Source organism: Pararge aegeria, chromosome 23 (assembly GCF_905163445.1).
Source record: "Pararge aegeria chromosome 23, ilParAegt1.1, whole genome shotgun sequence".
NCBI classification, from domain to species: domain Eukaryota; kingdom Metazoa; phylum Arthropoda; class Insecta; order Lepidoptera; family Nymphalidae; genus Pararge; species Pararge aegeria.
Window position 1 is genome coordinate 12,566,638 of NC_053202.1, and position 118,236 is coordinate 12,684,873.

The 118,236-nt window shown below is 37.6% G+C and overlaps 1 protein-coding gene across 2 annotated transcripts; it reads left to right on the forward strand.

Annotated features, from left to right (window-relative positions):
* Positions 1-27,162: 27,162 nt before the first annotated feature.
* Positions 27,163-114,852, forward strand: LOC120634230 (octopamine receptor Oamb). Of its 2 annotated transcripts, XM_039904704.1 has the most exons (10): positions 27,163-27,206; positions 89,722-89,925; positions 98,786-98,928; positions 106,708-106,944; positions 108,210-108,423; positions 110,143-110,302; positions 111,846-112,125; positions 112,503-112,720; positions 113,427-113,585; positions 114,425-114,852. In XM_039904704.1, exons 2-10 carry the CDS (start codon positions 89,808-89,810, stop codon positions 114,426-114,428), a joined length of 1,533 nt encoding a protein of 510 aa, XP_039760638.1. In that variant the 5' UTR covers positions 27,163-27,206; positions 89,722-89,807; the 3' UTR covers positions 114,429-114,852. The 2 variants fall into 2 exon arrangements, with proteins under 2 accessions (XP_039760638.1, XP_039760639.1); XM_039904705.1 differs by lacking the exon at positions 106,708-106,944.
* The last annotated feature ends 3,384 nt before the right edge of the window (positions 114,853-118,236 follow it).

A 118,236-nucleotide genomic window follows, 5' to 3' on the forward strand; every position in this document is an offset into this window, starting at 1 on the left:
CATTGGTGGGCAAGGATATTTCTAAAAACTGAATACAGTTATACCAGCTCTTGAAGTATTTTTATGTGTCGCACGAGGCGATCAAGGGGATATAACGGACATCAGGCAGTTGCGTATTCTGTGTCTTAACTACTATCATCTCTTGCGTACACCAATCCTTCTAGCCAGCGTAGTGATTATTGGCAAACCCCCCCCCCCTACCTACAGTGCAAGCCATAGAGCTGTGGAATGCGCTCCCAATCGACATAAGGCAGGCAACTCTCACTATAATTACTTTAAAGAGGACTTGTAATAGTATTTACTGTTATTAATGTATTTATGATATGTTAAAGTATACATTAGTTTATTTATTATTATGGATTATTTTATTTGTGTAATCTTGTTCAATTATTAGTTTTTAGTATGTATTTCTTTTAATATGCATAACCTGTAGTCTTTTATCCTTTTGTTTTCCTTATCCTAAGGTTGCCTGGAAGATATCGCTACTAAGCGATAAGGCAGCCTTTTGTATACTGCTTCTATCTGTGTTTTTTGGTTATTCTTCTTCTGTATTTTTTGTGTGCAAATAAAGAGAATAAACAATTTAAAAAAATCATACGTTTTTCGTTGTAATGAATATTGATATACCCTATCGGAATAGTACCCTCCCCTAACTAGACTTATGTATTTCACGGCAGCTCATTGGAAGGGTTTCAAATGTAAGTCCAATATAGTGTAGTTAAAAGTTTCGCTCTCGGTGGAATCAGTTCGTCGGTGGAAACTTTTAAGTGCCGAACTTACTAAATAATGTACCACTATACACTTAGGGTTGATTGTTTCGTACAGTAGCTAGCATTTATAATTCATTTGAAGGTAATTGCATTGCTTTATAACCATCTGTGCCAGTAATCCATTTATCACTGCACTTAGATTTGTAACTCAATGTAACCTAGATGCTCAAAACTGAAATGCACATCGCTATGAATTTATTTATTTATTATTAGGTACAGGTTTATTTATTTATTATTATATATGTTGTATATGATTTTAAGTAGATAACATTAATTATGGCTAATGTTATTTCATGTATGTTTATATTTGATTTGTATTTATAAACAAATATAATTTAATACTAGCTGACCAGCGCAACTTCGTCTCACTGAATTGGTTATTAGATGTTTTAATATCATAAAAAAAACCTAGGACCTAGACCTACCAGGTCCAGTTTTATTTCCAAACTATGTAATTCGCGGCCCGCTGCATTTTTCTTGCTTTTTGCGTTTCTATACCCGTCGCAACTTCTAAGCGATAGGTTAAATTTGAATAATTTAAAAAGGATTTTCTGGTATATAATCAAAATGGTTAATATTTATAAAACTATTTATTTGGATAATGATTAATATCATAACAGGAATGTCAACATCTTACGATTATACAAAAAGCAGTTATTGTGACTTAACCATAACAGTTAGATATATAGCTTTGCGGCTACTTTTGTAAATAATCATGATTACTTTGAACATTTAGTATATTATTCAAATGTATCATTCATTTTCGCGGCGTACGCCAGTAAAACTCTAAGTCAGTATGATTTCTTTAAAATCGTCGTTATATTTCAACCTTGTTACAGAAAACCATAGCATAATATAAACTAAAACCATCCATCCATACATACATGATACATCCATCTTCACGAACTTTCGCATTTTTAATTTTTAATTAGTAGGATGGTACGCATGCATTCGATCGTTGTACCATATTATTGGCAACGGCCAAGAGTTCAAACAACTTTCTTATTATTTATTGACTTTTATTTTCCTTATTAGTTTTACACTTTTTTAATTTATCACTCGACACTAATTAACACAAGTTGCTACTTCGTTGAACGTTCGCGTTCGAATGCCTAAATTTTCATAGGAATGGCCCCCGAGGCGCCATCTTTGTCCCCTCCTAAATTGTTGTTGATCACGTGATATTTAGCAAAAATGCGCGAACCGGAAACGAACTCGCAATCCATGTTAAATCTTATACAATTTACTTAATATTAATATAATTATTCATTTAGTCTATTTTAAATAATTGGTGAATAAACAAATATTAGAAATCTACCATAAACAGTATTTATAATAATTACATTCATAATTAACATCCGGAAATAACAATTCTCTAGTCATACTAGGATCTTGATTATGTTGTTTTATACATTTAAACATTTACATTAAAAGTTTGACAGTAAATAATCTTTAATTAATAAATAACCCTAACAATATGCCTTGCCACTTGCTGGTATCTGTGAAGAGTTATGTCCTTTATCTCCGACAATATTTATCAGTTCTACATTAAAATAAGACAATACATGCTTGATACAATACACTTTATACACACAAATAAAAGAAAGAATTATTAAAATCGGTTTAAATCTAATGGAGCTATGAACTAAAATTTATAATAAATTTCATCCCGTTTCCCGGAGGAAACTTATTGTTTATCGGGATAACAAGTATCCTATATGTTGACCCGGAATACCAGCTACCATTATACCAAATTGTATTTAAATCCGTTTATAAGTTTTTACGTGATGCCTGGACAGACAGACAGACAAAAATTTTTGACTATTGCGACATTCCATAATATTCAATGACAAGGTTATATTGGCATGTGCTGATCTAACCTTTAATTTTCTTCTCCCAATTATTCTATTTACAAATGAAAATATTGGTAAATATCAATGAAATTTAATGAGAATATAAAATGAAATGTCGGAGTCCCAGGAACATTTTACTGTTTCATCAATAAATAATAATATAAGTTTTACTTAAATCGCGCGTAAAGGTTACACGCACACACTTTTTTTCTGTCACTGAGGTGAATCTCTAGTAAAAACAAGATATCTCTTGACTGCGAGAGGCTATATTAATTACCTTAACTTTTGATGTTATTTAGTTTTTCTTTTTTTTTTTTTTATTTATTTATCAAATAAAGCAATTACAATAAAATGGTTAGTATAAAAACACCGAAAAAACCGCAGAGGTTTGTCCTCGGTGCCTATCTGCAACGATTACCTAAGGTGTTAATTAAAAGAATAAAACCAGCTGTGGGAAAAACATACTGCTACATTGTGGAACGATAGGAACCAAGTAAGACTGTAAATTTTAATTTCTAATAGTAGTAAGTACCAAAATAATATAAACTATACGAGATACAAAAGAGTCAGCCAACTAACTTCGCTAAAAAGTATTCTTTGAGTTTACGCTTAATGTTTTTAATATTTACATTTTGGATCAACGTTGAAGGTAGTTCGTTCATGAATCGCGGAACCAAAAAGGCGGTCGTACGCTCACCGTATGTATTGTTAGCGCGCGTAATGAGCATGCGGTTGGTAGTCATCGTCCGCGTATGTACAGGATGTTCATTTTTCCGGAGAATCTTCTTATTAAAGAACTCATTTTTCAATAAAGTATATTTAAACTGTTCCTGAACAGGTAATGTTTTACAATGATTAAAAAGCCCTAGATCATTACCGTCGTATTTAGATAAAACGTTAGACGAATTTGTGCTGCATATCTAGTTTATGTCATCTGAGATGAATATTATATACGCTTGGATGTCTTGACGATGTCGTGTCGTAAGTTGTAAAGAAAACTAAACCATTATCTCGAATACGATCGAGAAAACCGATTAAAGTTCCCTTTCTTATAAAAATACATTTTTCCGTCAGACTGATTCGGAAGCACTTTTTTTTTATTTTACAAAGTAAGTAGGTACGGTATTATGATTATTTTATCTATTTGTATCCATGACGGCTTAAAATAGACGGGTCACGTGCCAACATATAACTTAGACTTAACACTAATTCACTATCCCTCGGGCTAACTTAAGAGACATTTATACGGCTCAATATAGTTGTAGTGACAAATGTGGATAAGATAAAACACAAAACACATTTATCAATATATCTATATATAATCACATTAAGAATTTCTTTGACTGAGAAAATCAAAGCAATTTTTTAACGGTAAGTAAGCAAATTTATCCAACAGTTCAGCATAATGAGTATCCATACGGATAAAAAAGTATCGTAGGTGTTTTGTTTAAAAGAGGCAGTTACTTCAAAACCACAAGCGGGACACTTCATTTTTAATAGTTTTATACAATTGAGAAACACAACATTTACAATAAAATTATATCTAATACATACTATATTAAAAGCACCTACAACATAAAAAAGGACTGGAACGCATATTGTATATTAAATATTGCTTATATACTTCATAGTTAAACATACCTTCAAAAAAGGGCGGTGCGTGACTAATTAATGTCGGGGAATTACCTTGTTTTAATGTGGGAAACGCATCTACATATTTTATACATCTTAGATTTTTATTCCTACTTTGTGCGGAGCTCTTCGCCCTGGAAGCCTTTATTGTAAAAGGGATTTGTCTATTTTCAAAGGGAGATAATTTGAAATGATCTCAGCCGTTGCCATTTTTATAAATAAAGGTACGGCGTCTGTTATTTCAACCGGTAGCCTTTGTAAGAATGCCCGTTTGAATTATCCGCGTTGCAGCAAATGACTCTGAAGAAGTTGATAGATTTGATAATGAAACCCAAAAAGAAAAACAATCTTTCGCAGCCTCTTTAGATGATCTTAAAGCATATCAAAGAACCTGTATTGTCTCCATGTTACCAAATTAGATGGCGCCACAAAGATCCTGCATCGCGCTAACGAAGTGGTCACAAAAATTTATCAGATATACAACTTCCAAAGACGAATATTCGGACCTCGGTCCCCGAGCACGATCACCTGCTCACAGCTCAAGTAGGTTTAAGTAGGATGTTACTATTTATTAAGTAGAATAAGGTTTTGTTTTTAGTTCCTGAATACTAACAGAACCCCTCGGTTACGGACCACTGACAAGTTATACATCGATAAAAAAATTATTTCACAAGAAACAAACGATGATCTCCCACCTACTTATAATATTCTACGGCTGATTGGCGCAGTTTGTAGCGACCCTGCTTTCTGAGTCCAAAGCCGTGGGTTCGATTCTCACTACGGGAAAAAGTGTGTACTGAGCACGAATTTTTTTCAGTGTCTGGGTGTTTATGTGTATATTCTAAGTTTTTATGTATATTATTCATAAAAATATTCATCAGTCATATTAGTACCCATACCGCAAGCTACGCTTTCTTTGGGGCTAGATGGCGATGTGTGATAGTCGTAGTATATTAATTTATTATTTATAATAACGCTTCTGAGTAATGTAGGGTGACCCTAGCCTTTGTTAGCGCGTAGAATAGTAGGCGGCGGCGGTGTCTGTGTGATGTATGAGTATCTGCCCACTATAAGATAAAAAATAAACTTCTTTTACTTTCGACCTGCCCTGTTGAACTTTGTTCATTATAGCGCAAATGTAAGTGACCCTTGACAAAAACGAATAACAAATTTGCATTCTAAATTTATCGAGACTTTTTATAACATACAATATAGTTTGATATACAATTTTTTTATGAATAGAAATTACATTAAAGCGTTTTATAAAATGCGTGGGCTTGGTATGTGCACTTTATTTATTAAAGTCATTTGTTACTGCCACTTTTAATTTTAATAATATAAAATAAACAGGAATATTTCTTTAATAATCACTGCATAATCGAAGGGGGGAATGTCTGTCTGTGGCATTGTATGACCTGAATGAATTAACCGATTTTGATTTTGTTTTATTGTGCTGAGAGGTGAATTAGTCGGGAGTTTTCTTAGTTTGGTCGAGATCCAAGGCGTCCGCCACAACAAAATGACGAATCATTATTTTTTTCTCAACTCCCCCAATATGGGTATCAAATGAAAGGATTTGTCGAATAATGGAGTTGTCAGTTGGAGGTTTTCAAAATTTATTTTATATATTATTACATTTATTATGTTATTAGTATTTTAATAGTGCGATGAGATAAATACATAAAGCTTATCTAACTGTGTAACAGTTGATTCAGATGAAGACGACGAAAGAGTTAGAAAAATGGTTTTATATTTTCTTTAACAATTCTATGAATTTTTAGGGGCAATAGAGGTGGTATCAGAACCCTTAAAAGAGTATAAATCCCAAAGTACAAATCACAACACTTATTATAATAGCCATATAAGACACATCAGCAAAGCACATTATTGTTGGCTATGAAAACATTCCGTCGAAATTTCGTCGCTTATACAAATGTTTTCGTGCGCCTAATGGCCTTGCCTTGTGCTGTGCCACATATCCGTTGGCGACGAACAAGCCTGTAATGTAGAGACGAATAGGGTACTATAAATGTGTGTGAGGGTATCCTGCAATTTTCATCATCAAAAATTGTGTTTATTTTATCATCATATCTAAACTTTAGACACTCACATTACATTTGATTTAAGTTTTTCATGTGTTTTGTATTTTTTATGTTCTTCAGGGGTTAATAAGCTTGTGTAAATGAAAAAAATAATTTTTCGTTTGTTTATATATTATATTCCATGTTATACTTAGTCCTTTTTTATTATTAATCTGGTTATTGTTTAGTCGAGGATTCAGTGACGACGAAGATATGGGGTCAAGCTGAAAACCAGTGCTGCGCTTTTTAGTATGCACAAAATTTCTTTTATACTTTAACAAATTTATGACACAAATGTAACATTTTACACAAATGTGTGAAAATAAAGACGATTTTTCTTTCTTTCTTTCAATATCAAACCATTAATTGTCCGCTACAGGGCATGGGCGTCCTCCCACAATTAGAAGGGTTTAGACTTCCACCATGATTCTGAGAACATTATACAAAACTCTCAGGCACGCAGGTTTCAGCACAATGTTATCCTTCCTTAAAGCAAGTGATATTCAATTGCTTAAAACTCTGAAAGTTACAGGTGCGTGCCGGTCAAACTCAGTCCCTTCTCAGATTACAGAAGTTCAAATGAATGCTTTCATCTCGCAACTATAAACAAAATGGCAACCCTTCACAAAGCTAGTTTACACTTACCGAAGTCACGAAGGTCCTTAACTATATCTTGGAAGCTAAGCTTATCAAATTACACGAGACGTCTGCGTACGTTGCCACCTTGATTTTACTTTTACGTTACACGACAAATAGTGGTTTTCAAACACCTTTTTCTTTTCCAAATGATTGTGATGATACAATTAATAGTGAAATCGAAACTTTTTTCTTTTATTTTATTAAAATAATCATGTTTATCACACAAACATTTTCCAGTTATGGGAACGAAACGGCCTTGGACTCAAAAAGCAGGATTCGCCCATTTTGTCAATCTGCCGTCAAATATTTCCTATTTTCATGAAAATGAGACAGATTTGGTACGTTTCTCTGTCTGCAGTGATTTAAATAGAAGATCATAATGGGTTGATATGATGATGATGATCCGTTAACGGGCTTTGGCAGTTGGCATACAGGCATCACATTAAATGGCATGACGACTGTTTTGTGGCTTCACGAACGCCACAGCATATTAATTTTACCAATGAAACTCTTTTTGAGGTAACATTTTCCTCAATATTTATTTTATGTATGAATTCTATCGCTAACTATGGGCCTCATAAGAAGGCTTTGAGTCACTCAGCGAGCGATGGATAGAGCTATGTTAGGAGAATCTCTACGTGATCAAATAAGAAATGAGGAGATTCGTAGAAGAACGAGTTACCGACATAGCTCTACGAGTCGCGAAGTGGCAATGGGCGGGGCACATAGTTCGAAGAACCGATGGACGTTGGGGTTCCAAGGTATTGGAGTGGCAACCCCGCACCGGTAAACGCAGCGTTGGTCGACCCCAAACCAGGGTGACAGACGACATCAAGCGAGTAGCGGGGAGCCGCTGGATACAAGCGGTCCAGAATCGTGGAGTTTGGAACGCCCCAAAAAAGACCTATGTCCAGCAGTGGACGTCAATCGGTTGATTAATGTATGAATTCTACTAATAATAAACTTTTATGTCTACAAACTGTCAGGAAAATAGGTATACGGTACGATAAATCGCACAGTATAAATGCGTTTAATCCCATTATCTCTAATACCATTTACAAAACCGAGTCGCACGATTTCCTTTTGTCACTATAATACTTTTTCGTGATAGTTTTATATTAGGTTCAGAGTAAGGACCTTAGTTTTTGCACTTACCTTTATTTGTTGCGTAGCTTTGTAGTGGACATTCGGGAATGAGATCTTACTCACAAAAAGTGAAACGAACGGACGAGCAAGCGAAAACAGAACCTTAATCGCTTAGCCAATGAAAATGCAGCCTCTTGACATGGCAACAATACATAAGGGATATATTGTGTTTGTTATCAGTAATCATTGAGATGTTATAAGGTGTCGCTTAAAAGCTTTGTATTGGGACGGAAAATTTTATGTTTAGTCTTTTAAAAACTTACTGACTTATAAAAAATTGACGGTAAGATCTATGCAATTGTAGTAATATATCTCTTAATAGATGAGACGTCTGTATTTTTATTATGTTATACAAAATCATAAACCCCAAAAAAAAACAAAAAATGGTACAAAATATGATTTTAATGGTCATCGTCGTATCCCTTCGGTGTCATAATAAGAAATCACCATTAAGCCGGATATAAGAAAATCCTATCTTTTTACGATGTTTAGATCTAAATAGATTATTAATTAATAGTTTAAGTTCTCTCCACTTCATTAAGCAGAACATAACACCTTAAATTGAAATGTTAAATGCATTATATACTTTCGCTCACTATTCCTAGGCACATTATACTGAAGTCGTTTTATTTTTGAAGCCGCAGCGTTTTTCGAATTTAAAAGACCCATTCAAGATGATGCACACAGTTATTCAATGCAACATCCGTTTCAAAAGCTGCGTAAAAAGATAAATAAAATTTCCACAGTACATTGCGTCCGAGCTACGATTTAATTATTTTTATCGTTTATTAAATCTTTATAATGACTTTTTATCGCAAGAATCGATTTCGTAAATTGATAAAATCTTCTTCTTTTATCTCTCATTTGATGAGCTTTGCTGAAAATATAACCGAACATTTGGGAATGTCCTTTTGCAGTCATTGGCGCGTTCTATCTATTCTTCTCCGTAGATTTTTATCAAATTTTTATCAGATTCATATCTATCTAGCGTGCAAAAGCAATAATGAAAATAATCATAGAAATTTATTAATTTACAAAACTATTTAGGTATGCTAATATCGGCGAAATACCTATGATACGAATCAAATCACATATTTTACTAGCTATTGCCCACGGCTTCGCTCTCGTTAAGTTCAATCTTTGCTTTGTTAAATTTTAACTAAAAAGTCTTGCTGCTAATAGAAAAATATGAACTAATTTAGTAAATTACTTAAAAAATTGTAATTTTCCAATTTTCATTCCCTATTTGATGCCCTTGGAATTTAAATTTTTAAAATTTATGTATCACGTATTTCTTTATTTTGAATCAAAAACCTAAAATCATAGTTTCATGGATGTAACTTGAAAAATAAATTGATATAAGAAGGATTTTATAGAAACTTTCATCCCCCATTTAACCCTCTTAGGATTGGAATTTTCAAAAATCCGTTCTTATTGGATGCCTCCGTTGTAATAACTATCTGTGTGCAAAATTTCAGGGTGGTTAGCGCTGTGAGTTGATAGATCAGTCAAGTCAGTCCTTTGCTTTTTATTTGACGGCCGAGTGGCGCAGTGGGCAGCGAGCCTGCTTTCTGAGTCCAAGGTCGTGGGTTCGATTCCCACAACCGGAAATTGTTTGTATGATGAACATGAACGTTTTTCAGTATCTGGGTGTTTATCTGTATATTGTAGGTATTTATGTGTATTATATTCATAAAAAAATATTCATCAGCTATCTCAGTACCCATAACATAAGCTACGCTTACTTTGGGGCTAGATGGCGATGTGTGTATTGTCGTAGTATATTTATATTTGTTTATATATTATATAGAAGATTTCAAAGAAGGCAACCTATATGAACACTATCTGAACGTCATACCAATTTGTCTTTATTTCGAACTTATTAGAACATTTGAATTAATCCAGCAATCGAAGATATTCGATTCTGGAACTAAACCTCTTCTAGTTTTTTGATAGAGGTGACCAGCTATTGTCGACCTCCCTGGTGCAGTGGTGAAGGCTGGCTTGTAAGTGGGAGTGGTATCTAACCTGGGAGGGGTGAGATACAAGGAATTATATAATAATTCCCAAATTAACAATTTCTGAATTAAAATAATCCCAAATTCTGGCAGGTGGTATGGCCGAGGTTAGAACTTGTATCTACAGAGGCTTGCCAAAGGATTTAGCGTTCCGAAACGATGCCCCAGAGAAACCGATTAGGGGTATTAATACCATCTTAAACTATGTTGTCGTTGATGGTACCAAGTGAGATTGCATTCAAGTGCTAACTTGCAGTGGAATTAAAAGAAGCCTACATAGGTCTAATCTGTCCTTAAACTAGTTCTTTTGAAATTATACTGCCAATCCTTTGCTCCGTTGCTGCGTGAAAGGACAAAGCACAACTTTAGGATTCTTATAAAAGTAGGGATGGAAAAGTACAATAACAAGCACACTTTTCTAATATTCTATATTAACTATCTGCTAGCGGTTGCCAGCGTTTATTACTGTTTTTTTACGAATCTCGTAACCGTTTATTTTCCTGGGAAAATAGTAACCTATATAGGTACTCTCCGTCCTTTCAGCTAAGTAACTCAAGGCCAAAAATGAAGTCGATTGGTGCCATAGTTATGGCACTAAATGCTCTGCTGACGGAGTCACCTCACTGTGACATATTTGCGAATCCTTGGAACACCGTTTGTAACCATTGCCTACAGTACTGTGAGATATGTAATAGCACCATGTTTTTGGCTTTACTATTTTTTTGATTTTTTGACAAGATAGTATAATTACTAGTAGGTGAAACTATTGTAAAGTTAATTGAATTGTTATAATTACGTTTTTGTTTCTGTTTTTATTTTTGTATTTTCTTCTTTTTTTTTGTTGCCGTTTTAATCTGCTATGTATTCAATTGGTGTAATTAGTGTCAACCGTACTAATTGAATTAAAAATAAATAAATAAATGGCGTAAAGAGACGACAAACAAACAAACAAGCGCACTGCCGTTAGGAGTAATAGCATCTAATTCCAAGAGTAGTTCACATAAGTGTTCCCGACTTTGATCAAGGAGCATATTATTAAGTCTATTATTCGGAACCGCTAAGCACAACACAATATTGTGTTTACAAGGAACTAACAACAAACTCTTGTGGAGTTAGCTGAACATTAATCTAATTAATAAACTATGCTTAAAACTAATTTACAAGTAATTATACGTATTCTACCCACGATATGCTAATTTCGCGGAGCTTCGGTGTAATCCAACGACACGCGGTTTGCTTTGCCGCCTACTGTAACTTAACAATACAGTAAAGAATCTATATATAACCGTATTACGAAATACTGTTGAAGGTTGCATAAGTATGAATGAATGAATGAATACACTTTTATTGTGCACCACAGAGAAAATTTACAGAGATACAAATACAACAGCACAATAAGGTAGAACGTACAATTTGGCGGCCTTATCGCTAAATAGCGATCTCTTCCAGGCAACCAAAGGCATACAAGAAAATGTTATAAGAAATAAGCAGGTGGTACAACAAACAAAATTAAATATTAGGACTTAAAACTAAATTAACATAAAAAAAAAAACATAAAACATAGTATATACTAAACATAACATATTAAAGATATGTACAAAAATATAAAATATATTCCATACATATATACAAACATATAAACATACAAATACGCTACTATAAATACATAAAAGAACCCTCAGAAATATGTAGAAAACGGAATAAACAAAAAATAATACAGTGATCATTCCCATAAATGCCCGGCCGATACAGAAAAGTAGTGATCCTTCACTTGTTTCTTAAAAATGCCGATCGTTTGCGCCTCACGAATGTATGTCTCATAAGCGGTGGCGTGCATACAGGGTATGCACAGGATATGCAGCTTATATCTGTATATATATATATTTCTTGTGTGCGTGTGTATGTCCCTCAACTCCTCCTAGACGGCTGGACCGTTTTGAATGCATTTTTTGTATATACGTTTGGGTAGCACCCTGGATGGTTTAGATTTAAATAGCCAAATTTCTAATTAGCCCGACAGATGGCACTGGGGTCCGCTAATAAAATTATAAAAATCTTAGTACGAGTTATAAAAACTTAAGGAAGATTTTGTAAGAGTTATAAAAAGCCCACCAAGTACTGAATTGACATAACTCATTTTATATCCTCTGCATACCCTATGCATACCTACCCTCTATGCACGCCTCTGCTTATAAGGAACCACCCTATAAAAATATTAAATCAAAAGAAGCATATTTATTTTACCATACTAACGAATTTATTATAACATTTTAAGTGTTTATTTATGACAACCCTAAAGAAGATATAAGACCGACACGCGCATAGTACCTACGCTACGTGAGGCGTATCTATACATTAAATATACTCCCAAGATAGCTCTCTCCATCGTCCGCTGTGTGACTCTGAGCCTTCTTATGAGTCCAACACTAGTAATCAATAAATAAATATAATACGACAATACATCGCCATCTCGCCCCAAAGTAAGCGTAGCTTGTGTTATGGGTACTTAGATGAATATTTTTATGAATAATATACCAACTTATAATATACAGATAAACACCCAGACACCGAAAAACATTTATGTTCATCACACAAACATTTTCCAGTTGTGGGAATCGAACCAAGCCATGGACTTAGAAACGGGTCGCTGCCCACTGCGCGAATCGGCTGAATTCCGCAGCGACGATTAAATTTGTCCAAATAGCCTATCCATGTCAGTTGATAAAGTTAACTGATGCGAAACCAAAAGTTAGTTTTATTTATGATTCCCATTCACCCACTCTCATCATCACCATCATCCCATTAATGCTCGGGTCTGTTCTCAGAGTGAGAAGGGTTGAGACCATGTAGCGTATGCGTCTGTGTGTAAAAAACACTATAGTTGCAGGGCCGTACTTTATTTCAGGTGTTTTTACAGAGGGCGTATCTAGCGTAACCATGAACACTGCCCGACTTTATGGTAAGCTTCTTGGTTTAGCTCTGTAAATTTTATATTTCGTACCGTGTTTAATTTTTAAATTTATTTTTTATAGACTTAAGGTTTTGGCATGGATGAAGCACTTTTTTCAGTCGCAAACACAAGGTGGTATAACTTCCCCGGACTAGCTCTGTCAATAATTTTTGGTACTACTACAATGAATTGCGTTTATTAAAATTACTGTAACATATGCATCGCCAGTCGCTGCGGCGTCTCACCTTGACCTCACGGTGTACCTCTTTAATAAGTCATAGAGTAGGCTTCACGGCGAAGTTTGCTAAGCTGTACTGTTGGCGATACGGAGGTAACAATGCCAAAATTCGGTGCATTTGCGCAAAGTTTTAATGACCGCGAATCCGTACTCAGCCCACTGTGGAGCCTAAAGTGTGCTTGCGGGGGCTTGAGCTTTTGTTCCGTGCTTAAATAGCGGAATGAAAACCTGTCAAGTGCCTGGCGAAATGGGTATTAAGGCTCCGAAGGGTTTTAGAATTGTCTAGCGGTAAGCCTTATAGACTGTGCATCACGACACGGTGGGAACAAGAATTTCTAAGTATTGGGATTTCCGAATCGGTGATAACCTCGTGGTTTGGACTTACAGCTACTGCTTTCCTTACAGGAGAACCGAGTTCTGTGCCCGGCTTGCATCTCCAACTTTTCAAAGTTATAAGTAGCTAAAGTATACTTGTTTTAACGGTGAAGGAAATATTCACACCTGAAAGTGGTCCACAAAATAATTAAATTAAAAATAATTTTATTATGCCTTGGTTGACAAGTGAAGAAAAAAAATAATATAATTTTATAATCTTTATCATTGGTGTTATTACCTACACTTGGAGGAAATATTAATTTTTAAGTGCATATAAAAATTACGGAACCGACACGATTTGAACCTGCGTCTCTGGTAATCGCGTAGGTACTTGAGGGCTTTGACTACTTTGTATATTATTCATATAAACATATTCATCAGTCATCTTAGTACCCATAGCGCAAGCTACACTTTCTTTTGGGCTACATAGTGATCTGTGTGTTGTCGTAGTATATTTATATTTATTTATATAAACTAAGCAAAAATATGAAAGAACTCTAAAATAATATAAAGTAACAACGAGGGTAGGCGATGCGACGCAGTCAGTCATTATTACATATTTATTTGTCGAGCGAATGTATAACTTAATTTCTAAGCTAAATATAACGTATACAATATACATTGTGTTAGACATAAGATATACTATTAATCAGGTCTCATCGCAAAAATCGCGCCAACGAATGTTGGGTGTACGCCAGCGTCTGCAGAGATGCTTCGTGCGATAATGAGGTATGCTGTCCACTGAGGGGATAGAGATGACATTTTTATATAGCTGCTACCCGCGTTTACATCCGTTTTTGTTAAGGTTTTTATAAACCCCGTGAGATACCGATTGTTCTCCTGTGTTAATAATTGCCGTTTTCACTAACGACGAACAAAGCAATGACTAAGTAAGTAACGCTTACACCCGTTTTCACTAAACCTAGGTATCGCCTGAATCGAATGCTTACAGATTTAGGCGATATCGATGAAAAAAAATGTTTCACCAAATCTTAGGTGTTAACTATCGGTTAACGGTTGATATAGGCGTAGGAATCTTCTTAGATTAGGCGCTACTTATTTAGGCATTGTCGTTAGTGATGCATTAGTAAAAGAAGATTCCTAGAACTATATTTACCTTTCACTAATCGATGTACACTCCATATTTTGTGATTGTACTATCATATTTTTCATTTCTTGTATGGATTAAGGTTATTTAAAAAACTAATTTTTATTTTTTCATTTATAAAGTGTCAATTTTAGACGGCCGACTGGCGCAGTGGTCAGCGACCCTGCTTTCTGAGTTCAAGGCCGTGGGTTCGATTCCCACAACTGGAAAATGTTTGTGTGATGAGCATTAAGTGTTTTTCAGTGTCTGGATGTTTATATGTATTTTCTAAGTATTTATGTATATATAATTCATAAAAATATTCATCAGTCATCTTAGTACCCATAACAAAAGCTACGCTTACTTTGGGGCTAGGTGGCGATGTATGTATTGTCGTAGTATATTTATTATTATTATTTTATTTATTTAATTTGCGAGCTACCTAAACATTACGCCCTGCTAAGTCGGGGTAGTAACTTTAGATGGCGACTAACGTCGTTAGTCATCATCTAAGAGTCGGTTTAGTCGGTTTTTTAAGTTCGGTTTTTGTTTTTTATTAACTGTAAAATAATAACTGAGAAACATTATTCTGGCCTGGTTTGGTTTGGCCGTAGGTATCTACTAACTTATCGGAAAAGATGAAGATATAATAGCAATTCAGAACTATTACTCATAAAAACTGATAAAGTTTATGATATTGATGGTATGAGATCATATCGGGGCATAATTTAGCTAGCTTCAGCTTAGCTGCCAGTGGACGTCAGGGCGGATCAATACAAGCAATTTGCGCCGCTATCTAAAGTATGACAACCCAAGACGCACTCCACAAACTCGGATTGATTTACCGAGTTACATCAAAACGTGCCTTATTCCGAACAGCATACAGTTCTAAATGAAATGTTCCGGTAAACTGTCAACGGAAAATATAGTGTTTGACAGTAATTTACAACGCTTTGAGAATGCGTATGATATATCTATTATTTACCGATCTTAGGCAATAAGAGATTTCATATAACTCCCATTTTAGAAATGGGGATACATTAGTGACATCTGCATATCGTCTACGAAAGGTACTGAAGACATGAAGGTACTAAGGTGGCGCAGCGGTGAACGCTGTGGTTTTGTGCGTAAGGTCCTGGAATCGATCCCCGGCAAGGGCGATTTGGGTGTTTTTGATCTCTAAATTTCCTTTGGTCTGGTCTGTGCTTAAGCTTCATGTGCCTGTGATCAAACCGGCAACCACCCTTCCAGTCCCTTCAAACAGGAACAAAGCAATGCCGCTTGGCGCAAAGTAAGCGTAGCTTGTGTTATGGATACTAAGATGAATATTTTTTTGAATAACTACCGTACCCAGCCCGCTTCGCCGGGCTAGATTTAGCTTTATTTTATTTAAACAATATACTTACATCATTAATTTTTTAATTTAAGTCTCATAATATATTAAATCATTTATTTCTCTCCGGGTTCATTCTCTTCTATTCTCTTCTCTAACGGGTGAAGATCATTATCTACACCCATGTACACCCAACAATAGAATATCATCATAGTAAATAAAAGCTGTATTTGACAGTTTGACAGTTCAAAAATAGGAGTACTCCGACCGTCACCAAACTTTACAGGATTACTCACCAGGTCAATCCGGACATTCCCCCAAAGTTTCATTGAAATCGATCCAGCCGTTTCGGAGCCTATACGGAACATACCCACACACTTTCTCTTTTATATATATAGATAGAAATAAATACTTATAAAATACAAATAAACACCCAGACATTGAAAAACATTCATGTTCGTCACACAAACTTTTTCCAGTTTTGGGAATCGACCCCACGGTGTTGTACTCAGAAAGCAGGGTCGCTGCCCACTGCGCCAATCGGCCGGCCATTTGACAAAATACAGTCAGTTCCTAGCTTACACACTGTTATACAATTTACATGTACCGACAACAGAAACCTTAAATAAATGTCTTCGTTAAATAGAGCTACTATACCTTCATTATATAAATATGTGACTCCGAGAGAAAGTAAATATTGTGATATGACTGCTCATCCCATTATACCTGTTTGTTTAAATAACACAAGTTGTTTTAACCCTCGTAGCTTAAGTTAAGCGTGGGTTTATTTCACCATCATCTAATAACAGTGGAAATAAAATTATAGATGAACGCTTCAGAGTTTTGAAACGTAATTGTGCTTTAGAGTGGCTTTAGACATCAATGTGTCTTTTATTAACAATCCCTACTAATATTATAAATGTCAATGTAAGTTTGTTTGTTACGCTTTCACGCAAAAACTACTTAATCGATCCTCATGAATCTTGGAAGTGTTAGAAGTAACATAGGATACTTTTTATCCCGACATTAAGTTCGGTTCCTTTGGGAGAGGGGATGAATGTTTGACGATTTTACACCATAACTCCGACAAATTATAACCCATTTAAATAATTATTTTTGTACTATAGAGGTTATAATATGTGTTTAATTTGTCCAAACTGTGGTTGGAGATAGAGGACAGAACACCTCAGCAGGCAGCAGCAAACCCCTCACGTAAGGCTTATCTATACTGAATACTATTTTTTTAGATCTACAACTAAATTTAATGTCACATCAAAAAACAAAATCAAAGGCAGACGAAGTCGCAGGCAACACCTAGTGAAATAGCTTTTTTTGACATAGCTCGTCCGGGGAAGAACTATAGCCGCGTGTGTTTGTGCCGCTTAGCAGCGTTGTTGCAATGCTGTGATCTGAAGGGCATCCCGATGTTATTTAAAAAAAAAAATATTTTAGGCTTCAGCCACAGGAATAAAAAAAAACAAAATACATATGTAAAATTACAGGGTTAAAAAAAAATACCAGAGAGCACTCGGCCTGTAGGAGATGGAGATGGCTATAAATTACACCATACAGATACTCCTGCTTTATGCGGAGTTTAGCAAATTAAGCTTCATTTTTATAGTATATCATGGAATTCCGCAAGGCAACGCCTGCTTCTATCCCATGATTAGTTATTGAGTTAGGAACAAAGTTTAATAATATAAGTGTGGATTTAATTTCATACCAAACTAGATCAGTCGATAAAATATTAAACATTAGTTAACTGAAACCGTGCGCCATTAGCGAAGCTCGATGAAGCTCGAACGATAACGGAATTAGATAACGATTTCCGTTAGCAGAGATACACGAGTTTAACGGAACTGCAGTTGGACGTGATCGTACAGACGTACAAACTATCTTGCTACGTTGACAGCTGGCGCGTCCGATCAGTATTTCAAACTGTATAAGGTGCCCTACACACCGTCCTTCGCGATCAAGAGAGAGATCAACCTTTACTGGCCCATTATAGGGCACGGGTTTCCTTCTGCAATGAGAAGAGTTTAACTTGTAGTACACGAATTTAACTGGCAGTACCTACAGATTGGAGAATTACACGCGCCTATGAGAACACTATGGAGAACACCTTACCGTCGAAGCAAGTGATATTTTTAATTACTTAAAATGCACATAACTTAGAAATGTTAGTGTGTGTGTCGAACTCGGTCCCCCGAAATTGAAGTCGAGCTTCTACCTACTGCGCTTTCACCGCTTCATAGGGATGTAATGTCTGGAAATAAAGATTATTATTATTAATTTATTACGAGACCCGTGCTCTGTAGTGGGCCGATAATATGTTTTTAATTATGATTCTCTTGTGATGTTGGTGACGTCAGATCAGAACACAGTTGTCGCCACCCCTTCCCTTCCCGTGAATTTCTCACTATAACATCCCCCGCGTAGTTGGTAAATTGCTCTGATAATTGACCATCGTGACCGAAGTTGGTCTGGGAAAAACACACATGATCTTCCTGGGGTAACGGTAAGCGTTGTGAATTTAAGTAGGAGGTCCCGGGTTCAGGGGTTATCTGAATGTTCTCTGGTCTTGTCTGTCAGGAGGCTCTGGCCGTGGCTAGTTACCACATTACCGATAAAGACGTGCCGCTAAGCGATTTAGTTTTCGGGTGCAATGTCGCGTAGAAACCGATTAGGGGTATGGCTACCATACTTTCTAACAGGTACGCCCGCTCTTAGACTACAGCATCACTTATCATCCGGTGAGATTGCAGTCAAATGCTAACTTGTAGCGGAATGAAAAAACACATATAAAATATAAAAGATAGCTGTATATAGAAATGAATCTTTTGTAAAAAAAACCTTTGAGTTGTAAAAAATAACAAACGGAAGCTTATTTTATATGTATATGTGTACGTTTATATTATATACATAATGTTATTACTTACGTATGTACATTTTATTTTCAATGAAAATGAAAATTTTTCCCTCTCTGTGCTCTTTGATGTGAGGCAATCATGATAATACAAGGAAGTGATGATAAGTGGTTACGTGTAGGGTTGGCGAGCGGTAGATTTACTACCAACGGTGCCACGGCGGTTACTTTTTTTATTATTTGAATGGATGTTTACATTTCTTATGGCCTTTGCCCGCCATACTCAGTCAACACCGACTCGACTCAATAAATCAAAGTTTTGTAATTTGACCTACAAGTTATATGATACTAGCTTTTGCCTGCGACTTCGTCTGCGTTTGTTTTTGTATTTGATGTGGCATTCAATTTAGTTGGGCAAAATTAAATACATATTATAACCTCTATAGTACAAATATAATTATTTAAATCGGTTATAATTTTTCGGAGTTAGGGCGTAAAGTCGAACTGAAGAACTGAGCTTAATGTCGAGATAAAAAGTATCCTATTTACTTCCAAGAATATGTGTACAAAGTTTCATGAGGATCGGTTAAGTGGTTTTTGCGAGAAAGCGTAACAAACAAACTTACATTGACATTTATAATATTAGTAGGGATAATTGTAGTTTATGGTGATGGGCTCGCCCGTTAAAGTAGAAAGATCTTTCTATGAACTTCTGTTTAGCTCTGAGCCCGAGGCCCAACCAATTATCTTAAAAAGTTATATATTACGAATTTTACAAAACCCATGAAAAACATTTGTTTATTTTATTATTCATTAGTTAAAAATACTCTATGTTACTCTCCGTTCTTTCAACTTACTCTATGCCCAATCAACGTTGATTGGTTGCTTAATTAGAACGTATAGGATGGACAGACAAACACACTCACGTTTAGAATATTAGTATAGATTTGACGTTCAATTGTGATAACTCCGATGTAGATTCTTGTAGCGGCATCTCGTTTTATAAAGTGAAGACCGCCACAAATATAATATACGCACACTTTACGGAGTACTTTGGTTATACTGATTTTTTAAATTACAAATTTTATGTTGAGTATATCCTACACTGGGTTAGAGTGGTGGACTGCGTCCTTAACCCTTTTTCATAGTGGTAGGCGACCCGTGCTCTGTAGTGGGCCGGTAATGGTAGGCGACCCGTGCTCTGTGGGCCGTTAATGGGTTGATGACGTGATGATGAGGTTAAAAATATTTAAAAAGTGTAATGTAATTTAGTTTATACTGAACTTAACGATCTCAATAAGTTCAAAGTTTATATAAAACGTAAGCTTACAGAAAAATCCTATTATAATATTAAGGATTATTTAAACGATAAAAAAGCTTGGGTGTGAATTGCTCTAGCTTCATAGCTTAATTTAAATTTACTGTGAGATGGTGATAACGATGGTGACGGCCGATTGGCGCAGTTTACAGCGACCCTGCTTTAAGGCCGTGGGTTCGATTCCCACAACTGGAAAATGTTTGTGTGATGAGCATGAATGTTTTTCAGTGTCTGGGTGTTTATATTCATCAGTCATCTTAGTACCCATAACAAAAGCTACGCTTACTTTGGGGTAAGATGGCAATGTGTGTATTGTCATAGTATATATAACAAAAAAAAAATTACCTGCCTAAGTTTGTTGTGGGCTCTTCTTCGACCAGGGCCCGTTTGGAACTGTCGTAACTTTAGGTTTAAGTTGTCGAACGAAGTTATCACCATCTCCTTGCAATTATGTCAACATATTTGTATTAAAGCTTCATAAGTGCCTGTGAATAAAGAAATTTGAATTTGAATTTGAATTTCATTTATGGGAGATAAATAATTGAAGATAAATAAACATGCAAACTGCGACGTGACATACTGAAATTGAATCTGGTCATGTCACCCTTTAGAATAACGAGGCAACTGGCAACCCTACGTCTAGGGAGTTACTCTACAAAGAAGGCTTTGTTAAAGTAACAAGAATATTAAAACAAGCGCGCGCAAAGTGCCGCTTGCTAATTAAAATCACTAATACAAGGAAGGGGGTTAATTATATATTTCTTAGCTAATTAAATACATTGGAGATAACTCGCATTATCTTATATGCTGAACCTATAATGTGTTGTGGTAATCCGATATTCAATTACCCCTCAAACTTCTACATGTTCAACTGATACGTAGAATTCAAGGTATTCAATTTCCGGTAGGAGAAATTGGGGAATTTATAATCTCTGAATTTTCTCTGGTCTGGTCTCGTAGGAGGCTTTTTCCGTGGCTAGTTACTACCCTACCGAAAAAGACTTGCCGCTAAGCGATTTAGTGTTCCGGTGCGACTTTTTTTTTTATTGTTCAACTTAAGAGCAAAATAATTAACGACAACTAGGACACTCACCTCATCTCAAACCACACAGAGTTTATGTGACAAGGTATAGACATAACCTAAAATAAACTATTTAAAACTAAATAAAATCTAAAACGTCCTCTAAACCACCGCAGCGAGACACAATTCCTAAGATGCTGGCAGCATTGCCCCTCTGGATGGCCAAACTAATTCGTTGGCCAAGGTAACTGCCCGCTCTAGGATCACCGGTAGACTGGATAACCCTTTTCGATAATTCTTTGAAAAGAACTCTTGCCTCCGGACCCCACGGTCCCAAAGTTTCTACTCTAAAAGGCACAAAAATGAAGCTGCTATCCAGGTTTTCATATTTACGCCTCTTGGCCTGCTCGGCACTGGTAGCAGCCGCACCCACCATTGACGAGATGGCCTGGATGTGTGATGCAGCTAGGGTATCAACACAAGTTGCATCCCACAGAAGTGACCTTCCAAGCCTCCAAGGTATGAGCGTCATACCATCAGGTCTCTTGCCATCGCTCCGCGCCAAACTAATAGGTTCTAATACAGCTGGTATAGATTAATGATATTCATTTAAAACACAATTTTTTTTTTTTAATATTTAAGTTGCAATCACAGCCCTACCAGTGGTCAGTACACAACAGTTAGATAGCAAGTTTATGATTACAACTTGAACATAGATGACATACCAGATCCCTTCCCCACGCAACGTTCTCGCTGATAAAGTTATTTTAAAACAAAATTCTTGTTGTTGCCCTTACATATTTAATGTTATTAGTGTTTTTAATCTTATCAAACAAATTAACTGGAAGCTTATAAGTGATGGCAGCATATATAAAAAAACTACGTTTAGGGGTGTGACTACCATACTCCCTATCAGACTAGCCCGCTACCATCTAAGACTGCATCATCACTTACCACCAGGTGAGATTGCTGTCAAGAGCCTACTTGTAGTGAATTAAAAAAAAAAGAGACATAACTTCTGGAACCCCCAAGTAGTAGTATGAGTGCTTTTTGTGACAGAGAGCGTCCGGGAAAGTACTACCAGCATTCCTATTTCAGCCGGTGAATTTAAAGATGTTAAAATAATGACGGTACATCATCATACTAATATCAACCCATTACCAGCCCACCAAGGGGCACGGGTCTCCTCCCAAAATGAGATGGTTAAGACCGTAGTCCACCACGCTGGCCCAGTGCGGATTGGTCCACACACCTTTGAGATATTTAATAAAAAATTAAAGTTTTTTTTTTTCATTATTATTTGATTAAAATAATACACCACTGAGGTATAAAGTGTACCCACGTACTAGTGTGATTACACCTGAGGCAGTAAAGTGGGAGAAGGGCCTGACAGTGACGTATAGCCGTCCTAATTTATCTAAGTACCCGCAAACCCACACGATAGCAGTACTAACTTCTATTTCCCTACGCATAAGGGCTAGTTTCATTTCTAAATTGCAGTATCATGTTTGTTTAGTATAATATTTGTATAGAAAATAAGAGTAAAAAGTTAAACATAAGTTTGTAGTGAAAAGGGATGAATGTGACTTAATAATTCTTATCTTCTATTACAAAGTTATGAGAATGTAATAGGCTTGTTGAGTGAGTAAATAAAAATAAGGCTACGACGTTGATTTTTCTTATGCAACATAAGTTATTTTTAATTATGAGTACACGTGCACACAGCGGGTTAACCTGTTATGGAGTATGGCAGTTGTATTTAACCATACCTACCCGTAATCAGTTTCTATGCGATATCCTACCGGAACGCTTACTCGCTTAGCGGCACATCGTTGTCGGCAAGGTGGTAACCAGCCACGGCCGAAGCCTCCCACCAGACATTTTAAAGTCCAATTTTTAAACACATTTTAAATAGAAATGTGTCGATTTAATGTTTGCGATATTTGAGAGATCGGTATAGAAAGTAGGTACATATCCTTTTCCATAGCATAACATGCACACTAAATTTCAAAGCTGTCCGCCCGCGGCTTAGCTCGTAAACAGTTTTCAATTTTCTCTCGGGAACTTCTTAAGTAATTGGGATAAAAGGTAGCCTATATTCTTTGCCATGTCAAAGGCTACATGCATGCCAAATTTCATCCAAATTAGTTTAGCCGTTTTTTGCGTGATTGAGTAACAAACATCCACACTCACACATTTATAATATACTCGTAAGTAGGACAGCGCCATTTTTAAATCGTAGTACCTGCAAAATTAATAATTTTATTTTTCTACTACTGGGCAAAGGTTTTTTTTGATAAGAAGAGTTAAGGGTTCCATAGATTAAAGAGCTTATTGCTCAAAATCGTGTAGTGTCTCAACACTGAGGGATATTAAGTAAAAAATAGCATACAAAATACAAAGGATTCTTTAAAATAAAGTGTTGAACGTATTGCATTCATGTTTTATGCAAATGACTGCAGTTTATATCCATATGTATCTCGGAAACGTGCGCAACAGTTGGAATGAAAATACAAAATATTAAGGTAATGCTCTACTTTAAAAGTATATCTAAATAAGTATTATGTAATTAGGAATATTTTATAAAAAGTAAATACCCTGGTCTAAATACAATTTTAGAAATTGTTTGTTCATATAGGCCTATCACAGGCACGTATTGAGCGTTCATACATATAGGTAGGTTTTATATGTATCTACCATTATTGTAAAAATAAAGCTAGGAGGGTGGTAAAAGCTTCGACCGAGTTCTCTCGGCACGAACATAGAACTTTTAGAGTTATGTGGGTTTTTAATATAAGTAATTAAAATATAGCTTACTTTAATGGCGCAGTAAAACGTCGTGAGGAAACCTAAATGCCTTGCATGCATGAGTTTGTACGGGAGCTATGGTGATACGATCGGCAGTGACAATAGGGAAATCTTCCTCCGAACGGGAGAACGAGGTCCGTGACAAGACGAGTACAAGTTCGTAACGTACTCAAAGGCGTGCGAAGTCTTCGAATTGATTCAAAGACATTATTATACTTTTTAATGTTATAATAAATATTTATGAGAGGCAAGCACGCTTCAACGCCAACGATAGATCGTCACGCCAACAGCTGGTGGGGCCTCACACCTAAAACCTATCTAATTCAAATCAAAAAATCTTTATTCATGTAGGCCTATCACGGGCACTTATGATGCGTCCATACATATATGCTTACATAAGGGGATGGTGATAACTTCGCCGACTTGAATCTAAAACTATTACTCAAAAATATTACTCTTTATAAATCAAAAGCTGAAATTAACAATCGACTTACCAGAAACGGTCATAAATTAGTGATATCTGCATATCGTCTGCGAAAGGTGCAGAACTCCTTTGTGGGGTTGAGTATACGCTTTTACAACATGATTCCTAAGGAAATTCTTGACCTACCAATGCATACATTTAAAAAATGTGTAAAAACGCATCTAGTACAGCGAGGTTACTATACATTTGATGAATTCCTCAATGACAAGGTAGAATGGAAGCAGCCAGCCTCGCTCTCATCTCCCGCAAGATAGCAAAATGTTTGTAAATGTTGATGTTGGAAAAGAGCAACTACTGAGTTTCTTGCCGGCTCTTCTCGGTAGAATCTGCTTTCCGAACCGGTGGTAGAGTCACACAAACATACATACTTGACGTTTCAAAAGTGCTTATAAAGTAGGCCTACTTGAAATAAATGAATTTGAATTTGAATTTGAATTTGAAACTACGAGGGTTCCAAACGCGCCCTGCTCTTAGAGGAGCCCACAATAAACTTAGCCGGGTATTTTTTTTGTTATCACCATCTCAGAGTAAATTAATATTTAGCTATGAATTTAGAGCAATTCACACCCAAGCTTTTTTGTCGTTTAAGTCTACTATTATCCATCGCTATTTATCTATCTATAGGCTATCGTCGCATTCATATGTAACACAACCTAATCTATTAAGTATTAGGTATCGTACAAAAACGCTAGTTGTTCTGTCTGGATGTCTGTTGTAATCCGCCGCCGGTCTATTAATTTGCCAACGCCGCGCCGTGACTGTGACAAGCCAATTTACTGACTGATTCCATCCGCTCCGTGCGATCGCGATTACAAACACTGGTGCGGATAGAAGGGGTTCTAATCATATAACCTTTAATCATAGAATTCAAGCGCGTTCTGGAACTTTTTCTGCAATGACCCGCCTGAGATTGGATTGAATTCATTGTCGTTGTCGTCATCTCAACCCTGGAACGACATCTGCTGGTCCTAAACTCCTACAAGAGTCCTTAATGTTCTGTAAGGATTTCCGGAAACATTTTATTTGCTAGGTGTTACGTAGGAGTCACTAAACCCAGGCCTGCAGGACATACATTCTTATGCATTTAGCGGTGCTTTCTTATACCTAATAGGCTCAGGCTTTTTTTTGATAAATAAATAAATAAATATACTACGACAATACACACATCGCAATCTAGGCCCAAAGTAAGCGTAGCTTGTGTTATGGGTACTAAGATAACTGATGAATATTTTTATAAATAATATACATAAAATACTTATAATATACAGATAAACACCCAGACACTGAAAAACTTTCATGTTCATCACACAAACACTTTCCAGTCGTGGGAATCGAACCCACGGCCTTTGACTCAGAAAGCAGGGTCGCTGCAAACTGCGCCAATGGGCCGTCAATTATGAAAAGTCTAAGATGGTCGGTTTCCGCGCAACATCGTACCGGAACCCTTTATCAAGCGGCCACTTTTTTTGGTAAGTAGCCTCAGCCAAATCCGAAATCAGACCAGAACAGATAAATCGCTTGTGGCACCTCCCTATTAAAGCACAGCGCTCTGCGTAAGGCAGGTCGTCAAAAAATATAAAAAGCTTATCACTCTACTTTTAAAGGTAATAAGTAGGTTTAAATTTTAAATGCCGTCAATCCTCCTGCGTACTCGGACGCATCTTGTGACTGGACGCACAATCACAAGACACACCAACTTGAACGCTGCTATGGACGCAGGTTGAAAGGTGTGAGTAGGCCTTGCTTTAAGTAATGATGATTTCGGCTTCATGGTCTCTGGCACCTGTCGTTATGATTCGCTAGTGAGGTTAACATAACAGAAACTCATAAGGTATATTTACCTCCCGATAAGGGCAACGAACTCGTTAATCTCAAATTACCTCCAAAACTTTAAGCTCGGTAAAACCTCAAACCCAAGCCGTTTATTACTGGTTTTCCGATAGTTGAAATCGAATACCGTATCGAGATAATAATTAAAGCCTGGATAAATCCAATAGCAATTTTTATTAAATTATGAAATGAATTCACTGTGCTACAGGCGTTGTATATTTTTAAACATACACAAAGAGTGGTATGTCAGTCACTTGAGAGCACATCAGGTACGCTTATATATATATACTCCTGGCCGTATCCGACCACAGCGACTCCTTCTAGATATTATAATTTATTATTAATAAATTAAATAAATTTAAAAATATAAAGTTACTATTATCTACTACCTACTTAACGTCCTCGGCGAGATCTGTCACTAAAAGCTTTACTCCTACAAAGGGTAGGAACCCTAAAGCTAAAACAAAACTAGTTTAATACCACTCTTGGCATATATATTATTAAGCTGAAAGCTTTTAATATCGTCACTACCTTTACTCTGCATGCAAGCAGCTTCAAAGACTTGAGTTCCTAAATTAAAATGTTAGAATCTATTTAATACACACTGACCTTAATACGATCTTGTATACTTTAATTTAATAAATCTTTAATTAATTCTGATGTTTGGCGCAGGTAGGTAGCAGACCATGCCATAACCAGTACCGACCGTTCAACTGACTTGTTCTCCGAAGCAAGGGGATGGACTACGTCTACGTTCGTACGTATAAATTAAATTAAAGTTTTTTGTTTAAGTGTTTTTACCTACCTACGCTTGTAGGAAATATTTATATACATTACTTGATAAAAAAAAATTAAAAACAATCAAAATATATTCTACGTTAATACCGATAGACTTTTTCTGCATATTTGTGTATTGTGCATTATTACCTCACAATTTTATTTGCGCGACCTGGAAATTGACCATTATCACTCAAAACTTTTGACCACTTCCCTGGCGCAACGGTGAGTGCTGTGAATTTAAGTAGGAGGTCCGGGGGGTTCGATTCCCGGCAGGACAAAAAATTTTGTAATTTATAATTTCTGAATTTTCTCTGGTCTGGTCTGGTAGGAGGCTTTTTCTGTGGCTAGTTACCGCCCTACCAGATTAACCTGCTAACATCTTAGACTGCATAATCACTTACCACCCGGTGAGATTGCAGTCAAGGGCTGACCTATAGTGGAATAAAAAAAACTGACGAAGTTAAGTAAAGGGTTGGGTATACATTATTAGCCGTTGTATGGAGAGTTTGCTCAAAATTACCTTTGCTTGGCAGACGGAATAGAATCGCAGCAGGTCGTAGTGGTAGCATAGAGGGAGCTGATGCCCGCTCTTGGCTATCCTCTCTCAAGTCTCCTCGTAAGACACACGTGGGAATAGGAGGCGTGGTATAAACTGTATTCTAATCTGGCGTCATTACACGGCACATCGGGTAAATAAAAACAATAATAATATTTGTTTAATTCAGGTAAAACCCATCTCACTACACACGTTAAAAAAGTAGTAAAGTATTTTAAGAGATCTAAAAAATAAGAAATGAAAACAATTAAAAAAAATACAATTTAAAATATAATAAACTAGTTATTGCCCGCGACTTCGTCTGCGTTTGATTTTGTTTTTTGATGTGGCATTCAATTTACTTAGTTGTAGTTCTAAAAAAAATTAAAAGGATTCAGTATTGCTAAGCCTTAAATGAGGGGTTTGCTGCTGTCCGCTGAGGAGTTCTGTCCTCTATCTCCAACCACATTCATCAGATCGTCACAAAGTTTGGGCAAAATTAAACACATATTACAACCTCTATAGTACAAAAATAATTATTTAAATTGGTTATAATTTGTCGGAGTTATGATGTAAAATCGTCGAACACTTTCATCCCCTCTCCCAAAAGAACCGAGCTTAATGTTGGAATAAAAAGTACCTATTCTTACTTCTAACATTTCCAAAAATATATTTACAAAGTTTTATGAGGATCAATTAAGTAGTTTTTGCGTGAAAGCGTAAAAAACAAACTAACATTGACATTTAAAATGTTTAGTTAATTAATAAATTACCCCAAAAGGGGGTTCGTACCCGCATACCCTACTATTTACGGTTTCCGATTAAGATTTCGATAATTCCGATAATTCCGGTACCTAAAGATTGGATATCTTTCTTGTTAAATAATAATAGGTTAAAAAATCTTCATCATCACAGGGTTCAGGCTTCATGCTTGCGCCGTGGAAAAGCGCTTTTATTTAAGTGGTGGAGCCTCTGGTGTTCGATATTTAAGATAGTAAATTAACATTTCCCACCCATAATTCATCGATTCAAATAATATAGTGTTTGCTTTAAAACAAAGTGGATATCTATCCAATGTTAAACTGAAACTGCAGCGATCCATTTATGCTGACCAAATAAACAGATTTAATCAGTTTATATGCTGACGTACTATCAGATTTTGTATTGTATAAACTGGGATAGGATTTCATGGTGAAATAACATGATTTGATCAATATTTGTTGTTCATATCGCCTGAAACAATGCATTAGCAATGTTAATTATCATTAATGTACTGTACATTGTCAGTTAACTATGATTTTCTGTGGAATTTCTTATAGCGGCCTGTGTTATGAATTTCTTTACATTATGAAATTTAAGCTTGTAAGATTTTACGGTCGTTGCGGGGAGCGGGGAGTTGCTGCGGTAAATGAGACGCCGTTGTAGACAAATAGTTGTGAGACAAAACCAACATCAAGGCACCAAGGAGCTCAAACACCTGGGAGTGCTTTGATGCTCGCTGTAGTAAGTCTCAGAAGTGCCGGAGGAGTTGGCTGCACCGGTGACTTCGACCTAAGCTCCAAACCGAAGACATCAAATATTGTGTTACGCCCGGTACTTATAATATATACTTTTGGCGAGGGACAAATGATAGCGCGAGGTAGAGGACTAGTGGTGCCATCTGTTTTCACAATCCTACACTAATCCGTTGCACTTAGTCCTTTATGGAGTGCAAATCGGGTAGTTCCCTCGTTACCAGCTTAATTTTCATTATATACCTATCATGGAATTCCGCAAAGTAACGCCTGCTTCTATCTAATATTACGGTACATTAATCTGTTCATAAAATTCCTGAAATATTTATATATTTTTTTTAAACCTTTGAAGGCTATTGGCCCATCTTGTACATACATAACCAAATTGAGAACCTCCTCCATTTTTGAAGTATACAAAATCTTTTCTTTTTATTATATTAATCATCATCGTCATCAAAACGACCCATTTCTGGACCACTACAAAGCACGGCGCTCCTCCAACAATGAGAAGAGATTAATATGATGAGGCCGTAGTCCACCACGCCAGCTTGCTGCGGGTTGGTGGGTTTATTGGTGTTGTTAGTTTTTTTTATTACACTAGAAATTAGACTACGCCTGTGGCAAGTGTTGGCTAACCTGTTAGGGGGTATGGTAATTATATTAAACCTATACCCCTAATCCGTTTCTACGCGATATCGCTCTTGGCGACTCGTCTTGCCTCCTATCAGACCATGCCTCCCACCAGAACAAAAAAAACAGTAATTAGGTTGAGAGATTGTCAAAGTCAGTTATGTTTAATCCGCTTAAAATAAGCATATTTTGCAGTTAAAAATTCACAAACCTTTATTTTACTATGTAAAATTTAAGGTACAATTCGTACTTTGTTTAAAATAATCCAGCTTGTTTCAGTCTACAGTATCTTGTTGACGGCATTAAACAAAACAACGACAGCTCAGCCGCTTAAATGCTATCAGCTTTGCACAAATACTGACTAAAACCTTCAAAGTTTATGGCAATTACATTTTAATCCACTACCGTTTGTCTATAAAGCAAGTTTCTAGCTCTTTGAAGAAATGCACTGTTTCTATGGAATAGGTCTAAAGTACTAAGTAAGTCGAATTTTTATTTTTTTATAATAATTATAAATTTACCCGGTGATAGCCCAGTGGGCAGAAGCTTGACTTCACTTTTGTGGGATCGAGTTCGAATCCCAGCACGCACCGCCAACTTTTCTGAGTTAGGTGCGTTTTAAGTAATTAAAATATCACTTGTTTCCGCATCGTGAGGAAACCTGCATGCCTGAGAGTTCTACATACTGTTCTCAAAGGTGCGTGGGGTCCACCAATCCGCACTGAGCCAGCGTGGTGGACTACGGCCTTAACCCCTTCTCATTGTGGGAAGAGAACCGTGCTCTGTAGTGGACCGGTAATGGGTTGACCAAGCAGAAAGCTCACCTGATGGTTAGTGGAAACCATGGCCTTAAAACAGAGCAACACTTCCCAGGTCATGCAAGGAACACCTCCTGCAACGTGCAGCCCCGGGTACATCAATGAGGCGTAGGTTTTAACACAGGTTTAGGCCACAAATTCCTGTAATTACACCGGCAACCACGCTTTCAGACAAGAACACAGCATTGCGATAATGCTGCTTAGCGGCAGAAATAAGCATGGTGGTAGCATGTCCTCGGACGAGCTCTGTCACAAAAAGCTCTATTACTACTATTTCTTTACTAGCCGTTGCCCGTGTGTTCATCCGCTTTAACTACAGTTTGTTTTTCCGGGATAAAAAGTAGCCTTTGGTACTCTCCGTCCTTTTAACTATCCCTATGAGAAAAATCAAGGTCGGTTGGTTGCTTACTTCAGGTGTGAAGGAAGGGCAAAGTAACTAACACATTTCACATTTATTAAATAAATTAACGATACAAAATTCACTTATTTCAAATGTGTAGTGACACTACCACCGGTTCGGAAGGCAGATTGTACCGAGAAGAAGCCGGCAAGAAACTCAGCAGTTGCTCTTTTTCATCATCAATAATTAACATTTTATATTTTTATATTCATTTTTCTATCTTGTGAGAGATGAAAGCGGAGTCGAATGATTCCAACCAACCTTGTCATTAAGAAATTCATCAATTGTGTAGTAACCTAGCTGTAATAAATGTATTTTAACATATTCTTTAAACTTATGCATTGGTAGGTCAAAATTACCTTGAGAATCATATTATAAAAGCGTATACTCAATCTCACAAATAACTTCTGTACTTTTCGCAGTCAAAATGTAGATGACACATATTTATGACGATTACATCGGGGTTCCAAGGTGCTAGAATGGCAACCTCGCAAGGGTAAATGCAGCGTTGGTCGGCCGCCAACAAGGTGAACAGATGACATCAAAAGAGTCGCTGGAAGCCGCTGGAAACAAGCAGCCCCGGATCGTTAATTTTGGAACTCTTTGCAAAAGATGTCAAGCAGTGGTCTTCAATCGGTTGAAGTGATGATGTTGTGATGACAGGTCCGCCCTTGACAGCAGCCTCACCTGTTGATGAGTAAAGAAAAATACCGTGCGGACAGGGGTAAGGCAGTTTTATTAAATGAATACGCCTAAACCGTTTCGACACCCTACCCATAGCTTAAGGTGCCAAACTCCCGAGCGTAATAAAAATTTCGTGATAGGAAAACCCAATAGGATTCATCAGTCCCAGGATGTAACCCAGGATTTCGTGATATGCATTCAAGCATGCTCACCACTAGACCCACAAGGCAGTCGTATGAACAAAGACCACAGAGTTAAGTGCTTTAGTTACTTTTCCTGAGTATTTACTTTCTTTGTGAATCAAAAACGAAGTAATAGTGAACATCGATCAAAGTCATTTCAGAAAAATGACAAATGACTGAAGTTTGTTAAGTGTTACAGCCTTTTAATATCGCAGGATTTATAAAGAACTGGTGATTAATCTATAGGTCCTACTAATGAGTTAATATAAAAATATTTACTAAGCTTCTTATAGCTTTGAAGCGGTAATAGCCCTGCGTTTCGGACGTCGGCTTCACTTTCGCGGGGCTGAGTTCGAATCCAAGCACGCACCTCTAAAATGTCTGCGTTATTGTCAAAGGCAAAGTCAAAGTCAAATATTTCTTTATTCAAATAGGCACATAGATGGCACTTTTGATGAGTACGTTACATGCCAACTGTGTACATAGTAGTGAGTAGTGATGGCGGTAACTACATAAGTTAATTTAAAACTAAAGCTAAGTGGGTTCCAAACGCGCCATGGTCTAAGAAGAAGCCCACAAGATACCTAGCCGGGTGGTATTTTTGTTATCACCATCTCACATTGTCATTTGAAAATATTTAAGAAGCAACCTGGTAAGAGCAATAGTTCACTACTAAGTTATTTCATCGTTAACTTAATCCTTTATACTAGAATAAGACTTTTCTATAAGCTTCCGCTTAATACAAACTTTGAACTGTTTTAGAGACATCCCCAATATATCAACTGGAAATTTATTGTAAAATTGTATACAATTTCCTTTAAATGAATTGTTTATTTTGTGTAGTGTAGTATATTACACTGCAAGTTTATTTTTGCTTGTAACGTTCAAATTAATGCAGTCACATTTTCTCTTAAATTTTCAAACATTGTACATACATCAAATTTTCAGATATGTATTGGCTATAGACTGTCATTATATAAAACCGACTTTGTGTGCCAAGTAAAATGTAAGATTTTAGGGTTTCCAAGTTTAGTTCCAGGCACGCATCTCTAACTTTTCGAAGTTATGTGCGTTTTCAGCAGTTAAAAATCAAGTACTTTAACCTTTTTTTTTGACGGGGGAAAATTTTCTTAAAAGATAAGTAGGATTATGTGGCATTTCTACCCATTAATCCCCCGACAGTCTACTTGGCCTGGAACTTCTCTATAATGGCGTGTAAACACAACCAATGAGCAAATAGTCAGCGTGGTGCACTGCTGACTGAAACCTACCCATTCTAAGAGGAGGCCCGTTCCTCGAGGAGGGAGATTCGAGGAGGGAGATTCCCTGAAAGTTTCATTAAAATCGGTCCAGCCGTTTCGGAGCCTATACGGAACATACCCGCACACTTTTTCTTTTATATATGAATAATATACATAAATACTTATAATATTCAGAGATGATGATGAAATGATGTTGTGTAGGTTATACGTACGTAGCCATTGTAAAGATGAACTCCATTTCTTAATTTGATGAGACATGGCAATTAGTGTCGTGCCAAGAGAAATATATTAGTGTTTTTAATTAACTGTGACAAACGCCCGGCCGCGCCATTTAATAAAAAGGGAAAAGTGACATTAATTGGGCGAGGAATTAATTTATCATACCCACGGAATATAAAGGAGTTCTTTATTATAATTTTCAGTTGGATCTGCTTTTGATATCATTTTTTGAATCATAGGATATGACGCCAAGCTATACCAGTATTAATGCTGCTGATATTGATTCTATTTTCGTACTGCAGAAGAAGGCTGTTCGTGCAAAATATAATATGGGCCCAAGAGATTCAAAGATAAATTTAAAGTGGCTTAAATAGTGAAGGTAAAGAATCAGTCATCATCATCTTCATCATCATATCAACCGATAGACGTCCACCGGTGGATATAGGTCATTTGTAGGGAGTTCCAAATTCCACGGTTTTGTGCCGCTTGCATCAAGCGCCTTGATATCGTCTGTCCACCTCGTTGGGGGTCGACCAACGCTGCGCTTATCAGTGCGGGGCGGCCATTCCAGCACCTTGGGATCCCAACGTCCATATAGCTCGGGACGGGGATGGACGGGGCATATAGCTCAGAGAACGGCTCCGAGCTATATGCCCCGTCCACGGCTTCTTCAGCTTCGCGACTCGTTTTGCCATGTCGGTAACTTGGTTATTTATTATTGAGATACTCCAAGCATCTTTCCATCGCCCGCTGAGTGACTGAGCCTTCTTATGAGGCCCATAGTTAGCGACCATGTTTCGGAAACAAATGCCATCACTGGCAACACGCACTGTTCGAAGACTTTGGTTCAGTCATACATATATATAACTTCTACAATCCTTATACTCCACACTGAACAGATCTTCGGCAATGTACTCTCTATGAACGTTTCGCTCCGAAACCGGAGCATCCTCGGGAGATTTTGACTTTACAAAGAACAATTGTTAAGACAACAACTCTTAACAAATATTCATTGTAAAGTTCAGATTCTCCTGCTTTTCGCGGAGCATAGCAAATTAAGCTTAGTTTTCATAATACAGTGTAAATCAATTTGTCAAGGCGACCCCGAATATGAGCTTTCATAAAACGCCTTATAATATTTAAAAATGTATTCGCAAAAAAAAGTTATTCCGTGGTATTCAATGAAAACATTTTTTGTTTTAAGCTTCCTTGGTTTTATGGTTATTATATTCTGATCTGGAAATAAGTTATTTCGTGAAATTACATATAAGAGGAAGTTCAAAGGTACACAAATGCCTTTTGCCGAGTAGAAAGGATCAAAAGGCAAAAAGCTTATATGACATATGACAAACGCAACTATACATGTCCGTTTTCGAACATTTGTAAGTAAATTATTCTTTTAATATTTTATTTTATACTAGAGATTGCCCTCGTTCATCGTCCGCGCTTTTACTAATCCCGTGGGAACCGTTTGTCTGATCTTTTCTGTCTTCTTCTGTTCTGTTCTTTTTTATTCTGTTTAGTTCTATTCTGTCCTATTCTATTCTATTCTAAGGTTTTAGATTTTCTGTTCTCTTCTTTTCTGGTCTGCTTTCTTCTGTTCTATGTTATGTTTGTTGGTTCAAAAATCCAAAAAAAAAAAACAATGATAGCTCCGATAGGGCGTGAACGAAGGGGTCACAAATAAACAAACATACAATTTTTCGCATTTATTATATAAGTAAACGAAGCGGTGATAGCCTAGTTGTTTGGACGACTAAAGTTTTGGGGGGCCGACTTCGAATCCCAGCGCACCTCTAACTTTAAGTTATGTGCATTTTAAGCAATTAAAATATCACTTGCTTCGACGGAGAAGGAAAACATCGTGAAGAAACCTGCATGCCTGAGAGTTCTCCATAATGTTACTACACGACCACCCAGTTTTCACTGGGCCAGCTTGGTTGACAACGTCCTAAACCGTTCAAAGTCAAAGTCAAAGTCAACTCAACTGAACAAAAATTGTTCACGTTCTTATAGGATAAGTGTCCGATTATTGAGTTTTACTGAATGATCTCATGTCAAAGCAAAAGAAAAATTAATTTTCTAAGTCCACTTAATATTTAATTATCGACAATGGAGCAATGGTCGCTATGGCAATTATTTACATAGAAAGCTATTCAGCGGCCATTTTCATTATTAAATGAAATCGATATCTCGATGACTCCTTCGATTAATACTCGACAACTACGCTGTCCCTTATTAATAGCGTCCTTCGTTGCCAAAGTACTAGACCGTATGGCCAAAAACTACGTTGTAGTGTGTTTCTATTTGGTGTGATTTTTTTTTTTGAAGTGAAGCTTCTTTATCGGCGTTGGAAAAAAAATTACCGTCACATTTTTCGGTTACGCGTCACGTTTTTCCGTTATACGCCATCTTTGTTTCAAATATTTCTTTATTTAAATATGGACATAGATGCAACTTTTGATTGACTTTGTCGATAACTTCATTCGTAAACTTAAAACTAAAGCTACGATATCAGATATTATAATTCACAGACTGGGATTGTGTACTATGTATTTATAGTATATTCCACTTTTTTATCGGCTTCGTACGCTCAGCTTGCATTTAAAAGATCACTTTTAGTGATAAGGCCGCCTTTGCACTCTAGCACTAAGTACTATTACTGTTTTCCTATTGTGTTGTGTTGCAATAAAGTTTTTCTATTCTATTATATTCTATGTCTAGGATTATCACCTACAATAGCGCGAAATGTGGCATATAAAAAATATAACTAACAACGTACATATTTATTTGGTGGTTCTGGATTATAGTAAATTAAGATAAACTCTTCGCTTTGATAAAGAAACACCTTATTCTACAACTTGCTTAACTCGAGTTTTTCCAGCGTTTGCTTGTTAAATTGTAATGACCCTTTGTCTAATCCTGGAATAGGTTTAGAAGGTGCAACTTACTATTGTGCGAGATTGCACAATTATTCTATATGGTGCTTTCCGTATTTCCTTTTTTTATATTCTAGCAAGCCAGGGGTAAACTATTTGTACCGGACGTGAGTCTTCTCTTAATAATGAAACTCGATATTCGAGTCTGAGTTGATGAGATATTGAAGTACGGGAAAGTTGGAGGTTTTTCTTTGATATCTTTGAGAATAATATTATTAGATGGTATTACACAGAATATAATATTACTGAACATTAAAGAGGATCCGGGTTGTTTGATCGGGGGTACTGCTGGGCCACGGCTTTGTAGCATTAGCGGCGATACAGTGCGGTCCAACCAGCACATAATACAAATCTCTTTTCTGCACTTTACCTGTTCCTACTTCTATCTCTACTAATATTATAAAGAGGTAACGTTTGTGAGTATGTGAGGCTGTGAGTTTGTTTCCTTGTACGTTCTGGATCTACGGAACTGGCTTTCATTTCACCAATAGAAAGCTACTTTATTGGGGAGTGTCATAGACTATATATTAATCTGAAAACTGAAAAGAACTTCTCGTCGGAGTCGGATTTAAGTAAGTCGGAGAAAAGACGATCTATCCAAATCGTTTCTTACGAACGCTGCCTTAACAATGAGATATATATGATTGAGTTCTATAGAAAAGTTGTAGAGAAGAGATAATTAATTTGCCTACAAAAAAGTACGCGATCGCATGATAACTATTATATTACATATTTTGACGGCCGATTTGCGCAGCGAGCTGTGTTTTCTGAGCCCAAGGTTATGGGTTCGATTTCAACGCCTGGTAATTGTTTGTGTGATGAACATGATGCTTTTCAGTGTCTCGGTGTTTATGTGTATATTATAAGTATTTATGCATTACTATTCACAAAAATATTCAGTTATCATATACCGATCAGTTATCTTAGTAACACCATCTACGCTTACTTTGAGCTAGATGGCGATGTGTCGTAATATATTTGATTACCTATTATTTTTACAATATTTTGCCACATACGAACAAGAAAGAGTAGCTGATATAGCTCAATAACAAAGCTTAAATTAAAATGGACAGGGTACATTACTAGCTGGGCTGGGGTCCCAAGAATCTTGATTGGACAGATAAACGCAGCGTTGGTAAGACCCCCGAGAAAATGTTCGGAAGATCTCAAACGGGTCACAGGGGCCGCTGGACGCAAGCAGTGGGCGTGCATTCGTTTATGTAATGATACTGGCTGCGACCAATCACTAGCAATGTGTTTAACAATCGATTTTTTTATTACACTACTAGTTGCCCTTGACTGCAATCTTGCCTGCTGGTAATTCAAAATTATAGATTCACAAAATTTCCTTGCCCGGGATCTAACCTGGGACCTCAAAACCACAACACTCCCAGCTGTGTCAGAGAGGACGATAGTCCATACATTTTATTAGTAAGAACATAAACATAAACATTAATTTTCGGTGAACATCCCACTTCTGATTTTTTAGTCTTCGTTCACACGACATTGTGAACATTGAGGCATTGAGCGTTCTATAAAATAAATGGAAGCTTTTCCCACCTGCAGCACAAAAATAATAACTCTGCGCCATTATAATAGGGTTTAAATTAGAGCTCCATACGACTAAAAAGCCTCAGGTGCGAACACTCACAACAAGTCACAACTCGCAAGGTGTATTCAAAACATTAAAAATAACACGAGTTAAAGTGACTTGAAGCGCGAGAGCTTAGTGACACTCAGGAAACTCTTATTTTATTTAACAAAAGCCCGTGACTTCTGCTTACAAATGACGAAATTTCGTATGACAAATAAGTAAATTTTTACTCGCTACTCAACGCATCAACCCGCTGAATCGCGACTTTGCATGCCCGGCAACTGTGATGCGAAAACATGCAACGTCGCTTTCGTTTAATTAACTTATTTTTCCTATTTAAGTTACCAAGGAAACCGTAAATTATCTAGGTAAAGAAACAAACACATAAATGTATGGGACAGAGTGAGATGGAAAACATTATACATTTTTTCTTTCCTATTCTAGTTACCATGGAAACTAAATAATAAACATTACATTATCCTAATAGTTCTGATACTCTACATCCACCTCAATCTCCCGTAGGCTACTTTTAAGAAGTTACACTTCCGCCGTGTGTGAATAAATTGCACAGGATTTTTAATTTACCCTTCCATATGGTATTTATCTTTATTCAGCTAAATCAACTCTTTTTGTGTATGTTTCGACAATCGTACTTAAGGAGTAAACTCCAGTCGTGCGTCGGAGCTGACACACACTTTTTTAATTACTAGCGGTCCCACGCGACTACTTCCGCTTATAAGTACACCTTAAAAGGTAGACATATACTGTCGCGGACTTTTTTTAAGAATTTTCAAAAGGCCTTTGTCATACATGACTTAATCGAAACTTTGTTTCGATTAAGTCATGATCGTTTACACAGCGCAGGCAGCGGAAGCTCTAAAAAGGAAAAAACCCCGATTTGGGAAAATTATTCATTGATGCTATGCTGCTATTGGTCTTAGCGTTATGATATACAACGTAAAGCGGAATTATGAAATACTGCTGAAGGGAGGATAAGTATAAAGTTAAGGGTGCATAACATAGCAAACCTATTGAAGATAAAAGACCGACACGTGCATAGTACCTACGCTATGCGACGCGTACCTACCTAATGGAGTGACAGGGTCACTTGATCTTACTTCGCATGTGATGTTAAGGCTGTATCTGATTTCGTTCAGTAAAAACTATGGCAGTGGTTTACACAAAAACTATTAGACAAGGCAATGGTTTCACAGATAAGTCTCAGAGACAATAAATAATGTTCTTCTAAAGCCTGTGACGTATTATTTCGGTTTTTATTTACACGTTGTATAGCCTATATACCCATATCTTTCCTCGATAAATGCTGTGGCTATCCAACACCGAAAGATAAATTCGGACCAGTAGTTCCACAGATCATCGCGTTTAAATAAACAAACAAACTCCTAAGCTTTATATATTAGTATTGACTATCTTGTTGTATCTCGTTTTTCCTAACTTAATTCTTCCATTAAAAGTTTTCAAGCGCGGATCGCTAAAAGCGATAAGACCATAAATCCATCAAGTGTAGGGTGGGGTATGAATTAAAAAAAAAACAAATCTGATAAAAAGCAGCCTATGTGTTAATCCAGGGTATACTGTATCTCCATTCCAAAATTACCAAACAAGCAAATTGGTTCTGCTGTTTTTGCATGAAAAAGTAACAAACATTTAATTTATGTTAGTAGTAATACATTCGCATTTATAATATAAGTAGGATAAATAAAGCTGTAAAGTCTAGCGATACGCACGTTGAACTTCGAAAATCTATGCGTATATCAAATATTTAGAGATTTCAAACTATCAGTCGCTAAGTATTTCGTTATCAATACCAAAAGGAACAAGGACTCACTAAAGCTATAGTTTTCCTATGGCGTCACGAGTACGGCTGTGACACCCGGCGAACGTTTTCGCGGGACATAATATTTTTAATATCAATTGCATTTTATATCAACAAAATTATTAATTTAAAAAATAAAATATTTTTTGGTTATAGTAGAAAATTCACCATAATGTAGGTTTTCAAAAGTAGTCATCTGTGTTACAGTGTAAATACCCCATCGAGACCTATATAGAGTGCCGTTTCCAACAAGTTTTGTAAAGAAACAGGTCCCAGGTGTGCCCTACACTTTACTTGATCTCGGTCTTGAACTGTTGTGACTTTGTACACATTGACTCAAGTTCGCTTTGAAATAAGATCAAAAGGCTGTATTTACTTAGCGCAGTATTGACAAGTCTGCTACCGTTGCCGCCATCTTTGCGATTCTACCTCGCGCTCGGAAATTTAATAATCTTTTCTCTTATTGCTGGCATAAGCTAGGCATCCTCGATGAGGTCAAGCGGTACTTCACGACGGATTCTTACTTTGTACCAAGTTTAAGTTCGATCGTTCAAGGAGTATGGCAGCCATTTACGGGATGGCTCTGCCAAGTTTAGCTTTTTTTTACTTATTTATTAATTTGCTTCAAGCTACTATATAAAACATAAAATACGATACATAATTTAAAAGATAATACATACATACATACCTACATATCTTTTTTTTTAGTCATGTGCGATTTAAGCAATGAAAATATCACTTGCTTCAACTGTGATGGAAAAACATCGTAAGGAAACGTGCATACCTGAGAGTTCTACATAATGTTCTCAAAGTCCATCAATCCGCACTGGGCAAGCGTTGTGGACTACGGCCTTAACCCCTTATGTAGTCAGCCGCTAATAAGTTTATATTATGATGATGGGATATAATTTACAATAATAAGATACTATGCCTAAATAAATTAATAAGTTAACATAATAAGTGGTTTTGGGTCTCACTTCCCCAAGGTGATTATCTTTTTCTTCTTCCGTTCCTGGTTCTGTCTTCGTACTTGATCGGCCGGAACCGTTCGTACTACGTGTGCTCTGGTTCGGCTGCCCACGGGGTCACTCCAGCCAGCAGAGCTCACTCGAGAAACTGACAGTCCGCCCAGGTCACCGAATGCTTCAGGAAGAGATGCTGAGAGATTCTGTTACTCCATTACATTAAAGCATTACGTTTGTCGGTGTTTCATCCGCCTCCATGCTTTGCGAAGAGGCTCTCTTTGTGGTTATAAATAAATCAGAAAGCTGTTTATTTAATGGGCATTGCCATACCTACAAGTGTCCTTAGTATAACCAGATTTGTTGCAGTGATTTAGTTGATAGTGAGTTAAAGCCCGAAGATCTTTCGATCGAGCTTTTGTATCGATCGGAGTCTGTGGATTACATAAGTATATGTAGGCGTTTTTTGTTTTCACTGAAGGGTATGGGTATCGGATCCAGTCCTGCTTCTTTCGTGATCTTGCCAACTACATTAGTTTAGCGGCTGCGTCATTAACTTTGTTTAGTGACGGTAGACTATTTCCTCAGACTAAAAATCGGCATTAAGGGACACGTCTTTGCACCAGGCCGAAACTTTGAGTAAGTAGGGGCTAAATTAGCTATGGTACATTGATAACTAACTTACCACGACTCTTGCAGCCACCAAATCAGAGCAGAAAAAAATCTGAAATTATATATTCCCAAATTGAGATTCAACAGAACTGCGCTAAGGAGGTAGTCAAAATGTATCAGATGTAAACTATGAAATTAGGTCGGCCAGCGCTGAGCGTCTTGAAGTACAGAAAAACTCGTGTTACAGGAATAAACTTTCACCTTTGTTAACACTTTTGCCTTTGTAAGAAAGTATTAATCAGTTCCACTTTTAACTTTTAGCCGGAGATAGATAATTTTTGTTGTTCTCTGTAAATTGGAGAGCAAGCACATTAACTTGTGATAATAGTCGTAAAAGCCCAATAACAAATTTGGGGCTGCATGGTAGATTTATGCTCGAAAGTCCTCCCTTCTATGCAAAAGGGGCCCATGATCAGCAGTGGGGCTTTAATAGTCTCAAGATGATAACAACATCAACATACAAACAGTACAATGTCAAGTTTTACTGATGTGTGTGGTATATCATTTATATACACCAAAAATAGAAAGGGACCCAAATTTGACCTTGTGAGACACCCATTGACGGAGATGACCCCTGCGAGTTGTCTTATATGCATACTCTTGGTGTTCTGTCACTGAGATACGAAGCAACTAAATTAAGTGCTACGTTTTTCAACTTGTGATGTTAAAGCCCACCGACCTGATTCGAGCGACTTAGTTGGTTTATGCTCTAAAACCAATTCTCTTATCAAAAATGGGGCCAGTGCCTATCAGTGAGACGTTAATAGTCTGAGGGCGATGACTTTTTACCTTTGTCTAATTAAATTGTCTCCTTTGCATTATCTATTTAAACTATTTCCACGTCAATACATTAAACTAAAATTTAACTTCAGACTTGCAAATTATTTGCAAACCCATTATTAAATCAAAGTCCAATAATTAGTATCAGCGCGAAGTTTAATTATCTATTTTGTGCTTTCGGCTCTATGGCAGATATGTTGACTGCAATATTCTATTCATTATTCGTTAGTTCTCTTAATCTTGTCGCTACCTTATGTTTAAGGATTATGATCACTCGGCGAGGCCACTTGCGTTGGAAAGATTATGAATACGTAGATAGTATTTGTTTTGGAAGTCCGTCTCTCATAGCAGAGACGGTTTTAGAGCATAGAATCACCACGCTGCTCCAATGAGGGTTGGTGGGCTTTGGTCACAAGTTCATGATAATACCTTTACCAATAGCTTATTGTGCTCTCTGAAGTACTCGCCAATTACCTAACTCGTGGTTTGTACATAGGTACTTACTGAAAATTCTTTACCAAAAAACACCATAGGTACTTAGTAATGCTTTGCTTGACCCGGGAGGCGAACCGTGTACCTCGTGATCCGAATTTATGGTAAAATGACTACTAAAGCATTAAATTTTAAAATTTCGTTGTAATAAAAAAAAACTTCTTTTACTGCTAAGTCCACCAATCCGCACTGGGCCAGCGCGGTGGATGGCGTAAACCCTTTTCATTGTGGAAGGAGAACCCTCTATTAATGGGTTGATGATGGTGATGCCCAATAATGGAATCTTTTAAAAAGAGCTTGTCGACTGGAAAAAATTCAAACCGGGTTCGGTTATTAACCATAGTATCGAAATAATTTAGTTAATGTTTCGATTTCGTTTATTTTATTATTTAATCAGCCTTAGTATCATCATCATCATCATAACATCAACCGATAGACGTCCACTGCTGGACAAAGGTCTTTTGTAGGGAGTTCCAGGTTCCACGGTTCTGAGCCGCTTGAATCCAGCGGCTACCTGCGACGCGCTTAATGTCGCCTGTCCACCTCGTTGGGGGCCGACCAACGCTGCGCTTACCAGTTCGGGGCTGCCATTCCAGCACCTTGGGACCCCAACGTCCATCCTTTCTCTGAACTATGTGCCCGGCCCATTGCCACTTCAGCTTCGCGACTTGTTGAGCTATGTCGGTAACTCTGGTTCTTCTACGAATCTCCACATTTCTGATTTGATTGCTTAGAGATACTCCGAGCATAGCTCTCTCCATCGCCCGCTGAGTGACTCTGGGCCTTCTTATGAAGCCCATATTTAACGACCATGTTTCGGAGCCATAGGTCATCACTGGCACCACGCACTGTTCGAAGACTTCGAACAGTCGCCTTAGTATACCGGTAACAATTTTGTACCATAATTTTGGTTCCTCGGGAAAAATCTATTCTGAAAAAAATTCGTACCAGTCAACCGCCAAGCTACCTTGTCAGTAGGGTGGTAACTATACCAAGCAAAAATCTTCCACCAGACCCAGACCAGAGGAAATTCTGAAATTGTAAAGTTCCATTATGTCTCCGCCAAGAATCTAAGCTGAGACATCATATTCATATGACCACAGCACGCTCCAATGCGCTAGGAAGAGAGTCTGAAGTCTTAATAGCTGAGGAGATGGCCCATTGAGCACAATATATTACGCAACGTACATTTTAATTTTTTTTTTTTTTTTTTTATAATTGTTTTCATGTTGTAAAAGAATTTTTGTAGTAGCTTTAATTATTATAGTTATTAATTCAATAAAAGATTTAACATATTAAAGTACCACCTTGTGAATTATGTACCAGGTGAACTCTTGAGAACAGGAGTGTCCAAATTGTTTTAATAATAGGGGTCAAGTTAACAGTTCGAGCACCTTCAGGAGTGGCCTTTGGTAATTCACCTGATTTGTGGATTTCTTAGACGAGGGCGACCATGTCGTGTTGTATTTATTTATTTTTAGTAATCCAACAGCGTTACAAATTATTTTGGTTAAGCGATTATCTTATTACTAAAATAAGCCCAAATCCAGATTACAAATCTAAACTGCGACAATTAAATAATAGGTGCAAGTACAAAATATACAAACAATCAGTTAAATATTCACAACAGCATGAATGAGTGTGAGAGGTTGCGTAAGTGTGTGCGTGTGTGTATAAGTGTGCATATGTATGTGCTTGGGTGCGTGTGTGTATTCATTTATGTAAAAGTGCAATCTTAAATGAATGATTTTACATCATTTATTATCTCTCGCGTTGCAGTTTATAGAGCTTAAAGATTTTTTTTAAGTTTGACACTTAAGTTTTAAAATTCTAAGTTAAATCAGGTGTAATACCTGATTTGGCTTATATTTTCAAGTGTACAGCAATATAGACAAAAATTAACAACAAAAATTACTTCTAATATAGGTACTTTTAACTAACTAAAATTATTTTTAGTAAATCAAGCTTGAATATACTATCTGCTAAACTAACACAAATTGCGAAAAAATATGCAACTACTACTAACTTTGGCAGAAATGTGGGTGTACCCCGATATTCTGCATACATCTGCGTGACCTTTTCAAGGGTACAACATGCTATGTTGTGTAATTACGTAAACAAAACATATATAATGTACCATAGCGGCAATCGGTTCAGTTGGCAATCAGTTGATTGTTTATTGGATAGAAGCAGGCGTTACTTTGCGGAAATCCATGATATATTATCAAAATTAAGCTTAATTTGCTATACTCCGCGAAAAGCAGGAGAATCTGTGTGGTGTAATTTATAATTTCTTCAATCCTTATACTCTACAATGAATAATTGTCTTACAATTATTCATTGTAAAGTCAACATCTCCTGAGGATGCTCCGGTTTCGGATCGAAACGTGCGTAGAGGGTATATTGCCGAAGATCTGTTTGATGTGGAGTATAAGGATTGAAGAAATTATAAATTACACAACACAGATTCTCCTGCTTTTCGCGGAGTATAGCAAATTAAGCTTAATTTTGATAATAGTTGATTGTTTGTTACTTTTCCCAAACTAATTCATTAGATCTATATATGATTTAAACGGGACCATTTTGGAATAAACTGCTATGAACAAAAAAATAATAAATAGATACCCTTATAAATTGGAGTTGTACCATCGTCCTCCTTTTTTAATAAATGATTTCTTATTCATGTTATTTTGTGTTATCTGTGTTAATTTATGTTTTGCGTGCATTTTGGAAGTTGTAACAAAAAAAAAAGACTGTTAATATATGCAATTTTGTTGTGTAGTTGCTACCTTTGTTTGGCAATATTTGTGGTTGCTTTGTTATATAGAGAGGTGGACATTCATCTGTATTCATCATTACTATCAACCCATTATAGGATCACAACAGGGCACGAGTGAGAGATGAGAGATTCCAGAATGAGAAGGATCTAGGTCCACCACTGACCAAGTGCAGATTGGTAAACTTTACTTTTACTTGTCTTTGAGAAGATTATCAACTGGCCCCTAAGATACGGAATTTCCTAGTTTAGGAATTAGATTTATTGTACTGAGTTTTTCTAATAAATATTTTTTATTTCTATTATAGAGAGGTCTTACACATGCAGGTTTCCTAACTATGTTTTCCTTATTTATTTGCTTAAAACGCACAACACTTCTAAAAGTTAGAGGTGGGTGCGGGTTTGTGAAATCGGTCCCCACGAAAGTGAAGTTGACGTCCCAACAATTCAGCTACCACTGCTTCAAAATTCAAAATTCAAAATTCATTTATTTCAAGTAGGCCTAATATAAGCACTTTTGAAACGTCAAGTCTGTCTGTTTGTAGTGATTCTACCACCGGTTCGGAAGGCAGTGGTAGAAACAGACAGACTTGACTTCGTCAACTTTTATCCGTGGATATTATAATTATGACAATTTACATATATGGGTTTTACGGTTCAGCCTCCACTGTCTCGTTGGTCTTTTTATTAACATAAACTCGATCGTGGCTGTTCTCGGGTCGTTGCAAAAAATATTAGGTATCGGGATATACTTACAAGAAATTCTCAAGTCAAGTACTTTAAGCCATCTAACCCTGGTTATCACTAACCTATAAATTAATAAAAAAAAAAAATAAAGTAAAAATGTAGTACATATATTTTGACAGCCATAGCACTGATTAAAAGTTTTGGAGCGAATTTTCGATAACCTATTTATACTTCTAGGGTTTGCGCTTCACGGACTCTAATGAGCTTAAAAGAGCTAGAACCCAGGGCTGTAAAGCAAGATTAAAATAGAGCTTTGGTGATTGCCAGGAATGCGGTCATACATTAAAGCAAAATAGCAATATTAGAATGACCAGATTTTATTCAGATGCGCGATAGTCCTTATTCAAATCACAAAAACGCCTAATTGTGTAATGAATTTCAGTACAATATTACAACACCAATAAGTCTTTAGGGTGTAATAACGTACTTTACCTTACCATACCAGGATACGTAATAAGGAATCATCGAGCAAGTGGTGTTTAAAACTAATTATTGTTCATAATGGGCACCAGCTAAAAATACTTGTCCTGTTAGGAGACCCGTCGGCAGTGGGCTGAAGATGACGGAAGGTTGGGAAAAACGCTAAGTTTATTTATAGAAAACGGTTCTAACTTCGTTAACCTTTACACAATACAATTGTAAGGAAAGTTCTAGTTTAAATAACTTATTCATGGTATACCTAACGCGGACCCGTAAAAGGTCGGTTTGAGTGTTCTATCATTATAATGAGGCAGGTAACAAGGGTCTTCGAGTACTTAAGAAATACAAAAAAAAAATTGAACGCCGTATTTTATGTAACGTTGGGTTTAGAGTTCCTTCTGAAATTACAATTACTAGACAGTTATTACCACAATATATAACGTGTGATTTAAATAAAATTTAATATAGTGGTAGCTGGTAATCCGGGTTAACACATAGGATACTTTTGTCTCGATAAACAAAAAGTTTCCTCCGGGAAATGGGATGAAATTTTTTATAAATTTTACTTCATAGCTTTTTTAAATATGAACCGATTTTAAAAATTCTTTATTTGAAAGTGTATACTATCAAGCATGTATTGTATAATTTTTTTTAAGATCTTATAAATATTGTCCGAGGTAAAGGACATAACTCTTCACAGATAACAGCAAGTCGCAAGGCATATGGGACAACGATCGAATGCATGCGTACCATCCTACTACTATTATAAATGCTAAAGTTTGTGAGGATGCATGTAGGGATGTATGTATGTATCAACTAAAATAATGACAACTTACTAGCTCAGTATACCACGTAAAATAATAGTAGGTAGATAGCTAGCCACGATGATTACGATGTTAGCATTAGATCTATTCTAGCTTAGTTCGCGTAAGAGGCAATCGCGAACGAAGTCGCGAGGTTCCGCTAGTAAAAAATATTAATGTACGGGACCTAAAATAGTAGCTGCGTAACGAACTTAACTAGATTCTCATAAGATATTTATTGTTATCTCGTCGGAAAAGTCTTTGGGTTAAGTACAGCGATAATAATGGATCGTTGGTTCTCGTCCAGATTTTCTTTCACCTCTTGTATAGCCAGAGTATTTTTATTGTGCTCATGTTATGAAATATGGAGAAGCTATATCAAATTTTCTTGACGGGATATATAATGCAAAACAAATACTGGCAAGTGTGTGTCGGATTTCGATACCTTTCTTTTAGAATTCCGTATCATTCTACCTCTAAAACACTAAACCGCTTAACTTGTCTTATAATGTAAACAATCTTTTCACTGCTTTATACTGTAAAGTATGTTTTAATAATATAAAAAAAATACTTTGGTATACAAGATATATCCAGTAGAGAGTTCAAGCGGTGCGGTGCGGGGTGCGGTGTCAATTCTTACTGATGCGGTTGTTTTACTAACATTTAATCGGAGATTAAAGATAATAAACTGATTGCCTAAGGTAAACCTACCGTAAACGTGGGCTTATCTGAAACTTGGTCAGGTCAGGGTCTGAAGGCTCAGGGTCACTCACCTGGCGATGCTTGGAGTATCTCTACGTGGTTAATTTAGGAATGAGGAGCTCCGTAGAAGAACCAGGGCTACAGACATACCTCAAAAAGTCGCGAAGCCTAAGTGGCAGTGGGCAGGCATATACCTCGAAGAACCGATTGTCGTTGGTTTCCAAGGTGCTGGAATGGTGACCCCGAACTGGTAAACACAGCGTTGGCCCCAAACAAAGTAGACAGACGAGACGTCATTAAGCGAGTCGCTTGAGGGAGTCGCTGCAAACAAGCGACCCAGGACCGTGGATTATGGAACTCCCTACAAAATACCTTTGTCCAGCAGTGGACGTTAATCAGTTAAAGTGATTATGATTGTATACCTACGTATCTTGATCAAAAAGACTCATTCATTAGATATAGATCAAATGCTAATAAATGTGATTAAGGCCTTAAAATCCTTTGTTGAACTATTTTTAATATTGTTTAGTTGAGAACTATTGTATGACTAAATTGTTTATTGTATGACTAAATAAATCAATAGCACACAAATGACAATGACAAAACATTACTCTTATTAAACGAAAAGGACAACGGATATAAACAACCGCTTTAATCGAAATGGACATAAGTTAGTGAAATCTGCATATCGTTTGCGAAAGGTGCAGAAGTGATTTGTGGGATTGATATGGATTCCCAAGGTCATTTTGGACCTGCCAATGCATAACATTAAACAATTAATAAATCACAATTAATAAATCGTGGTTACTATACGATTGTTGAATTTATTAACGACAAGTCTGCTTGGAAGCATGCTCCGCTCTCATCTCTCACAAAATAGAAAATTTAAAATATTGTAAACTGTAAAAATTTTGAAAAAGAGCAACTGCTGAGTTTCCTCCCGGCTGAGTTTCGGACCGGTGGTAGAGTCACTACAAGCAGACTGATTTGAGGTTTCAAAAGGGTTTATAAACTACGCCTACTGAATGAACGTTAAATTTTGAATTTTTAATGAAATAGATATAAAGTTATATTTGCTCATGAATAGAGGAAGCCTTATTAAATCCTTTAATGAATATGTAGTATTTAAATAGGTACGATACCACAGCGTATTATATGCTATAGTAACCACAGAATTTGAACATGTAAGATTAATTTCATTTTGAGTTTAATACTGCGCGTCCTGGAGTTTTCGCCCTACCATCGATGCCGAAATTAGTATATGTCGGCGCAATTTATTAATTGACGATCACACGTGCAGTGCTGTGTAATTGCAACAACAGTAACAACACCTGTTGTCGAACACCATGAGTCAACAAACACACGTGCAGTGCTGAGTAATTACAACAACACAAACAACGCGTGACGCATCCCCCACCATCAGCGGATGGACCAGTAAAACAGTGTGTTGTACCCTCCTCAGCTCAGGTCGCCCCGTCCCCGACGTCGAGCCAAGGCGGCGACGTCCGAAGCATGTCCTTGACGACCCTGACGATAAAATAACTACCGACAATGTGTCCCAACAACACACACACACGCAACATACACAGCGTCTTCGCCGGCGAAGACGAGGGCCCCGATTTCTGACGTCATCCAGACGTGGATCCTTACCACGGTCACGGGGGCGATCGGACTAAACAATGATTAGTCCAAAAGTCCACCAACAGTCAGATTAACGTCGAACCGAGCCGAGGTCCGAGTCCTCGCAGGAGGCACCCTCGGGTCGACGTCTCCCACTTCCCCCCCGATGTCGTCGAGCCTTGGGGCTCTTCTCATGGCGAGCTTTCGCGCTCGCCCCACTCCCCCGGTAACCCCTCAGGTGGTTATCGGCAAGTGTCCTTCCGAAAAATGAAATGAAAAAAAAATGAAATCCGAGCGAGTCGCCGTAGTTGTCGGAACGCTCCTGCGTAATAAACGCTCTGAGTTATTATTTGTGGTTTTATTGATTACTCAAGACCATTGGATTATCATGTCGCTACCCGATAAAGGAAGTACTCCAACATATATACCTTTTAACATCTTGTAGCGACTGTAGCGCCATCTAGTAGGAAACGTTGCGGTTTCGATCTACGTTTTCAAAGGTCCATATTACAATGAGACACGTTTGAAACAAGAGATGATACATTACTTTTTTATAATTTTATGGAAAGAGAGCCGTAGCTTAATTGGAAAAAGCGCTCAGGCCGCGATTGCCAGAGAGTCACAGTTTCAAATCCTGTCGGTTCCGAAGATTTTTAAATGCTTTTTAAATTTATAAAATGATGATATTATATACAAAATACATAGAGATAATTTAATAAATATATAACTATAATAAGTAACAAGTGATAAATATACTATGATCTCTCTCTTTCACACTGTATTTACAAGAGTGCACCGATCGGCTATAAACCGTCTCTAATATGTGCAGGCAGTGAGTTCTACAGGTTTTTAATATGTATTTAAATTAATATAAGTATAGATTGTGTATTAGCTCGTCTATCTTATGCGCCGTATATTTTAGCATACTTGGAGCGGGAGGCGCGATAAATCAGGATAAAGGGATCTTTAACGCATGAACGGGCGGCGGCGCCCTTTATGAGTTCCAAGTTTAGGGCAGAGAGGATCGCGCTTAATTTATAGTGACACGGAATTTCGCCCTTGAAGGTTAATTCGTTTTTACGTATCTATATCATATGAGAATATGTATGTTTCTATTACAAATTATTTATTTATTTAGCAACGCACCCCGTGAAGACATTACAGTTGCCCAATTCGTTTCCCCGGGGCTATTAAAAGAATGTATGAACGAGTAATAATTACAACAAATTAAATTAAATTAAAACATAAAAATAAGCTATATAACATTAAGAATTTAAAAAAAAAACAATATTAACAATAATAACAACAATAACCAAAAATTCAAATTCAAATAATAATAAAAACAAAACATTCAAACATATAATTAATATCTTAGATTACCTACTATCTTATAACATTTTAATTTGCTTTTGGAGCTGAAGCGGCGGGGTGTGAAATATGTCCAGTTCCGAAATACTATGAGTTAGGTTAGGTTAGTTACATTGAGCAAGCGTAGCGCACGAGTCAGTGGGGCGTGCGTGGTCAATTTAGTTCTGCGACATGGTAAAGCAAACCAATGACGAAGACGCGCACTGGCATAGCCATCCGGTACATGCAAAACTATCGACCCTAACATAAAGCAGTCACTTGTTTTGCCCTGAACTAGATTGATCACGTACTGGAGCAACGCTGCACTACGCCTCAGTTCCAACTAGTCGTATTCCACCATACCAAGAAGAAACATATTTGGATATATTGTGGGATTTTCTAACAGAATACCCAAACTGTTTATGTTTACACTTGCACCTTTGAACATGAAGCCGACTGGCGCAGTGGGCAGCGACTCTTCTTTCTGAGTTCAGACCGTGGGTTGGATTTTGAATCGTGATGCGCCTGTGATAGGCCTACATGAACAAAGAAGTTTTGAATTAAAAATAAAATAAGCGTAGGTTGGGCAACCCCTCTCGTAAGGAGAGCCTCTTAGCCTTACGTTCATCAGTGGACTACTTACGGAGACCTGAAAAGAAAACTCAGTCATTCAGTGGACGATGGAGAAAGGATGGGATGGCTATGTTCGGCTGATAAGAGAGCTATGTTAAGAGTATCTCTACGTTCAAATCAGAAGTCACACTTTAGGTTCACACCTCGATGAGTTATGTCGATAAATCGAATACTACGGCTCTCCTTATTTCTGATTTGATCACGCTTATATACACCGGATATCGCTCTCTAGCCAGCGCCCAGTGAGTGACTTTGAACCTATTTATTGAAGAACAATAATTCAACAATTGCTAACAATATTAATATAAGGGCTTAAAAGCTACGACCAATACCTTAAGAAGCTTTCTTGGTTGTTGGATCAACGGTCGGTTACATAAAGCAGTTCTTGAATCGGTGCGTATTGTTAGGAGGTTCCTCACTTTGGAGCCCTGACCGCCCGCCGGTTTCTTGGCATTCAAAAGTCCCGCAGCGGAGGATGGATGTTTTTTTTTATAAATTTTTAATAGTCTTGATTTTATTATAATTATTAAGCATTGTTAAGAATTAAAAAAAAAAACAGGAAAGGGCTTATAATAATAATATAACAATTAATTAATTAATGCTTTCGCACAAAATTTTATTAAACAACTAATTTTAAGGCTAATTCACACAACTTCAATTTATTTTAAATATTAATTATTGATTATTGTTTTTGTTATTATATTTATAAAACAAACAATTGATGAAGTTCTTCAGTAGGTACTGTAACTATAGCCTAAACTGAATAAAGATTTGATTGATTGATTGAATCAAAATTTCCAAAGAAGTTCCTTAGCCGGTAATTGAACTTGGGACCTTCTGAAGAAGGCTACGTGCTAGAGAAGTTTTATGAGTCATACACGAAACATATTCCGTCTAAGTGAAAGCCTGAGCTATATTCAATATCTTCGGAACACGGTTTAATATTTTATGCAAAGCGGTGGGGGCTTAGAAAAAACTCCGCGAACGCGGTTGTTGGGGAAAAATAATATTTGTGTAACATCTTTTATTTTATCAAATTTCGCACCGACGCGCTGGTAATAGTATATTGTTAAACGAAAGTGGAAACCTCCTGTTTGCACCCGCGATATTTGGACGCACATACCATGTGAGAGCGTAAAATTCGAGAGTGAAAATGATTTGGGGACTTTCCCGAGCTCAGAGTATTAACACTATTTTATATTAAAACTTCACTTTTTCTTCATTTATTATTTTACTAGCTAGATTAGGGGTGTAAGGGGGAGACTAGTACCAGTCAGCCGCACCTGCCCGTGGTGCACCCTGCTGACTTACCAACGAGGCTCTGACGACCGACCAATGGCGGTATAACCATTCTTTGTCCAGCTGGTCCAAAAATCAACTGACGGGTAACGGACAGCAGCGTTACCGGTGCGAACGGACCAGCACTGCGATCACCAACCCGCATGCCAAGCGTGGTGATTATTGGCATATCTTTGCAATGATGTGTAAAAATCAACCTAGTACACACACACACTCCCCGAAGAATATCCTATAGAATATACGTAGAATATACTTAGGCTACCTTGCGAGGATGATCGAGACTTTGGGGTTTAGCTATAAGCGGTGAATCCTCACCAATAAGTCTCAGCGATCAACAGCATCCAAAACGGCCAATTGGAACTTGGCTGAGCCATCATAAAGATGACTGCAGTACTCCATGCAGGACCGAACCTGAGCCTGATATAGGGTAATAAGTTGGCGGGGCGTCAAGTACTGCTTCTTTTTATTGAGAATACCAAGTTTTTGGCGGGAATTTGGGCTAGATTCTACGGATCTACCGAAGTTGTTGGTAGCGGAGATGTCAACACCCAGGAGATCAATGTGGTTTGATTAATGCGGATATCCTCTTATGTACGTTAGTAATAGTAGAGCTTTTTGTGACAGCTGGCGTAGAAGGTAGAAGCAGGTAGAGGGTAGAAGTACCGCCATGCTTATTTCTGCCAGCATTGCTGGTGACCTACGCCTCAGGTTTATGGACACGGGCGGTACTTTGCAGGGTGTTACTAGGATGCCCTGCCAAGTTTTTGGAGGCGCAGGTTTGCCACTTACCATCAGGTGGACCATCTGCTTGGTTTTTCAATTGTAGCTTTGAAAAAGCGGCTGAATCGCCGTAACTGCCTTAGATTGTCGACAACCTCCGCAGCGCAGCGATGAGTGTTGTAATTTTAAGTGGGACATCCCAGGTACGAGCCCCGGCAGAGGATTCGGGAATTAATTTAATTTCTGAAGATTCTCTCGTTTATCCTGGTGGGAGACTTCGGCCGTTACACTCTACTAACAAACTCGTGCCGCTTAGCAATTTAGTGTTCCGGTACGATGTTACTTAGCAACTGATAAGGGGATGGGCGATATAACTACCATACCCCTAACCAGCTGGTGAGATTGCATTCAAGTGTTAACTTGTAGTGGAATAAGGTTTAACAATTCTTCACTGTTAAGTCAACATCTCCTGAGTAAGCTCGATTTCGTAGCAAAACGTGCTAAAGGGTACACTGCCAAAGATCTGTTTGGTGTGGAGTATAAGGAGTGAAGAAATTATAAATTACACCACACAGATTCTCCTGCTTTTCGCGGAGTATAGCAAATTAAGCTTAATTTTCATAAATTATTTGATTTCGCAAAGTAACGCCTGCTTCTATCCAATATTTAAATATCTCTGCTAGAAAAATTTCGAAGCCTGTAAGAAATCATATCATAGAGATAACACCTAACACCTGTGTGTGAATAGTGGCCCACATGTTCTCAAGGCTCACGAAGTCCTCAAAGTTCCAAGTGAGCACGTAACTGATCCATCGCCGAAGTTTAAATTGACAATACAGCTGTTAAGAGACACCGGAGGCATGTTGCGCCTTACGTGTTTCAATTTAGAGCGAACTCGGTGGATATGTGCTTAACGTTAGTATTCCAACTTTGTTAACATACGAGGTCATTAGGTTAACCTAAAAAGTTTCGATATTACTCGATTTACTCAGTTAGGAATTTGGCGGTGTCCAATCCTGGGGTGCGTGCTGCGAGAGGTAAGGCCTGTACCCGAAAATGGGGCTTAGGTAGGTTGATTACGATGCTGAATCAATTTATAGAAGTGATGATAAAATGGTAAAAAAATTGTATTGTAGATTATTTCGGAGGTCGAGTTTAAAACCGTGTGAAGTCCATCAATCTACACTGGGCGAGCGTGGTGGACTACGGTCTAAATCCGGTAGGATGCCGGTGATTAACTAGGAGCGGTAGGATGCCGATGTGAATTAACGAGGAGCTCCAAGATTCGATATCAGGCAGGGGCAATTTGGTAATTTATAATTTCTGAACTTTCTCCAACGCGCCTTTGGCCGTGGCAAGTTACCACCCTACCGACAAATACGTGCCGCTAAGCGATTAAGTGTTCCGGTGCGATGACGCATAGAAACCGATTAGTGCTATGACCATATTCCCTAACCGGTTAGCTACTATCTTAGCCTGCATCATCACTCACTATCAGGTGAGATTGCAATCAATGGCTAAGTTGTAGAGAAAAAAAAAAACTATACCTGCCGGGAATCGCATCTGGAACCACCCAATTAAAGCCAAAGCGCTCGCCACTGCGCCAGGAAGGTCGCCTAAAACAAGACAAGCCTTAGCCTAGTGATTATCGTGCCTAGAGGTCTAGAAAGAGGCCCGCTTGCCTCTAAATACCTATTCATTCTCGTCTTAAAGGTACTCAAGTTATACGCGGCAGAGAACTTACGAGTATTATAGGATATAATCTTACTCGTGCAGAAATCTGCACGTGTAGCAGATCAGGGAACTTATCCTTACTAATATTATAAATGTGAATCTGACTGACATTTTAATTTCAGTTTATTTTAATAATTCTTCATGAAATTATTTAATATTATCATAACGTTGTCGATGAGTGTACTTGTGTGATGAATAAAGAAAAGTAAATAATTATCAAATGTATGTTTATGAAATGTATGTTTATTTGTGTCTCCCTTCACGCGATAACTAAGAAACCAATCAACTTGTTTCTTGGCATAGAGTTAGTTGGATGGAGACTAACACAGGCTACTTTTTATCTCAAGAGAAAAAACGGTTGCTATGGTTTTTTGAGAAGCCGTAATAAACGCGAGCAACTAGTAATAATATAATGTTATGAAATTCCGAAAGCATTTCAGCTGAATTGGGGTTATTAAAAATGTTCAATGTGGAATTTTTGCACAATATTCCTGAATAACTGTAGCGCACTTATTTCGGGAATTTCATTCGGACTCGCATTACATTTTTAAAGCGGATTCGTTGGAGGATTTAGATATTTTGAAGCTTTATCAAATGTAAATTAAACATTAATAAAAAACCCCCGAATTTCAATATAGTGTAGGTACATAATTCTACTAATCCAGAGTTTTATTTGATGCCCATATCAAGGGAGTTGTAGAAAAGAACTATTAAGCTAGCAATTTTCGACTTTTTATTTTATGATTGGATTTCACTTTGCTTAAAGAAAAAAGATGGAAATAAAAGTATTAAAAGTATTATGTAAAATGAAACAGGAGTAGGTCCCCAGGACAGTCATTTGCGATTTGCAATGTTTACGTGATAGAAGGTTACAAATAGTGGGTGATTGTGCAAGATCGAATCTGTTATAAGATCACACCTCTGTCTTTTGTTTACATATGATGAAAGAAGTCGGCATTGAAATAACCGTCTCTGATTTGTTGAGGAGGTAGACTATGGAGCAGTACGCTGTATCCTAGAAAGAAATTTACTTCTCAGAAGTTGTACGCGGACCAAGTTTCGAGGATGTAATAGTGTAGCTACTAAATAGTGACGATGTGGTAGATAATTGGCAGACACTTTGTAAGAAGCCAAATAATTTCCTTTGGGAGGCTGTGATATAATAAATGTTGGAGTAGCCAACTGGATATCATATTCCGTGCAGATATAAGTGCTTTCCAAATATATTACGTCCGGAAATTGATGCTAACGTCGTTCGGTTTCCTTAGCAGAGTTTGAATTGGGCAGTGAGATGTTTCGACTTACAGAGGCTAGGCGTTCTATAAGTTGTTTTCAAGTAGGCCTTCTTAAAAAATTAAATTCTATTGTATTAATAATTAAATAATAAATAAATATACTATGACAATACACGCATTGCCATCTAGCCCCAATGTAAGCGTAGCTTGTGTTATGGGTACTAAGATGACTGAAGAATATTTTTATAAATAATAAACATAAATTAGAATATACATATAAACACCCAGATACTCAAAATCATTCATGTTCATCACACAAACATTTTCCATTAGTGTGAAACGAACCCACGGCCTTGGACTCAGAAAGCCGTCAAATTTTGTATTTTTCGCACCCGGCACAACCACAAACTTTACGAACTGTTAAAAATTGATTATGGAGCTTTGGCGGGGCTTAGAGGACGAGAACGAGCTAGGGGTGGGTGGAGGGATGGAGTAGTAGTAGACATGAGGATTTTGGGAGTTTGGAGTTGGAAAGAAACAGCCTCAGACCGCCTCAAGTGAGCAATTTGCTTGAGTAGAGCTAAGGTAACGATGATTGTATTGTAAAGTCAGAATCTTCAAAGGAAGCTAAATCGTTGGAGCTCGAACGTGCATAGAGAGTAGTAGGTAGGTACATGTATTTCGGTAGATCGTTATCTGTCTTGATCTTTTAGTACTAATTTGTCTCTGCAATCTTAAAAACAAAAATAGTTTCTCTATCTGCCACAGTTTTTAGAAGTCATATTGTTTTACATTTAATTGCTATGCACAGTTGCACTAAATAATTATATTTTAAAGGTATCTATCAATATTAAACTCTATAAATTATTATTTAGTTGGCACGAGAGAGAGGTACGGTTTCTAGTCCTACCCGCTCTGTTATTTTGAAACAAACATATTTCCTAAAATAAATGTAGGATTATTTGACGCCATATACATAGAATGTATGCCTCTATCGTTAATTACATCTCATTGGAAGTGTGTTATTAGCTAGGTAGTACATTTGCCTTATTTCCGTCAGTATATCAGACATCACGCAACGGCTGTGAACCTTTTAGCCCGAAAAAAAACTAAAATAAACAGCACTGAAATCTATACCTACCAGTAGTGGGCTAACCTGCTAGGTGAATTTAGGTCAGTTGTAGTAAATGCTGGACTGCAATCTCAACTGATGGTCTGGTGGCAAGTGGTGAAGCAGACTAAGATGCTAGCGGAATAACCTGTTCGGGTATCAAAGTCAAAGTCAAAGTCCAAAGTATGATATCCAAGTAGGCCCGTAAATAAATAAATGTACTACGACAATACACACATCGCCATCTAGCCCCAAAGTAAGCGTATCTTGTGTGATACACATAAATACTTATAATAAACAGATAAACACCCAGACACTGAAAAACAATCATGTTCATCACACAATCATTTTCCAGTTGTGGGAATCGAACCCACGGCCTTGGACTCAGAAAGCAGGGTCGCTGCCCATTGCGCCATAGATGTGATGATAGCGATGAACATAACCGTAAACTGAAAACTAAAGCTACGAGGGTTCCAAAAGCGCCCTAGCCTATAAAGAAGCCCACTTTAAACTTAACCTGGTATCCTTTGCGTTATCACCATCTCACAAAATCATAACCCCATAATTTGTTGTACCGTGGTAACTAGTCACGGAAAAAGCCTCGTACCAGGCAAGACCAGACATAATTTAGCATCAGATCAGATATAACAGACCACTGCTGGGCTAAGGTCCTCTCCCAGTGGATAGGTTTGCCCATAATCAACACGCTGGGCAGCCGGGTTGGTGATCGAATTAAATGATTTAAAATTGCCAGTGTCGAACACGGAACCTCCCACTTATAATCCCATAGCACTCAAACTACGCCATGCAGTTGAGAGATTCTTTGATTCCTAGAAAAGTTTTGTATAGAAGCAGGCGTTACTTTGCGGAAATCCATGATATATTATCAAAATTAAGCTTAATTTGCTATACTCCGCGAAAAGCAGGAGAATCTGTGTGGTGTAATTTATAATTTCTTCAATCCTTATACTCCACACCACACAGATCCTCGGCAATACACCCTCTACGCACGTTTCGAGCATCATCAGGAGATGTTGACTTTACAATGAATAATCGTTGTTGATCTTAACAATTATTCATTTAGTTTCGGAGCGAGTGGAGTATAAGGATTGAAGAAATTATAAATTACACCACACAGATTCTCCTGTTTTTCGCGGAGTATAGCAAATTAAGCTTAATTTTGATAATATATCCTAGAAAAGTTTTGTTTAACGTATGTGATGTGATGCGTATTCAAAAATACTAACAGCTAGACCAACCGGGTGGTTATTTTTAATAGCAATTTTCTAAATAAGACTGGCTGCACGTACATGTATCTAGCACGGAAGTAACGGACCGATACAACCAGGTCAAGCGTTACCGGTGACCTTTTTTCTTGCCACCATTATACCTACAAAAGGTGTACCCTCGGCGTAGGCTAAAGGTACACTTCCTGTTCTCGATCATTTACATTCGTCGACATATACAGACTAATCTATATACATATAAAAGAAAGTTGTGTTAGTTACAACATTTATAACTCAAGAACGGCTGGAGCCATTTGTATGATATTTGATTTTTCGGATTACCGAATTATTAGTATTAAAATATTATAATGAAAGCTCTTGTTGTACTACGTTTTTATACTACGACAATAAACACATCGTTATCTAGCCCCAAGGTAAGCGTAGCTTGTGTTAGCATTGGCGTGCACAGGGTTTTTGACCAAGATATGCACAATGGCATAAAATCGAGGCATAACATTCAACACTAAGAGCCGCTTGGTCCGTGTCTTGATTTTCCCTATATTCATGTACGGAGTTGAAACGTGGACCATCAAAGCAAGAGGAAGGCAAAGGATAGACGCGTTCGAGATGTGGTGTTGGAGGCGCATGTTGAGAATACCCTGGACAGCCAAGCGCACAAATGTGTCTATCCTGGCGCAGCTAGGAGTTAGTGTTCGACTTTCGTTTATATGTTACCAACGTTTGCTTTCTTATTTCGGGCACATAATGCGGCGGGGGAATGATAGCCTGGAAAAAATTATAGTTACGGGCAAGACCGAAGGCAAAAGACCTAGAGGCTGGTCCCCAACAAGATGGGCAGACCAGCTGAAAAAATCAAATTCAGACTTCTATCAAATCGCAAAAATGGTCTCCAACAGAAGTCGATGGAGACAGCAGATTTACCAACGCGAAGTTGAGATCTCACCAGGACCACGATCTTCAGTGATGAAGGAACGACCATAGAGAGAGAGAGGGGTATACGAGACGTACTAAACTTGCATAAAAACACTAGCGACCAGTATACGAGATGTACTAAACTCGCATAAAAGATACTTGCTACCTGTGTACAAGACGTAGTATACTTGCATAGAAGAATCTTGTGATCTGTATACGAGACGCACTAAACTCGTATAAAAGACACATGCGACCAGTATACAAGATTCTTTCGCTCTCTTAGATGACAAGGAGTAAATTAGATTAATTAGAACAATGCAAATCTCAAATTAAACCTGCTTTTCCTTTGCCAAAGTTAATTAATTTACATAAATTTTAAACCCAATTCTCGAATAAGGAATGGCAAGTAATACCTGAATATAATGACTGCCTCATAGCTCAGTAGCCAATAGTCTTTTCGTCTTGTGATCGCGAGACCTTGCGCTCGATTATTGGTTCGTACCAATTTCTCTATCGGTGCTTGTGCATTGGTAAGCGACGAGGTCTTATAAGAAGGATGTCCTGGGATCAATCCCCAGTAGCGGCTATTAGGGAATTTATAATTTCTTGATTCCCTCATCAGGTCATGTGGTAGGCTCCGGCCATGGCTAGAACCCATCCCAATTAAACAGAGCGATTGTACGATGCTTCGTGGAACCTGGTATGGGTTTTTTTATAAATAATTAAATAAATAAATAAATAAATATATACAACGACAATAAACACATCGCCATCTAGCCCTAAAGTAAGCGAAGCTTGTGTTATGGGTACTAAGTTGACTGGAGAATAGTTTTTTTTTAATGAATAATATACATAAATACTTATAATATACATATAAACACCCAGACACTGAAAAACAGTCACACAAAAATTTTCCAATTGTGGGAATCGAACTCACGGCCCTGGACTCAGGAAGCAGGGTCGCTGCCCACTGCGCCAATCAGCCGTCAAGACATTTGTCAAGACGTCAAAAGAATTGACGGATGATTGGAAACCCATCCCCTTCTTTTTAGCGTGGGAGCCCTGGCAATCGGCTGGGGTGGTTTTAGACGTCTAGTAAAGCCGAGGAGTGGGACATGTCGTGATACTTTTTGTTTGGGTACTCAAGTCCCACATAATCTCTGTTCTGACTAAATGGATGGAGGTGGCCATAAAGATTTACCACTAAGAAAAAAATATTTCATTTGAGCACTTGCAAATTATGGAACAATCTCCCATCTGATGTGTTTCCTCATAAATACAATCTAGGGTTATTCAAGGGGCGGATAAACAAACTCCTTAAAAGCCGGCAACGCATCGGTGGCTCCTCTGGTGCTGCAGATGTTTATGGGCGGCGGTGATCATTTATCATCAGGTGACCAACTTGCTCGTTTGCCGGCTATTAATACATAAAAAAAAGGGTATGCGATGGACACGTCCTACAAATGCCCACCTAGTGCCCATCAAACTGAGGAGAAGATGATAAGCCTCATGGGCCCGTAGTCACATTGGCAGCCACGCCTGAACACTGAAATGCTACTTGGCGACAGAAATACTCTGCGGCACAACGATCTACTACTACTGAAATTGTACTGGGTTTAATGTAACTGCTAAACCCATAACAGCCCACTTCCATCTTAGATTGAATTACTAACAGGGTAAGTTGCAGTCTTTTTTTTTTAATATCACTACTAGTCAGTCCTTGACTGCAAATTTGCTTGGTAGTAAGTTTTGAAGTTTAAAGATTTTCAGTGTTTATATATTGAAATTTAGATGCATATTTTAGTTATCTCTGATCCCTGAAACAACATTTTGCAAAGCAGACTAAGATAGCAGTATAAAAAGTAGCGCGCTAATCTGTTAGGGAGAATGGTAGTCATACCCCTAATCGGTTTCTACGCGACATCGCAGGAAAACTAAATCGCTTAGTGGCACGTCTTTGTCTGTAGGGTGGTAACTAGCCACAACCAAAACCTCAAACCAGACAAGACCAGTGAAAATTCAGAAATTATAAATTTTCAATTTGGGGCAATTTGGAAATTTATTGTCAAACTTATTTGCCGAGAATGGAACCCGGGTCCTCCTTATTAAATTCACAGCGCTCACCGTTGCGCCAGGGGTCGTCAATCAAAGGATTGCAGTTGATTAAAAGTAAATGTTCACCAAGTGGCACTGGGCCATCGTGGTGGATTACGGCTTAAACTCTTCTCATGGTGGGATGAGAACCATGCCCTGTAGTGTGTCGGTGATGTGATGATGATGATGATGATGAAAAAGTTAATAAAATAACGAATATAAAATAATGCTACGACGCAACGTCTTTTTTATCGAGTCGCCATAAATCATTGTGATTCTGTTTCTGAGAATTCTCTTATGTTTCTTGTCTCTTGTTCCTTGAAAAAATACCCCTAATTATATAAAAACTGCGCAAAAAAAATGTAAAAGAAGACCTTCCGGAGTAATCCCTCCGCAGATTAATGAACGAACATTAAAACGATTTCGTTATTTAATTGAAAAAGTTTAGACAAATGGCTAATAAGACCTGCTTGGAGCGTTTAAGGGTAATTAAAGGGTAACTTTTGTTTTTTATCCTTTCCATTCGATAAGAGAGGATAATCCTTTGTTTCTTTAACTGTGTTAATACAATTCTTTCTTTATCTATAGTATTAGAGCTTTTTGTGACATGTACTGCCGCCATGCTTTTTCCTGCCTTAAAGCAGAATTGCTTTGTTTCGGTGTGAAGGGCGTGGTTGCCGGTGTAATTACTGGCATATGAGGCTTAACACTCAGGTTGATGGAACATGGCACGTTGAAGAACGAGTTCGGCGACGGTTTGCCACTTACCATCAGGTGGGTCAACTGTAATCAGTCAATCCCTATCCCTATCCCTATCCCTACTAATATTATAAATGTCAATGTAAGTTTGTTTGTTACGCTTTCACGCAAAAACATTTTAACCGATCCTCATGAAACGTTGTACACATATTCTTGGAAGTGTTATAGGATATAGGATACTTTTTATCCCGACATTAAGCTCGGTTCCTTTGGAAGAGGGGATGAGTGTTTGACGATTTTACACCATAACTCCGACAAATTATAACCGATTTAAATAATTATTTTTGTACTATAGAGGTTATAATATGTGTTAAATTTTGATAGAGGAGAGAACTCCTCAGAGGACAGCAGCAAACCCCTCATTTAATGCTTCGCAATACTGAGTACTTTAATAAATTTAATGCCACATCAAAAAACAAAATCAAAGGCCGACGAAGTCGCGGGCAACAGCTAGTAATGCTATAAAAAAACAGGCAGTTTAAAGTTTTTCAGTGTTTATAAATTGAAATTTTGATGCATATTATAGTTACCTCTGATCCCTGAAAAACCACTGCGAAAGTCGATCTCTTGCTCTGTTAAAAACGAAAACAAATTTATTCCAGGAACTGTACATTTTCCGGGATAAAAATAACCTTTGCAATTCCAGACTATAACTGTTTCTGTGCTAAATTTATCCAAATCCATTTAGTCATTCTGGAATGTACTTACATATAAAAGAAAGCTATATACTACAACTATAATTTTATCATTTTTATTAGTGTAGGTATAAACCTACACTTGGAGGAATTACCGATTTTATAAATTTTAAAATGCATATAAAAAAAATCGGAACTGACAGGATTTGAACCTGCGACTCTCTGGCAATCGTGGCCTGAGCGCTTTAACCGATTAAGCTACGGCTCTTCTACCGTCGATGCCGAGTATATGCCTTTTACATCAATCTTCTTTCCGTCAGTTCCGAATTTTTTATATGCATTTTAAAATTTATAAAATCTATCCACACTTTGGCTTCTTCGCCGTTGAAGCAAATGATATTTTAAATGCTTAAAACGCACATAGAAAGTTAAAGATGCAAGCTAGGATTCGAAGTATGTCCCGCGAAAGTAAAGTCAAGTCCTAGTCACTCAACTATCGCCGTTTCTCTTAAAATACATATAATATTATGTATCTACGACATGGTATGGATGAATGAAATATCTTTAACTTCACCATAACTTATAAGTGGCTGAACGGAAGATGGTGGAAGCTATGCCAGCTATACCTAATCGGTTTCTGCACGACATCGTACTGGAACGCTAAATCACCTGGCGGCGCGGCGTCTATATGGTGCTAGCTGAAACCGAAGTCCCTAGTCACCAGGCAAAATAAAGTCTGCATTCGTACATATCGCAAAGGCACGCTGTCGTGAGAGTCGTAAGAATTTGTCGGACGTCTGTGATTCCAGCTCACTCTGTATAGAATGTCAACTATATTGTGACACACGGGCAATCACGCGAGCAAGCATATTCAACACCCAGGATTTTTCTTTAGCGAGGTGCAAATATTGTACCAGGGGTCGACTTTTCGTAGCAATTCGGTAGCGTGATTCATCATCATCGTTTGACGGCTGATTGGCGCAGTGGGCGGGGACCCAGCTTTCTGAGTCAAGGCTGTGGGTTCGATTCCCACCACTGGAAAATATTTGTGTGATTAGCATGAATGTTTTTCAGTGTCTGGGTGTTTATATGTATATTGCTATTTATTTATGTATATTATTCATAAAAATATTCATCAGTCATCTTAGTACCCATAACACAAGCTATGCTTACTTTGGCGCTAGGTGGCGATGTGTGTATTTTCGTAGTATATTTATTTATTTATTTATCAACTTGCATTCAAAGCCTCAGTTTTACTCTAGTAAAGTATTATCGCCATGCTTATTTCTGCAGCATTGTTGCAATGCTGTGTTCCAGTCTGAAGGGCGTGGCTACCGGTGTAATTACTCATGTAATTAGCCGCGGTGAAATTATTTTAGGAGGAAACAATATAAAATAATAAATAAAAATGAGTATGACGAGCGACGATGAAGATAGGGAGTTGGTTAAAAAATTCATGTGTATAAAATAACCGAACCTAACGCGCTTGTCGTTCGCTCTTCCCGTGTATATGGAACGCGGAATTCACAACACGCCGCGCAGTATTTGAACAGATGAAAGCTGTTTTTCTGTGCGAGACTTATTTTGTGAGAAAATTGTTTGCGAGTGTGTGCTCTTAAAAACACAGAATGATGGGATTAAAAAAGAAGAAAACGGTTAATGTTCCTTCAAGAAATTCTTATACCCGTTTTCACTAAAGATGAACAAGAAGATTACTTCGCATACATGTACCTTTTGAAAATCGATTTACACATCATTCATGCCACGAGGTATGGTATTTCGTGTTAGTAAAACCATATTTTTCGTAGTGATTTACGGTTTAAAAAAGAAACTTAATTTATGTTTTTATCATCTGACAAGTGCATTGACACATGTCCAACATTTCGCACCGCCCAATCGACGTCGTCACTTAAGATGGTGTCTTACGTAAGTCATCATATAAGATTTGGAGAAACTTCCTTTTCTTTACGCATCACACAAATCATTAGGCATAAGATTAGGCGTTTCATGGGTTATGTAAATTAGCGGTGATTCACTCCTGTGCCATGCAGAGCACTTTAAGCTGACCGTCCTGAGCCTGATTTCTTTCATGGCTACTTAAAAAAAAAATAGCAAAACCATTTTTTTTTTTTTGCAATAATTGTAAAGTATAGAACGCTTTCTGTCTTAAAAAAGTAGAAACATTTTCTTTTCTGAATGACGATGATTTATTCATTGACTGATACTGACCGCTTTTGTTACGGTCACTAAAGATAAAGGCTACCTTGGTAACACCATCTATTATATGGCCAACCCATTGCCTTCCCACTGTCACGGGTCCCTCTCAGAATGAGGAGTGTTGAGGTCATAATCCACCACGCTGGCTTAATGCGGTTTGGTAGACTTTAAATACTTTAGATAACGTTATGTAGAACTCTCAGGCATGCAGGTTTCCTCACGATGTTTTTCTTCACCGTTAAAGCAAATTATATACTTAATAGAATATGTTAATAATAAGAATGTTTTAGCTCACTGGGTAAGACAGTTGACATTTTTACAAGATAATATATCCTTCAATCTCGAGCACCCCATTAGATAGGTATAGATATAATATTCCATCAATATAAAACCTTCACGGCGAAATGAAAGCGAAGCCTCTGTATAGAACGGAGGCTTATTATTTTTTCATCCATTGACGTCTGCTTGATTACGTCAGACCTATTGACTGCCTGTTGTAATTCAGACATGTATTAAAGATGTCGCGAAAAAAGAGCAATATGTTTCACTTTGTTTTGTAGTAGTAGTTGAGAAGAAGCCGCGGTTCTGTAGTGCATCAAATATGTTATGGCTGTAACACAATCATGAGGTAAAGCTCTGCATCAATGAGCAGGATGAGCAGGATGCGCGGAAGCTCCTACAGTATTTTAAACATATTCAGCAATCAATGGGAAAATCCCTTTATGGATTGGTATACACTCAAACACTAAGTTCTCAAGAGGGTACTCACCTTAATCTATACTTATAATAAAACTGTCTGTCTGTCTGTATGTAGACAGACAGTCAGAGAGACAAAAATGAAATAAAAATCTGTTTTGGACTCAGTATCGATTATAAAGCATCCCCCGGTCAAAATTTTCAAAATATATTAAATGTACAGGAATCTTCCAGTTACAATTTCATTATAAGTAAGTCCGGGTATCGCGCAAAAACTACTGAACGTATTTAATTAAAATTTGGTATAATGGTAGCTGATATTCCGGGTCAACATATAGGATACCTTTTATCGTCGATAAACAATAAGTTTCCTCCGGGAAACGGGATGAAAATTTTTATCAATTTTACTTCATAGCTCCGTTAAATTTGAACCAATTTTAATAATTCTTAATGAAGATCTGATAAATATTGTGGGAGATAAAGGACATAACTCTTTAAAGATAACAGCAAGTAGCGAGGCATATGAGACAATGATCGAATACATGCGTACCATACTACTTAATATTATAAATGTGAAAGTTTGTGAGGATGGATATATGGATGGGTGTATATCAACTAAAATAATGACAACTTATTAACTAAGTATACCACGTAAAATAATTTCCAACAATGAATACTTTTATAGCAGAAAGTTTCTCAAGAGGGTACTTACCTTAATTGGGAGATATGTTTGGCCAATTTTAGTTAGTAAAATAGTTAATAAGATAATTTTTACTAAAAATAAATAAATAACAACGAAGCTATGGAATTTTATCCGAAACAAACGTTATTATTATCATACATATTTATGCCCCAAAGCAGCATTGCTGTGTTCAGCACCAAGGAGATGGCAGAGCAACACTTCACAGGGTGTCCTTCAACATTCCTTGTGTCTATCAATTTGGGACGTAGGTTAAGGTTAAGCCTCATATGCCTGTTATAACACCGACCACAACACCCTTCAGGCTGGAAAACAACAATGCAAAATTGCTGGAAGGACACATGGCCACACTTTGTTAAACGTATACTTTGCATGCCTTGTGGAATGTTGCTAGGGGATTGCTGATGTTCGCGTTCTTCGATGGCATTATTTATAAGAATCCCGTGGGAACCGTTCGTTACCCTGGGATATAAAGTAGTTACTCTCACCAGGTGCTATTAACTTCGGTACGTTGTCTTAAACTTCAAAAAACGAAAAGCTATTACCTATTCTTTTATCAGTAGGCACACAGTAAATCCTAGGATTTACTTGCATAAACAAATCTGTTTGGAGTATTCGGTAAACAGCTCTATCGGTGATCGTTTTACGTGTCGCGACTTATACAATACCAATTGTGTATCGATTGGAAATATCAAGACCTTAACGTTATAATTATAAAATTAACTGAAACAAAATAAGGCAGACATTTATAGCACTATCAAACGTACATACTTAAAAATGAAGCAAGTTCTCAATTAAAGGTTTATATATTTGCAAAAGGTGCTCCGCTCCATATCTTTGTATCTACTTTGACGACCGATTGGCGCAGTGGGCAGCGACCCTGCTTTCTCAGTCCAAGCCCATGAGTTCGATTCCCACTACTGGTAAATGTTTGTATGATAAGCATGAATGTTTTTCAGTTTCTGGGTGTTTATATATATATTCTAAGTATGTCACTAGGTCCGTGATTTATGTATATTATTCATAAAAAAATTTCATCAGACATCTTAGGAACCCATAACACAAGCTACGCTTACTTTGGGGCTAGATGGCGATGTTAATGTAGAGATGGTGATAACAAAATAATACCCGGTCAAAACTGTTCATCAAATGAGTTTTGTCTATCCCACTGTAAACCTAATCTTATTATTTAAATATATCTTTATACGTAAGTTTTTTTCTGGAAAACCTTGATTATACAAAAAAAGCCCAACCTGCTATAATAGATAAACGTAGTAACAGTGTCTAATAAAGGCTTTTTTAAACAATCGTGTAAACATTGGACTTATATCGACGTCTGTATACTTTGCTGTAATGCATAAAATTTAACCAATCCTCACTGGGCCAGAGTGGTCTACTACGGCCTTAACCCGTTCTCATTTTGGGACCCGTGCCCTGTAGTGGGCCTTTAATGGATTGTTACGATGATAAAAAATGCACAAAATCAAGCTGCGGATTATAGTAAATTAAACCTCATGGTTATTGTGACCAAATCTATTTTGACGAAACTTTTACGGATCTTAAATGACTTGGATTCATATAGAAACGAAGTAGAAAGGAGGCACCGGCCTCCACGATTTCTGTCTCCTCTTATAAAAATATAGGCGTTTCTTTAACCTTTGCTTTAAGTAAATGCATGTCTAATTTTTCATCGCTGAAACTTTCCTTCTTACGTCAAATGCATCGTCATAATTATAGGCATTATTATTTCTTGCGGTTTTGTTACCATGAAACGCTACTGCGCTGGTCAGCTTACTGCAGTAATAAACTTTCTTAGTATTTATAAGGCCACTACCAAGTACAGAAACAAAAGAACGCATTTTCATCCCCTATGTCACGCGTTGCGGAGAAGAATAAAAAATATATTGTATGCTTTAATAATAATAAACGAACTGTATGTATATGCTATAATTAAAAAGAATCAAAATGGCGATTGTATGACTCCATTTTCAAAAATGGAGCCATTTAGCCCTATTTTTTAACAAACGGTTGCGTTAACTTTTTTTTCTATGTATTCCTTCCTTTTTTTTCGCGGACATGGTGATCGGAGACTGTTTTAAGTCGGTACTATAGTTCGCTTTTTTTTACCTGTTTTAAATTCTTAATCTATATATTACTTATTATAAGTGCAGTGCATCAGGGTTATTTGTTAACTGGCACCATATATCGTTACAAATAACATCTGCTAAATAACATAAGTTGTTTTAACTATCTGTTACTACGAATTTCATCCAGATCCGTTCAGCCAATATTGCGTGATCGGGTAAGAAACATCCATCCATCGAAACTATAACATTTACAATATTAAATATAGATTATAAATCCTCAAAACGAAACCCACAGTTCAATTTAAGAATGAAAAGAATAGTGAACTGTCAGCTGAACGAATGACACACAAAACTACGGCACGGTCTCTGTTGAGTTATGATTTAGTAAAGCCACTGCTTACGTGCGTTTGACTGGTACAAGCGAAGTCGGTTCTCGTACAGATAGTGGAAAGTAGGTGTTCTCTTTTTCTGATATGTACGGTCTGCGGCCGAACACGTTAAGAGTATTTTACATGACTGGATTCGATTTCAGAACGTTATAAACTAAAATGCTGCTTGAACTTTTCAACTATTAGCTCAAATAAAATAAAATTTACCGACAATATCAATGATTTCTTTTATCCAAAGAATTGATTCTTTTAACAAATAACTTAGATAATTTTTCGCCAATTAGCGTATTAAATAGCGTATAAATATTTAAATATTTTTCTGTTGTGATTCTAATCAAATATACTTAAATCGTGGATAATCATTGAGGGAGAAATATTGATAAAAATAACCAAATATACTCGCGAAGATCTTCTTAGATTAAGTTTGAAAGTTATTTTGGAAACTTATCTCGAGGGCCTTCTTCTTTTTCTTTGTGCGCCTCTCCACTACTGGAGGTTGGCCGTCAGCTCAGCGAACTTCTTGAGCCAATCGTAACAATTTTTCCATGCTAACGATATGACAGAGGCGTGCCGCTAGACGAATTAGTGTTCCGGTGCGATGTCGCGTAGGAACCGATTAGGGGTATGACTACCATACGCCCTAACAGGTAAGCCCGCTATCATCTTAGACTGCATGATCACTTACGACCAGGTGAGATTGCAGTCAAGGACTTACTTGTAGTGGAAACGTCTCGAACACCTTGACTCAAAGCGCTACAACAAAAAAGTTAGGCCTAAGCCTTCCTATAAATATAATTATAATAACAGCGGTCAACTTTACTGCGGGTCGTGCAATCGAATCTTTAAAATTAAATTTGGCTACGCTAGTCATATTCGTGCACACTCGAGACGATAAAGCCAAGGTTGACGGATACGTCATGGAGGGCATCTTGTAGTGGAATAAAGAAACAAAGACATGTGTCAGATGTAAGAACTTCTGATAACCTCCACTCGTTCCCTTATGAAAGGGTTTTAGACCATAAATCCATAGCAATGTTCTTGTGGTCATTGGAGAGCTTGAACGGTTATCATTATATGTTAGTACAAATTAGTAATAGGCGATAGTCTCGTAGCTAGGACCCCAGCCTTGCTATCGGAGGGATCGAGTTTGATAACTTTTCGAGGTGTAATGTGATGTGTGCAATTTAATGTTACTTGCTTTATGGTGAAGAAAACGTCGTAAGGAAAGTGCATACTCGAGAGATCTTTTTAATGTTTTCAACGGCGTGTGAAGTCTACCAATCCGCACTTAGCCAGCCTGGTAGGTTACAGCCCACTTGTACAGAATTCTTCTCATTCTGGAAAAGCCGCGTGCAATTTAGTGAACTGGCAAAAGGTTGATAATGATTTAAGGAAGTAGGTGGTCGGCCCCCAACGAGTTGGAAAGACGACATCGAGTCATTGGGAGCCGCTGGAGGCAACCGGCCCAGGTTCGTGGATTGTAGAACTCTCTACAAAAACCTGTCCAGCAGCGGATATCATTTTCTGGCTAAGTTTGTTTTGGGCTCTTCTTAGACCAGGGCGCGTTTGGAACCCTCGTAGCTTTAGATTTAAGTTGGCGAACGAAGTTATCAACATCCCCTTACAATTAGGTAAACAAATATATATGAACGCTTCATAAGTGCCTGTGATAGGCCTACATGAATAAAGAAATTTTGAATTTGAATTTGAATTTGTTTAATTGACGATGATTATGATGAGATGGCTTACCGAAAACCATCTCTTATAACCAAAGCAAAAATTTGCAGGTCGTGCCGCCCTGTGTCCATTTACCTGAGGCGTAGGTGTGTACATTACCCTCAAGGCCTTTTACCAAAACCCCACGGTGTTTCATCTCTCACAAGGTGACTGACCCTGGAGCTCAGTCAGCGTTTTGTGCCGTTACAGACCCTCGTCTGTGAGAAGTTTCTAGAATGTCTACTACTCAAACCTTTTTTTTATCGCTGGGTTACGCATTTATACATCCCGGAAGTAGCAAAGAAGCACTGCGTTTTCCGGGAGGGTATGTGGGACTCACTAGCTAAAGATTACTACTAAAACCTACCTCAACTGTTTTAATCTTGTATCACTTGCCCAATACCTCAGACTAAACCATACAAACCTCTGTGCAAGTATCTGATCATGCACATAACGTGCAGGCAAGTTGGCACGGCTCCAGCCCGTATGTGTAGCCGTTACTCACGCGATATGGTGTATCAGTGCATTTGTTATTGTGATTTATGCGCGCAATTTAGATACACGGGGACGCGAAACGCGCACCACCCTTGACCTAAATCAGAACCTCACTGAACAAACTGCCTTATAAATGAACCATCTTTCACGTTCAAACGCCCCTTGTGCAGTGTGACCAAGTGGTCTTATAACGACAAGGCTGCTTGAAAGCAGGCTGCTCCGCTCTCATCTCTCACAATACTAAAATTCTTAAAATTGTAAACGGTTAAATGATTTTGAAAAAAAAAAATCTCCTGAGTTTCTTGCCGACAAAAATGAAAGCTATATAGCGTTAAAAAACAAAACAGTAACTCCTGGCTAAAGGCCTTTCCAAACGGGAAGATATGCTCATAATCGCCACGCTAGGCAGACATAATGCCTTAGTTGCCTCATACCACACCCGATGAAAAAGGAGGGGTGGTGACAACTGTATTCTGATCTGCTATCACCACATGGTACATCCGTGACATGACCACCAGAAGTACGGCCAGGAGTTCGATAAACGTATCTAATCTAAATTCGGTAGCGTTGTAGCCCAAAATGCGACCTTGAATCTATATTACTACTACATGCACTTTTAAACTGCTGGTGAAACAGGATCTTGAATAAAAAGTCAAGCCTCATAGTAGTGCCCATCATCGGAACTTGAATAGGAATTTACTAGTCATAAATCAATAATATCCAGTACTTACAAACTGTGTGCAGAGATTCGCTGCTTCCAATTCAATAAAGAGTCAAGTCTCTTTGTAGCGACCTACCTTTTCGCAATCTAGAAAGCTCTGAATGAAGAAAAGTACTTTTGTGGTGAAGAAGACACCTCAAGACTTGCGATTTTTAGATTTCCAATTTAATATCTGTGGCACAGCGATGTGAACTCCCAAAGCCTTATAGCGCACATGCTCTCCAGCGACAAAGAATGGCAAAAATATGCACGAATGTTAGGAAGTATAATGGTGAGGAGAGAAGAATGAGAGGAAAATGAGAAGAAAAAGAGAGAACTTTCTTGAAAAAAAGGTCGGCATGTAGGAATGCTTAGCGGTTAGGCAGTTACGACGGGGCTGTTTTAGTCCGTGCGAGTCGGAAACATCCTGCCATCTGCAGAAGTCCAAAAGGATATTTTCCACCTCAACAGAAAATAAAGTCGGTTTATAGAGACTTAAATCAGTGTATTATACTGTTCTTACTTTGAGGGAATTCAACGAGGAATTCACTTGTAATAAATCAACATTTTATAGTACCTAAATATACCATTTAACTTGTGGGTTTCTTGCTTCCAATTAAACAAATTTATATGTTTCAGAGTGATAAATCATAATAAGTTGCATGTTTTTGAAGACAGTGTCTTCAGGGTAGGAATTTAAGACGATAAAATGTACACAAATATTAACCTACTTCAAAAAAAGGCAAAGGTTCCTAATATTTTATTTTATTGTTTAGTAGAAGTGCTTATACCATATTTTATTTTTATTACATTACAAGTAAGCCGTTTAGAAGCAATTTAAACTGCTGGTAAGTGATAATGCAGTCTTAGATTGTAGCGGATTAACCTGTTAGGGGTATAATCCATACACCTAATAAAGTTTGTTTGTTTGTATTCTATGAGCTACCGTATCGTTTGTTTGATTGAAATAAACTTTATCAACATAGTATTGAATATAATATTTGTTTCCTAAAGGTAATAACAACATTGTACAGTAATAAAGCTCCGTACATGTTTTGCCAGAAATTAGGCTTGCAAATAATAATTATAAATATACCTGCTACAACAATACACACATCGCCATCTAGCCCCAAACTAAACGTGGCTTTTGTAATGGGTACTAAGATGACTGATGAATATTTTTTATGAATAATATACATAAATACTTATAATATACAGATAAACACCCAGACACTGAAAAAACATTCAATGTAAATTGTTGATGCTGCAAAAGAGCAACTGCAAAGTTTCTGGCCGGCTTCTGCTCGTTAGAATCTGCCTTCCGAACCGGTGGTAGAGTCACTACAAACAGACGTTTCAAAAATGCTTATATTAGGCCTACTTGAAATAAATTAATTTTGAATTTGAATTTTGAATGTTGTTATAAATATTGTTACTAATGATTAAGTATTAAAAATCATCCTTGAAATTAATAAACAAATTACGTTAGTCATACTAAATATCTTGCACTTTTTTGAACATTATAGTCGTAAGCTAGATAATAGACCCGCAAAGCGACGCTGCAAGAGAATTCGTATGGGACCGGAAAATGAAAACCGTTAATTCAGCTAATAAATAAATAACATGATTAGTACATGATAACGTGGAATGGGCCTAAAACATATTCATAAATGTTATTAAAATAAATTGACGTTGTTCGCAATCTCCCCAGCAGGTAATTAACCCAAATGGATGCCATTCCCGTTTATTTATATTCGCATCTAAAATATGAATGGACTTTGCAGCGGGATCGCTTTCAAAATGGCCTTTTCAATTCTGAAAAAAGGATGTGTTTTGAAAAATGTGTTTATTAATAAAGTAGGTGGCGCGGCGAGCGATTATTCAAATTGAGAGACCGCGGGCAACGAGGTAATAGGTATACCTACGGAATGCTCAGAACAACGTAGGTATACAAGAGAGAGGACGGTGGGAAACGTATGACGATCATATCAACCCTTTACGGGGCCACTAAAGGGCACGGGTTTCCTCCCACAATGAGAAGGAATAAGGCCTTAGTCTAACACGCTGGCCCATACGGATTGGTGGACATCACACATCTCTGACAACATTATGGAGAACCCTCAGGTATGCAAGTTTCCTCACGATGTTGTCTTTCACCGTAGAAGCAAGTCATTTTTTAATCGCTTAAAAGATTACTTTGAAGTGTAAGAGGTTCGTGCTGGGATTCAAACTCGCCTTTCCGAAAGTGAAATCGAAGTCGTACCTTCACTCACTTCCTTTAAATTTTAACTTCAGGGGCTTCCTTTAAATTTAATGCTTACTGTTTTTTATTAAGGGTTTTTCAAAATCCTGTGCGAACAGTTTGTTTTCCTGAAATAAAAAGAATACTCCGTCCCTTCAACTAGCTTTATGCCGAAAATCATGTTGATTGGTTGCTTACTTACGGCGTGAAAGACAAACAAACAAAAACACTTTTGCACTTATAATATTGGTGCTAAGGGCTTATCGTTAATAATTGCAAATGAATCCTTTATTTATGAAGTTATTTTCTATTTTCATATTCATAACTTTTGTAGGAAGTTCCAAAATTCACGATCCTGGGCCGCTTATTTCCAAAGGCTTTGAGCGACTCACTTAAAGTCGTATGTCGTCTGTTTTTTGGGGATTGACCAACGCTTTGTTTACCGGTGCACCATTTTAGCATTCGTCCAACGTCCATCGGTTTTCATAACTGCTTGGCAGCGCTTCCTTTGTCAGTATAATCGAAGCCTCTCACCAGGCTAGAACAGAGAAAATTCAGAAATTGAAAATTTCCAAATTGTCCCCAATCGTGCCAAATTTACCCCAGTATATTATTTATTTTGTTTGGATATTATTTCCACATGTGCGCCAATACTCGCAGAGTTGGGAAACTGTGGGAGTAGATTACATTTTGTCCTTTTCCCGGAGAGCAAAATGTCTCCTTCCTATCTAACTGTTTTGGAAGGTCTTGTTTGCATAATCGGTGCCGGTGGATTTAGTACTTACAAAAAACGAATGAGTGGCCTTTCTATATATCATCCGTCTTCTATGGCGGTATACTTCAGTTTATTTATTCAGGAGCTGGGAACCAAAATTAAAATAATATTCAGCGCACGGGAATGCATATTCTAGCAGGTTGTTGTTATGAAAATGTAGGCAAAAAAAAAATCTAGTAAAACACTAATAAAAATTAAAAAACATAGATCTTTGAATCTAGTGAAAAAGGCAAGAATTTCTACTAACTTGACTTTACTTACCTACTAAGTATATATTTGTGCCAGCAGTAGAGTTAGAAAGTGGGTGGTATTTAGCACTGTGCCAAGAGAGCACGTTAAACCATCGGTCCGGTTATTATAACTAATTTGTTACAATAACCGTGAAAACCCACCAATCTGCATTAGAGCAGCGACGTGGTCTATGCTCTCGAACCGTCTCGCCTATGAGAGACGAGGCCTGTGCCCAACAGTGGTGCGTTAGTAGGTTACGGATGATGGAAGTACCACAGATACCCAATACGTTAGAAATTCGACTGAAACAAAAACACTCCGTATAATAAGATATCTCGTCACGGCTCGGCGGGCTAAATAAATAGTCACTCACATACATTTATTCATGCATATTCAAGTTCAGAATTATTGGATGTAACATTCATTGAGCATCGCGATTAGGAAAAGAAAATGAGACAAATAAATAAATAAAAGAAGGTACTACGACAATACACGACGTTATGCCGCAATGGTGAGCAATGGAGTCTTTTATGTAGGACCCTTCTTATAAGCTCGATTCCTGGCAATGTCAGTTTGAGAATTTATAATTTCTGAATTTTCTCGTTACTTGCCACCAAAATTACACGACAGGTCACAAGTCTCCTCTGAGAATTAGAATGGATTAGGCCGATTTACACCACGCTTTCCAAATGCATAGATATAACTATTGTTAAAGAATATCGTAGACAACTCTCTAAAAATATTACCATAATCAAAAAATGGCTTCCAAACTTTACTTAATTCCCTTGAACGGAGCCACACGGGTTTTGACAACACCAATTTAGGTAAAAACCCCGGTATAAATATGTATACCTTTTAATATTTGAGCGATGATAGCCCAGTGGGTAGGAGCTCGACTTCATTTTCGGGGGTTCAAGTTCGAAACCAGTTCTCAAAGGCGTGCGGAGTCCACTAATCCTCACCAGGCGTGGTGTTTTACGTTCGTTACCCGATCTAATAGTGGAAGAAACCCGTGCCCTGTAGTGGGCCGGTAATGTGTTGATATAATTATGATTATGATGGATATTGATCCGGAAATCGAACCAAGTACCTCGTGATCCGTTGACGAACATGCTAAGCACTAGAACAACGAGGCAGTCAATAGTATGGACCAAATGGTCCTATACTTTTTCAGAATTACTAACCTATATCTCCCCTCGAGAGGTGGAACTTTTATTTGATACTTTTTGTATGTTATTATCAAACATATGTTATGAGGCTTTACAACGTAATCCTATTGTGGGATTACGTTCGGTCCGTACGGCCGGTATGAATTTCCACTTTGTGCGTCCGTACGTCAGAACGCTATAACTTAATTCGATGCGGTCTTTTTTTTAGCTGGCCGTGTCTAGTTACCACCTTAACTACAAAAACGTTATTATAGATAAGATGTAAGGATTCAACATTATAACCTAAATATTATCAATTTTAATTTTGCCGTTATTGTACCTATAGTTTCTATACCTATAAGTGAACCCATAAATTTAATTTGGACTGACTTTGTAATATGGACCTTTGAAAAAGTAGATCGAAACTGCAACATTTCCTACTAGATGTAGCTTAATTGGTGAAAGCGCTCAGGCCGCGATTGCCCGAGAGTCGCAGGTTCAAATCCTGTCGGTTCCGAAAATTTTTATATGCATTTTAAATTTATTAAATTGATAATTCCTCCAAGTGTAGGTAAAAACACTAATAATTATATATAACCCATAAATGCCTGAAATAAATTAATTTTAAGTTTTCAGGTTAGTCCAATACCATCTTAGACTGCGGTATCACTTATCACCAGGGGAGATTGCAGTCTTGGGCTAACTTTTAGAGGAATAAAGAAAATTCAAGCCTCTTTCATCAGAGCATGGTGTCATCATCGACTAACAATTAAAATCGACGGCCGACTGGCGCAGTGGGCAGCGACCCTGCTTTCTGAGCCAAGGCCGTGGGTTCGATTCCCACAACTGGACAATGTTTGTGTGATGAACACGAATGTTTTTCAGTGTCTGAGTGTTTATCTATATATTATAAATATTTACGTATATTATTCATATAATTATTCATCAGTTATCTTAGTACCCATAACACAAGCTATGCTTACTTTGGGGCTAGATGGCGATGTGTGTATTATCGTAGTATTTAAAAAAAAAAAAAAAAAGTAATACTTATTAGTTGAAGTTACAATGGACGGGGCACATGGCTCGGAGAACCATGGACGTGTTGGTGAAGACATGAAGGTTGTCCAACGAGGTGGACAGATGAAATCAAACGAGTCGCTGGGAGCCGCTGGAAACGAGCGGTCCAGGACCGTGGATTTTCGAACTCTCTACAAAGGACCTATGTCCAGCAGTGGACGTCAATCGGTTGAAGTGATGTTGATAATGAATGCGAGACTGCTTGACGTCCTAAAAAAGGTAACGGTAAAATTCGGACCTCTAATTTGTAACAGTTTTGGCGCGCTTCGACAGAGTCGTGACGGGGTCTACTGAATAGATTGGGATTATTAATTAGTTGGGACTCAAGGCAGAAAGACGTCGTCACGGAACTGTCCGACGTTTCTCTTAGTCGTTTTTATTTTAAAAGTTTGCTATTACGATATTAGTTAAATTCAGTGTAAGAAGTTAAATTCAGTGTTCGAACAAAGCGAGTCAAATTTAAAGGTGTTCTTATTGCACGATACCTGAAAATTGCCCACACGATGTCGGACGGATCAAGTCAAAATCCGCCAGATCCTACATATATATATATATATATATATCTTCTATATATATATAATGAAAATGGTCTTCGTTTGAGGCTCAATCACGCCTAAACCACTGATCGTATCGACATGAAACTACCACCATTCGATGCGAAATTTTTCCTAGATGGTTTATGGCTATCTATTTTTTGAATTCCAACATTCCTTCATTTTTTTATTGCTGTTTTACTTTTATGAACATTTATCCCGCTAATAAAAACAAAAGATAAGCATTTTCTCTTGATTCTTTTGTTTTCATGGATTTCAACAGAGTGTATTAAACGGATTATGGTTTTTTACATTCAGCTAAGAATCTACTCACGGTAGTGGAGAACGGCTGGACCAATTGGGCTTTTTTTTTATCTTCAGAATTGTCAGGAGAAAGTTTTGTATGTAAGAAAATTTTAAAAAAGCCCGATAAAAAGTTAAAAATTTCGATGATAATCGAAGAATTCCCATCTATATAGTCACTCACCACGAAATCTCGGGAACCATAAGACTTAGAAACGTGAAACTTGGTAGGAATATTACTTTTGCTATGTAGAGGTCAGCTATGAATAGATTTTAAGAAATTCATTCCCCAAAGGGGATTGCGGGGGCGTTAACAATGAACAATTCCCGTTTTTAAACTATAGCTTCTATAGACTTCAAATTTAGGTAGGAATCTTCTGTAAGAGGTGTAGAAATAGGCTATGAACGAATTTTACGATAGCTCACCCCACAGGGGGTTGCGGGGGTGGGTATTAACAATTAATATTTTTAATTTTCCAGCTAAAGCTCCTACAAGCTCCAAATTTTGTAGGAATTTTCTATAAGTGATGTAAAAATGATTTATGAACAAATTTTACGATATCCCACCCCAAAGAAGATTGCGGGGGCGTTAACAATGAAATTTTTACATTTCCAAGCGATAGCTCCTATAGACTCCAAATTTAGTGAGAGTGTTCTATATGTTATATAAAAATGATCTTCGAGCGGATTTTACAATGAATCACCTCCAATAAGGTTCGCGGGGGTGGGTGTAAATAAAAAATTTCAATTTCGAAATATAGCTTCTAAAAATTCTAAATATGGTAGGAATCTTTTATTATTCACATAAAGAACATCTCAAAATAGATTTCAATAAAGTCTACTTCCGACAGGAATTGCGGGGGTGGGTGTTAAAATCTAAAATTTTTATTTCTAACCTGTAACTTCTACAGACTCCAAATTTGGTGGGGATCTTCGTGTATGTAGGGATATTGGTGTATTTCCTTACAACAATCGTCTTTTTGGCAGCGGAGAAAAAGTCATTGAGAGGTTTCAAAAACTTAACTTTACATGTAGCTATCCAATCAACGGACTAAGAATTTTACATTCATTTTACTTTTGCAGACTACATAACCGACGAATTCTTTTATTGCGGGATCGCGGAAATGTAACAGATTAAAATGAATGCATTTTCCAAGCACATGAGATGTGGAAAAGAAATTTAGTTACTTATTCCAATAGAATTCATAAAAAACATGCACAATTAATTTTCTATAAAAAATTGATGTCACGGAGAAAATTTTAGTTAACAGAAAATTCGTCGCACTTGAACCTAGACAGATTTCAACTTCACATATGAGACTTGCAATGACTTTAACTTAAACTTTCAATGCTCATTTCAAATTTTTTTCTTCATGTCAATTATTATTAATTTTTGGAAGAAAGGCACGGAAATGTTATAATGATTGCACATTGAAAGTTACAATGAATATAAGTGAGAAAAATCACCTGGATGAAAGATACAGGCTAAATCGATGGAATTTGGAATTTGAGTAAGTCTAAACAATATCGATGCTTACAGTTCTATCCGCGGGGCCTATTTATGTTCATACGAAAATAAAAAAAAAGGAGAATAATAAAAATATGAAAAAATAAAATAAAAATGAAACATAAAATGTAATTTATTTCCTTATTCAATTCGCCCAGCGAAGCGGGCGGGAAACGGCTAGTATATATATATATATATATATATATATAACTGCCATACTCTAACAGGTTATCCCGCTAACATCTTAGACTGGATCATAACACCAGGTCAGATTGCAGTCGAGGGCTTCCATTTAGTGCAAAAAAAAATTTTGCCCATGATCACCAAGCTGAGCAGACCGGTTGGTTAGTGATCGCAGTAGCTGGTAGCAGTAGCACAGAGAACGCTGCTGTCCGATCTTCGTTATATTCCCTTACTCGCCATTTAAGACAGCCGCGGGAAGGAATAGGGTCATCCTCAGGAACATCCTCAGGAGATGTCGACTTTGCCATGAATAATTGCTAGTAAGCTTTTGAAAATATGTGGCCAGAAGGAGTAGCGTTTAGGCGATACATCTTTTTTAAGCACAAAGGCAAGCACGCTCCTCAGACGGCGGAGACAGAGGCAACGGTGTGTAACTAAATAACTCTTGATGGAAAAAATAAATGGGAAAATCCCTTTATGGAACACACCCACACACCAAGTGCTCAAGAGGGTACTTACCTGAGTTAGGAGATTCCTATTTTTTTATTATTCACCAATTTTAGTTTATATTAAAAACTGTATAGTAAATAAGATAATTGTTATTGTTGTAGCTATAGATTTTTATCTGAATTAAACGTTATTATTATTAATTTTCATATTATAAATCGGTGTTACTTCCACGAAGAAGTCTGTCACAAAACCTCTACTACTAATTTGACCACCAGCTCTTAGCCTAGTGGAGGCCCAGTTAGCAGGCGCCATTGGTTTTTCAATTAACGCCGCCGAATGGCCGCCACGCTCCGATGGCGGCGCCGATATCGAGGCTTCCAATCGTTTACGATGTGTTCCTTATACCGTTTCACCATTTGGCTTAAATGGTAACCTCCATTCTTTAAAAGACTGATCGAATCTGCCGCCACTTTGTAGTTTGTACTACTACTTATATACAATTTTACAATAAATTACCGGTTGATATCTTGGGGATGTCACTAAAGAAGTTCAAAGTTTGTATTAAGCGAAAACTTATAGAAAAGTCCTATTATTGTATAAAGGATTACGTAAACGATAAAAAAGCTTGGGTGTAAACAATTGCTCTAACCAGGTTGCTTCTTAAATATTTTCTAATGACAATTTGAGATGGTGATAACAAAAAGAACACCCGGCTAAGTTTGTTGTGGGCTTCTTCTTAGACCAGGGCGCGATTGGAACCCTCGTAGCTTTAGTTTTAAGTTTACGATTGTAGTTATCGCCATCACTACTCACTGCTATGTACACACTTTGTATATAATAACGCATCAAAAGTGCCATCTATGTGCCTATTTGAATAAAGAAATATTTGACTTTGACTTTGACTACTGTTATCGATCCGAGAGGCTTTGAACACCATTCGGATGGTCTCCGTTTCGCCTTCAGTACATCACAAAAAGTTTTTTTTTTATATTCTTTGTGCAGTGGTGTCACGGCTTGTGTTAGAACAATTGTGCGGAGATCACCAAGCTTAGCCATCCCATTGTCAGCCGTTGGGGGTAGAATTATTTTCTTAATTCTTTGTTAACATTATTTATTTAATAGATGTGCCCTGCGGCGTCGCCCGCGTAAATTACGGGACGCAGCCTACTACTACATCGTCTACACCTACCTCAAAGCTTAAAGTTATTTCAATCGTACTGGAAGTGCCGAATATACAGACCTATGACATTAAGTACATATTATAATATTTCTGGCTTAATGTGTACATTACATGAGAAATGGTAGTGAGACGTTGGCGATACCCATATTCGTAAACTTAAAACTAAAGCTACGAGGGTTCCAAATGCGTCCTGGTCTAAGAAGAAGCCCACAACAAACTTAGCCGGGTGTTCTTTTTTGGAGTGCATCACAGCAACCTTGTCATTAATAAAATAATGTATTGTAAAGTAACCTCGCCTCGCTTCATAATGTGTGCTAACATATTATTTTAAAGAGCGGTTTGGTGGACTTAACACGTCTATGAGAAAGTTATGAAGAACTCCCGGGCATGCAGGTTTCTTCACGCTGTTTTGCTTTACCGTTAATGCATATAGGCGTTATATTTAAGTCTTCAAACGCAAATAAGTTAGATAGTTAAATAAATAATCCGTAAAAATGTAGCGTACTACGTCGACCAGCATATCGAAAGATTTACCGCTATTCAAATTCCATTATTGAATAGCAGAAGTAATATCGTGAAAAGAGCGACCCCAAGTTCCTAACCCATCCCTTAATTGGATATGGATAACTCTATACTTATAATAATATTTTTTATTACCATTAGGTATTTGGAATATGCGTATATTTATTGACCTCGAATACTTATATTATAGGTAAAAGATAAACACCCAGATACTTATTTATTTATTAAGGACACTAACAATATACATATTTACCATATGTATAATACTTATAATAAAACTGTAACTGGAAGATTTCTGTACATTTAATATATTTTGAAAATTTTGATCGGGGGATGCTTTATAATCGATACTGAGTCCAAAACAGATTTTTATATAATTTTTGTCTGTCTGACTACGTAAACGATAAAAAAGCTTGGGTGTAAATTATTGCTCTAACCAGGTTGCTCTTCTAATAATTTAAAATGACATTGTGAGATGGTGATAACAAAAAAAAAACACCCGGCTAAGTTTGTTGTGGGCTTCTTCTTAGACCAGGACGCGTTTGGAACCCTCGTAGCTTTAGTTTTAAGTTTACGAATGTGGTTATCGCCATCATCTCACTACCGTGTGGTTCTTATGTACGCATCAAAAGTGCCACCCGTGGGCCTACTTGAATAAAGATATTTTTGACTTTGACTTTGACTTTGTATGTCCGGGCACCACGTGAAAACTACTGAACGGATTTAAATAAAATTTGGTATAGTGGTAGCTGATATTCCGGGTTAACATATAGGATACTTTTTATCCCGATAAACAATAAGTTTCCTCGGGAAATGAGATGACAAATTTTATCATTTTTACTTCATATCTCCCTTAAATTCGAACCGATTTTAGTAATTCTTTTTTTTATTTGAAAGTGTATACTATCAAGCATGTATTGTCTTATTTTAATAAGGATTTGATTAATTTTGTCGGAGATAAAGGACATAACTCTTATATTATCATAAATGTAATCATAAGTATTTCGATTATTTTATGTAGACAGTCGTAAAAAACATCGACCATGGCATTGACATTGTTGCAATCGGAAATTTTTTCATCCATTCTATACTCTTAAGTTCCTTTAAAATAGGTAATAGATACTGAAAAACATTCATGTTAACACACAAACAATTTCCAGTTTTGGGAATCGAACCCACAGCCTTAGACTTAGAAAGCAGGGTCGCTGCTCACTGCGCCAATCGGCCGTCAGTGGTAAACTATCACCTATAACCAGATCAATACTTCACAAGGCATGCAAGGAGCACGTCCTGCAACATGCCGCCCTGTGTCCATCAATTTGACGCCGCATGTGCCCATTATTACACCGGAAATATTGGCTGAATATGGATTCTGTATGTTTTTAATTCTATGCCCAAAACGGTACACGAAATACTAATAACGTAGTTTCTTTGGCCTAATTATAGGTATATTTTACCTAATTTCAGACACAGAAATTTCATTAACATTTTATTGTAGCTATTGTGGCTGTAGCTAGCTATTATTTTGGTTTACCTATTTCAGTGCCTTGTTTTCATTAAATACTTTCATAAACAATAGGACAAAAACAGTTTAAGTCCGCTGAGAAATAAAAGCACTATTTTTACTTCGTAGCGTATTATGCAGTTTTTTGCAAAGGGTTTATTTTTAGTAGAATCTCTTTAGACGCAAAGTTAAACAGCTTCCATGTTGTTCTCTTATTTCCAAAGTCCATTACAAACATGGCTGAATTCGATGCTTTGACGACGCGACGAGAGGCGAATAAAAAGTCGTACATTGGCTTATTTACTCACGGTTCTATGTGTTTAGCCGGAGGCTTCCGAAATAGAACTCTGAAATAGTAAAGCAGTAAATACCTATCTACGATATTACTTTTTTACTTAAGGCTTTATGAAATTTTCTTCAGTACGCTCCAGTTATTTCAAAACTTGCTCGACAAGTTCACAACCCTTCATGGGTTGTGAACTTTAACAAGCTAATCTTAGTATTATTAAGGCTATGTATATGTTCATGTGTTTAATAGTAACTCACAAACTATTTATTAATAGTTATTGTTATTTATGAAGCGGTCATAACCCAGTGGATTTCGTTTTCAGATTCGAGGGGCCGCGTTCGAATCGGGGGGCGTGCACCTTTAACTTTTTTAAATTGCATGCCATGCATAGCATGCCTGAGAGCTCTCCATTCCGCCGAGTGTGGAGTCCATCAATCCGCACTGGGCCAGCGTGGCGGACTACTGTTTTAACCCCATCCCCATTGGGGGAGACCAGTGCCGTGTCCGTAATGGGTTAATACGATGACGAGGATGATTGAACTGTATATTACGTACTTACAAAGCTTTCATACATTCATGAACTAATCAGAATTACTGATACCACTGAGAAGCCGCAGTGGGAGTGGGCAGGGCAAACTATTCTTATGACTGACAGTTGTAAGGGTCCCTGCACTTAAAGTGCAACAAATATCAACACTACGCATTTCATACAAGGATTAGGTCTTACAAAAAGCCGTCCTGTTTTCATCAATCTGAGGCGTAGGTGTTAGGTGTAGGGGTTCTTGTGCCATTACTTACACCGTCAACCGTGGTGTATTTATTTGTTTGTTTGTTTGTCCTTACTTTACGCCCTAACTAAGAAATCAATTCATTTGACTTTTGGCATAGCGTTATTTTAAATGAGGGAGAGTAAAGCCTTTTTTTACTTTTTATCCCAGAAAAACAAATGGTTGATACAGAATTTTTAATAAACACTGGCGAAGAAAACTAAGCTAGTTATCTAATAAATGCGAAATAATGTAATTCCAACAGACAGACATTTGGATGTAAGTCAATATTGCCAACGACAATAAGTGGATATTAATGCGTTTACTAGGTAGGAAATGGCAGTCGACTATGTATCTGACACGGCATCGTATCTGAACGCTTGCTAATCAATATATAGCATCTAGGTCTGTAGGGTGGTAACTAGCCACAGCTAACCGTCACTATATGAGTCTCCCTACTGTCTGGTGGATGGGCAAGCTGTCCTGACCTCCTTTCCTTAGCGTGGTAGCCCTGTTTTTGGGCCAGTTGGGAGGTATACCACGGATTCCCGGACGTCTACCAAAGCCATGAGGTACTAAGTACGAGAGGGACATGCCGTGGTGGTTTTTAGTTTGGGTTAACGAGTCCCACATTACCTCTGTCCTTCCCAAAAAGACAGTGGTAGGCATAAAGCTTTTCCACCATGACAAATAAAAAGGTGTTAACTAGCCACGGCCGTGGCCTCCAGTTACATCAGACCAGATAAAATATTATGCATTTATTTGATCCGACCGGTGATCGCACCTGGGGCTACTTATAAGACCTCAAAAATCACATACACGTACATAACCTTTGGTTGACCTTCTTCGATTATGAGGCCCCAGAATCCTTTCAACAAATACAGTTGAATAGAGCCTTTTTATTTCTTTCCGCTCGCTTGCACGGAATCTAATCCATTCAAAGTGGGAGGGAACATCGCAGCGGGTAAAAGTGCATTTGATTGAGGGTAAGGTATTGGCGCTCTGTGTGTAGAAAGCAATCTGCATATAGAATGCTTTAAAGTTTCTTTCTTTCCGCATCGTTTCTTTGGCCTAAAGCCTGTCAATATATCTAGCTGTATTATGCCTTGACGACCTTTTTATGAGAGCTGTGGTCTTATATGCCCAGCTCCCGGGTGCTGGGAATAGCTGTCGAAAAAGAATCAAGAAGAAGTTCAGATGATAAAAGATTACGAACCAGTTTAAGGAAGAATCGGGTGGAAAGGAATCTACTGACTGTAACATTTCGTGAACCCAGCGTGTCAACTTTTTTCATTTACACATGATCAATTCACCACAATATTCACCGAGGCGATATGCGAAACTTTATTAATTTATTATTTATATATTTTTTGTTACTTATACTGCCATACATGGATGGACGAAAGGGCCTCATGGTGCTAGAATGGCAGCCCCGCACTGATATTTAGCGCGTCGCAGGCAGCCGCTGGATCCAAGCGGCACAAAACTGTGGAATTTGGAAATCCCTACAAAACACCTATGTTCAGCAGTGGACGTCTATCGGTTGATATGATGATGATACCTGCCATGTTTGTTTTTTGTTCTCATAAATAGTACCATTGTGCGCGCGCGCCTGTAGTCAGAGTTTTTTTTTTTATTCTCATATTTGCGAACCCCAATGTTCAGGTAGGAACGAAATGAAGATAGGATTTTTAAAAAGGGGGTTCTTATCATTCATTTCAGTTCAGATGCGTTTTGTTACGCACGCTAGGTACGCTACGCTAGCTTGTATTTAAAAATCGGACGTGTTCCTTGCATGTCCTGCGAAGTGTTGCCCTTCGGAAATAGTGTCCCAGGTGGGCCGTTTACTTAGCCAGTCATTTATTCCTATAAAAATACCATGGTGAGATCGCAATCAAGTGGAATAAAAAAAAACTTTAGATATATTAGTATGGTTATTAATATATCTAAATGTTTTCAATCTGGATTACCATATTTAAGACACCGTGTCCAAATAATAATTGTCGTGTGATTAGAATACGAAAGTTGAGCGTAGCAATTAGAGCAGCAAACATACCAGCGACGGTTAATTAGAGAACTAATCGTATGGGTTGCCCCAAGTGTGGTGTAAAGGAAAAGAGAGAGAGTTTTTTATCCATACTTCCATACTAATATTATAAAGAGGAAAGATTTTTTGTTTGTTTGTGGGTACAAACTCCCCGAAAGTACTGGACCGATTTTGATCATTTCTTCGCCATAAGAAAGCTAAACTATCACACTCTATAATTTATTTCCCAAAAAAATTTAGAACTTGTAAATATGCTTTAAAAACAAAAACAAACGCGGACGAAGTCACGAGCATCAGCTAGTTTTAATAAAAATTTGAATGCAGTGATTTGATATATTTTTGTTCCATATTTGTTCCGAGTTTTTAAAGATCCCGCGGGAACCCTATATTTTCCCTCGATAAAATGTATCCTATGGTTGCTTCCAAGATGCAAACAATTTTATGCAAAAAATCACCAGGATAAGTTAAGCGGTCATGCTATGCAGTCAGTAGCTTGAAGTCAGTTAGTAACTTGTGGCTTATAGTCAGTTAGTTACTTGTAGTGGGATTAAAAAAGTATATTATTCTTTTGGTTACTATTATTGGGGCTTAAATAATTTTACGTTAAATCATTTTCGGCTTTTACGTTCAATGTGAACCGTCCTTTAAATTACTCTTAATTACACTATCAATTCGCTTTTAAATTACGCTTTTAATTACTATCTCAATTCGCGTTCAAAAGGCACTTACACACAAAGGTATATCTTCAACCGCTATCTTCAATGCTTTAAGCCAGCCAGTCAGCCAGCTCTCATATGCTTAAACATAGTGATCCGTTTATTTAGGAACAGTTACCGTCACACTGTGTCACTGGTTACGACCGGTATTTATTATATACTGCCTTTGATTAACGATCCACTGACGTTAATTGTGCTACCACAGGGTGACAGATTGCAGGTTGTTACGCTTTTTGTGGTTGAACATAAATAATCCAAATTGGGCGATGTAGTGTTGCTATTTAATTTATCTGTGAATGTATTTGTTTTTATTTCAGTACATTTTCCGGTGATAGCCTAGTGGGTAAGGCTTCGGCGTTATGTGCGTTTTTAAGACACGTGCATTTTACTTAAATATCACTTGCTTAAAACATCGTGAGAAAACCTGCTTACCTGAGAGTTCTCTATAACGTTCTGAATGGCATGTGATGTCTAACGATCAGCACTTGGTATACTACAGCTTAAAACCTTCTCGTTCTGAGAGGAGACCCGTATTCTGTAGTTGGCTGGTGATGATGATGGTATATTCGTTGGCGTCAATAAAAAAAAAGTTTATAATAAAACATTAATTCATATTACGGAACGCTGAAATCCACACCAATCCAACTAAAATTAAGTCTTAATCCAACTTACATTTACAACACGTTCTCTAGAAGTTTAATGGGCGATTTGCGTGATTCTTTTTGCATCGAGTTGGCGAGACTCGCAAATACGTATTAAAGTGCTTTTTGAACTAGCTTCAAGCATGGCATTTAAAAAAAAATTATAAAGGTATTTTCAATCTGGATTTTAATAAAAACCAATTTGAATTCAATAATACGATTCCGGTATTTAATAAATTATTGATAGCGTTCGTTAAATATTGCAATCCGGTTTTATCATAGTTTATATCCGACTTCAATGAGGAGGTTATCAGTTCGGATGTTTCTTATTATGTATGAATGCATAATTCCGTCATATACAATGTGGAAATGAAAAGCGAAATTATACTTTAGAGGCTTTAAAAGTACATTATTTACTGTCTAAGACTTATTTGTAAAATTGAAACGCTAATAGTTTTTGAGTAAACAACTGTCATCGTTTTATTGAATTATGTCCTGTCCTGTCACTTTGTTAGGTACTCGTTGCGTAGCGTAGCGTAGGTACCTATGCCCGTGTCGGTCGTTTACCTTCAATAGGGTTGCCATAGGTAAACACTTAGATTGTGATGAATTAGTTTGTATGGGAAAATAAATATGATTATTTTGATTTAATATTCTACAGAGTGATTCCTTATGAAATAAACTTTTGCACCCTTCAACAGTATTTCTTAATTTCGTTACACGTTGTATAGAGGTGTTTGTAAAATATTTTTTTTGTTCGAAAAAACTTTACTCCGAAATGTTCTCATTAAATTTTAATATAGATCTTCGGAGGCAGATAAAAAACAGGAACTCCTAAAAAACTTATAGCAAATCAACCGTGATTGCTGTTATCGCAAATATGCATTGTTTACGCAGTCACACAACATAAACTGTATTTGCAAGGGTTATTTATTCAGTACATCAGGCTACACCAACATTTTCTATCAAAGTAGTTGCATTTTTTTTCGAGACCGAAAGCTAGTTGTAGCGACTACGAAACCTTTATTTTCTATCTTGTAAAACTTGGTTTCATTTGTTACAGAAGGTCGGTTCTCCATCCTGATGAGCGGGTGAGGGCGAGGCGATGCGCCGCGCGACGCGTGCGCTGTTACGTGCGGGGCGCGTAACATGCGCTCGCTAAACGTCACAGCGTGCGCGGCGTTGCTGGAAGACGTGCGCTGGGACGAGCCGACCAGCGTCGCGAGCCTCGCCGTGCTCGCGCTCATAGACGTGCTGGTGATCGCAGGTGAGTACACGTCACAGCTCCTGCGAGACGTGCGGTGGAAGAACCGAACATCGCAACCCTCGCCGTGCTCGCCCTCATAGAATATGCGCTCGCCAAACGACACAGTGACATCGCCAACCTCGCTGTGCATTCGAGAATCTACATGTGATTAGAAAGCTAGACCTATCTACTAAAGTCATTTCAATTGTCTCGCTAAGCTATTGCGTGTCACATCACACATAATATAAAGCAACTGAACAGCTATATTAACAGTTCTATCAAAGTTTACAAACAGTCGATCTTAATAACTTTTTTCCACTGGAAAGTAATTATTTGCTAGTGGAAGAGAGTTCATAAATAAAATCACTCCCACTCGTTGCAAATACTTTTGATGCGAATCTGAATGCAATGAATAGGGATTCGCTTTTGTACGTAAATAGCGCTTTGGTAACGTTATATAAAGGGAAAATCCGCCAGGAAAATATACTAAGTACCTGCTTGCAGTCGGTGCAAAGTTCCATTAATACTTTCAGGATGGCTTGGAAAAGCGCTGACTCTATTTTTATCTATGACATTTCATTAAAAGACTCGTAAACGCCAATATTTGCGGGCCGTGACGTAGAGAGCCTTTACGATTATTTGTGCATCGGTATGCCTGTGTATTTAGTTGCAAAGACCTCCCTGGCGCAAAGGTGCGCAGCGGAGTTTAAGTAAGAGTTCCCGGGTTCGATTCCCAGCAGGGGCAATTTGGGAATTTATAATTTCTGGATTTTCTCGCGTCTGGTCTGGCTTGAGGCTTCGGCCTTGGCTAGTTACAAAGCCGTTAAGCGACTTAGTGTTCAGGTGCGATGTCGCGTGGAAACCAATTAGGGCTACCATACTCCCTAGTTAGCCCGCTAACTTCTTAGGCATCACCACCAGGTGTGATTGAAGTCAAGGGCTAACTTGTAGAAGAATAAAAAAAATGTCAAAGTGCGTCTTCGTATCAGATACCTACCTGGTAGTGTACTTATGTATATATATCTGTGTCAGATATATATAGATATATCTGTGTCAGACTCAGAAATACACAAACACACTAAATGTGTTCTTTGATTCTACGCGTCAATCTGTGTAACTGTTTATATTTAAGTCTTTTCTTCATTCCATTAAAAATTAGCCAATGAGTACAATTTTACTTCAAATCCAAATTCAAATTCAAAATTTCTTTATTCATGTAGACCTATCACAGGCACTTATGAAGCGTTCATACATATTTGTTTACATAATTGTAAAGGGATGCTGATAACTTCGTTCGCCAACTTAAATCTAAAGCTACGAGGGTTCCAAACGCGCCCTGGTCTAAGAAGAGCCCACAACAAACTTAGCCGGGTAAATTTATTTTTTTGTTATCACCATCTTCCAGTAAACTTAAATTAAGCTATGAAGCTAGAGCAATTCACACCCAAGCTTTTTTATCGTTTAAATAATCCTTAATATTATAATAGGATTTTTCTGTAAGCTTACGTTTTATATAAACTTTGAACTTATTGATTAAACTTCAACAACGGTAGAAGCCTATGGTATTGCAGTTTTATTAAACTCATACCCTGAATCGGTTTCTACCCAGCACCTTGCCACCACGTGCAAAGTTTCGAGAAAATTCAGAAATTAAAGCCAAATGTCAAAGTCAAAAATATCTTTATTCATGTAGGCGCATTGGTGGCACTTTTGATGCATGACAAGTACGCAGTAGTGAACGAATAACAAATTGCTACAGCCAGAGATCGAATCTTCTACTGACAAGACCACAGTCCTAACCACTGTTCCAAAAATGTTGTCGCTAGTCTGTGCGACTATCTGTCTGAGTGTCTCTACGTCTGTGTATATATCTGCATTAATAACCCACTGTTGGGCTCCTTATAGAAGTGATATAAACAGTCGACTTACAAGAAATGGTCATAAATTGGTGATATCTGCATATCGTCTGTGAAAGGTGCAGAAGTCATTTGTGGGACTGAGTATACGCTTTTATAACATGATTCCTAAAGTAATTCTAGACCTACCAATGATTAAGTTTAAAGAATGTGTTAAAACACATTTATTACAGCGAGGTTACTATAAAATTGATAAATTTCTTAATGACAAGGTTGCTTGGAAGCATCCGGCTCCGCTTTCATCTCTCACAAGATAGGAAAATGAATTTTTAAAATGTAAAATGTAAATTGTTGATATTGGAAAAAAGCAACTGCTGAGTTTCTTGCCGGCTTCTTCTCGGTAGCGATTTAGTGGTAGAGTCACTACACACAGACATACTTGTCGTTTCAAAAGTGCTTATATTAGGCCTACTTGAAATAAATGAATGAACCCGGCAATAAAAAAAACGGTGATAGCTTAGTGGGTAAGAATTAGGCTTCAATATAAGGGATACTGAGTTCGATTCAACAGGCACAGGATGTGCGTGCCACATCTAATAATTCGGAGTTCAGAGCATTTGAGTTCAGATGTTTTCCTTCACACACACATAGTGGTGAAGGAAAACATCGTGAGGAAACCAGACAGTTCTCCATAATGTTCTCAAAGTCATGTGCGTCCACCAAACTATTGGCCAGTTGATGGACTACGATCTGAACCTTTCTGTTTCTGGGAGAAGATAAATGCTTTGTAGTAGACCGGTAATGGGTAGACAATGATGCTTAAATGAAGTAGAATTCAAGGTGTTGGTGTCAAACCTTTCGCTTTGTGGACGCATACACAAGCGCCGATACAGACTCATCAGTAATCAACGAATGGAGTGCACCTGACCTCGCTCGCTACCGAGCGCCACACTTTAGCTATCGTACAGTCCAGAAACCTCTCGAGGCATAACTCCCGGTTTGGGTTAAGAATAGTAAGATTCTAACATAGCTAATATTAAAATTAAAATCACAAGTAGTAACTTTAATTGCTAACTCGCGCATAATATTTTCATTACTAACACTTTTTATTTTCCTGCTCACTATAAACACCGTAAGGATCTCTAAGTGGTTGATATACCTCGGACGCGTAATAAGGGCTTCGCATCTTCGTTTCTGATTCGCACCGCTAGGATCTGGAATGCCCTTCCAGCTTCCATTTTCCCTAGTGCCTACAATATGAGTACCTTCAAATCAAGGATGGCATCTTCTAGGCACCAGTCAGGCGCGGTCCACCATTGGCAGCATAGTCAGTGCGTTGTGTACCATCAAGTGCGTTGGCAGTCTAGCGCTCGTCTATAAACATAAAAAAAATACGGCGACTGTTTTTTTTTTTACAAAAGTGGACCAAATAATTTGTCCAATGTCCAATCAATCAATTTTTATTTTGCTGGAATAAGGTACATGCGACATGTTTATATAAGTGTTAATAAATTTTTTAATAACCTGCCAAGATTGGCGTGCAAAAATTTAGCGTTAATATTTTAACAATTTTCAACAATAACGTCACATCATGTCACATTTAAATTAATTGCAAGTAAAAACATAATAATAGGAAATCCGAAGTAAAAGTCCACTTACATTGGTAAAAAAAAAATGTGTAACGTCATTTTTGTGGCCGCGACCGTCTAAAAACTGATTTTCATCAAACATAGCCTAAAACGCTCCCCACTAAATTATGTTGCGAACCAAAAAAAAATTTTATCCTCCCTTTTCGCCCTATCTAAGAAACAAATCAACGTTATTTTTAAGTTTAACGCTTCCTACGTCTGTAGCATCTTAGCTCCCGAACGTATGAAGCGTTTTAATTTTGTTTTTTTTCCTTAAAAAGTGAATTAGATGCGAGCGTTTTTACAATATTTCATCTGTACACGATGGCCGCCGGTACAAAATGGCGGATAACATACTTTTTCACTACTCCCTCAATATGGAAATCAAAGGCAAGGACTTGACTGGCAGAATACAATACCTACGCTTTAATAAATTTCAAAACCAAGATGGCCGTCATTACAAAATGGTTGTTTTTTTTTACAATTCCTTCAATATTGGTATTAAATAAAAGAGCTTGACTAGCGCTCACCGTTGCCCCAGGGAGGTCGTTAAAATAATTACTATAAGTTTGACGCAAACAACAAGATAGTAAAGCACACAAGTTGATCCTATCAAAAGATTCGTAAAGCAGAATCAAAGTGATACGAAGAGCTACTCGACGACTGTTTGGCGACGGTCCTCACGTCGCTGCGCGTCAAAGGCTCAGTGGCAATTCAGTTGACGAGTTTCGAGGATACCGTAATCAGATTACAGGCTCTTTGTGCATTGACTCCTGTACCGTACCCGCCACAGTGTAACGCATGACTGGCGTTAGAGATACATCAAGTGTGAATTTTGTAAGGTGAGCGCTTAGGCTATGGCTAGTTACCGACAAAGACGAGCCTCGTTGAAACCGATTAGGGTTATGACTTGACCCATCCCGGTTTCCTTCTCAGAATGAGAAGAGTGTAACCTGTAGTTAGTATTTATCTTTATTTTATTAGAATTTTTTGTGCGGTGATAGCCCAGTGGTTAGGACTTTGACTTACGAAAATTTAGACTATTCTAAGTTATGTGCGTTTTTAGCAATTAAAATATCACGGTGAAGGCAAACACCGTGAGGAATCCTGCATGCCTGAGAGTTCTCCATAATGTTCTCAAAGGTGTGTGAAGTCCACCAATCCGCACTGGGCCAGCCTGTTGGACTACGGCCTTAACTAAATTCCATAAATTAAAAACGCGCATAACTCCGATAAGTTAGAGGTGCGTGCCGGGGATCGAATGCAGTCACCCCGATAGGGAAGCTAAAGCTCTGATCACAGATCTACCACCGCTTCCTAAAACAGAAGAGTGTCATGTATTTTATTCCACTACAAGTTAGCCCTTGACTGCAATCTCATCTGGGACTTAGTGATGGTGCAGTTTAAAACGGTAGCGGGCTAACCTTGGAGGGTACAGCAGTTATATCAAACCGATGCTCATCTATAAATCGCTAAATCGCTTAGCGGTACGTCTTTTGAAACACGTATCGGTACGCGAACATCATATTCCAGCCTTGATATGTTTATCACTTCGATTACTAATAAAAATGTGTAACATTACAGTCTATAAAGAATCGACTTACTAATATTGTAAGAAAGAATTAGCGAGAGCTGCGAAAGGTACGGTAGACATTTGTAGGAGTGATACTACTTGCATTAAACTACCACTACGCCACTCAAATGTGAGTTGGCGGGCTATAATTTGCAGAAAGCTATGTAAAGTAAAGGGTCCGCTAAGCAAAGGTAACAGAATTTTATTAACTTCTCGAAGTGGAATGAATAAGTGATCACGTGAGTGAGTGAATCAGAGAAACTTTTCACCTTCACCCGAACTTTCTAACTTTGCCGACAACATTTCCCCTAATCCGATAAAAGTTAGCACGATAAGCATAATAATGTCATTGGATTAAGATGAATATCCTAAATTTATTTAATATAGATAAAGCAGTTATAGCCCAGTGGTTCGGGTTACAGCCAACCTTTAGGGACCGAATTCGATCCTCGGCACGCACCTGGCTTTCTGGGGCTATGTGCTTTTTTTTCAATATCACTTGCTATAGCGTTGAAGGAAAAAATAGTTAGGAAAACGAAATGCCTGAGAGTTCTCCATAATTTTCAGAAAAGCCGTGTGTAGCCCATTAATCCGCACTAGGCCAGCGTGGTGGACTACGGCCTAAAACCCTTCTGGACCGGTAATAGGTTGATATTATGAGTCTTAAAAATAATCGCAATATAACGTTGGAATACATACCATACAGTGTTTTGTCACACTTTAACTGACAGCACCTTTCAAATCAGAGAGAGAGAAACCTAAAAGCTTTAAAGCAGATGAAGGAGCTACTAGAGTAGTGGTATAATAATTTCGCAAAGTGGGTAAATTAATAAACTGGATATGTGACAGATATTTTAATTAAATTTATTTTTGTAAGCATTTTTACGAATGTGCTAATAGTTGTTAGTTAATTAATAAAAGTTTTTTCAAGAAATATTTAAAATTATATATTTTCAATCACAAGCCTCCATAACATTGTTCGAATGGGTATTTTGGTATAAATACGCATGCATTCTCGATACACGTAAGTTGCTAAGCTAAACAATGATTAGTCCAAAAGTTCACCAACAGTCGGTTTAACGTCGAACCGAACCGAGGTCCGAGTCTTCGCACGAGGCATCCTCGGGTCGACGTCTCCCAACTTTCCCCTCGATGTCGTCGAGCCCTGGGGCTCTTCTCATTAGCTCTCGCGCTCCCCCACTCCCTCGGTGACGCTGTACCTACCCCTCAGGTGGTTATCAGCAAGTGTCCATCTGAAAAAGAAAAGAAGATACACGCCAGTCTTGTATGAGACTCAAATGTTGCAAAGATACCTCCAGGTGTCACAGTCGTTATCAGTAGCTAAAAACAATGAAAAACTATTCCACGTTTATTCGAAAGGTCATAACTCTTTTGCACTATAAATAAATCTCACACAGCTTTGTGCACACCCACGCAATGCGCATCTCTCGTTTCAAAGGGTAGTACGATCGCTGTGTCGTTAAGTCGTTCGTGCAATTTGCTAATAAATTATACACGCGAAAATAAAGTTTATATTTCCATCCATAACATACTACTTCATCAACGACCCATTATCGGCCCACTACAGGGTAATCAAGCGCCCTCAGGCATGCAAGTATCTGCAGGACGTTTTCCTTCACCGTTCAAGCAAGTTATATGTAATGCCTTAAACGCACATACACCCAAAAGTAAGAGGTCGGCCGGTGGTCGAGCTTCGTCGCCCACGAAATTGAAGCCGATACCACTATGCTATCACCGCTTCTTACTCACGCACAGTCTATAAAAAGGTTCAAAAGGCAATATTCCGAGTAAGTAAATAAATAATCTTCACTGAATAAACTAGAATGCAAAGCGGCGGAAAAAGGCAGCGGATGTCATTACCGCTGCGCGATGTGGACGGAATCTTGGCTTTAGAGTTTAAAAATAAATCGTCTGTTAACGAGGATAACTGCATGATGTAGCCATCGACATCGTGTCATACGATCGACTACCACTGCACAGACACTGGTCTTTTATAGGGATTCCAAACTGAAAAGTTTCGGGCCACCTGCATCCAGGGACATACTTTTCTTTATTAACTCCCGACGCAAAACGATGGAGTGTTATAAATATTGTATAGAAGCAGGCGTGACATGGCGGGATTCCATGATATGAAAATTAAGCTTAATTTGCTATACTACACGAAAATCAGGAGAAACTTTATGGTGTAATTTATAATTTCTTTAATCTATATACTTTATTTCGGAGCGAAGATCTAAACGGTGTGGCGTTTAGATCTTCGCTCCGAAATCGAAGCATTCTCGGGCAATATTGAGTCAACAATGAATAATTGTTAAGAATAAACAAGTCAGCTTTTCGGGGTATTATAAGTTTGACGTGTCTATGTTTGTGTGTGTGAGTGCGTGAAGCGGACGGTGCTTGAAAGGTGTGTAAGTCGGGATTGTTTTTACGTATGTTTGATGTAAAACTATGATGGCCACCGAAGAATGGCGAATTACATTTTTTTTTCACTACTTCCATGGGTATCAAATGAAAGGGCTTGACTAGTAAATAGTATTGTTAAAGTCGGGGGTGTTTTTTAAAGTTATACATTATTATCTACTCTTATACAACGTGTAAAGGGAAACCAAAATAATACTTTTTTTCTTTCTACTAATAATGAGTCTTTGGAGGTTATAAATTCTAAAGCACATTGAATTTGGACCAATTTTAGATTTGATTTTGCTTCTCATTTTGGCAGATTACTAGAGACTAGCAGAGTGCGATGTTTAGATCATTAACCATTCAAAGCTTTTCTTACTTCCGATTACTTAAATTTGACTTCAACGTTATTGGGTTTCGATACGAGAATACGATACGATGACCAGCGTGAAAGCTTCTTACTAAAGGCACAGTAATAACTGAAGAAACGACCCAAAGAGGCGCGCAATAAATAGGTCGATAAAGGATAAAAACCCACCCGATCGTCCCCGGGGCTCGTTATAAAACTACGTCCCTCCAATAAATTGCCCCGGGACAATATTAGTTTACAAGAATACCTACCATTTATAACCAAATTGCTGTAACCTAATCGAATGGTTTGCAATTTCTGCTTTCCAAGTCTATTTCTCCGAGCAATTTAGTTGTTCAGAAGTCGAGTAAAACTTTTTGGCTTTGTGAGCTCTTTAGTTGTATTATGGACATAGGTATTGCTTGTTTAAACCCTGTATATGGGTAGTTCGATACATATATGTACAGGGTTTGCCGTAAAGCCCTTTTAATCTCAGTGTAATATATAAAGCTGAAGAGTTTGTTTGTTTTTTTACTGGAACGCGATGATCAAAGGAACTACTGGTCTGATTTGAAAAATTCATTCAGTGTCAGATAAGGCTATCGGAATATTTATGAAGGAAGGCTATCTATCATCACGCTAAAACCAATAGGAGCATAAAATCATTTCATCATCATCGTATCAACCGCAGGGCACGGATTTTCTCCCACATTGAGAAGGAGTTAAGGCAGAAGGCCACCACGCTGGCCTAGTACGGATTGGTAGACTCCACATAACGTTGAGAACATTATGTAGAACTCACGATGTTTTCCTTCACCGTTAAAGCTAGTGATATTTTAATTACTTAGACGCACATAACTTAGAAAAGTTAGAGGTGCATGCTGGGATTCGAACTCGGCCCCCCGAAAGGAAAGTCGAGCTCCTACCCACTGCGCTTTCACCGCTATCCAATTTAGTCTACTGATAAGAAAATTTTCCCTTTCTTCCGGGGGAAGCTAAAACAACAAAAAAAGAATTATGAAATGCTCAACGTGCTTTTTCCATGTGTCACCAGGAAACTGCCTTGTGATAGCTGCGGTGCTGTGCTCATCGAAGCTGCGCAGCGTCACGAACCTGTTCATCGTGTCGCTCGCCGTGGCTGACCTTTTGGTCGGCGTGGCTGTGCTACCCTTCTCCGCCACCCGGGAAGTGTTCAAGGTATGTTATGAAAATTAAGCTTAATTTGCTATACTCCCCGAAAAGCACGAGAATGGTGTAATTTATAATTTTTTCAATCCTTATACTCCACACCAAACAGATCTTCGGCAATGTACCCTCTACGCACGTTTCGCTCCGAAACCGGAGGATCCTCAGGAGATGATGACTTTACAATGAATAATTGTTATGTCAAAAAATATTATAAATGTGAAACTGAACGGATTTGGATGAAATTAGGCTTGCATGACATGAAAAAGAACATAGGTTATATAACTTTTATCTCGATTCCTTTAGTAGTTTCTAAAGGAGAATTTAAAATTGCTTACGAGCTAGGCCGCGGGCAGACAGCTTTGAAATTTGGTATGCATGTCAGCTATGCTATGGAAGAGGACATGTACTTTCTATACCGATCTCTCAAATAGTTCCCGCGGTAAGATTAAAAATTGTTACCGAGCGAAGCCTTAGACCACCCAGAATTCAGAAGAAAGTCGCGAGCAAAAGCTAGTAAATAAATATACATATATATATACTTACTAACTATATATACATTTACTAGCTTCAATTAAGCTACTATTATATTACTAATTAAGTTTAATTTTCATAATAATCATGGAATTCCGCAAAGTAAGGCGTTACTTTGCGGAATTCTCGGCCTCTATCCAGTGTTTAAGGTAATTCTTAAAATTTCTCCCATTGCGATTTCCTTGCTAAAGCAGCAGTGCTTTGCTCTTTCAAACTGTGTTATGGAAATAAAATGTTTGTTCAGTTTAATTTTAGACATGCTTACGCATTTATAATACTAGTATAAACGTAGGGATTGACAAAAGACCTAACGAAATTGGCACCACCTACCGGATTTCTAATTTGATGGAACACTTCGATATCGGTGTATTGCGGTCAAATGTAATGACTTTTTTATTGCCTACCCTCAAAGTTGTGTTCAGTTCTAAAAGTTTCCGTAGGAATATTGATGGTTTTTATGGAAATTATCTTTGGTATCACGTAATAGAGTTGGCAGTATAATAAAATGCGCGACCTCCTTCATATTGATAGCTCCTTCCCTGTTCCCTGACCGCACCTCACGCCGTACAAATAAATTCCACCCTCATCATCTGGATGCCTGGTATTCTTCGACTGTTCGAAATACCAGATCATTTCTACCGCGCACTTGCAAATTGAGGAACAATCTCCCATGTGATGTGTTTCCTCAAAAATACAATCTAGCCCATAATCATTACGTTGAGCAGAAGCTTGGTGGTCTTCATAATTTGTAGTAGGATAGAGGACGGTGCTGCCCATTTTCTGTTATGTTCCCTTAGTCGACTCGTACGAGACCCGAGGAAGGAGAACATCAGAGCAAAGGGTAGAAGCTGATCTGAAATAAAAGTATTCATATAGCAGGCTCTTTCTGCGTGGGGGTTGAAACAACATAAATTCAATAGATAAGCCTAAGGGAGATATTCCACTAAAACTGTGCAAGGATGCGATGAAATGAATGAATAAAAACCGACTATGTGTTCGCTTGTTACACAACTATCTATTAATTCACTACAAGTTTCAGCTACAAGCCCTTCACTGCAACGTCATCTCATCATTATCATATCCACCCATTAGCGGCCAACTACAAGATATATATATATATATATATATATACTACATCAATGAGAAATGGGGGGGGAGGTTTGGTGGACCCCACACACCTTTGAGAACATTATGTTGAACTCTCAGGCATGCAGGTTTTACTCACGATGTTTGCCTTCACCGTTAATGCAAGTGATATTTAATTGCTTTACCGGCCAACTACGGGGCACGGGTCTCTCACAATGAGAACAGGTTATACCCCAAATATCCAAATTGGTCCATTTCAAATTTATCGAAAGGTACTTATAATAATCGAATCATGTCAAATTCTATACATTGAAGAATTATTTTTGCAGGGCACTGTATAATCTACTGTAACCTAAACTATTTTTTTTTTAATTTTGGTCTGTCTGTCTCGCTGTCTGTCTGTCTGTTTGTACCTTGGCCGCGCATCACGCTGAATAAATTCAGAACTTCTCAGCGGATAGCAATAAACTTAACGATACTGAATACATAAAGTGTTACATCTATGACGACTTGGGACTCAATAAAAAATGTTACAACTTATTTGCTTAACCTTTATCATACGAAGCAACTATTTGGATTCATCTTTTTACTATTCCTTGTTAAAATGTTGTTGTTAAAATGTTTTTCTTCATTTTTAGTTGTTCAAATAAGTCTATAATAATAAGCCTTTTTTGTCGAAAAAAATAATTTAATGTAAATCCGTTCAGCCGTTTTTGCGTGATTGAGTAACAAACATCCACAATTTAACATTTATAATATTGTAGGATAGTAGGATTTCCGGTGGTCGTTCAGGTTCTTCATCATCACTTCCACTTAACCATACGGTGCATTTCGAAAGGAAATGCACAAGTTCCTTAAAAAAATACTCAAATTTGAACATGCTCTCGATTTCTCCAGGATCCCTCGAATAAATCTTCACCAAAGTAAAATAAGATCTCTGAGGTTAAAAGTAAAAAAAGAATCATCAAATCGGTTTATAAGTGGCGGAGTAATCGAGTAACAAATATACAAAAAAAAAACATACCGTCGAATTGATAACCTTATTCTGTCTTTAAGTCGGTTGTAAAAGATTAAATCCCTCGTAAAAGATCTCTTGGCTTGCTCTAGTGGACAGGGCGCCTTATTTAACGCTGCAGTTCAAAGAACTAGATAAGCCCGCCCCTTGTTTACACAGTCTGCAAATATTTAACACAATGACTGCTAGAGAGGGATTAGCAATCGCAATAATTCTTAGCATGCGAAAAAAAAATGTATATTATTCTATTTTATATCTATTCTTATGTACATACGTTTAAACATGTAATTTTGCAGTAAGTACTTAAATAAAGTATGTATGTTAATGTTAGTTTTATTTAACTTTATGCACCATCGACTTTCCACCCATATCGTCTTCGCACGCTCGGGTTGCCTTTAAAAGATCACTATTTGTGAAAAGGCTGCCTTTGCACCCTAGCACTAAGTAATATTACTATTTCATTGTGTTTTATTGCAATAAACTTTTTTCTATTATATTATATTTATATATATTATATCCTTAGCACCATAATAAAGGTACCATAGCTCTTCCTGAAAGGAGCTAAAAATTACCACGCAGTTATAATCTAAACTTGCGAGTTTAAGGTTTATTATTGAGTGTTTGTGATAATTGCACAGTAATGGTATAATGTAATATAATGGGCAATGATACATTTGAATCTCCAAAGTCGTATACAGCTACCAACTTGGGTCAACTTTGCTTAATAAACCCAATCCACTGATTTGTAGACGAGAAAGCAAGCCTCTTTATTACATGTTGCGTCCTAGCTCACGATATCGCACGATGTGTCATAAGGTATATGTAGTACTTATAGTATAAATTATCCTCGATCTCCATAAGGTTATTTAAAATAATTAATATTGAAGCAGCAAAAACCACTGCGCTCGCGTAACTTGAACATGATGTGATACAGCTGTTGGAGGTTAGCATACACAGCACAATATGATAAAGGTAAAAAAACATAGGGTGGGCAGCAAATAGCATAGCAAATTAAATTAGCATGCTAAAACAGTACAATTCACAGGACTGTGAAAATAAGGAAAAATAGCATTTACAACCATCACTACTGACTGCAACTCCGAGATTTCAACAGCTCTATTATCACTTTGTTTTGAATAGAACGCTGTAGAATAAAGCTTTATTCGTGTTAACTTCTACAAGCGCTTTGAAAAGTCGAATGTCGACGACTCCCCGGCGCAGCGGGCTGTATGTAAGTGGGATGACCGTGATTTAATTAATTTTGATTTTGGTTAATTAATTCGGTAATTCGTAAATTAGCCTAATTCTGACTGTACGCTTCGCGTATATATTTCACTTTTATAAATCTTTCAAATTAATTTTACTCTATTCGTATAATATCATTCTAATTCGTAATCTGGTCTAGCCAATAGCAGAGCTCACTTCCCAAGCCTACCGTTCTACACGAATGCGCATTGTTAGAAGTGATAATAGCTTAGTAGTTAGTAATTCGGTGTTCCTTTCGGGAGACCGAGTTCTATCTCCGGCACGCAAATTTAACGCTCCGGAGTTATGTGTGCTGAACATTTCGTTTCATCCGTTTATTTTACAAAAAGAGTTTGTATTCATTTTGGAGTTAGTTTACAACAACTCTTTAACTTTTGCAATCGTGTTTGAAAAGTTTAATGTATTCGGTTCATCCAGAACGACTCTTTTTATTTCTCACTCGATAAATATCCAGTGGACAGTGGTTTTTAAGTTTTGGAGGTGGGCGTGATCACTGTTACGCAGTTTCATACTTTTACAGTGATCATCGCTGCATTTATTTGCGGTTAAGTTATTTTATCGTTCACAAATAAATAAATAAATAAGATTGGCATCCACTGCTGCTGCATATGTAGGTCTTTGTTGCAAAGTTCCGAATTCCAGGGTGTTGGGTCGCTTGCGTCCGTCGGTGCCCCCAGACTCGGATAATGTCTACTTAGTCCTGACTGTTCGAGCTCTTTAGGATTCCAACGTTTATTTACTCTCCGAGATATATGCCTGACCATTGCCACTTCAGCTTTGCGATTCGTTGAGCTATGACGATAACTTTGCTTCTTTAACGGATTTCATTTCTGATTTGATCACAACGAGACACTCAAAGCATAGTTCTGACGTGACCCTGAATGACTCTGAGCCATCAAATAATCACTAGCGATATGCACTGTTTGATGGTTTTGATCTTCAGCCACTGAGGGATCTACGAAGCTATCTATAAAAGTTGGATTCGGTAGGTTACTCATTTCTTGAAATTGAACTTAACTAACTGGATCCTGTAACCTACTTTGATAAACATCGTCTACAATTTCAAGTGCAGAGCTCTCAGTGATTAGTTGGTGGAGCGGAACATGAGCATTAGGCATAACGATCGTCTTGCTCATGTTCATTCGCAGGCCCTTGTTCAAAAACTCCGCTTAGTTCATTGAGCATCGTATTAATGATCTAAAGGTTCTTATATAAGTTATAATTGACGGACCAAGCAGATGGCCCACATGATGGTAAGTGGAAAACCTTGGCCTATAAACAGGGCAACACTAAGCTGGGCGTGTAAGGAACATGTCCTGCAACGTGCCACCCTATGTCCATCAAGGTGAGGCATAGGTTGATCGAAATGTGCCTGTAATAACAGCGGCACTCACGCCTTTCAGACCGGAACACTTTTAATGGTATGCACAAATTAGTTTGGTGGCTTACTCTCATCAACGATGATTACGATTTTTTGCATTGCTGATGAACTGTGATATTCAGCTCCACTTTGATCTCACACAATATTAAATAATACTTAATGTCCCAATTCAGTTGAAGCTGTGATTGTGCATTGGGTAGGAGCTCGCCTTCACTTCTGGGGGGGCCGAGTTCGAATCTCAGCACGCACCTCTAACTTTTCTAAGCTATAAGCTATGTGCGTTTTAAGTAATTAAAATATCACTTGCTTCAACGGTGAAAGAAAACAGCGTGAGAAAACCTGCAAGCCTGAGAGTTCTTCATAAAGTTCTCCAAGGTGTGTGGAGTCCACCGATCCGCACTGGGCCTTAATCCATTCTCATTGTGGGAGGAGACCCGAGCTCTCTAGTGGGCCAGTAATGGATTGATGATCCAGGCTCCTCCAGGCGTAGTGGGCTCGAGCCCCGGCGAGGGCTATATAGGAATTTATAATTCGCGATTTTCTCTGGTTTTGTATGGTGGGAGGTTGCGGCCATGGCCACTTACCACCGTATTGTTGAAGACGTGCCGCGCGTTCCAGTACGATGCCGATAGAAACTACCATCTCAGACTGACGTCAAGGGCTTGTAGTGGAAATGAAAGTCCGAGGTGGTACTGAGAATTGATTCAAAGAAAACCCAATAACTTATAACCAAGGAATCAAGACCTCGTAATCCTTATTCGAACCTTTAGACCATAAAGCAATTCAGCTCGCATGTATACTGAAAAGGTAGCCTTGAGGCAAAGTTTTGCGATTCGCATCACGGATTCGCGTTGTGGGTTCCCCAGCGGCGTTTTGTACAGAAGTTCTGTAACTTTTTAACAGTCCGCTATTAGGTCAAATTCAGAATAAAAACCAACACATTGTAGGGTTGTATGGGTGTGCAGATATAATGTTTGCTCATCTACCCACTATCCGTGAATCGTGTGTACGCGTCGCGTGGGCAGCAAAAAAGGAAAAATCTGTTCAATAAACACAAAGGAAATAGTTTATACAGCGATAGATATTATGATTGGTTGAGCTTTCCACCCAGAGAGATGTGTAGCTAAGGATGTGTGATTTATATCCAACAAATAGGCCAAGGCGGGTTTTACCAATCGAGGCGGAATATCGTTGTTTCTACATCCCCCCTCATTTTGATTACCTCCTGACGAAGTGGTAAGCACTGTGGTCTTATCAGTGGAACGTCTCGGTTTCGGCTTCGATCTCTGGGGAAGCAATTTGGGATTGAATGATTCCAGATTTTTCTCTTCGGAGTAGTTACGTCAATTCGGCGTAGTTAAACCGCCTCCGCCAATTATCGACAAATTTAGATGATTATTTTTTTACCTGGTATGACATACTACTATTGATGAATTTTTTAATGACAAGGTTGCTTGGAAGCATGCGGCTCCGCTTTCAGCTCTCACAAGATAGAAAAATGAATGTTATAATGCCAAATGTAAATTGTTGATGTTGGAAAAGAGCAACTGCTGAGTTTCTTGCCGGCTTCTTCTCGGTAGAATCTGCCTTCCGAACCGGTGGTAGAATCACTACAAACAGACAGACTTGACGTTCCAAAAGTGCTTATATTAGGCCTACTTGAAATAAATGAATTTTAAATTTTTCATACTTTTTTGTTTGTTGGCTCGGAACAAAAAAAAATTTCATCAGGACAAGATTGTTGAAGGGATCCTGGAGAAATTAAGAGAACTCTTTAATTCTTTGTTGTAGGCACACCCGTAGCAATTTGAGTATTTTTTAAAGCAGCTTGTGCATTTTCTTCCGAAAAGCACCATTCATGTGAAACTGATGGTGAAAGTCACTGATGGCCACCGGAACTATACAATAAGTATTAGACGGGTTGCGCTTCGTATAAACCGCCTCGATAAAAAACAATCCAAGATGGCCGCCACCACAAAATGGCGGATTAAATATGTTTTAAAAATCCCCAGAACATGGATATCAAATGAAAGAGCTTGACATATATTTTTTTTTTAATTTCTCGCAAGGGTATGGGTACTAAGAGGACTGATGAATATTTTTATGAATAATATTCATCAATACTTATCATATCCCCATGAATCTTTTTCAGTGTTTGCGTGTTTATCTGTATATTATAAGTTCTGATGTGTATTATATTCATAAAAATATTCATCAGCTAGTAGTACCAATAACACAAGCTACACTTATTTTGGGGAAGGTGGCGATTTGTGTATTGTAGTATAAATATTTTATCTTATTGATATACAGATAAACAGCGATACACTGAAAATGTTCATCACACAAACATTTTCCAGCTGTGGGAATCGAGCCCACAACCTTGGGAAAGACTCGGAGAAAAAACAAGTCGGGGGCTTATTACATTTTTTATTTCTATATTTTTTGCATTTTCGTTAAACTACGTCCAATTATGAATACAAAAGAAATACCTGATGCCGATTATTTCCAGATATGGATCTTCGGCGACGTGTGGTGCGCAGTGTGGTTGGCCGTGGACGTGTGGATGTGCACGGCCTCCATCTTAAACCTATGCGCCATCTCGCTGGACCGCTACGTGGCCGTCACTCGCCCCGTCAGCTACCCCAGCATCATGAGCAAGAAGCGTGCCAAGGCGCTCATCGCGGGGCTGTGGGTGCTGTCCTTTGTCATCTGCTTCCCGCCGCTCGTCGGCTGGAAGGACAAGAAAGTAAGTGTTCTATTCCACTAAAAGTTCGACCTTGACATATCACCTGTTGGTACGAGATGATGCAGGCTAAGATGGCACAGTCCACAGCTGGAACGAAGCCCTCTCCCAACAGGAGGGTTTGCCATTGGTGATGGCAGTAGTAGAACAGCGGACTCAAGGGGTTGCATTAAGTGCCATATGTAGTACGACCAATATTATTACGTATAGCTATCGAAAAAAATATCTAGCGAAACTTTTTTGCTGCTAAACAGATCCTTATAAATCTAGCAACTAATTATCATCAACTAATATTACTTAATGTTGTTAGTTATCGACTGACGAAGACAAAAAACTACAACAAACAAAAAATGCTTTGTAGTGTTAAACTTAAAAACACTTCCATGACTCTATCTGAATCAGCTATAGCGTCTGGTTGAAAAAAAGGCAAACGACTGTACAAGAAATGATTTTTGAGATTTATATAAAATTCTTACGATAATAGTTTCTCTATAAGAATTTCCCATTAATTGCGATATCATGCATTACACCGTTTTCAAATACATATCTCTAATATAAAGAAATACTGGATTACGCGGGACGAAGGCGATTCGTTCAACGCGGAGTTTAAAACGTAGTGCGGTTGCTGTTGACATCTTTTGTCCACTTGCCTACTCATCTGGCAGCGCTGACCATCGACATGACGCTTCGCCAAACTGACAGGGTATCAAATCAGGTTCCGGGCACTGCCTTCTAACTATAGTAAAATAGAGTGGGTTCCGGACGTAGTTAAAAAGAAAGCGATGCACCCTCAACCTCTATGTCTATTTTAGGCTAAATTTTCAAAAATTTCCTTAATGACAAGGTTGCTTGGAAGCATCCGGCTCCGCTTTCATCTCTCACAAGATAGAAAAATGAATGTTAAAATGTAAATTTTTGATATTGGAAAAAGCAACTGCTGAGATTCTTGCCGGTTTCTTCTCGGTAGAATCTGCCTTCCGAACCGGTGGTAGAGTCCCTACACACAGACAGACTTGACGTTTCAAAAGTGCTTATATTAGAACTTACTTTTACTGGAAATAAATGAATTTACGCAGGAAGGATTTACTATGTAAATATCGCATGGACAAAATATATCAAAATATACTCTTTTCTTAGGTTTTGTAAAAGGAGAGTTCTAAACTCTTCTTTTCAAATACATAAAATTGCCCTAATCATATCCTAAACTTTTTCTACGCATCTTACTGAAACAATAAATTGCTCGGCCATGACCCATATTTTTCCCGCAGCCAGAAGATTCCGACCTCACAGAAGGGAGGATAAACCCGCCATGCCCCTGGACCTGCGAGCTGACCAACGACGCGGGGTACGTGGTGTACTCCGCGCTGGGCTCCTTCTACATCCCCATGTTCGTGATGCTGTTCTTCTACTGGCGGATATACAAAGCCGCTGTCAGGACCACCAAAGCCATCAACCAGGGGTTCCGGACGACAAAAGGCGGTGGTAAGTTATTTTTTGATCTCGCTAGCTTAAAAATGTTGGCCTTATTGTTCAATTCCACGCGCAAAACAATAGTTTATCCGCTATAGTAAAAAAGGTATTCAAATTTAAAAAAAAAAAAAACTATTTTTTACCTATACTTTCCTTACCTATACCTTCTGCCCGCGACTTCGTCTGCGCGGACTTCAGAATTGGGTCTTCTTGGGCTTCGCTCGTTAACAATTTTTAATCTTACCACAGGAACTATTTGAGAGATCGGTATAGAAAGTCCTTTTCATAGCATAGGTGCGTGCATACCAAATTCAAAGCTGTTTGCACGCGGCTTTGCTCGAAAACAATTTTTAGTTTTCCGTAAGAAATCGGGATAAAAGGTAGCCTATTTTCTTTTCTATATCAAAGGCTACATGCATGTCAATTTTCATTAAATTCCGTTCAGCTGATTTTGCGTGATTAAGTTACAAACATCCACACTTTCACATTTATAATATTACTAGCTGTTACCCGCGACTTCGTCTGCGTTTGTTTTTATTTTTTGAGAGAAATGTGGCACTCAATTTAGGTGTAGTTCTACTCAAATTTTCAAGTTTCATTCTCAAAAAAAATACTGGTGTAGTTTTTTAAAAAACAATTTTTCAATTCACCTAGTAAACAATATCGAAGAAGAACTGTCTGATCAGTCTCAGCTCTATATATCTCAGTAGCAGATCGATATTTAATTAATTAAATTTTTAAAAAAACACACAACTCCGAAATATTGGAGGAACGAAAGAGAAACCGGAGCTTTACCGGATAGGCGCTAGCTGGGTGAAAATATTTTGTAAGTACTTAATAATATCTTTGTCAGGGTGTTTTCTCCTAGCATCGGGGTCAGAAACTCATTTACATCACTGACAGTTTGCATTGTCGTTAAACGGTATAAGTCATCTTGAGGGCTCTATGAATAAATTATAAAGGCATATTACTTTTTCACGAGCCTGTTATCGTGAATCATGATGCATGAAAGATTTAGATTGCCTATAGAATAATAATGATGTCCTCTCAAAATTAATTTTCATCTTTATTGTACTGCTGGAGCTATAATTGGGAGCTCAGCCTATACGGTATACAATCTTGGGTTATCAAAGAAACCTAATAGCTACAAAAAGAACTATTAGGAATTCTTTGAAGGCAAAGTCGACATCTTTAATCTCTCAGAAATTTCCGTTTACAGTCTCGGCTTGCTGACTAAAACAGTATACCTGAGACCAAAGTCTACGGAAAGAGCTTCTAGAATAATAGTCCCTAATTATTTGGAGCCATATGAGTCAGCATCTTGCAAAGCTTCACGGTCATTACGAATGCACTGTCGAATATAAATACTTTACGTTCAACGTTGCAACAGCTTCTTTGCCTTGGATGAATTCGGTACGTCCCGCATCGCATCCTCTTACGGTCTGGTACGGATGTTCCTACCGTAACACCTACTGTTTAAGGAAGCAATTAATGAATCCGATATTCATATAATGATGGTTGCTGTTAAATGGTAATACAAAGATGAAAGCAAATAATTGCTAAGACTAATCTTCTTTTTGGCATAATCTGCTTTAAAAATTGGTAGGAGAGTCAGTGATATACTTTTTGTTTCACTAACTTGAAACAAACATCAGTTTAATCGATTGATAAACAAAAGCAAACCCGATTCCTCGAACAACATTCCCACTTCAAAACATGTTTCTTTTCCAGGTAGAGGTCTTGGCAGTAGATTCGATGACAACCGTCTAACTCTGCGGATACATCGTGGCCGGGGATCCGGGGGTGGAAGACCTCACGGATCCCCGCTCTCCAATGCTTCCAACCATTCCACCAGCACTTCCTTAAGCGCATCACCCGAGAGGTTAAGAAGGTAACTCATCCAAATACGTTACAATACCTTGGACCAAATGTTGGTCAATGAAAAAAACTTGTAAGAATAATCCCAATATTTGACCAATGGCTTTTATCTATTCTGATTTCATTGACTTTAATTTTATGCACAAAACCAAATTAACAAAGAGGCATTATTCATCAAAATCATCATAAGCATATTAACCAATGGACGTCCACAGCTAGACATAGGTCTTTTGTATGGAATTTCAAATACCACGGTCTTGTGCCGCTTTGGTCCAGCAGCTTCCTGTGACTCACTTGATGTCCATCCATTAGTTTGGAAGGAGGTATACTCGGTAGCCCAAGTAGGCCTTCAGAATGCAACTGATTGGTTAAAATTAAATCTATTAACGCTTAATGTAATCAAAACCAAATATATAGCATTTTCCATTTCACCGAGGATAACCTTACCTCAAAATACTCTTAAAGTTCACAATTGTGATAACACTCAGTCTGTCACCTGCACCTGCCCACAAATTGACCGCGTAGAAAGTATCAAGTACTTCACCTGGTTGGACGCGTTAGAAAACTAGTATGGGTTTTTAAGAAATTAAGGAACATAATTAAGCCGGAATTGTTGAAAACAATCTATTTTGCCCTTTGCCATTCCATCCTCTCATACTGCATATCTTTGTGGGGAGGGATCGGAAAAACACATATAATTCATCTTGAACGGGCCCAGCGATCGGTTCTTAAAGTCATGGGTCATAAATCCTACCGTTTTCCAACTCACCTACTGTATGAATCCTATATAGTCCTTACTAAGTACGTCAACTATTCTTCTTGGTAATGGCCTCAAGATACATTCATCCCTTACATTTGATCCCACATTCCCCGCTAACAAACGCAGAACCGACATTGTTTGGCGTATCATTTACAAGCCTCGAACATCCTTCTTTAAACACCAACATTCATTCTTAGCTCCCTATATATATAACAAGATCAATAAAAAATTAAATATCTGTCCTATGACTAAATACCTAGCTAAAACGAAAATTACTACATGGCTACTGCAAATGAGCTATGATCAAACGGAAGAGTGCATTCTATCAAATATACGACATCCCTAGCCATCCTGTAGTACGTACGAGTATCTATAATATAAACACACACACACACACACATACACACACAAACACACACACCCACAAACACACACATACACACACAATAAATCTAGTGGAACATTTGTATAATAACTGTACTATAACTCGGAGGTGGGCGGTGGTACATGCAGCACAGTTTTTACTATTGCAATGCCACCCTTGCTAGTATTTTAAGTGCCATTGTAACTGTTCCAAATAAAGATTTATTATTATTAGTCCATATCCTTAAATCTTCCACTCTACTCGATTTCATTTTTGTTTCACAAATATTTTAGTTATTTTAATATCTGTTACCTAGCTTACTAGACTAAACTAGTCTACCTGGATTTCTATCTACTTAACTTATCTAATGCTTGATTCCTCTTATTTTATTGGCCAATCAAAATTTCAATCTGTATATGATTGCACTTTCAGACACTCAAGTGCAAGGCGTGCTCACGAAAAGGTCAAGATCTCCGTCTCATATCCATCATCAGAGCAGATCTGTCCAGCTCATGATAACTCCAGATCCCCAAGCCGGTCACCAAGTCCCTCCCTATACGCTGTCCACTATGAGAGAGATGGGAGAGAGTTAACAGAGAGTAGATTGAGAGTCAGGCCTTCACATCACCTGGCTCCAGGACCTTTGTACGATGAATATGATGATAACAAGCCGAGGACACGGCGTATGGGGAAGAGGAATATTAAGGCGCAGGTATTTATCTACGAGTACATTATTAGAGCTCTTAACGTATCGGTGATAACTTTTAGATGCCTTAAGAAGTCATTTAGATTTTGTTTGACGATAATAACTTTAAAACTACCTCGAATTAATAGTTACCGAAATTTTCTGAAAAAAAATCAACTACTTTTATCCCAATGAACATTTTTATGTTTCTATCCGCGTGCCTCGAAGATCAAGTTAAGGCTTCGGTTTTGGCTATTATCGCTAATAATCGTTACGGCCCACCATCCACATGGTGCAGCATGGTGGTTTTATGTTCTAAGCCCTTCTCTCTTATGAGAGAGGCACTTTGGGCAGTGAGGCTTGTGATGCTTAAAAAACCTAAAAATATTTTTTTAAATCATCAGGTAAAACGTTTTCGCATGGAAACAAAAGCGGCAAAGACTCTTGGCATTATCGTCGGTGGATTCGTGTTTTGCTGGCTGCCATTCTTCAGTGTGTACGTGGTGCGTGCCTTCTGCGGTGACTGCGTGGAGCCCATCGTCTTCTCCATCCTGTTCTGGCTGGGCTATTGCAATTCCGCCATAAACCCTTTGATTTACGCACTCTTCTCAAAAGATTTTAGGTAAGAACTACATTAAGATGCGAGTTACATGCGATGTTTTTTAATACACAATAGAGAACACTAAAAAGCAGGAAACATAAACATCTAAAGCAATTTAAAGGGGCAAGACTTCAGTTAAGCCATCACCATTTTATCTGCATCCAATAATCATATATCTTTCCGAAAGCCTTGATCCACTGCACTGAAGAGAATATGATGCATTTTGGACCATTAAGACGATTTGTCTTTATGGTCCAAATAAGACATCCAGGTTTTTAAAGATTTTCCTTTGTAGCCTTATTTCAGACGGTTTTAGCTAAGTTAATGATGAGAAAATATAATAATGGTATAAGTTATAAGATTTAGCAAATTCAGTGTTTAGTTCTTCCACTGAGCTTGGCTTCTTCAAGATGATCTCAGCTGGGTGTTGTAGTTGTATTAAGTAGAAAATAACTGCTTGTTTATCTAACTTTGTCTCTCCATCTGAATCGTTGTAAACGAATAATTACCAAAAATAATAATAAAATATTTGGGATCTAAGAGCTATTCATAGAATAGTCTAGACTAAAGTTAAAGTCAACATAGATTCACCTGGTCCGAACTTTTTAGATTTGTCTGGATAGGTTGGCTGTGTAATGCTGACCAGGTTCTGATGATGGAACCTCACGGTTATCAAGGGATATATTAGAAGTAATGCAATACTCATATTTTCTCCTATTTTTCCCAGGTTCGCGTTCAAGCGTATAATCTGCAAGTGTTTCTGCGCGGGCGGGGGGGTGCGGCGGGAGTCGGGAGGGGAGGAGGCACCGCGGCGACGACCGCCGCACTCGCACTCGCACTCATTAGAGGAGCAGGACACCTCGGTACACACCAGCAGCAATGACAGGTGACAGTTTTACTTAGGTACTCTTCACGCTTCTGAGCAGGAGGGGTGGAAGTCTGGAAGTGCAGTATTTACATATGAGGTTTTACGCAAAGTAATCTAACTTAAAAACTGACTCCCAATTCCCAAAAAAGTTGCAAGGAGGAAGCTGGTGACCCTTATCCTTACATCCCCTTTTCCTTCTAAGTAGGAAATTCTTGTACAGCTGTAGGACAATTGGGGAAAAATAGAAACCTATAATGCTACTCGAGAAAACCTACTGGATGTTCGACCTAAAAGAAGATCAGAATCAATACAAAGGCATTCAGAGTATAAGGAATGTGACGCTGTAAATTGAGTATCCAAGAAACTACAATTTAAATTACCAATAATACTTAGTATAGGTTTCAGAGTCACTCCTATGTCACATTTAGCGCCTCAAATGGATACATAATTCAAGCTGTCATTTGTAAGGAGGAAGCCAGTGCAATGGTATTATCAGAGGTCAGTGGTCGCGACGCTTTCTCGTTGACATATACTCGTACTACCAGATCAAAGGCATCAAACTAATGTATTTATTTTTATACTGTGATATTAAATCCAATCGTACTTTCTACTATGATTATGAATGCGAAGGTTTGCATGTATGGATGTTTGTTTCTCTTTCAAGCCGGAACTACTAAACCAATTAACCTGAAATTTGGAATGAAGATAGGTTATATCTTGAATTAACACATAGGCTACTCTTTTGATCCGGATAAATGTACGGTTCCCGCGGGATTTATCAAAAAAAGTGGATGGCAAAATCTTGTTAGTATGTATAAGGTAGAAAGGATGATTAATTTGATTATTAATTGTTACAGGTGACGACCAATAATGCGACGGCAAAATGCTCAGTTCAAAGCAACCGTCGCCTGCGTGTAGCAGCTGCCCGCAACATAACATTACAGCACTACCACTTTTATGAATTACAACGATGCATCTGAAATGTAAATTTCCTGGTATACGCGACGATCTTTAAGCCAATCACTACGGGCTACATTCCTTTACCTTCATCCGCTATTGTTATACCTAGTATATTAACACAGCAAGACATAATGAGTCTCTTATTGCTGTAATGGTATTTTAAATTTAAAATAACACGATCTGTATTTAAATGGTACAATGCTTTTGGACCTTGTAAGATAAGTACCCATTTCTGGGCTAACGAATACTGTCGATGTAAAATATAAAAGTGGTAGAATTGTGCATATTCCAGTGAAAACAACAGAGACAATTTCCAAAATGTACCTAATATATCGATGTTTGTATAAATATTTCAATATTATATGGTAATTAATATATGTAAATAAATAAAGTTGCGTGTATCGGTATGTACACGCGGAAGTGAAACTTCTTTGTTCTAATTGATTGTGCTTGTTCACCATATCAACCCATTAACGGCCCACTACAGGGCCTCCTCCCGTAGTCAACTACGCTGGCCCAGTGCGGATTGGTGGACTTATGGCATGCAAGTTTCCTCACGATGTTTTCCTTTACCGTTGAAGCTAGTGATATTTTATTTGCTTAAAACCGCACATAACTTAGAAAAGTTAGAGGCGTGTTAGGAATCGAAATCGGCTCCCCGAAAGTTAAGTCAAAGTCCTACCCACTGGGCTATTACCACTTCCGTGTGCTGATTCGTTTTTTCTAGGCTCTCGAGTAGAAATAAAATAGTCCAGGTTACGTCCGGAATACTTTTTTGTAAACATTTCTGACAGATTGCAGACCGATCGTCTCGCCATACACTATGACATGATTTGACAGCGATGGTTGTACACCCGTCGCAGTGCTTGTATGAATCGCTGTCGGAAAAGTTATACGATACGACGCCAATTGACATTAGTTTCACGTTTCATGTTTCATAAGTTGTCTTTGATACCCGTGCTCAAGCTATTTTACCAACAAATTCCGGTTCGGGAGGCACTTCCTTAACATCAACAATTTACAATTTAACATTCATTATTCTATCTTGTGAGAGATAAAAGCCATATAATACTAACCAAAATAAACACCAATCTCGTTAGTGAATTCGTATTTGTCTCTACTAGTCTACTATTGATATAAGATTCCACTGTACTGATTTGTATGTTTTTCGCGGTATAATCCGCAAAGTTACCATGAATATGAATATTTCTAACTCTTAGTTATAATAATAACGCAACGGGCGACGCGGTTGTTTGTTCAGTTTGATACTGGTGCAGACTGAAAATGAGCGCTGAGCATTGTTGCCAATGCACAGAATAAGGCTTAATATAGTAATTAAGGCTTAACAATGGATTAATATAAGAATAAATCAGGGTCTTCCGCAAACTATCCTTGCGTTCCAATACAAAGAAGTTTCACTTCAGGTATAATACCACTTCCTGTGGTCACTTTTTATAATTATGTACACCTAGTCAATGCTTAGGTTAAGTGGATATTTTATGTGTATAAAATACACTAACAATATATATTGTAAGAAAATACATAACTTGTGGATTTCTATGAAAATATGTGAATTATTGTTAAAAAGAGTAAGCCACACAAAATTTATTTTTTTGTAATTTTTTGTGATAGTTGCTTATTCTATCCGTCTATCTATGTTTGAAAATTTACCTACTAAGAATATCATTGAAATTATTAAAGTTTGTATATATATGAAATGTACAGATTTTCATATAATTTAAAATATTCACGAAGCTTCTTATATAAATAAAAACACTTAAATGGAGCAGTGCATGTTTTAAAGTTATAACAATTAATTATGTGTAAGCATAAATAAAATAAAACTAACCTTCTTACTGCCAACTACACATGAGATATTCTTCTTTTGCCCTTTACCCATTTTATTCCTAAGAAAATGGTTGGATAGATTATTTTATTTCTTGCTAAAAAAAATAGGAAAAACTAAAAGGAACAGCTGAAAAATGGTTTCACGTATTTTCAAATTAATTGCAATAGATGGCGTTTTTAAGGTGGTGCGTAGTTTACCGCTCCATCTAGGATAGGTATAAAAAGATTAATACATATTACAAAGTTTGCGACATAGCAGCAACTGTGACGAAAAATTACAAAATACGTGGCTACAACAATCATTCTGAAGAATATTCCAAAATATTAAATTGTAGGTAGTTTTTACCGATTCATCAGGTGTTGCAAGCTTTAACAATAATATTATTTGTTACTCATAGTGAAATGTTATAACCTCTTATTGTGACTTTACGTTAAATTAAAATTAATTGAATCTCGTCTTATCAGTAAGTCTCGCCGTAGCCTACTGATTTTAGGGTTCCGTGATAATTAAAAAGAAAAAAAACCCTATAAGATTACTTGGACTTTTGACAGACAAACCTTTTTCTCACTATATAAAAAGATATCAAATTAAAATAAATAGAGCTGTGTGTAAATGAATCAAACTTCTAAGTCAACGCAATCAAAAGATACGGCCGTATAAGGCGCATGTTTTGACTAACTCCCTAAATCAGAATACAGTTCTGTAATGTGGGTCTAGAATAAATTTTGGCATAGAAGGAAATAAAACGAGATTGCCTAAAAATAAGTCTTAACCTAAATAACATGTTTAAAAAATCTTTTTTTGAATTATAATTTCATGTGATATTTCATGTGATTAATTGAGAGCTACTTGGGTTTAAAAGTTAAAGGAAAAGTTAGTTGGTATATTTTTTTATTTATAATTCCACTGTTGCCGAATTATGCAAGTCTACTTACAAATCCTAGAATTTAACAGTGCATGTTTGATGTTGTCAAGACTTGAAATAAAACTCGAAAAAATAAGTCTCATAACAAAAAATAAATCTTAACTCATAACGAAAATATCGTATAGATACCAGGACTCCTAAGACTTTTCACACACTATATTTGTTTTTGCTTTTTCCTATATTTTATAATGATTTGATAAATTTTAAAATTTAATAGAATATTGTATATTTCTTCCAAGTGTAGGAAAAATTAAAGAAAAAAAAGAAACAGGTACCGTTTTTTTCATCAAGCCGCAAGATTGGCACATCTCTAATACTTTATTTAACATTTCCGATTTTTGTTTAAAAAATTTCATAAAAGAACTACCGGTAGCACAGGTAATAATCTAGAGGTAATAACGTTTCACTGCTCTCTCATTAATTATTACTTTTATTACTTAGGTACATCTTATTCCTTAATTTATTGCTTCAACACCAGTGGCGTGCACTTCATACATGCACAAAAGCAATGCATACCCTAAAATTTTTGTATAACTCATAAAAGTGAAGGATTTTTCAATTTTATGCCATATTCCTTCTTTATGCATACTCTGGTCAAAAACCCTGTGCACGCCACTGTTCAACACAGATATTTAATTCAATCAGGTCGCGACCGTTGTCATGTTTTAAAAGGGGGCAGGTACCTACTTATCTTACCTATAAGTTTTTCTAAAATAATAGAAGAAGAACTTTAATTTAGGAATTACTTATTTCGCTTACTTAAATTTATATACGACAAAATGTATATCCCTCATTGAATAAATATCACTAAGTCCATTTTAAGTGATTGCTATTTCGATGGTTTGTTATAATATTATAACACTAAAGAAAATATAAAAAAAAAATCCAATTCAAAACTGACTCAATAACGATAAGCTGTAAACGGAGCGGCGATA

Excerpts from the sequence above, each read along its gene's own strand:
- LOC120634230 (XM_039904704.1), top strand. The coding sequence starts at position 89,808 with ATGCGCTCGCTAAACGTCACAGCGTGCGCGGCGTTGCTGGAAGACGTG. Across the intron at positions 108,424-110,142 it reads CCGGACGACAAAAGGCGGTG|GTAGAGGTCTTGGCAGTAGA; the intron begins GTAAGTTATTTT and ends TTTCTTTTCCAG. Across the intron at positions 112,721-113,426 it reads CTCTTCTCAAAAGATTTTAG|GTTCGCGTTCAAGCGTATAA; the intron begins GTAAGAACTACA and ends TATTTTTCCCAG.